The sequence below is a fragment of the Callionymus lyra genome, chromosome 3 (genome assembly GCF_982586985.1).
Source record: "Callionymus lyra chromosome 3, fCalLyr1.hap1.1, whole genome shotgun sequence".
Classification (NCBI taxonomy): Eukaryota; Metazoa; Chordata; class Actinopteri; order Syngnathiformes; family Callionymidae; genus Callionymus; species Callionymus lyra.
The window spans coordinates 21,166,752-21,309,943 of NC_141820.1; the positions used below are offsets into that span (position 1 = coordinate 21,166,752).

At 39.0% G+C, this 143,192-nt stretch overlaps 9 protein-coding genes, 1 long non-coding RNA gene and 1 pseudogene across 16 annotated transcripts; 10 read left to right on the top strand and 1 right to left on the bottom strand.

The window, feature by feature from the left end:
- Nucleotides 1-9,845: 9,845 nt before the first annotated feature.
- Nucleotides 9,846-24,546, top strand: cand1 (cullin-associated and neddylation-dissociated 1). Its single transcript, XM_087786975.1, has 26 exons — nt 9,846-10,169; nt 13,983-14,058; nt 14,155-14,222; nt 14,316-14,470; nt 14,649-14,772; nt 14,849-14,936; nt 15,180-15,348; nt 16,345-16,450; nt 16,519-16,664; nt 17,222-17,373; nt 17,493-17,633; nt 18,395-18,536; nt 19,006-19,214; nt 19,285-19,453; nt 19,529-19,618; nt 19,696-19,849; nt 19,919-20,156; nt 20,219-20,407; nt 21,602-21,745; nt 21,823-21,958; nt 22,028-22,204; nt 22,266-22,361; nt 22,637-22,806; nt 22,885-23,049; nt 23,122-23,229; nt 23,412-24,546. The coding sequence occupies exons 1-26, from the start codon at nt 10,102-10,104 to the stop codon at nt 23,634-23,636; spliced, it is 3,705 nt and encodes a 1,234-aa protein (XP_087643101.1). The 5' UTR covers nt 9,846-10,101; the 3' UTR covers nt 23,637-24,546.
- Nucleotides 24,547-28,339: 3,793 nt separating this feature from the next.
- On the top strand, nt 28,340-38,524 carry LOC148083807 (ras-related protein Rap-1b). 3 transcript variants are annotated; one of them, XM_087786978.1, is made up of 8 exons: nt 28,340-28,413; nt 31,994-32,063; nt 33,770-33,838; nt 33,920-33,976; nt 34,696-34,836; nt 34,935-35,078; nt 36,255-36,346; nt 36,418-38,524. In XM_087786978.1, exons 2-7 carry the CDS (start codon nt 32,007-32,009, stop codon nt 36,339-36,341), a joined length of 555 nt encoding a protein of 184 aa, XP_087643104.1. In that variant the 5' UTR covers nt 28,340-28,413; nt 31,994-32,006; the 3' UTR covers nt 36,342-36,346; nt 36,418-38,524. The 3 variants fall into 3 exon arrangements, with proteins under 3 accessions (XP_087643104.1, XP_087643105.1, XP_087643103.1); XM_087786979.1 differs by having other exon boundaries at nt 28,365-28,413; nt 31,991-32,063; XM_087786977.1 differs by lacking the exon at nt 28,340-28,413 and adding an exon at nt 28,626-28,866 and having other exon boundaries at nt 31,991-32,063.
- Nucleotides 38,525-38,791: 267 nt separating this feature from the next.
- saxo6 (stabilizer of axonemal microtubules 6) lies at nt 38,792-54,051 on the top strand. Of its 5 annotated transcripts, none has more exons than XM_087786980.1 (14): nt 38,792-38,930; nt 40,055-40,154; nt 40,384-40,530; nt 40,689-40,913; nt 41,200-41,261; nt 41,344-41,481; nt 41,777-41,923; nt 43,263-43,366; nt 43,461-43,503; nt 49,577-49,794; nt 49,863-50,000; nt 50,063-50,145; nt 51,947-52,195; nt 52,364-54,051. In XM_087786980.1, exons 1-14 carry the CDS (start codon nt 38,913-38,915, stop codon nt 52,471-52,473), a joined length of 1,782 nt encoding a protein of 593 aa, XP_087643106.1. In that variant the 5' UTR covers nt 38,792-38,912; the 3' UTR covers nt 52,474-54,051. The 5 variants fall into 5 exon arrangements, with proteins under 5 accessions (XP_087643106.1, XP_087643107.1, XP_087643108.1 ...); XM_087786981.1 differs by having other exon boundaries at nt 43,266-43,366; XM_087786982.1 differs by having other exon boundaries at nt 40,689-40,901.
- A 1,798-nt stretch (nt 54,052-55,849) lies between these two features.
- On the top strand, nt 55,850-57,180 carry il22 (interleukin 22). The gene is made up of 5 exons (XM_087786985.1): nt 55,850-56,080; nt 56,170-56,241; nt 56,325-56,474; nt 56,617-56,676; nt 56,814-57,180. The coding sequence occupies exons 1-5, from the start codon at nt 55,895-55,897 to the stop codon at nt 56,931-56,933; spliced, it is 588 nt and encodes a 195-aa protein (XP_087643111.1). The 5' UTR covers nt 55,850-55,894; the 3' UTR covers nt 56,934-57,180.
- Nucleotides 57,181-62,414: 5,234 nt separating this feature from the next.
- Nucleotides 62,415-63,288, top strand: LOC148083810 (uncharacterized; annotated as a pseudogene).
- A 7,845-nt stretch (nt 63,289-71,133) lies between these two features.
- il26 (interleukin 26) lies at nt 71,134-74,375 on the top strand. Its single transcript, XM_087785816.1, has 5 exons — nt 71,134-71,298; nt 71,973-72,035; nt 72,997-73,137; nt 73,216-73,281; nt 74,077-74,375. Exons 1-5 carry the CDS (start codon nt 71,140-71,142, stop codon nt 74,161-74,163), a joined length of 516 nt encoding a protein of 171 aa, XP_087641942.1. The 5' UTR covers nt 71,134-71,139; the 3' UTR covers nt 74,164-74,375.
- Nucleotides 74,376-84,527: 10,152 nt separating this feature from the next.
- LOC148083812 (uncharacterized) lies at nt 84,528-86,272 on the top strand. Its single transcript, XR_015710714.1, has 3 exons — nt 84,528-84,627; nt 85,426-85,494; nt 86,195-86,272. It is a non-coding gene; the product is annotated as an uncharacterized LOC148083812 (long non-coding RNA).
- A 3,487-nt stretch (nt 86,273-89,759) lies between these two features.
- ifng1 (interferon gamma 1) lies at nt 89,760-93,357 on the top strand. The gene is made up of 4 exons (XM_087785817.1): nt 89,760-89,927; nt 90,446-90,514; nt 92,025-92,288; nt 92,419-93,357. The coding sequence occupies exons 1-4, from the start codon at nt 89,799-89,801 to the stop codon at nt 92,578-92,580; spliced, it is 624 nt and encodes a 207-aa protein (XP_087641943.1). The 5' UTR covers nt 89,760-89,798; the 3' UTR covers nt 92,581-93,357.
- Nucleotides 93,358-103,718: 10,361 nt separating this feature from the next.
- Nucleotides 103,719-121,056, bottom strand: dyrk2 (dual-specificity tyrosine-(Y)-phosphorylation regulated kinase 2). The gene is made up of 7 exons (XM_087786986.1): nt 120,908-121,056; nt 114,263-114,366; nt 109,841-110,183; nt 109,587-109,750; nt 108,956-109,345; nt 108,784-108,874; nt 103,719-108,258 (listed from the first exon to the last, which is right to left on the bottom strand). Exons 1-7 carry the CDS (start codon nt 120,945-120,947, stop codon nt 107,627-107,629), a joined length of 1,764 nt encoding a protein of 587 aa, XP_087643112.1. The 5' UTR covers nt 120,948-121,056; the 3' UTR covers nt 103,719-107,626.
- Nucleotides 121,057-123,588: 2,532 nt separating this feature from the next.
- Nucleotides 123,589-133,563, top strand: LOC148083815 (F-box only protein 15). Its single transcript, XM_087786987.1, has 10 exons — nt 123,589-123,788; nt 123,849-123,899; nt 125,310-125,414; nt 127,858-128,079; nt 128,173-128,370; nt 128,437-128,557; nt 131,795-131,877; nt 132,691-132,836; nt 132,913-133,037; nt 133,164-133,563. Exons 1-10 carry the CDS (start codon nt 123,604-123,606, stop codon nt 133,428-133,430), a joined length of 1,503 nt encoding a protein of 500 aa, XP_087643113.1. The 5' UTR covers nt 123,589-123,603; the 3' UTR covers nt 133,431-133,563.
- A 1,364-nt stretch (nt 133,564-134,927) lies between these two features.
- On the top strand, nt 134,928-141,637 carry LOC148083816 (tetraspanin-8-like). The gene is made up of 8 exons (XM_087786988.1): nt 134,928-135,084; nt 138,649-138,711; nt 139,066-139,185; nt 139,245-139,319; nt 139,408-139,503; nt 140,088-140,198; nt 141,061-141,144; nt 141,217-141,637. The coding sequence occupies exons 1-8, from the start codon at nt 135,028-135,030 to the stop codon at nt 141,286-141,288; spliced, it is 678 nt and encodes a 225-aa protein (XP_087643114.1). The 5' UTR covers nt 134,928-135,027; the 3' UTR covers nt 141,289-141,637.
- Nucleotides 141,638-143,192: the final 1,555 nt, after the last annotated feature.

A 143,192-nucleotide genomic window follows, 5' to 3' on the forward strand; every position in this document is an offset into this window, starting at 1 on the left:
TATCCAGAGGAGAGAGAGATGGAAGAATGGAGGGAAGAATGGAGGGATGGATGGAGGGAGGAGAGCATCATCTTCCTCCTGATGGGGATGAAAGTCAGTCGCTCGGGTTTCAAGTTGAAAATGGCTCGTCTGGTTCAATTATTTCTTTTCTTAATTATAAATGCTCATCATTTTTAGAAGTCAAATCCGTTAAAATATTGTAAGATTTATCAATTAAAAAATGAATGGGTGATTCCAGAACAAGAGGGCGTATCATGATAAAGTATGGACTTGCTTAGTTACATGTCTCTGACCTAATACAAAAAAAATAAATCGTCTTCAAGACATACACTTGATGGAAAACATGGAGCAAAATGTTTAGAGTACACAAAAAATGTCGTTTTCCCACATACTGATGACCAAATTCAATCATTAATGAACCTTTCGGAGAAAATCTGAAAGTGAAATCCTCAGTGGATGATTGACAGAGTACACTGAGGCTCAAACGAAGAACATACATTCTTGAGTTATTTTAGACACTATACTATTACTATACTATACTATACTACTTCTGGAGATTATAATCCATGCGTTTGTGTCTTCTTGTTTAGGCTATTGTGAGCTGTCTCGCCTGCAGTTGATACATAACTCTGCAGCGAGAATACTGACCAGCTCTAGTAGAAGAACTCACATTTCTCCAATCCTTAACACTCTTCACTGGCTGCCAGTTTCTTTCAGGATCAACTTTAAAATTCTAGTTCTTACTTTCAGAACTATTCATGGTCAGACTCCTCCTTACATCACTGATCTGATCCAGCCTTACACCCCAGCTCGGGCTCTGAGGTCTGTGGATCAGAATCTACTGATGGTTCCTGAACACGCTTCCGGACCAGAGGAGAGAAATCCTTCCAGGCTGTTGCTCCTAAGCTTTGGAACGATCTTCCTCTCCCTCTGTGTTTGATGATCTACTGACTCCTTCAAGAAACATCTTAAGACATTTTTATTTGTGCTTTTCCCTGGTTTTCTGAGACTCCTGTGTTTGTCTTATGTGTCTTGATCTTTAAAGTAAACATTTTAACTGTGTATTGTTTTTGATTGTTAAAGCGCTTTGTGACCCTGGTCTAGAAAGATCTTTACAAATAACCTTTACTTACTTACTTTACTTACTAAAAATGAATGAGGACTAACTTACATAAATCAATTTAATTTCATAAACCTGCTAGCAGGAGGAACATTGTCACTGTCCATGTGGATTTGTCTGGATATTCATGTTTTAAAAGAGAAATTTGTACAAATTCCAACAAAATACTTACTTTCTACCACTAGCTGTTTCATTGCAATTATTTCTTAAGGAGCATGAGTCTAGTAAAGATGAGAGTATGTCAATGTTACATTTATTACCCTTAAAATAAAATAAGAAGTGCTAAATGTATTTCATTTTAATTGTGACACAATTTAAATTGTGTAGTAAATTACTAAGAGTTAACTAACAACAGTGAAAAAAGAGGCATAACTTACTTACTTACATTAAATATCACTTAAGGCCAAACCAGTAGGGTTAAAATACTGTTTCTGGCGCACTCTGGTGTCGGAATAGTGCAACTGCAATGTCAGAAATTCTTAGTGTCGTTGTTGACAGTTTTCTGCTTGTGCTTTTGTGTACAAGACAAGAGAAACGCTCTTCATGGAAAGTTAAAAAACTCTGTGTATAAAAACACCGCCTCTGACCCACTTCTGTAAAGCAGTTTGATGGTCACATGGAAACTCAAAGACTCTCGGGGTGGTTCGTCCCAACAAAGTTACATAGTGAAGAACATTGTTAACAGCTGGAGAGTTGAACTACATGAGTCGTGATTCAACCAATTCTTACAGATAACATGAACAATAAATACAAAGTTACATATTGATGTTTCATCCTTATAGTTAATTTAAATTAAAAAATAAACAGGGATTTAAAGATTATATGAGTGGATTATATGAGTGGATGCGATTACTGTAGGTCTGTTTTTGCACTTGTCAGGTTTTGTGAAAATGAAATATGTAATTTTTATGCTATTTTAAATATTAATATATGCTTATGCAAAGAATCTGTGTCATACAACATAGACAGTATAAAAAGATCAAGCTTGAGTCACAAGACATGAGAACGTCATTATCTAGCAGCGTGTCATCGGCATAAGTAGAGCGGAGATATGTTCACTTCCTTTTGTCATATTTTTAGATCTTTGTCAGTCTGCTTTATTGTCTTACTGTAGCTCAAGCAACCATGTTACATCGATTTTTAGTAACCCTTATTTAATTAATTAATTATTTAACATATTTGTAACTTGATTAATTGGTAATTGTGTTAGCTAGTCTAGAATGAACCCCATTCACTCTGTCTAAAATGTCTCAAAGTAGGAAAAAAAGTTACAATATTGTGTAGCTAGCTTCTTTATAAACACTATTGACTCTATTATTTATAATTATTAACCATTTTACTGACAACAAATTAACTCTTGATGCACTAAACATGCAGTGACATGATCATTGAAAAAAAGAGCATCGGAACATCTTCCAATACAACACACATGTCCAGGACGTGCACTAATGTGTTAAATCAATGGCATAAGAATTCATTCCCGTCAATCACAAACGTAATGGTGCATCGCTCACGTCGCCACAGGCACATAGAAGTATGTAGCAAGTATCCTTCCAGTCCAGGCTTGTCTCAAAGGACTTTCTCCATACTTCAAACAAATTTCACTAGAATTGCAGTGGAAGACATTTTCTCAACAATTATTTGTTGGTCGCTAAGTCTTACAGTAAGTCAGGTGTTCATGTTATATTGACAATAACACGTTAGTTCTGCACATTACAACCACTCTTTCCATCAAACGGTTGAAGCTGGGAGGGAAATAAAGCACTTCTTGCATCTTGTCAGGCGGATATATTCCCTAAACAACAAGTATGTTGAAAAGTGTTTGGCCTCCAGGAATTAAACGCAGCTAATTGGCAGCTGTCTGCATGACAAGCGTCCATCTTTGATCCTGCAGGAATTTGTTGTAGTGAGGATGCGGTGGGTGGGTGTTGGGGGGGGGGGTAGAAGTGCAGCGAAGTGGAAGAATGAGTCTCTGCGGCTTTCGAGACAAAAAGCAGAGTCTGACCTCAATATGGGCTGAGAGACAACAGATACAGTCTGACAGAGATGCTGTCATTATCTAGACAAGAATGAATTGAATCGCCGACGATCAACTTTTAATAAACCCCGGATGATGGATGTGGCCTTGAGACACTGTTTCTTTACCCGACGAGGTTCAAGTGTGTTAGCGGAAGAGCTAAACGGAAGAAAAAAAATCATGTCAGATCTTATGAACGCAGTGAAGGTAAGGCGTATCTTCAGTACTCCCCATCGGCAATCTCTCACGGCGGCGACTAATGGACCCGGAGGTTTATATTGTCGGATCGGTGATTTTATTTTTTTACAAACCCACACCTGTGACCGTGACCCCTGGAACCACGCGTGCCCTCAATATCCAGCGACAATGAAGACGAGGCGTTGCACTCAGAGTCAGTCCAAGCACCACTAAATGTATATTTACAACAACTTTACAAGGAATAAGAGTCTTAACAGGGGTTAATAACTGACTCCAATTATAAATTACACCTTGAAGTAGAATCAACTATTTAAATTAGTACTCAAGTACTCAATTCCATTAAGTCAATCTCGGTGCAATGAAGAGTTTTCTCCCTTTTCTTCCTTTCTAAATATTTCTTGTGGTGAACGGGTTTACTGTAATTCAGTTTGTCACTGAACAAACTAGTGTCCATCATGGATGATGACAGTCATCCTCTCAGCACTGTCATCAGTGAACAGAAAAGCAGATGGAGCACGAATGCAACTTCCCAGGTGCAAAACAAATAGACTCAGGGACTCCTTCATTTCTCGTGCTATTAAATTGTAACAATTCTGAGTTCGGGGGCAGGAGTGGAGTAAAAGTATCTGGATGTTCTGTTCTATGTTAATCTTTGTATCCTTTGTCTTTGTTATTTTTCTTTGATCTATGTTCTTTCTTTATCTTATCTTTATCTTTAGACTTAGATTGTATCATCTTGTTCTTTCTCTTTATTTCTCTTTGTTCTTGTTCTTATTTTATTTTGATTTATTTTTTATGAAAAATTGCTCTATTTGCTGTGGCTATTGGAAAAAAACAATTTTTAATCAATAAATTTCTACCTTACCTTACCTTACCTTAATAAATCAACTTTTTCTTTGTACATAAATACGTTCTTGTTGGGGCGGGGGGTATGTCAAAAGGTTGGAAGATTATTAAAATTACTGGTACAATAATCTTTTATAACGACTCGGATAAATGTGTAAATCTTTGTGCAACTTGAAAAAAAAAGACACTTAATATTAAAAACCTTAAGAATTTACTTTCAAAAATCTGCATAAAATGTTTTAACCTTTTATTATGTAGCTGCCATTCTCTTTCTTTTGTCAATATCTTTCAGAAACCTAAATGTTGCTAATAGGACAACATTCAAATATATACATATCAAGGTATAAATATGGAGTGCGGCTCGGATTCTCCTGCCTGCATACCTAGAGACAAGCTCAATGCAGGAACCTCCGCCGGCTCGGCTCGAGGAGCTTACTTTAGCCCAGAAATCCATTAGAGGAAATGCTTTTGGTTTGTTGGCTCTGTGAACTTGATCTCTCCTCTCCCCCTCACAGCTCCTGACAACAGGTTAGGGTTAAATCAACCCTCTTTCATTTCCGACAGAACATCCTCATCACCAGAACATCAGACCTTTGAACTCCTCGTGGTTGGGCTGAAAATCCCTACCTTGCTCAAGACACAAGGTTTCTACAATTTTCACTTGCAAAATATTCTACTTTAGAGGGGCGGGGGGGGGGGTCTCAAACTCAAAAATGCAAGTGGCAAAGACACTCAAAGCCGATCCTATTAATTTGTTGAAAAGTCTTGTTCAAACTAACAGCCACTTTCCCTTCTTTTACTAAAATCCCTCTTATCTGCATTAATGTTTGTATTATTATTGATTCGTGGTTGACCTTAAAAAATGTAAGAAAACATGTAGTAAAGGGTAAGCCTATGGAGTAGTTTTTGTCTTGCATGAAATTACTAATTTTACACATTTTCAGAACAACAAATCAAGGAAACTGGACTGGGAAAGATTTTGGGATGATTCCAAAACTCTACTTTTTGTGTAGACCTTCCCCAGATAACTAATTTAACACAATATTATAACAAATATATGATACAAATCCAATCAGTGAAACAAGACACAACTTCTCAGGAATTCTACATGTAAATCCCTGTAGCACATTTGATAGTATCCTAAAATGTATAAAACAAGGACTGTATTTTTAGACAACACCTCGTTTTGTCTCCACTTTAACGTGATATTTGATTTATATTTGTTATTTTAATTGTATTTGGTGAGTTTCTGCTAGTTAATTAAAAGAGATGGAGGAAGCAGTGAAAATCCCTAAATCCTCTTAAATCCAGAAGAGACTACAGAAACAAAACCACCAAAATGTAATCATTTGTTTGTTAACTTATTATCAACATTCCTCGAAAGCTTCATTAAGGACTTCCTTAATAAAAATCCGTCTATTTTCCCCCCATCTATGGCCTGGAACCTAATCTCTACATGTTTTTGTTTTGAGCAGCCTCCTCCTCCCTCAGTGCGAGAGTGTGGCGAGATGAGGTCGTGTCCTCGATCAGCATGACACATCAGGAAGTTGCAGAGGGATGCCCTTGATGTGAATCATTATTTTGACAGTCCGTTCCTGAACCATGTCCTCCTTAGAGCCTCCGGCCCACTAGAAGATTCTCCCCGTTTATGAACCGTCAAAAGTAATCAATGCAACGTGGAAAAAATGTCAAGTTAAATACTAGTAGTTGTGCTAAAACAAAGCAACTTTTTTCACATGATTATTAAATTAATTTGATTGAGCGAGAAACGTTTTGGATTTTTTTTTCCCTTTGTGTTGTTTAGTGAATGATTCTATAAAATAAATAATATTGATCCCTGAAAAGAATATATTTTTGAAAATGTACTCAATTATTTTTCTTAATTAAAGCATTTTTCATTTTGTTTTGATGTCAACATTTTAGTTGATTCCCAGAATTAAATCCAAAAATATTTGTCTCTTTTCTTACATAATTTCGTGGATGTCAACTTTTGTTTGCGCTGCCAGGAATTCTGGGAAGGAAACCGTCCACTGTGACGCTGCTTCACTAACTGTCCAATCATGCCATCCTTCAACAGAATTATTGATCCAATAAAATTTCATTTCCTTAAGAGTTTTCCTTTTATTTTCGTACGGCAACAGACGGATGTTCGCCTGTCGTACCCATCAACTTTTTTCTCTTCCCTGCTCGGAGAGGATGCAGCTGTGGACTTGTTTGATGGATTACTGTCAAACGCAATGAATGTTTCTACAGACACACTTTTAAATCACAGCATGCATTGCATATGCCAGTGACTGCATTATGTGTCAACATAAGAAGAAAAAGAAGGAGCCTTGGGGTTTGTAAACATCCCACTCCACCGATCTGAGTCATCCTACACACACATGCAGAAATTTACACACACACACACACGCTGAAATCGGATGTATTCAGTCGGCATGACTTAGCAGCAGAGTGAATACCCTGAATCTATCTTTGTGTGTCTGAAATGACTTTCTGTTTCTAAGTGTATATTGGTGAGAGTGTGTGATTCAGTTTCACAAATCTATCTCCCTCTCTCTGGTTCTGTGTGTGGAGACATGAGGATGAAAAGAGACACCTGCAGCTGCAGCGCTGCTGCCGATGATTCATATCTGATCAATGGAAGGCAGCGCTATTTAAATAGCACGTTTAACGCACCTGCCAGAGGACACGGACGCATCTGAAGGCCTGCTATTAATAGACGGGAGATGATCAGATACGAGATTTGAAGGATGAAGAAAGCAAACAGTGTGAAATCAGAAGTTTTCCACATCGTTTCCAGGCTTAATAACATTCTATTTGGAGCCACAGTCTCATCAGAAAGTGAACTGAACGCTGCCTTCTCTGTCCGTGGTTAGGATCCCCCAGTATTTTTAGGATACAAAAGGTTTTGTCATTTCCTTTTTGTATGCCTTCTAACTGCTTCTACTGACACCCACAGCACACAATCCAAACTTCTTTTTTTTACTTCAGCCAAAACAATGATTGAGTTAGGGTTAAGTTTGTTGTTTGTGTTTAGTTAAAATATATTCTTCAGATAACATTTGTTCTATTATCTTTGTTTATAATCTGACATTTTTGGTATTTTTTCTCATAATTTCCTTGAATTAGATTATATTAAATGTTTATTTTCCCTTGATCTTTAATTGAAAATTATTCAATTACCTGTAAACTATTGGTTGGTTTGGGAAAAGTACTTTTTTTTTTTCAACATTGGATTATTCTATACATTTTTAAATATATGTCTGACATACATTAATTTTAAGTAAATCCTTTATAACCATAATATCGTTTGAAATTAATTTTTTATAATTTCCACCATTTTTATGGAAAGTTGTTGTGCAGCGGCTTCTTGTGTCCCTGGTTTGAACAGCATGACCAGCAAAGCTATGGATTACTTTGATATGAATTCTTCTCACTACAGAAACAAGTGAAGATTATTATCACTAATGGTAGTATTTTTTTCAATTGCTGTTGTTTGAACTTTGTCTCATTTTGTTTCTTTATCTTACTTTGGCTTCTGTAGCTAATTTTCATGACAATGTATTATATTATATTATATTAGATACCTTAAAAATGACCTCTTTGGTAAATATATTTTAGTTTTAGTTTGTTAATAAATATGGCTTTATCAAAAAGAATAAAGTTACAGTTACAACAAATTGAAATGGTATATTATTAAATAATACGATCATTTAGTGCTTCACACTATAGTTTATAATTTACCCAAATATCTACTATAATATAATATAATTATATTAATATATATAGTAGTATATCGCTCTAGTAGAAGAACTCACATTTCTTCGATCTTTAAAACTCTTCACTGGCTGCCAGTTTCTTTCAGGATCAATTTTAAAATTCTGGTTCTTACTTTCAGATCTATTCATGGTCAGACTCCTCCTTACATCAGTGATCTGATCCAGCCTTACACCCCAGCTCGGGCTCTGAGGTCTGTGGATCAGAATCTACTGATGGTTCCTGAACACGGTTCAGGACCAGATGAGAGAAATCCTTCCAGACTGTTGCTCCTAAGCTTTGGAACGACCTTCCTCTCCCTCTGTGTTTGATGATCTACTGACTCCTTCAAGAAACATCTTAAGACATTTTTATTTGTGCTTTTCCTTGATTTTCTGAGACTCCTTTGTTTGTCTCAGTGTTGTATTGACCTTTTAAGCATATATTTAGAGTATTGTTTTGATTGTTTAAGCGCTTTGTGACCCTGGTCTGGAAAAGTGCTCTACAAATATAAATTACTCACTTACTTACTTATATATTTTAGTTTTAGTTTGTTAATAAACATAGCTTTAACAAAGAGAAACATACAAAGATGTAATCTGAAGGACTAATACTCCAATTACAACAAATTGAAATGGTCTATTATTAAATAGTATGATTATTTAGTGGGTCAGACTATAGATAATAATTTAATTTTTTCACTTTTTACATATAGATAGATAGATAGAACTTTATTGATCCTCAGGAGGTCTCCTTCAGGAAATTGTTTTTCCAATTAGACACAGCAATACAGACAATAATTAATAAAAAATAAAAATAAGAACAAGAACAAAGTTTCTATACAAAGAAAAAGTACAAGATGACACAAAAACAAAGGATACAAAGATTAACATAGAATTTGAATGTCATGATACTTTCGCTCCACTTCAATTATTACTAGTGTAACCTTCCAAACATTTTTAGTTGTTCAGCTTCAGCTTGTTCAGGATGCCCCATGATAACTTTAAATGCCACTACACTGAACTATTATACCATAGTGATTAATTTTTTTTTTTATTTCTAGTAAAATGTATTTGCCTGACTTTGGTGGAAGTAATGTTTGGTCTTGATAACTTTTGACTTTTGACTTTGAGAAATTAATAAAAACGAAAAATAAATCATAATTTATCTTCTTATATAATATCAATTAAATGTTTACAATTTAAGTCAACAGGAGCCCCTTCATGATTTCAAATATACATATATCACAAATACATTTTGTGAAACGAGAAACAACTTCTCGGGAGTTCTGTAAATCCCTATAGCACATTTGATAGTATCCTAAAATGTATAAAACAAGGATCTTATCTTACAATACCTTGTTGTGTCTCCACTTTAACGTGATATTTGATTTATTTTTGTGATTTTAATTGTATTCGGCGAGTTTCTGCTAGTAATTAAAAGAGATGGAGGAAGCAGTGAAAATCCTCCAAATCCTCTTAAATCCAGAAGAGACTACAGAAACAAAACCACCAAAATGTAATCATTTGTTTGTTAACTTATTATCAACATTCCTCGAATTTGTTTTATAATATAATATCAATTATATGTTTTCAGTTTAAGTCAACAGGAGTCCCTACATGATTTCAAATATACATATGAGCTGTCAAAGTCACACGTGGCTACAAAGAAAAAGTCACTTTATGAGTAATGTATACCTGAAAGGCTCCTTTTGTTCACATTCTGTTTACATCCTTTTGTTCACATTTTGTCAAGAGCTGAAAACATGTCCTGCCATTAAAACCTCACGCATTTTGCAAAAGAAAAAGAAAAAAGGATATGATTTGCTGTTAATGTATCTCACTTCGGAGTGACAGCGTTGAGTCTGGAGCAACATTCTTTTGACCTCCGACCCCGCAGCCAGCTAACCCCGCCCCTCTGCAGAGAGAACGGGAGCTCCATTCAAACACACCGAAACTCCTGTACCCCGGGATGCGACAGTCGCTGTAGGTACCGAGAAAGGCGGCAGCAGAACCGGAACCGCGCAGTTGCAGAACCCCGGCCCCCCCTCACCCACCCACCCCCCCTAGAACCGACAGCGGAGAGCAGCGTCTTGCAGCAACAGAACACACACTCACTCAAGCTCGGACTGCTTAGCAGGAGGCTAACGGCTAACAGCAACATGGCGAGCGCCTCGTACCACATCTCCAACCTGCTGGAGAAGATGACCTCCAGCGACAAGGATTTCAGGTAAACCCGGGACTTTATGAAGCGGAATAGACAGTTAATGGACGACGAGACGTTCTTATGTTGTCGCACTAGCTCTGGTTGTTAACGCTTTTTTATAAAGGCCTCATGCTAACTGCTAGCCTGCCACCTGTCTGATCATCGTCACGTCGCTAGTTAGCTTCCGCGCTAACGGCTCACTGGCTCCGTCTGACAGCGGTCCCCGGGTGGTTGTCGTCCCGCCGGACCGACACCTCCCGAGCCGGGGGCGCTGACACCAGAGAACCAGGCGCCGGCGCTTTAGCCTGTTAGCTTCGCCTTTTTTTTTTTAAACTGCACTTCACTGCAGACGTGATGTCAGCGGCCGTGCACAGTTGCACTTGTGAGAGTTTTTTTTTGCTCTTTCCGTTGCAGGAAGTTTAAAAAAAATCCAGATGATTTAAACTTATTATTATTATGTGTAAACAGGGAGAGCAACACTGTGGGCCCACGATAGTCTTTGTTTATTACCAGTTACGACTACTGTTTTAGTTCTGCTCGTTTAATTTAACGGAAACTATTGGATTTGTTTGTGGTTTTTGTGTTGTTGTTTGTTTGTGGAAGTGATCCAAATGTCAACAAAAACCCTTGTCAATTACATGAAACACTCCAAAAGTACACTAATAGTTCCTAAAACATTGTCAACTAGTGTTTCCCAGTTACACAGCAAGGAAATTAATGTATAAATATGAAATTCTGATGCAGTAACTGCCAATAAAAATCAAATAATCTATCGATTGGTTTGACCGAATCATATCATGCAAGAGAAATACATCTCTATGCATGAATATAAACGGTTTATCGCTTTGTGACCCTGGTCTGGAAAAGCGCTATACAAATAAAAATTACTTACTTACTTACTTACATTAACAACTGACAACTTGAAGAATAAAACATATTTAAGTTGTTCAAGTAATCCTACAAAATAAATCCTGTCAGTATCTCCTGTCTTTCTGAATCGTTCCACGACCGACTGGGTAAATATAAACTCCATGCTGCGGTGCATCACACCTACTGAGTTTTGTGTTACCATCTCAATAATGTCACCTGCTGCCTTAAGATGGAGACACTAAGCTCTGAGATTTAAATCTCCGTCCCTCAAAATCATGCAAAATAAAACGTTTTATTTTTCTCCATGTGTGACATGAAGTGAGCCTGTTGAATTGAGTGAAGGTTGGTGTTGTGGACGGTGTGTGAACGACTTGAACAGAATACTGGCAGGCGTAGCATTGTTAAAGCAGGTTTACTTCAAAATAACACCTTATGAAGGAAATTTCATCTTCAACTCTGAAGTGTTGAATCTGTGTTCGCTCTGTCCTTGAATCGCATCTGATTCTTCACTGTATTGCTAAAGGCTTTTTGATTCACGGACTGTCATATGACCTTCCAGTTATGTTGTTAAATCATACAATTTATATTGTATAGATAGATAGATAGATAGATAGATAGATAGATAAACTATGTTGATCCCTCTGGGGAGTTTGAGAAAAATGGAAAGCAGAGAAATGTATATTTTGCTGATGGCTTATGTAATGCTGACCATCATTAAAAAATAAGTAAATCTATAAACAATGTTCAATGTGTTCAATATAACTACCATCTGAACTCAATGAAGCTACTACCCAAACTGGATGCTATAAGCCTATGCCTGTTGACGAATACCTAAACTTGACCTTTTGTGAACTAATGGATTATGTCAAGTTTCTCCTGCTCAGGTTCTTATTATTTACACTGCAGTGACGTATGTTCCCCTTTAAAATTCAAGACCAGAATCTCTGGGTTTCTGTCAGGTACTATTGTCAGGCAACAATATCGAGCAGCGTTTGAACTACCAACCAATAAATTCCTTTGAAAATATTTTGTATACCTCTCACTTCTTTAGTTCAAGTTCAAGTTCTTTTATTGTCAAATATGAATGTATAAAGACATGCAGCATAAATGAAATTGTGGTCCTCTCTGACCCACGATGCAACACATGACAAACATGAATACGGTTCTGTTTTTTAAAACAGACATTAAACACATAAAACAATTACAGACTTAACATTAAAGACTTAAACAGACATTAATTAAGACATTAAATAATAAATAATAATAAATAAATAATTATACAGTCATTTAAAAGTGGACGTTGTGCCTAAAGCTCTTTTTTTCAATAGTTATTTTGCATGCTTTAAACAGATTTGAGATTGTTTTGCTGCCATAGTGACACTTGTGGTTTCTGCTCTCAATAGGACCTCTTGTTTGCGTAAATAACATGAATGTAGATTGAAGCATGTGCTGTGCTAGTGAGCTAGTAAGAGATGGTTAAAGGACAGAGTTTGACGGATTTACTCTAATAGAAGCCACCCTCTATATAAGCTTCTTTTGACAGCCACCCTCTCAGTACAAGAAATCCGTGAAATTGCATGAGTCGTTGGGATTTTCGTGTGCTTCCCAGCTGACCCCGGACATAGTAAAAAAGAAGAAATGTTTTCCATCAAATTGCTTCAAAATCAGCATGTTGTCAGAGAAAAAGGTTACTCTTCAGCTGTGAGCTCACACTCTTTATTTGCTAAGATGTGTCGGATAAAGCTCTTCTAAATTTAACCTCCCATATTGGCCCCATACCTATAACTATCACTCCATTTGTTTGCTACAGTATTTAGTACCCATTTTTAACTGAAAAATGTAATTTCAAAACATTTTTCAAATATGAAAAAGGTATAATCTAAATATGTTTTAACATTGTGTTCATAGACTAGTCTTTGAGAAACTATAACTTTACTGTTGTATTCATTTATTGTTTGGCTTCAAGAGATCCACGTATATATCTATAAACATTGGTCTTTCAATAAAAACTAGTAAAGTACTACGTAAAACAAAGGGTTTATATGTTCAGTTGGAAGAGAAAATTATGAATATTAGGGGTGAGTATTACCATAGACTTCAAAATATGAAGCGTGTCACAAGATAATAGTAACACTGTATACCACTGTCACAATATTGTGATATAGTGTGGGAAAAATCACACAATTACAATCTGAAATTGAAATAAAACAAGTTAATTAAAAACTGCTTTTCCAATTTTGTTTTTTACCAGCATCATCAACTGTAGTGGATAGGCAAAAGTTGTAGTTTACTTTCAACTTTACAAAAAAAAATACAATAAAAGATGAATATTATTTAGAGGTTAATGTATTAAAATATATTTCTGTGTTTTCACACATCTTATTTATGTGATGTAAGTTGGCTTAACCTTTGTGTTGCCTCTGGGTCAAGGTGAAGGACCTCCCTGGCTTCCATAAATACATATGCAGTGGTTAAGGTTGTTCTCCTTGACCCAGAGGAAACACAGGGGATACCACAAACCAGTTGTTTTCGGCCTTCAGGTCACCTGAGATAACGCAAGGGTTAATAAGGGCATTTGCTTCATAAGTGGATTTATTTAAGCGTCAATCACTCTCACAAAAGTATGCATGGAATAATGATTAAGAGAAGCCCCTTTTGTTATATGTGCAAGAGGATTTGTAGGTTTCCACTTGAAATATTCAAAAAATATGTGTGTTAAATCAAGACCAGGTTAAAACTTCATGCCCTTGGTTGTTGAACCTGTGCTTGGAGAATTATAAATCCATAATAATAATGTTTTAAAGCATATTATTCCATTTGTTTTTGCTGTACATGTATCCTTCCTCAATATGCAAATATTTAAGCCCTTTAATTTTATTTTTATGTAATCCGTGTCTTGGAATCTGAACCCTTTCTCCACTTGCTCATATTAATGTTGTCCTTAATAACCCATCTCATCTACCTCAGGTTTATGGCCACAAATGACCTGATGACAGAGCTACAGAAAGATTCCATTAAACTGGACGACGACAGCGAGAAAAAGGTGGGTTGATGATGAGAAGCGAGTGTTAATGTGGGCGATAAATCGTCTGCAATAAACGGACGGAGCGGTCAGTGATTAATGTTATAATCTTGACAGGTGGTGAGGATGATTCTTAAGCTCTTGGAGGACAAGAATGGAGAGGTTCAGAATTTAGCTGTCAAATGGTAAGCCATGTCAAACATTGGTCATATGGTGTAGAAATATATATTTTATAGCGTTAAAAAACGGTGGTTTTAACGATGCATTTGTCACCGCAGCCTCGGCCCTCTGGTCAGTAAGGTGAAGGAGTACCAGGTGGAGACCATAGTGGACACTCTGTGCACCAATATGCTGTCAGAGAAGGAACAACTCAGAGATATTTCATCCATCGGACTCAAGACTGTGATCGGAGAGTTGCCTCCTGCCTCCAGTGGTATTGAACTTTTAATCGATATTATTTACGTCACATTATCTATTTAAAATTATATTGTTGTCTCTTCAGAATATCGTGATACTTTTTTTAAAATTTTAATTATTTAAATATGTTTTATACATCATGTTAAAAATGAAGTATTACTTACTCGGATGACTTATCAAACCATCGTTCTCAGGTTCTGCTCTGGCTGCCAGCGTCTGTAAGAAGATAACCGGTCGTCTCACAAGCGCCATCGCCAAACAAGAAGATGTCTCGGTCCAGCTGGAGGCTCTGGATATCATGGCGGATATGCTCTGCAGGTTTGTCAGACTTGATCTCCTGCAAATAAAATGCATCTTTCTTTTATGATTAAAAACTTAAATCTTGTGCACACAGACAAGGAGGCCTGCTGGTGAACTTCCATCCCTCCATCTTGAGCTGCTTGCTGCCTCAGCTCACCTCACCCAGACTGGCTGTTAGGAAGGTACCTAAACACGTGACGACTAGAAACTTTAGTTTGATTAAGTTTATGACACATTAAAGATTTTATATCAATACCGTTTTTTTTTGGAATACAAGGCGCACTTGAAATCTTTAAGTTTATTCTAGACCCCTTAACAAATGCTTTCCCTGAAGCATATTTTCTTATATCTGAATTAACAATAAGATGTTTAATTTTTGACCATGAAAGATAATGATCAAACTTGTGTTTCCGCGTCCACTCTAGAGGACCATCATGGCTCTGGGTCACCTGGTCATGTCCTGTGGTAACCTGGTCTTCATCGACCTCATCGAGCACCTTCTCACCGAGCTGGGCAGGAACGACAACATGTCGACCACCAGAACCTACATCCAGTGCACAGCAGCCATCAGCAGACAAGCTGGTCACAGAATTGGTAAGTCAGATGAGATGGATGAATAATTCAAGTCCTGCACATTCTTGTTACGTTTGTTCTCACGTGCCAAGACGTTTCAATCCCTCACACTTTGTTGTAGTCGGTAAATATAACCCAGATTAATTCACATATGACTGAATCATTTATCAATATCTTCCCATTTGACACCCGTCTTACGTTTCTCTTACCTTGAAGCAGCTATGTTCAGTCTGACACAATAAAAAGGTCTGAAGAAACGTGCTCACCATGACAGTTCTCTTTAATTTATTTTGATTTTGTTGTGTACATTCAACACCACAAACAAATTTACATATAGATAGATAGATAGATAGATAGATAGATAGATAGATAGATAGATGAATATAACTTTATTGATCTTTATTGTTTTTCCAATTAGCAATACACAGCAATACAGATGATAATTAATAAAAAAGGAAAAAAAAGAACAACAACAAAGTTTCTAAATAGAAAGTACAAGACACTAAGTCTAAAGATAAAGAACATAGATCAAAGACAAATGACAACGACAAAGGATAAAAAGATTAAGATAGAATATAATCATCTTTTCACTCCACCCCCCCAAACTCAGAATTAAACAATCTAATAGCCCGATGAATGAATGTGTCCCTGAGTCTATTAGTGTTGCTTCATGAGAGGAGCATTCGTGCTCCATCTGCTTCTCTGCTCACTGATGACAGTGTTTAGAGGATGACTGTCATCATCCATGATGGACAGTAGTTTGTTCAGTGATCTCCTCTCAGCAACTGTCACCAGTGAGTCCAGCTTCAACCACAGAGTCCTTCTGATCAACACATTCCCACCCCAATACACCCCAACATAGAACAGGAAACTGGCCACTACAGACTGATAGAACATGCACAGGACTTTCCTGCAGATGTTAAATGATGAATGATAATATAATACTGGCAGTAAACGTGACTCTCTTCCACCATGTACCGTGTTTCATCCATTTTTTTCTATTCTTTTTGTCTCCAGGCGAGTACCTTGAGAAGATCATCCCACTGGTTGTTAAGTTTTGTAACGTTGATGATGATGAGCTGCGAGAATATTGCATCCAGGCTTTCGAGTCCTTTGTCAGGAGGTAAGCAACTCGCAAGGAAACACTCCAGTAGCTCTGCTTGTTCCCTAATGTCCCTCCTTTCATTGCAGGTGTCCTAAAGAAGTCTACGCCCACGTCCCCACCGTCATCTCCATCTGCCTGCGCTATCTGACCTACGACCCCAATTACAACTTTGACGACGAAGACGAGGACGATAACGCCATGGACTCGGAGCAGAATGACGAGGACTACCAAGGTATTCTTTCACATTATACAATAACGATCGTAGTCGAGCATCAGTAGGTTCTGATGGAGCGGACGGTAAAATTTAGAGCATGAAGTCATCACGCCTCAGGCTGAATATAAATAATTCACCTGATGCATTGAAGCGCCCTCCGGTGGCCGAATTGTATACTTTAATCCACTTTGACTCCAGCTGTAGTGCTATGATGCTGACAAATACCAACAGCTTCAGATACTTTTATGTCTTTTTAGGGAAAATCTATGTATTCACTTTTTTATTTAACTTTTATGAATGAATAAACCTTTTTGATTAAATGTTTCTTTCTGAATTTATACCACAAAGTTCATTTGACTTCACTTAATGGAGTAGATTTATTCAGTTGATGTTGATATCGTAAGGAATTTGTTTGGCGCAATAATTAAGAGGCCCTTAAAGATGTCAATGCTATTTGGTAAATTAACATTTTGTTGGCCCCGCAGGTGTAAATGGTAAAATATTTTGGCCCCTTGTGTGTTTTAGTTTGACGCCTCTGCAAGGAACTAAAAATGATTTACTTACTTTATTACCAGGCAGTGACGATGAGTACAGCGACGATGACGACATGAGTTGGAAAGTTCGCAGAGCAGCAGCAAAATGTTTGGACGCAGTCGTGTCCACGCGTCACGAGATGCTGCCGGAATTCTATCGCTCCGTCTCTCCCGCGCTTGTATCTCGTTTCAAGGTACAGCGAGTCCGTCATCTTCGCTCATCTTGTCACATTCGGATTCCTCGACCTTGTCGTGCCGCGTGGCTGACTGAACGCTTAATTGATAAAGATTTAATTACCGGCTGCTTCTTTAGGAGAGGGAAGAAAACGTGAAGGCAGATGTTTTCCACGCATACCTGTCACTCCTGAAGCAAACCAGACCCGCTCAGAGCTGGCTCGCCGATCCAGATGCTATGGAGCAGGGAGAGACGCCGCTAACCATGCTGCAGAGCCAGGTGATGTGATATCGACTGTCAGAGATTTCTTTTAATTTGACTCCCAGAGTTGTAATGGGACATCTTATCTAGGGTGACAATGTGTCTTCTTTTACCCGCATACGTCCTTTTTTTGAAGGGACATTCCACGGGAAATTTATAAAATCCTTAGAATATCGTGTACTTTCTTATTATTACTGACCATTATCTTAAACTCTGGACAATACATTGTATTTTTACTAGTTGTTATAGACATCCTATTGTGTTGTAGCTGCTGCTGGAGGGCATTCTGGGCTTCTTTCTTTATACATCTAAGACATTAAATCTAGCAACCTATGAAACTATGAATCAATAACTTTTAACACTGCATTATTTAATTTGAATTGTTATAATAGCCACTGCATTTTTTTAAATTAGCCAAAATTAGACATTATTTTGAGGAAAGACTATAAACATTTTCACATTATTGACGTCAGAGAGTTGACGTCGGAGGATGTATTTACCTCTATTTTAAAGATTTGTTAGAGTAGAAGATTAATACTGCATAGTTTATTGTGAATATTTATTCATTACTATTGTAGACTATGATTTTGTTGAGGAAATATAAATGCGTTTTGACAATTCACTTGTGGAAATGCTTTAGATACATGTATGGATTGTTAATAAACACAACAAGTTTGTTCTCGAAGGGCCTGATTACGTTTCTTGGAAGTTGAAACTGCGGCAGTTAATTAACACATCGAAGCGTCACTTCCCACTAAATAATTTCTCATCCTCTCTAGGTGCCCATGATCGTAAAAGCTCTGCACAAGCAGCTGAAGGAGAAAAGTGTCAAAACCCGCCAGTGCTGTTTCAACATGTTAACGGAACTAGTAAACGTTCTGCCAGGAGCGCTGACACAGCACATCCCTGTTCTTATACCAGGTACAGTGAGCCTGCTCTGATAAGAGTCCTTCATGTTTCGACAAGCATGGCGCCCAGTCATGAAAATCAGCCGCCATCAGCTCAATTGTCCTTATAATCAGTCGGGGCGAGTCATTGTGTTGATCGACTCTCATAGCAATAGCTAAAAATAATGGTTAGCATTATTCGATTAGTCTTTAAGTAGTTTTTTTAAAATAGTGTTCTTGTTTCTTTTTACTCTAAACTGGGTAAAAATCTATAAACGTGCCTAAAATGCTTTCTGAGTAAACAAATTAAACGTAATTTATTTAAAAAAAATAACTTAAATAAGTACAATATTGTTGGGATATAAAGTTAAGTAAATATATTTTAAATTTAAATGTTTTGAGATTTTTTAAATTGTGTTATAATTCGTTTTGTTTGATTTTTAACTGATGATCTTGACATGAGAGTTTTAACTCGGCCATGTGTCTCTCTTGTACATTTATAGGTATCATCTTCTCCCTGAATGACAAGTCCAGCAGCTCTAACTTGAAGATCGATGCCCTGGCGTGTCTCCACGTCATCATGGTCACTCACCCAGCCCACGCTTTCCACGCTCACGTCCCCGCGCTGGTGCCCCCTGTGGTCGCATGTGTGGGAGATCCCTTCTACAAGATCACCTCCGAGGCTCTGCTTGTCACCCAGCAACTCGTCAAGGTAAAAAAGAAAAATATTAAACATTAATTTTTGAATAGAAAGTTGATTCCGTTCTGCCCTCTTCCCTCAGGTGATCCGACCCCTGGACAACCTCACAGAAGGCCCCGACAGCTTCGACCCCTCCCCTTACATCAATGACTTGTTCACTTGTACCATCAAGCGTCTGAAAGCAGCCGACATCGACCAGGAAGTCAAAGAACGAGCCATCTCTTGTATGGGGCAGATCATCTGTAACCTAGGTAACAGCGTTTGTCCAGCAGATAAACTTTCGATCCCCCCCCCCCGCTGACCTCACTCCTTGTCTGCTCCCACAGGTGACCGTCTCCCTAACGAGCTCCCTGGAACGTTATTGATCTTCCTCGAGCGCCTGAAGAACGAAATCACACGACTAACAACTGTGAAAGGTAAAACTCTTTCACTTGTGGGATCATCAAAGCTTCTGTTGTGTGGAACGAACATCCATCTCTCTGCTGTCCTGCAGCACTTACGTTGATCGCTGGCTCCCCATTAAAGATCGACCTCAGGCCTGTCCTCCCTGATGCTATTCCCATCCTCGCCTCCTTCCTGCGCAAGAACCAGCGTGCACTGAAGCTCAGCACGCTGGCAGCTCTGGACATCCTGCTCAGAAACTACAGGTACACACATGTCCACATCCGACACCCGCTGTCATCCCCTAACTTCTAACACCGTCTCTCTTTTCTCAGCTCTGCAGTGACCCCTGTCATGGTGGACGCCGTCCTGGCGGAGCTCCCTCCACTGATCTCAGAAAGCGACATGCACGTGTCTCAGATGGCGCTCAGCTTCCTGTCCACGCTGGCGGTCACGCACCCGTCCTCCCTCGGTCAGCTGAGCGACGGCGACATCCTCCAGCAGCTGATCTCTCTCGTTCGATCCCCGCTGCTGCAGGGCGGCGCTCTCGCCGCCATGCTGGACTTCTACCAGGTGAGACTAAGGATTGTGAAAATCCGGATCCCCGTCCTCATCGTTCCTCTGTGTCTCCTCAGGCTTTGGTCACGACAGAAACTGCCGGTCTTGGCTACATGGACCTGTTGAGGATGCTGACCGGTCCAGTTTACTCCCAGAGTGCCGCTCTGCCCCACAAACAGGCGTATTGCTCCATCGCCAAATGTGTCGCTGCTCTGACCAGAGCGTGTCCTACCGAGGGGCCGGCGGTGGTCGGCCAGTTCATCCAGGTAGTTGTTTGTCTCGCATCCGTGTTTGACTGAGTTAGTAACGACTCCAACAAGATAAAAGCTGATTTAAAGAAAGCCGCTTCACTCTGGCTCAGTAGTAATGAAATGATCTGCCCGTTCAACAGGTTGGTTTTCTTCACTAGAAATCTCAGAGTCTACATACAAGTCCGCTCTGATCAGCAGTCAGAGGCTTGAAAAAAAGAAGTTGATTGGTTGTCAAAGAACAATTTTGTAAATTGCTTATTGATGTGTAAAGTTCTTCGTACTTCTGTACTTATGACTATATGAAACGAGTTCTTTCATCTTCAAACAGGAAATTCCATTAAACCAGTCATTAGCGGAGATCATAAAAATAATGGCTTGCACTTATACAGCACTTTTGTTTTCATCTGGGCACCCGAAGTGTCTCACAGAAACCATTGTTCATTCACACAAGTGCTGGTCGCCCGGTCTTCCCCCTGACCCCCTGCTAACCCCTTAATGTTTTCCTTTAAACAGGAAACTGCTAATTTTACACCACCGTTTGAAAAGGCTTGACCAGAGAGTTGGTTATAGAGACTTGAATTTATCAGAGTAGCTCCTAAGATCTTTGAAATATGTTATGTGTATATGTGTTATGATAGTTTCTATATTTTAATTATAATTTACTTGACCTACTTATCTCTTGCGTTAGTAAGCTCCTGTATTGGCTTTATATGTCTTAAATAGACTTGATTAACTCTAAAGTAGGAAGAAGAATCTAAAAAAAAACAATAATTTATATCTTGACAAAAGCAAACTTACCTTTGATGGAAGACATTATTTCATGCTTTACCTTATTACTTGTTCCACATTTATAGACAATGTTTTTTAAGGTTAAATCGACCAAGATGTTTTTTTTCTAATCAGCTCATCATTTTAATTTCCCTTTCCAATTTGTACTTCCTGAACATCTTGAACCACATTGTACATTTACTAACTGTATCCAATTATTACCAAAATCTTTTATCACTTTCCTGTCTCCAATCAAATTTGGAATTTCCCTGAGTGTATCGTTGTTTTTCAAAATACCCAAAGGAGTGTTCAATATGTTACATCTATTAATAATAATCTATTAATAACTCTACTAAAAAATGGTTAAGATTGTTATGCTTGTTAGTTAGATTTGTGTTGTTTCAGTCAGTGTGAGTGATGATTCACCTTGTGTGTGTTCAGGATGTGAAGAACAGCCGCTCCACAGACTCCATCAGGCTGCTCGCCCTGCTGTCCTTGGGTGAGGTGGGTCATCACGTGGACCTCAGCAGCCAGCCGGAGCTCAAGACGGTCATCCTGGACGCGTTCTCCTCCTCCAGTGAAGAGGTAAACCGGAAGAGAAGTTTGACTCCAATACTCGGCGTGTTCTGAGTCACGCGTCATCGTTTGTCTTTGCGTCTCAGGTGAAGTCCGCAGCCTCGTACGCCCTGGGCAGCATCGCCGTGGGTAACCTCCCGGAGTATTTACCCTTCGTCCTGCAGGAGATCTCCTCGTCGAAGAGGCAGTATCTGCTCCTGCACTCGCTCAAGGAGATCATCAGTAAGACCTGACGTGCGGCTCCTGCTGTGGCCACGGTTGGATTATTCATCTTTCTGTCCGTTTGTTGAGGTTCGGCATCTGTGTCCGGCCTGAAGCCTTACGTCGAGTCCGTCTGGACTCTACTGCTCAAACACTGCGAGTGCCAGGAAGAAGGGACCAGGAACGTGGTGGCCGAGTGTCTGGGGAAGCTGACCCTGATCGATCCTGAGACTCTGCTGCCACGTCTCAAAGGCTATCTGCTGTCAGGTAAGGGTTCAGTCAACAGCCGCCAAAAGAACCTTCCCAGTCTGACTCTGTCTCTGTGCAGGGTCTTCATACGCCAGGAGCTCCGTGGTGACGGCTGTCAAGTTCACCATATCTGACCAGCCCCAGCCCATCGACACTCTGCTGAAGAACTGCATAGGTAACTCACCACTGGTTTTACATGTCTTGCATACACTGCTCAGTACAGCTCTAGCTCAGTAGAGACCTGAACTAAGGTAATCTAGTTTTTATGATCGAAAATGAACGAGACTGTGATCCATTTAAGGTAAGAAAAATGTGTATCGATAATGTGTTTGCATATTTAAAACCCTCACCAGCATTTATTATTGATCATGTGTAGCAAACGGCTCAATCAATGAGGTTTGTCTTGTATGGTCAGTCAAAGTGAACATGTGTGTGTCCTTGTAACTCCAGGGGACTTCTTAAAGACTCTAGAGGACCCCGATCTAAACGTGCGCAGAGTTGCACTAGTAACCTTCAACTCCGCCGCCCACAACAAACCCAGTCTGATCCGAGAGCTGCTGGACTCCGTTCTACCGCAGCTGTACAACGAGACTAAAGTCAGGAAAGAGCTGATCCGAGAGGTGAGTCCACTTGTAGTCCGAAACCCGGCTGTAGCTGCTCGACGAAGCGGAGACGAAGACGCGTGTGTTTGTCTGCAGGTGGAGATGGGCCCGTTCAAGCACACGGTGGACGACGGTCTGGACCTGCGGAAGGCCGCGTTCGAGTGCATGTACACCCTGCTGGACAGCTGCCTGGACCGCATAGACATCTTCACCTTCCTGAACCACGTGGAGGACGGACTGAAGGATCACTACGACATCAAGGTCAGTGGAATGATTGACCACGAGTGGCTAAAAACATCGACCCGTTTTTCATGTTCGATGTCACTTTGGCAGATGCTGACCTTCCTGATGTTGGCCAGACTCTCCTCCCTCTGTCCCAGCGCTGTTCTGCAGAGACTGGACCGACTGGTGGAGCCGCTCAGAGCCACCTGCACCACTAAGGTACATGACCAGTGTCTAGTTTATGTTGGTTCTATATTGGAATTACTGTGTAATTATTGTATTGTATTACTTTTTGTGCCTGATAATAATTATATTTAATTATTATTATAATTCCGAAGAAGAGAATCAGTTGATTATAACCTGGTGTGTGTGTGTGTGTGTGTGTGTGTGTGTGTCTGCAGGTGAAGGCCAACTCGGTGAAGCAGGAGTTCGAGAAGCAGGACGAGCTGAAGCGGTCGGCGATGCGAGCAGTCGTGGCGCTGCTGACGATCCCGGAGGCCGAGAAGTCACCGCTGATGTCGGAGTTCCAATCGCAGATCTCGTCCAATCAGGAGCTGGCGGCCATCTTTGACTCGATCCAAAGGGACTCCAGCTCTGCCAACATGGAGTCCATGGACACCAGCTAGACGAACAAGAACTCCCTAGATGCAACATGGCAACCCCAACCCCCCCCCCCTCCTGCCCCCCCACCCTGCTGCCGGATTGCTAACCCTGCAGCATGCCATCATGAACACACAATCACACACATACACCAAAACACACACACACACACACACACACACACACACACACACACACACGTAGTGTCACATCCTCTCCTAGCAATCGATCGTTCCATGATGCATTGCACTGAAGTCAGCAGCTGGAACAGAAGACAGATCTCACAGCTCTCTCCGGCGGACGAACAAAGAGAAGGAAACTCCAGAAAAATCTTTTCAGTCGTTGTTCTCGGAAGTCCCGCTCGCTTCCTGTTTGTGTTTCTAAGAACATCACCTGTTGGCCGACGGTGGTCTTGGTTCTCGTTTTAAATCATTTAGATTGCGTTTCAGGTACTTCACACCTGATAGTCCGCCGCCGAGTGACTGACAGTTCTAAACTGACCAATGGGAAAACTGCCTTCTTCCTGGGGCTGGTGTGACTGATGGGAGACGGGCTTGCTTCTTTTTTTTTTTTTTTGTTGGACTTTGTTTACTCAGACGGATATCGCCGACCTGTAGGATGCTTCAGGCATGATGATGAGGATGAGGATGATGAGGATGATAAGTAGGCGGATTTTGCTCTTTGTGGACCAATTTGGCTTCTTCGTTGTGTCTGATTTGATAAAACTCTCGCCTCCATCACCTGGAGAGAGGTTATTGAACCAGGCCGTCACTGGACAACACTGCCCCAGTAGAGCGGCGCCGGGTCGGTCCGGTCAGAACCAGCTACTGACCTACTAGGTTTGAGTTGGTTCGGTGGTCATGTTGAGTCCAGACAATCCACTGTTGTTTATCACCTGAGGAAAATAAAGGGTTCATTTCTGCCTGCCTTTGCAAACGTCTCCTTTATTCTCAGAGTCCAGTATTTTTTTGGAAATCACAGAACTGCAGCTTCGCTAATACCCGTCAGAACTTTGCTGGGTCAGTTCTGGAAGAATTACTCGCTTAAAATGGAACTTGAGTGGTTTCACTTATAGAAACAGTGTCTCTGTAAAAGCTAGAAAAGGAAATTAAATTAGGAATAATTTTTCATAGACGAAATTATACTTTAACTTATAAAAGAAATAAGTCATTTGTTTCCCTTTTCTGTTAAATGCAAACAAATGCATCACAAAACAAGATTTTGTGTCAAATAAGGCTGACGTTTCCAAATGTAGGTCAGTGAACCTTTGCAGGTGAGCAAAGAACCTGTTATTTTGATCATTGGAGTATCTATTGGAATATGACATGATATAAACAAGCCACAGTGCAAACAAGATCGTTGACGCGTGTTGATCTGGTCGCCTAGCAACAGGTGAATTGATGAGCGCGTGTTCTGGCTGATCATTGACATGCTGATGATTTTGCTCTTTGAAGATCTGTAATGAATTCTACCGCCGAGGGTTGAGTCTGTAACCGGAGCTGACGATGGAACAAACGTGCCGTTTGAGAAGTCCACGGATACGTAACCATGGCGACAAACTTACGACTACTGGACATACTGTGTTTGAATCCTGGAGTCCTCGGTCACTTCGGGGGGGAAACGTTGGAAGTCAAAAAAAAAAAGTCATTGAAACACAAATATATTAAATAATAAAAAGTTAAAATATGAGATTTGAATCATTTATTTTACCTGTTTTATTTGTTTTGTCTGAAGATTGTTTTCCTCTCATACATTTTCACCTGTGATATGAACGGTCGCCATGGTGATGTCTATATAGAGCTTCTCAACAATACAGGCTTGTTAAAGTCAACTAGAGTCAAACATTTATACGTGTGCGATAGACTCGGCAGCAAATAGACGCTCCAATCGATCTTTTTACTACTTTAATTTACTATCATGATAGTTACGAGAAATACTGCCTAGGTTCCTACTTTTGAATAACACTGAGACTGCATACCTCCTTCAAGGACATTGTTTAATAGTTTAATAGCCAAAGATATATACGCTTAAATTGTATGAATACATATAATTTCATTCTATATCTACCAGCGTTTCAAATGAAATTGTTAGATCTACACAGAGAAAACAATATTTATTCACATTTTTATTTAACCCTCGTGTCAACTCTGTGACCCGAAGACCGAAAAGCAAATGTGTTTGTGGTATCCCTTGTGTTGTGTCTGGGTCAATGTGAACGACCTCCACCACTGCCTATGTATTTATGGAAGCCAGGGAGGTGGTTCACCTTCACCCAGAGACAACACAAGGGATACCACAAACACATTTGTTCTCGAGTCTTGGGGTCACCTTGACCCAGAGACAACACAAGGGATACCACAAACACATTAGTTCTCGACCCTTGGGGTTCACCTTGACCCAGAGACAACACAAGGAATACCACAAACACATTTGTTTTCGAGCCTTGGGTTCACCTTGACCCAGAGACAACACAAGGGATACCACAAACACATTAGTTCTCGAGCCTTGGGGTCAACTTGACCCAGAGACAACACAAGGGATACCACAAACACATTAGTTCTCGAGTCTTGGGGTCACCTTGATCTAGAGACAACAAAAGGGATACCACAAACACATTTGTTTTCGAGTCTTGGGGTCACCTTGACCCAGAGACAACACAATGGATACCACAAACACATTAGTTCTCGACCCTTGGGGTCACCTTGACCCAGAGACAACACACGGGATACCCCAAACACATTAGTTCTCGAGCCTTGGGGTCATCTTGACCCAGAGACAACACAATGGATACCACAAACACATTAGTTCTCGAGTCTTGGGGTCACCTTGATCTAGAGACAACACACGGGATACCACAAACACATTTGTTTTCAAGTCTTGGGGTCACCTTGATCTAGAGACAACAAAAGGGATACCACAAACACCTTTGTTTTCGAGTCTTGGGGTCACCTTGATCTAGAGACAACACACGGGATACCACAAACACATTTGTTTTCGAGTCTTGGGGTCACCTTGATCTAGAGACAACAAAAGGGATACCACAAACACATTTGTTTTCGAGTCTTGGGGTCACCTTGATCTAGAGACAACAAAAGGGATACCACAAACACCTTTGTTTTCGAGACTTCGGGTCACCTTGACCCAGAGACAACACAAGGGTTTAGAGACAAAAAATACACCCAAAAGAGAAAGAGTAACTTAAATAGAAATGTTCAGTAGTAGAGTGTTCGGAGACTTAACAAGTGATGTAACAAAACTAAAGAAAATGGGGGGAAAAAAATCCTGGTCAATTAACATATAATCCAAATAGAAAGTAAAAAATACAAGTTTGAATTAAGTGTAAGAATGTATTGAAATACAAATGTTCTCAAGAATGGTTCCATTCATAAAATATATTTAAAAACAGGATGTGACTAATAGACACATATGACCAGATTTAACAATATTTTAGTCCTATTGTTTTTTCTTTTCTTCCAGGGAAGGATCAGTTTTCTCTCAGGTCTGACAGGGATGTCGGGTCATCTGAGGTCCAGGACCAAAAGTTTTCAGCCTCAGAGGAATAACTTCACTGAAAGGAAGTGTGTGAGAGCGGAGGGGAAGCTGCTGGGGTGGAGGGAGGGAGGGGGGGACTCTATTCTTGGGGACTCTTTCCTGTCGGGGTGTGTCTTCTCGACATCATATCTGACTGTAGTAAACACCAGTGTGTGTGTGTGTGTGTGTGTGTGTGTGCGTGTCATAGCACATTCACCCCGGCATGCTGGGACACGCACGGCCTCTGCTTCGGATCCTGAGCAGAAACACACAAAAAGTGTGCGATGCGTTTGTCAAACTGTCTCCGACACAACAACTTGACCCCACAGAAGTGTGGGAGACAGGGAGACAGGAAGTGGCGGCCATGACATCATCCAGGGCTGAGCCCCGGCTGTCAGGGGGGGCCATGGAGTCACTGTCATTCAAAGCTTTTGGACTGACTTTAGGATGTGGATCCACCAGAGCAGACTCTTGTCTTTTGACAAAGCCCTGCAGCTATGGGATGGATGAGTGTGTGCGAGGGGGGGAGTGAGGGGGGTTTGGCAACACGTTTCTATTGGAATCTTCACCTCAATGAGGGATACTTTCCACTTTATACGACATGGCAACACAAGTGCTTAAAATAATGTGTATATATATTTTTTAATTATTATTTATTTCAATATTATGTTATATAAACTGAATACTTTTTAAAGAAATAAAAAAAAGTTAATTGTTCGTGACGTAGTGATTGTCTAGGATTAAAAAACAAAACTTTGCCATTCGTATGTTTTTTGTGTTGTTGTTGCAGGAAGCGGGTATTACTCGCGATTGCTGAAACCGGAAGTCGATTAACTCAACCTTTCAAAATACGAAATACCTTAGAAGTGACAAGTTACTAGTTTGTGGCTCAACCGATATGACAAATAAATACAATCTAAAAGTGGATCCACGTAAAGTTATTAAGTTAGTTAGTTACGTTATTGTATTGCTTAGGTAAGCAACGCGCGATTATTATAACACTACTAGTTTACTCTTCCGTTAAAAAATGATTTTAAATTAAAGTTCCCTGTTAAAATTCTAATGAAGATGTTTTTTTCAATAGTATTTCTCCTCGTTCCTACTAAGATTGTGAAAGGTTCCACCGGAACAAGTGAGTGATGGACGCACGCTTGACGTCAGCGCGGCGGCGTCGGCAGGAGGGAGCGGCTCTGGTCGAGCGACGTTAACAGCCAGCAGGAGAGAGAGAGAGAGAGAGAGAGCGCGCAGAGCAGCAGGACGGGCTGGATGACGGTGAGTTCTGCTTCCTTTTCTCACTCTTTCCTCCATTTCTTCTGGTTCCTCACATTTAAAAAAAAAAACAATACACGAAAAAAAACCTCAAGCGAACGAGGTCGAGAACAACATCCTGGTACCGAGGGGGAGAGAGAGCGCGGGGGGAAGAGGGAGGCCGGTGGAGCTGGGTTGGGTTTGCGGAAGCGACAGACAGACGGACGGACAGACATATACAGACGGAGAGACAGACATGATGTTCGAGGCGATGTTGATATTTGACACAAAGCCACAGTAGGTCGCGGGGGTCGTTCCGGCGCCAGGGTTCGTGTTCCTCGTCCTCGCGCTAAGCTAGCGGTTTGCTCTCCGGGGTCGCTAACGCCAGAGCGGCGGGGCCTGTTGGCGGAGGAGTCCGGGCGAGGAGGCGCCTCAGTCGGCTGGTGAGGAGCCGCCACTCCGGGGCACGGAGCGGAAGTAAGTTTTTTAACAGCCAGAGAGTTAGTTTTTAAACAGACGAAAAATCCGTTTGAAAGCCTCTCTCTTGTCGTACTGCTGGTTGTTTTTTTTTTAAAGCAAACTTTTCTCAACTCCAAACACGCTGACAGGCCGCACCTAGAAGTCAAGAGTTCCTGCTTCAGTATCTCTGGACATCTCTGGGCTTTTCTCTCGCTCAGGAGTTCGAACACTTGAGCGACACCGCCCTTCTGTTTTTTTTTCTTCTTTCTTTTCCTGACGGATCAGATGACATGTTTCTGGTGTGTCAGTGACTTTCACCCTTTTTCTGAGTCCACTGTAGGTAGCTATGACCTCTTGGTGACTTTTGATGTAAAAAAAAAAAAAGGGGAACTAAAGCCTCAACTCTAGGTAAAACACTTTGCTGGATTCTCGCAGTCAAATTATTATATGTAAGAGTTTTAGAAGGAACAATCCTTATTTCAATATCACCGTTAACATAAATCCAAATGAGAAACTTTTATAGCCAGTGTTGTGACATAAGATTTTTTAGTACAGAATAAAATAACAAAGTCCTACAATAAAATTCATGTTAACCAATGTCCGGAAAGATCCACATGGAACTAGCACCACATTTTCTGTTAATATAAATATATTTCTTATATCAATTTCATGGTTCAGTTCTGATGACATCACTCATGCATAGGCAGGAGTCAGGGTCACAAACAACCACGTTGTCACACAGACTATTATGATTTATTCAGCTATTTTTTAAAATTAGTTTGGGTCAGTTAAACTGGCCTTTGCCGACTTTTAAGGCAAGTTCTTCCCCCTAACTAATGTAACATAAAGGAGAATCTAAAGTGGCCTACCAGAGACATTCAAAGGTGTGACTTGAACTCATAAAATGTTTTAAAAGTAAGTTTAATGTTGGTTTTATGGCATAGGAAAATATTGCGCAAGATTATTGTTGTGGTTTTTAAAAAACAATTGTGTAAATAACATATTTTTAAGAATGACCCAGATATGTTTTGAATAACATGTAGGTCAGAGAATTATGAAGGTTATTATGAGCGAGGTTCTACTTTCACTGGTGGACGGCCTCACCCTGAAACATGGCCTGAGGAGCTCAGTCATCTCTGAAAGGCTCAGGTAAGAGCCGCTGTTTACTCTGCGTGGATCAGCTTATTAAAGCTGGTCCGGGCTTCTTGTAAAAGCCGCTCACCTTCCTGTCCAGCTGGGGAAAGACCACAGGGCATGGCCTCTCAAGACCAGGATTACTTGGGATCCCTCGGTGTGAGCCTGGAAGCGAAATTCAAAAATCCTTAATGAACTAGCCATGGAGTCTGTAAATACAGTTTTATATATTTACACAAAAACAAGTGGTGTAATAAAAGATGAGGCGATGGTTGGAGGGCGTCTGTGGCTACAGTGGTTTGTGGTGTGAATTCCTAAAGGGGCCATCCTTCCCACTGCAGTCTACGTTCTGCTCAGTATCAGGAACCCTTAGAGCAAGGTAACCAAGACTGAAATCAACCCCAAGTATCTTTTTTTTTTCCAGAAAGAAAGTAATGAATATGGATAATCCTATCAGCGTCACAACAATTGTGTTCTTAAATAATCCTGATAATTATTCTTTATTTCGCGTCTTTGTTTGAACAAACAAACGTTTGCCGCCGACGGCGCCTGAAGAGGCTCCTGCAGATATTTGTCCTCAACTAATGAATAATTGCATCTCATTCATGCCTAAACCTGGAGCTTCTGCGGTCGGATTGAACACCTGGCTGCATCTTTTCATCCTGAGAAAAGCTGTATTTCGTCTTTTTATCAACACAGATCTACAGTCATTCATCTGACTGTAACACACGTATGTCAGAGTACAGATTGGAATCCAGTAGGATCTGGAATCCGACTTTTACAGATTGGAATTCCAGATTCTACTAGTGAATTCCAATTTTTACTAGGAGAGATTGGAATCCTACTACTTTATTGGGATCTGAATATTGGAATTCCAATCTGTCCTAGGAGAAATGGGAATTCTACCAGGACAATCTCTAATTCTAACATCGGATTACATCAAAATGTTTTGGAAAATGGACTAAATTATAGAATTCTAATCTGTACTAGTAGGATTCCAGATCCTAATGGATTCCGATCTGTACTGTGACATAAATGTATATAAACTATATTAGGTAATTGTCGAGATAAAGTAAATTAAACACCTATTTTAGTGTGGCTTATTTGAACAACAATTTCATATCACCTAGGATCTCCTTCACGCCTAAATTCCACTCAAAGCTTGGGCAAGAAGTTTTAAAGAACACTATAGAGTGGCACATAGCTCAAGTTTCGAAAGGAAACATTTAAAATAAGATGCTAATCTATAGACTTGATGAAAAACCACTATTCAGCATTAGCTCACTAACATGTTAGTCAGGTGGTCAGTACAGTTATCTCTGAGGAGTTCTGTATAATGTTTGTAGAGTTTTAAATGGTGAGACATTTATTATCTTTCGCTAAATCTAGAGGACTTCATCTTTAAAATATTTCACATTTTTCCTTCATTTTCTTTAGTGTAATCGACGAGTACATGTTCTGTGTGATGAATTCACGGTGAGAAGGCTAAATGGGCGAGTAATGGACTCTGACATTAAACCCTGTGACTGCTGTGAAAAGTAGTAGTCAGTGTTAATGACTACACACACCAGTCCTGCATCTTAGCCCTCTAAATAGAGGTCTGTCAGGGTTACCATGGTGATGAAACGCACGCATGTGTTGTCATGTTGCATCTTGCAAACACCACATTAAGGCATGACTGGTATGTGCACACACACACACACACACACACACGCACACACACACACTCTGTTAATTTAACCAGAAGGCATTCCACACGTGTGACATCACCACCAGCTGTGTGACCATGTGACCTCCGTTTGTGTCAACTCTGCCAGATGCATGCTGGGTAGTGATTATCTCCCAGTTAGAGCAGGAAGTTAATGGCTGTGTGTAATTGATAGTTTCACATCACCAGGTGCTCGCTGGAGTGGGCGGAGCTCCTCGTGACGCTGGTGCGAGTTACGTCACTGGGAACCGAGCAACCCTCTAACCTTTGTGTGTGTGTGTGTGTGTGTGTTCCCCTCAGCAGACAGACTGCCAGGATGCGCGAATACAAACTGGTTGTTTTGGGATCAGGAGGAGTCGGCAAGTCTGCACTGGTAAGGAGATACAAACACAAGTTTTTTTTTAACATGCAACATGTGAAAAGGCAGACATGTTGCTTTGACACCTTCACACACAAGTGTACACACACACACCAATGACGACAAATCTTGTATTCAAAACAACAAATGGAATCTGTGTGTCACACCAACCCAACAAAGTGAAAATCAAGATGTGTTTCAGTCATTTGTCTACACTGCAAACATTGACACGAGAAAACAAATATTTACCCGTTGTCTTGATATTTGCTTTTGGATACTTAACTGTGTGCAGAAGAACATTAAAGCTTTTGTTATCCTGGACAACATGCGTCATACTCCTTATACTTGGAGGCCAGATCTGACCCACCTACTCACCTTAGACCATAGTCCAGCAGAACTCTTCTACTTAAGCACAACTTCAGCCTCGTGGTTCTCTCTCGTCCAGGGCTGTGTTTCTGCAGAGACGGAGCACTTGGCTGTAGATAAACACACTCAACATGATGCTTGTATGCACTTTAGTTGTGACTTTGGTGACCCGGCAGGACCCTTTTCACGCCTCTAACATCCGGCCGGTGTCAGGGTTCCGTGCAGGGCACGAGTGCCGCCGGGACGGTTGGAAACCCCCCCCGTCTGATTGCATGCAAACGTGCACATGTGGACACGCAACCGTGCTTCACATGTAGGTTTCAGTTTTCCACACAATCTAATCACAGTGCTGGGATCCATTACTTTAGTCTTGAATCGTCCAGAATGGGGAGAAGCATGTCCGCCGCTGCTGCTGCTCACAGGAAGGAAGTCAGAAGTCAGAGTCTCGATTCGGATACATTTTTTTGGTTGGAGATGATGTCATGTTCTTCTGTGGTGTGACAATATTTTTGATCTATTGGGAAATTGACTACCAAAAATAAACCAGCACAGGATGTTTTTGCTATATTTGGCCTTAAAAGTAAAACCATATTTAGAACCTTCTTATCTCGATGTCAGAGGAAGCTGCCCCGGTTCCGTTCAGTGTTGCATATACATTGTAAACAGATGTTAAGTTGTGTAAACCAAGCTTCCCTTTACAGTAGATCGTTTTTTAGTGAATTAAACGCGCACACAAAAAATACTCATCCCGGAGCAGAAGCCAGGGCAGGATCTGCAGCGTCAGTCTGAAATGGGACAGTATGTCTGTGAGAAAGCTGAGTAATGTTGAAGCGTCTGCTGGTTGGCTCTGGGCCTTCTCTGGCACCGACAAAACTGCAGTTGAGGCTTTAATTTAAGAGTTAATTCACTAACTCGACATTATTTCTTTTTTTTTTTAGCCTCCGTTCATTATTTTAAGTTGCTAATCAAACAGAACGACAGGAGCCAAAGGTGCAGACATGATTCCCAAATAACCATCAGGGTCTAAAAATAAGTGTCATGTCAGAAGTTTTTCCCTGGTTCAGAAGCATTTCAGAAACGAGCGTCACTCTTGCCCTCCATGAATCCTCCCCTTCTTCTTCTTGGGCTGTGTGACACAAACAAACATGGCTGTGAGTCGCACTACAATGAGGGCTTCACTGCGCATGATAGAATGGAGACGTGTCAGTGTGTCACATTAATTCCATCCCAACGACTTCCAATAGGGAACAGAACAGAGCGCCATTAACGCTGCTGGCCTACTTCCCGTCATCTGTCTCACCCTCTCTCTCTCTCTCTCTCCCTCTCCCCCTGTCTGTCTGTCTGTCTGTCTTCAGACTGTCCAGTTTGTTCAGGGAATCTTTGTGGAGAAATATGATCCAACGATAGAGGACTCTTACAGGAAGGTAAAGTTTGGAAACACACTGAGAAGTCGAACCTGTCGCCGAGTTGTTTTTTTTTAAATGTTTGGACGACGTCTTTCACAGCAAGTGGAGGTGGATGGACAGCAGTGCATGTTGGAGATCCTCGACACGGCAGGAACGGTAAGATTGGATTTCTCTTTCGACAGTCCTGTAGATGTCGTGTGAAGGAGAGCCAGACTAAATATTGTCAAAAACATGATCAAGTCGAGCAGATCATTCTTTTATTTACTAAAACATAAATATGATGCTCTTTAGAACATCTATAAAGATGATAATCATAATAATAACATAAGTGCTCCTCTAAGGACTACATGTTCTGAACAAGGAAATGTAATGATAAACATTTAAAATGGTGGTTTCAGACACACAGCCTGATCAGGCCGGTGAACAGGATTAATCCGCCCCGACAGATGAGTTTGTAAAAGAGTAAAGATGAGCTACATTTTTTTTTTTCCAATAAAAGAAACTACTGATCTAAGTGGTTTTTATGCCAATTCTATTAAAATGAAGTGTCTCCAATTGAATGTTGTATGAAAACAAGCGGTTTTAAGACGAATATGAAAGGAAAACTGAATCTGTAAAGTAAATGCTTAGCAAAATGAATCCTAAGTCCCTTCCACAAGGTTTTTAAAAAAAAAAAAAATAATCGAAATAATTATTTTATTTTAAGCCAGTCTCTCTATTTAACTCAAAACTAGTAAGAAAATTCACTAAGATTATTTTAGACCAAAAAAACACATCCTGTGCTTCTTTTTTTTTTCGTTATCAAAGATGACTTTGTCTGTTTGTGTAGTTTTCTTGCCTGATGATTGACAGTTTGTCCTCCTCTGCGTTCACAGGAACAGTTCACTGCCATGCGTGACCTGTACATGAAGAACGGTCAGGGCTTTGCGCTGGTTTACTCCATCACAGCTCAGTCCACCTTCAACGACCTTCAGGACCTCAGAGAGCAGATCTTGAGAGTGAAGGACACGGAGGATGTATGTTAACTTCGGAATATTGGAAAATACCATTGATTTTAATCAAATCTATCGTGAAAATGTGCTGATGCTGTCGTTTCTCTTGGGCATCTCTGAAGGTTCCGATGATCCTGGTGGGAAACAAATGTGACCTGGAGGTGGAGCGTGTGGTGGCCAAAGAGTCTGGTACCGGTCTCGCCCGCCAGTGGAACTCCTGTGCCTTCCTGGAGACTTCTGCGAAGAGCAAGATAAACGTCAATGAGGTAGTGACACGTTTGACCTTTTTTTTTTTATTTTTAATAAAACCGTTCGGTTAAAGTTCACAACGAAAAGAGGAACCACGAGAGGTGTGGTGTGAGATGATTGAGCTAAAAACGTGTCAGGATGACATGTAGAAAATACAGATCACGAGTTGACTGTGTTCAGAAAACAGTATGCGACCGATGACTGGAAATATTGGTCCAATATTTTGGGCGACCAAGTCCGGAGAAGCTCAGTTGTAATGGACTGTTGTTAAAGCTGCTACTTAACTCGCGCCTTTGAGATAAAGAATCTCATTGGTTTATTTTCTGTGTCGTGTCAACGTCTAAATAGTTACATGGAAATCATATTTTTTTCACCGTTTACAGTTATTTTTTCTTTTCTCTTTGAGACCAATGAGGCATGTGTGTTTTGGTCATGTGATGTGGGACTGTGATGTCAATAAAGTTTTGAGACTTTGACAGCGGGGACTCTTAAGAGCTTTTCTGAAGGATACGACAGGTACAACGATTATATTGACGCTCAAGTACTTATTGTACTTGTACAGGGTTTCAAATGTTCCTAAATTACAAAATGAATTAATTACGGTGTCTCGCAGTGCAGATTCGTGGTTTTCCAACAGATCTATGAGCGCTGTGTTACACATAAAATTGGTTAAAGTTAAACCTGAGTGAATGCAAAAGACTAATTTGGAAAAATTTAAAGGATTTTAAATGTGCCTTATAGTCTGAAAAATCGAGTAAATAAAGTTCTGTAACTCATCTGTAATGTTGGCTATAATTGAGTTGCAAGAATGCATATAGTTTGTCTGATATCTACTGGAAAGGCTTTGCTGTAATGGGATTAGGAGATGTTTGAATGGAGACAGAATCCTCTAGTTGTTGTATAGCTGCATGTAACTGGTTACATGACGTTAACGACCCTCAAATACACGTGTAAACGCCTGTTATAAATGTTACTGTATACAATACGATCAATCTTTTGAACGCGTCTCTTTAAGGACGGTCTCTTTGGTGTGTACTTCTGTGAGAAAGTTCCAGATCACCTGCTGCTTTTGTGTCAAGCTCATTTGAATATTTTAATTTCACCCTCAGTGTAAACTATATTTAAAATGGTAAAGATGTTATTGATCAATCCAAGGCAACAATGTTGAGAACAATCTGACTTTTTTTTCTCAGATTTTCTACGACCTGGTGCGACAGATCAACAGGAAGAGTCCGGTTCAGGGCAAAACCCGTAAAAAGTCCACCTGCCAGCTTCTGTAACGATGGTGAGTGGTCCGTCACGATCCTGACCTCCTTCCTCCCCCCGACTCACCCTTCTCCTCCTCCCCCCCGACAGTTCTCTGCTCACCTGGCCAACAACCAACTAATCACAGGACATCTTCCAACCTGCCACGCCCCTTTAACACGTGTCGTCCTCAACATTGTCCCCCCCCTCACCACGCTGGCTGACGGAGACTTGTTGTCGGAGACGAGCGTCCACGCGCCGCGGTGGCGAGGATGATGACGACGGCAATGAAGAGGTTAAAGGAATGGCAGCTGCCCAAACAACTGCGCAACTAGTCGTGGTCAACGCTCGGCCATCTCTGCTTTTATTTCAAGATGTTTCTTTCCTCTTTTTTTTTTTTCTTTTACTAATTTTTTTTAGCTGCGCCGAGCCGGTCACACGCCTCGATACTGTACGCCAGCTAACATGGTGTGTGTGTGTGTGTGTGTGTGGCTCTGGTCGAAACCTGTGGATCCATACAGTGATTATTATTATTACAGTGATAATTATTATGTGAAAAGATATAAAAGTCATTTAATACTTCTTTTTTTTTTCAAATTGTTTTGTTCAGGGGTGGGATCAGGGGTGGGATCGGGGTGGTGAAGGGGGATGTGGCAGACCACCGGGTCAACTCACTGACACAACAAGCTTCAATTCTTAACGCTAGGTGAGAGGTCGTGAAGACGCTTTTTTCATATTTCACCTGAAAAATCTGCCATTTATTAAAAAAAAAGATAATCTGCAAATAAATTCCGGCATTCAAAGAACCTTGATTTTTCAGTTTGAAGCTTTAACGCTTTCCAGAAGGTGAAATGACTTCTACTAGTGGGAGGAAGTGAAGTTGTCTCTGTGAGCCGTCCCTGAGGTCTGTCGTCAGAACGTACATGTTGCCTTTAAAAACAGCGGACTCACACTGGTCCAACATTGTTTGTTTTTGCTCACCTTTTCCCGATTGGACCTCTTTCTGTATTAACGCTCTGAGAGGTGAACTTTTTCTTTTTTTTTTCTTTTGTTTGTTCGTGTCAAGCCCAACAATACCTGTTGAACATTAAAGTATCCCTGCTAAAGTATTTGATACTCACAAGTGCCAGTGGTGGTTCTGGAAATTCCAAAAAATTACGGTATTCAAAGTTCATGGTGGAGAGTCAGCGTTAGCATGCATCAGGTGTGCGACTGACACACGTCCACGAAACGTATATTCAACACCAACACACTCGCGAGCCCGCCACTGTTGAGCCTTTCAGTTCGTTCTGGTCATCCGTGAGTTTTAAGTTGGACTGGTGACCTCTGTGAGCTGCTGTTGTCATCCTCCAGAATGTTCAGTCATGTAGCATGTTGATGTCCGTCTGGCCTGCAGGAGACGCTGCCACAGTTTGCATGTCAGAAGTGTTAAAAAAAACAAAAAAAACTTAAAAGACAGTGACACAAAAGTGTTTTAACATCTGTACACATGAAAAAAGTTTGCCTCAAATGATTTCTGCCAGAAAGAACCCTCTTAAACGTTTGTTTTTTTTCTCCTGATTCCAAAATTTTGTACATCGTTGTGTAACTTCTATGATCTATCCTTCATTTTGTTGACTCTAGAGTCGAAGCAGAAATACTTTGGAGCAATTGACTCATTTGTATTTTCCTGGCGGAACTAAAGGGACCCCTCAAGACCAACTAACCATGAACGCTTCATGAACACACGCGTGTGCTGTGACCAATAGAAAAAGCATTAACTCGGCTCCAAGGGAAATAAAAGTTGGCTGAAACTTCTGTGATCGTGGTCCAGTATGAGGCCTTACAAGCTGTCGTGGTGGAGAAGGAATTTTCATTTCTGGAACTTCTGGACAGAAAAACAAAAGATCCTCGAGAAGCAACGTCCGAGTCAAACGCAGCCACACTGGAAAGATTAATTTGGTGTTTTGGAGATTTTTTATTTTATTTTTTACCTGCTTTTGTTGTCTCTGTATGGCATGACGACCAGTGAAATGTAAAAGAAACCAGTTCAGTCATAGCTGGTCATTGCTCGTCGCTCCAGATGTCAGAGTGGAACTGAACTGGTTTCTTCTGAAACAGGAACTTGTGGAGGAAAGCGGGAGGCGGAACGGGGGAGGGAGGGTCGGCTGAAGCCAAATGTAAAATAAAACTAAAAAGCCTTAAATGAATAAAAGTGGTGCAATTTTGTAACAGCAAACTGTGGCGAGAACTTTTTTTTCTTCCCCATTTCATTTACAGTGGACGAGGAAGAAAACCAAGCCAGGAAATATAATATATAAAATAATTCTTTATTTTATTTATTGTAATCATGATCTTTTTATTTGCATTTTTCCATGTACCATGCATTATTATTAACTTTTATACGACTCTTATGGAAAGATTGTTTAGTTTTGTAAAGCGTTATCATTAACCCCTTCGTTTTGCGCATGCGCAAGACGCCGCCATGACAACGGTGACACTTGGTTCCGGAAACTGAGGCGCAACAGGTTTGCAGCCGAACCAGCTCGGTTTCGTTTCGTCTCTGCAGAAGACAAACCATTCTTCTGACCATCATGGGATTCATCTAACTGGGCTTCCGGTCCGCCATGACGCTGCGCTTCAAGGTGAGCGTCAGGTGTTAGCATTGTAGCATATTAGCTTCGCAGACGTTACTCTGCAAAACAACTTCTTTGAAAACTCTCCACACGAAATGAAAGTAAAACATGAACCGAGACTGAGGACTTTTCTCGGTTCTTTTTACACGGAGTAACAATGCGTTTTAATCTTGTTGTAGTTAATCCGACTATTGTTGAGAATTAACCATTAAATCTGAGCTAATCATTCGTCTGCACTTTACGTCATCACGACCACACCTGTCAATCATAAATGCACGCATATGAATATACCTGTAGTTTTCTTTACTTTCCTTAAGCATTTTGTCATACTTCAAACTGAGTGATCTACATAATCACTGTGTTTTCAGAGATTTTTCAGATGATTATTGTAACATCTTATTGACTTTAAACAACTTTAAGCAAGAGCACTCTACACGCAACAAAAGTTAAAAAATACAACAGTCCACTCTAGCATCAAAATAAGTTAAATGTAATAAAGTTTTCTACACTTTCTTCAGAAAAGTTTTCTTTTGTTATTATAATCATAACAGTAGCAACATGACAAGTTCAATAAAATAAAATGGAATAATAATTTAAAAAAAGAAAATTGCGCTTAAAAAGTGTCACATGTATCAGCCAACTCTAACAACAAAACGAGTTAAATAAAATAAAATAAAAGGATAATAATATAAGAAAATTGTTCTCTAAGTGTAGAAAAATAGAGAGAGAGTCCACTCGAACAGGGTCTCTGCCAGGATTTCTAAAAAAAAAACAAATAATCGTGAACCATTTATCGCCTCGCCCCTATTACCAATTAACAAACCTATCAATAAGATTGTTTCTTGATGGATCTACTGACTCCTTTAAGAAACATCTTAAGACGTTTCAATTTGTTCAGGCTTTTCCTTGATTTTCTGGAACTCCTGTTGTGTTATCAGCTTTATCTTGACCTTTAAAGTATATATTTTATCGAGTATTGTTTTGATTGTTTAAGCGCTTTGTGACCCTGGTCTGGAAAAGCGCTATATAAATAAAAATTACTTACTTACTTACAATATGTAGATAAGATACTGGAATATGTCTTGAAAGAGCATTTAATTGTAACCTTCCTTATCTTTGCATGTGTGTTTCAGAGTCAGAGTGAATACCAGAGGAGCTTCAAGGTCCATCGCTCTCGAAGTGCATCTCCTGATCGTTGCACGCCACTGGCCGGTCTGCGGTCCGACCAGATGGGTTTGTTTAATAATTGACTCAATAATGACCTTCCTCTAGATATTACACAACAAGAATTGTTTTTTCATTAAAGTCGTAATCAAAAGCTCAAGATCAGTCAATGTAATCTGGATCTTCGACATCAATAACGTTTCTAAAACAGTCGAGACCATCATTTAAGTTCTGAGGGCTCCTGCAGCTGACTGACCTGTGATCGCCGAAGTCTCTTAATCTGACTCGTGTGTCTCAGGTATGAGCCGAGAACCAAGACTGCAGAGACGAAGGAGGAGGTTGGTTCCTCGTGGTCCTCCTCGGTCTGTCAGCTTTCTGCACTGTCAAACGGCGCCACAGAATCCCCTGGCTGAGCACAATACTCTCCAAACAGCGCCTCCTGCTGGTAGACAGCCAAATTATAATTGTTATGGCATGACGTTAAGTTTTTTTCTGAAATTGTCTTAATCATGACAAACCAGTACAATCAACAGCGTTTCACGATAAAAACAGTAAACTTGTACAAGTTTAAAAAAAGTAAACGTGATTTCTGTTCTGTTTTAGTTGCCTCTAAGAGCCAAACTGGGTCTAAAGAAGGGCCTGAAGGTACATCCAAAGCAGATGTGGAAGCTTGTGCCAGAGCAAGTTCAACATCAAAAGCTGTAGCAGATGTTAAAGCAGAATGCGGATCAGAACCAGAGGCAGAACCTCAACCTGACAAGGCATCACATCTGACTGCAGACGATGGAGCAGAGAAACCAGGTCCTGAAATACCATGTAAATATAGCCGTAGGTGTGAGCATGAACTATTGTGTTCCTTTGCTATGTGTCACACTGGAGAGCCTTTTTTAGAGTTCCGCTTGCCTCTCACCCTGAGTAGCTGGGATAGACTCCAAGCCTGCCATTACCTTGATAAGGGATTTAGCGGTAGAGAATGACTAAAGATCTTGAAGGGAGGTGAGGAAGAGAGTGCATGCTGGGTGGAATGGGCGAAGAGAATATATAAAAAGTGTGCTACTGTTTAGTATTTCAGTTGAATGAGTCTGACTCTGAGGCTGTGTTGACCCCTCTACAGTGATACCCCACCACCCAAAACAAATACCCAGTCCATCCAAACATGAAACGCAACCCCCCACTGTGAGTACAAGTCGAACCAAGAAGTAGATTTTTCCTTTTTTTCAATTAAACTGACAAATGTTTTCGCACCGTGAAACTGAAGGCTCATCATGATCTGTGGCAGAGAGATAGAGACAGGCCAGCAGGTCAAAGGTCGGGACATCAGAAGACAGAGTATAACACACAGTTCAGTTGGAAGAAACCAGCAACTCCTGCCTCACCTTTACTCACCGCAGAGCAGGTACGCTGGTATATTATATTTACGAATTTTTGCCTGGTTTATTGTGTTTAACTGCATATTTTTTGCCACTTAATGCCTTTAAAATGACCTTTTCCAAGTAGCTAGAATGTTAGTGAAGTAAATGTTCTGGTAGGATGTCAGAGGAGAGATGTTATTATTGTAGGAGAAGTTATGATCATGTTCTAAGAAGGGTCCAATTTATCATGCCATTTGTATCAGAGGAATGCAGTAATAAAAGTGTCCAGCAGATGGCGGCACACCTGCTGGTCACACAGACTTGTCGACGCTGTTGCAGGTGCTGCTCTCCAGCAGCCGCGCTGCTGCACCAGACAAGCTGGACACAGAGTACCAGCGCAGCTTCCCTGCTGCAGCCCGGCACACTGTCCCTCATCCCCGCCCACACCAGGAGCACCAACGCACGCCCCTGTTCCACATTCAAGCGGTAGATCATTTTTTAATGTCATTTTTAATTGTATTTTAATAGCAGGATAAGTTGTGTTGTTAAAAATATCCACACAAATGAGGCACACACAAGGTTTATGAGTAACCTTAGGACTTGCAATTTGATTTCTGGTCACCACTGAAGTCGAAGGCTATAGAGTTCACGCTTCATAATGGGAAGGATGTCCTTATATGGTCACCTCAGCGTGCATACGTCTCATCGGTTCACATGACGCATGAATCCGCTTCATCAAAATCTTTCCTCTGTCCTTGGAGGTTTTAAAATCAGCTTGAGACAATGATGCCGTTTGATTCTTACAGAACATGAGTGAGATGAGGCATACATTCGTGTCAGAAATAACATTCAAAATCATACATCCGGTCCATTATTCTACGGTAAGGTTAGCTCAAACGTGGCCTATCTTTGACTGAGAACGTATGTAAAAAGTTCTCAGGAAGATCAAGCGAGCTTTTGCCTTTCTGCTCCACCAAATGTGGAGCTCCGTCCAAATGTATCAAATTTCTAGACCATTTTTAAAAAATCTAATGTTGTTGTTAATCCTGATCTTATATTTGCTGTATACAGGCCCACTTGGACAACAGTCCACTAAACAAGAGTAAAGTTTGCTTTTCTATCAAAAGCTTATTTTATTAAGCTGGAAAAATCCTAGTCCCCCCAATCAAACATTCTGGCTACAAGAAACTATACAACCCCTTAAATTAGAAACCGGAGGCGTTCTTATCCTGTGAAGGACACATTGGACAAATGAGATAAACTTTTCTGGACTACACAGCAGAGAGACTATGAGTGGGAAATGATATACTGTAAGTGTTGTGATGGGCCGTCAAGTCAGAGGAGCAAAGAGTATTAATATGATGGAAAAACAACAATTTAAAAATAAGAATAATGAATTAACATAACTATACCAATCAAATAATATTTATTAACCTTTCTTAAAAATAAAAAGGATGTACAATAACTTTTTTACTAAATAGAACATCAATATTCCCTAACTTATTTTAAGAAGCAACAAATATTAAACAAAAGTAAAAAAACAAACAAACCCCTTCTGTGGTTCTGTATTGAAGTATTGAAGTATTGAAATAATATTATACGTATACGGTTATTCCACATATGTAAGCATTCCATTGGAACTATTAATTTTTTATTGATTCGCATGTTTTTCCTTTTTTTTGGTACTTTTGTTGATTTATTTCCTACTGTTTGGAGGCGGAAAAAATGTAGTGATTAATGTTAGACATTATACAATATTGTGTGATGAGGAAACCCTTCACAGAGTGAAATGATGGCGTAAAGACTTGCTAAACTCTTCATTCAGCAGAGTAAGAAGAAAAGAAGAGAGGAGTTGGCGAAGAGGCTGCAGCCTGAACAAGTCCATCAGGAAAATGCTGCACCTGCTCCTCCTCCTCAGAGGAAACACAGGTGTGTTACCATGTTTGTGTTGATTGTCGAGAAATGTCCGTCCTGCAGGATTTGGACAGAATATCAGTCACGCTTTCATTCTCCTTTCCTGCAGGACGACTGGAGGAGGAGAGACCACGGACCGAGACCCTCCTCAGGTGAGGTCGCAGAAACCTCCACACAGAAAGAAAAGTTGGAAATAAGAAACAAGATATTTCAGTTTTGAATGAATTGTACAGCAAACATCTCACAAATATTTAGTATAATTAGTAAATATTTAATGTTAAACCTTCACCTCCACCTACAATGTTTGTATCTATGAAGCAGAGGAGGAAATAGTCCAAATAGTAAGTTTATGATTATTTAACCCTGGTTTATTCCTAGGTCAAGGTCACCTGGAGGCCCGAAAACAAATGTGTTTGTGGTATCCCTTGTGTTGTCTCTAGGTCAAGATGAAAGACCACAGCAAATGTATTTCTTGAAGCCAGGGAGGTTGTTCACCTTGACCCTGAGACAACATAAGGGAAAAATCGACTGTCAATTTCACCTCTTGGTGTGACTTGAATATAAATTAAATTAATAGTTGGTTGGAAATGACCTTGAGTGAACTCATCATCATTCAGAACTTCAAGTCTGCGTGATCCATCTCATTTCACGTCAAATATTCATTTCTAGGGGGGTATATTGGCAAGAATCTGGCGATACAATAAGTATCAAGATACAGGGACAACTATACAATATATAGTGATACTATAGGAACAAAGATATATTTGTATAAATACTTTGTAGAATTGTCCGAGTACTTGACTCTTGACAAAGTTATAACTGCTTTCATTTGTTTTGAAACCAAAATATGTCCAAACATCAGCTTTAAAAAGATGCTGGAGTCGACTGTATCCTCTCGTCCTCAGTCCTCTACAGGATTTTGCATGATTTCGTTGATTCTTTGGCTGTAGAGGTACTAATGACTGCTGCCATGTAGAAGCCTGAGGTTAAATTGCAACACAAAATTGAACAAATGCAATGGATATTCACAATGTTAATTGTTAATATAAATAAATAAATAATGAAATTATTTATTTTTTCACACTCTAAATTGAACTGTAAACCAGAAAAGAACAATTATAAAAAAAAGATTTAGTTTTATTTTATTTTCCCGGATATCAAAAACAGCATCCCTATAAATGACAATACAAGTAATGTGCATTTTTTTTATAATTGTATTCTTGACTGTAGCCTTTAGCTCGATCAAGGCAGGGATGCATTAGTGAGCATGTATCCGACCACTGGACACACAAGAAGTTGACTCGTCGTCTTACGCCTCTTCATCCACCTCTTACCGTCTTACGACCCACACCTCAGATGTGCGTGTCTGTGTGTAACCCATGGAAACGAGAGCACCGGTTGCTGGCAGAGAAACCACAAAGGTTGACTTCAGGGAAACTAGTCACGTGGGGAGGTTCCCAATAGTGATGGGGAACCTGTCAGCAAGGGAGGAGGAGACCGGCTGTGCTACATTTAAAGAATCGAGGAGTCAGCTTATCAGAGTTCACCTGAAAACTTCAAACGGCTGCTGACAAACTTACAGGAGGCTGACAGCGTGTGCTACATCTTTGAACATATTTGGATCAGATTATTAACCGTCACGTTCAGCACTTAAATGAATTAGATGACCTGAAGGTCACTGCTTTTCAAATGGACTTGTTAATACTCCACTTTCTTTAGAAAGATCATCGCGTTAGTGACTACATTAAAAAATCTTCATGTTGTTCATTTGTTTAAATCTCACTTAATGGTGAAAGTCAACATGTGCAAATGCAAAAGTACACACACTGTGCTCTACTCCAAGTCTCAGATAAATGACATTATTAGTATTTATTTCTTGAGTTGGATGACAAATGCAAGATTTTGTCTGTCAGCGCAGAGTCGCTGCATCCCTCATCCCCCTCACTTGTGAACAAAATTGAGGATCTGGAGCAAAAGATTTCTCTAGTTCATGTCTGACTAGATACTTTGTTGCTTTATTGACCTAAAAACATGAAAGATTGAAATTGGACACAGTGTTGCACGTGCACACGTTTGTGTTACTGCTCTAGTTGTATCACGTAAGTTGGAGCAGCGTCAGTAACACTCGGCTCACATCAACGAGCTCCTAACCTACTAAACTACCAATATAATTTTGCTTGGTGACATAAATATTCATCTAGACAACAACAATCTGGCATCTACTAAGGACTTCATCTCATGCCTGGACAGTTTTGGTCTCACACAATATATTGATTTCCCCACCCACTGTAAAGGTCATACCTTGGACTTAGTCTGCTGCTCAGGCTTCACTCCTAAAAATTGCTCTGCTGCCGACCTCCCCATTTCTGACCACAAACTTGTCTCATTTAACCTATGTCTAACACTGTCCAAAACCAAGCAACCCCGTGTCATATCCTTCCGTAACATAAAAAATATCAACCTAGCCGACCTCACAACTGGCATTGAAAATCTCTCCACTAACACCCCCCCATACACCCCGGATCAGTTGGTTGAGTTGTACAATCTTGGTCTCAAATCTCTGCTCAACTCACTTGCCCCTATTAAAACCCGGTCTGTCTCATTCCCCCACTCTGCCCCCTGGTTCTCCTCCCATCTGCGCCAGCTAAAGGCCAAAGGTCGTCAGCTGGAGCGTCTTTTCAATAGCACTGGACTCACTATACATAAACAAATGCACCATGCTCACATCCTCCATTATAAAGATGCCATTTCATCTACCAAATCCCAATACTTTGCAGACATCATCAGTTCTAGTGCTGGCAATACCAGGGCCCTGTTCTCAGTGGTCAACAACTCTCTCCGCCCCCCTGATTCCCTTCCACTACACTTCTACTCCACTGACCACTGTAACTCCATAATGGCATTTTTTGACTCCAAAATATCCACCATTCACCAGCAACTGACCACTCACACGTCTAGTCATCCGCCCCCCTTTGTTCCCAATCCCCCCCTCTCCGTACCTCTCTCCTGCTTTTACCTCCCCTCAGCGACTGACTTAACAAAACTCATCCGGACTTCCAAACCATCTACCTGCCAACTTGACCCCCTGCCATCCCCCCTGGTGATAGCCTCCCTTACCTCCCTACTCCTCCTGATAACAGCCATTATTCATTCCTCTCTCACCTCTGATTCCGTCCCATCCCAGTTCAAATCTGCTGCTGTTACACCTCTACTGAAGAAACCTGGTTCAACCTTTAACCTCCGCCCCATCTCAAACCTGCCATTCATCTCAAAAATTCTGGAAAAAGTCGTCTCATCACAGATTCAGGCCCACCTCTCCAAAAATAACCTCTATGAACAGTTTCAATCCGGTTTCCGCCCCCGTCACAGCACAGAAACAGCACTCATAAAAATTACTAACGACCTCCTGATGGCAGCTGACTCTGGACATTTATCCATCCTCATCCTCCTGGACCTGACAGCAGCCTTTGACACCATTTCCCACTCCATCCTCCTCGACCGACTAGCCTCCATTGGCATATCCGACACTCCCCTAGACTGGTTCCATTCCTATCTCTTCGGCCGGACTCAATTCATTCAGTTAAAATCATTCTCATCCCATACCTCCCCGCTCTCCTCCGGTGTTCCCCAGGGCTCTGTCCTTGGCCCCATCCTATTCATTATCTATCTCCTCCCACTCGGTCAAATATTCCGTAAACACAACATTAACTTTCACTGCTACGCAGACGACACCCAGCTCTATGTCTCCTCCAAACCTTCATCCGCCCTCCCACCCCCCTCCCTCTGTGCCTGCCTACAGGAAATCAAATCCTGGTTCTCCTCCCACTTTCTCAAACTTAACAGCAACAAAACAGAGATAGCCCTCATTGGCTCAAAATCCACACTCACCAAGCAACCCAGTCTCACCCTCTCCATTGACAACTCCTCAGTTTCCCCCTCCCCTCAGGTCAAGAGTCTGGGTGTCGTCCTCGATAGCACCCTATCATTCCATACCCATATCAACAACTCCATCCGGTCCGCCTACTTTCACCTTCGGAACATCAACCGCCTCCGCCCGTCACTCACCCCCAACAGCACCGCTATCCTGGTCCATTCTCTGGTCACCTCACGCCTGGATTACTGCAACTCCCTTCTGTTTGGTCTCCCCCACAAACTCCTCCATAAACTCCAGCTGGTCCAAAACGCTGCTGCACGTATCGTCACCAAAACCCCTGCCATCTGTCACATCACCCCCATCCTGCACCAACTTCATTGGCTCCCTATCAAACACCGTATTGAATACAAGATCCTCCTCAATACATTCAATGCCATACACAACCTTGCCCCCCCATATCTGTCTGACCTCATCAACATTCCCACCCGGTCACTTAGATCCGCCTCCTCCATCAACCTTCACGTCCCCCCTGCTCGTCTGTCCACCATGGGGGCTCGAGCTTTCAGCCGCTCCGCCCCACGCCTCTGGAACAGCCTTCCCCCGGACATCAGAAATATGGACTCACTTCTCACCTTCAAATCCCACCTTAAAACTCATTTATTTAGACAGGCATACTCACCAATGGACTGAAAATCTGCTGCAAGCTCTGTGCTTTTTAAACTTGTTTTTCATTGTGTTTTTGCATTGTTTTCTGATTGTTAGGCGACCTTGAGTGCCCTGAAAGGCGCCATATAAAATAAATGTATTATTATTATTATTATTATTACTAAAGATTCGCATGAAAGCCTGAGGATCGACGACGATTTCTTCACAGATATAAACTGAGATGCAGTAAAACTAATTTGAAAATGTATTCATGAGTTTTAAAAAAGTAAATGAGATCAAGAATAAGTTCTCGGTGTTTGACGTTTCAAAAGGACACACGTTTGCTGTTGAGTTGTCGTGTTGATTGACAGATTTCCAGGAGCTAAAGATTCAGTGAATCACTGGGTTTCCTGTGTCGTGGTCTGCAGCTCTCAGAACGCTCTACCTTTGGTCAAAGCTGAGCTACAGGAGCTTCTTCTGCCTTCTTCGATTGTTGAGGTTTAACCTTCGACCCTCTCTGTGGTGTAGGTGAGAACTGGATCGAGGTCATCCAGGGTCTGGGCAGGGTTTTGCATCCGTTACCAGAAGTACCACAGAGTGACGTGTCGCCATGGTTACAAGCGTTTACTGAAGATGAGAAGACGTGCCTCGACTTGTCCACGTCTGAAGTGCTTTGAAGTTTTAATGTTGTTCCAAAACCTATGAAGTCACATCCACATATTAACCTTCTTATTTATTAATCTTTTAAAAGCCTTTTTTTTATACCTTTCTCAAACAAGTTTATCCGTTGCTACCATAGTTAGCACCTTCAGGGGTCCAGAAACATGTGAGGGATCTAAACACCTTTTCCATACTAGTCTAACTTTCAGAAACAAATCATCTACAATGTTTGTTGATGTCAAACAACCTGCTTTCCATAGAGCGGTAGATTTTAAATGTCAACAAATTACACTTTCAGCCTCTTCCTTATTCTTGTTATTCATAAGATTGTGGGTTAGAACCTGTAATTGCCGTGTTCAACGCCTGTCAGTTCCCATTATTGTGCAACATTGTAATCTGTAACACAGTCTTTGTTCAAGATTTATTTTAATTCAACTGTTTATTATTTTAATGTATTTTTCTTTCTACCATGCACAATTTGCCTTTGTCCCTCCCTTACAAAAAAGTATTCATAATTCAGAAAGCAAAAAGTAACTTAAAGTAACAGGGTTACTTTTGAAAGAAGTATTTGTTAGTAATTGGTAATTAAAAGTTAGTTGACTTACACTGGTTATAAGATAACTGCATAAGCTAACTAGAGACTAGAGCCAGAATCTGTAGAACCGATACGTATCACAATACAGGGACAACGAGACTATATATATTGTGATACTGTAGGAACAAGGATATATTTGTAGTATTGTCCGAGTACTTGATTCTGTTGTTGCTTCTACAGACCACATGACTCTTGACGAAGTCGTAACTGCTTTCATTTGTTTTGAAACTAAAATATGTCCAAACATCAGCTTAAGAAGCTGCTGGAGTCGACTGTATCCTCTCATCCTCAGTCATAACCAGTATCTCACAGTACTTCATTGTTCCTTTAGCTGCCAAAAACCACTTAATGATGTATTGTTTTTAAATATAGTTAAAATAATCTTGCGATATATCGTTGTATGGATATTTTCTTACATCCCTCGTGGGACGTTCGTGTGTCTCTGCTGCAGGTGACTGAGCTGAGGCAAAAGGCCATGTTGTATCGGCGACGGGCGTGGGGGATCAACTTCTCCCGGGACCACTTGAACCAGCTGAAGTCGGAGTACAACGCTCTGTGGGAGCCTGCTGACACGGCCACCTCTGTCACACAACCTTCCACCCCAAGTCTGACCTCTGACCCCTCCCTCAGCCACAGCTCCTGCTGCGTAGAAGCGTTGGACCTGGCCAGGTGTGTGTGTGTGTGTGTGAGAGGTGTTCCCAAGAGAGAAACTCACGTCTGCTCCATGTCACCCGCAGCCTTTCCAGCTCCTCCAGTCCTCGGCCCTCCAGGGAAGGTCCCACACACCGGAGCAGTCCAACACTTGTCCAGCGGAGTCCTCCGGCGGAGACGCTCCATGCTTGGGGAGAAGACCAAGAAGAAAAGGACTCGGATGAGTATGTTTTCATGTCTTCTTCACGCGGGTGAAACATCAGTGTGACGTCGAGTGTGTTTGCAGGGAAGAAGGAAGGATGACGACTCCAAAGCTGAAGCTTCGACCGGTCCAGAGAACTCACCATGACATCACCACACCTGCCACTGGTACTGACCCAAAGTCTGTCTGTTCTACTTCTACTGATCACTCTGATCATCCTTTTTCTACCTACTCTGCTAAATCAAATGACTTCAGGAAGATCAATGATGAATGATTCAAAAAATACATGACAGACGTTTATTTAAGTCATTACAAAGTCACCTCACTTGCTAACTTTAATGTTAACTAATGTGTTGATTCATGTGTGTCTTAAATAGATGTTGGACTCTATTGTACTCATCAGTATGTGTCTGTTTGTACAAACTCTCTTTTCATTTAAATATTTACATTAGAAAATGTGCTTAAGCTCCGCCCACTGAAAACTATAGCTTTTCTAAAGATAAAATCATGTTCACCATAACCACACCCAGTCTGCTGTGATTGGTCAAACATCAATCTTTGTCACAACACGTCAATCCTTTGAAGTCTCCACCTCCAAGGGACTTGTTGTATAAACAAAGCAGGGCGTGATCACAGCTGGCTGGAAGAGTGAAGCCATTATTACGTCTTAATGGACTCCGCTCTCATTACCTCTCTTTGGCCCAGATTTCAGAGCAACTTTATAAAATAATAACTTCAAAACATGGTCATGATGAGAGATCGTGTTGTTCATATATCAGGTGATGATCCAAGTCTGAGGATCAGAAAACTCTGATTGACATTTAATAAATCAGGCACGACTTAGTGTCTGTCACGACTTTATATGTATTTACTGAACGTTTTATGAATTAAAAATGTGTTTAAAACTACAATCATGAATGAAAGTCGTCCAAACTTCCTTCATTAACTGAAGTCAGCAGCAGGTCCCTCACGCACAGACGCACTCTTTGTTCTTATATATAATTATATTTTGAGTGTGTTTTTAATTTACCCTCATTTATTTTGAAGCAGGAAAGACTGCTTTTATTTGACTTGTTAACCTAATAAACAAGCTGAAATGAACATTATTTTTAAATGCTTTTGAACACCTAGAGCATGTTATAATAATAATAACTGTCACATGACAATGTCATAATCTTTATCCTACAAAAGTATACGTTTTATTTAGTTCAGTAATTTTGTTTCTGTTCACCTAATGATCTTAATGTTTTATATAGAATGTATAAACACCTTCTTTATTTTTCGCAGGTTAAAGCGTGAACGAGGTTTACAATTGAATTTTCTTCATGTTCTCAAAATGCTGGTAAAACGCTTCAAATCAATATCAAAATCAGCAAGACGGTTAATATTCAAACACTGGTATCTGAGCCATAAAAGACCGATCATTGCATCCTTAATCATCATCATCCTCAGCTGGAACTTTCACCTGCTTCTTCAAGGTTTTTGCTTCCTTGATTTGTATCTCTCTGTTGATCATGTCACAACAGAGCAAACAAATCACTTCCCTATTCGTCATCTCCACCACTACACACTTTTAGATCTGCTCCACTACGACAGTGTTCTTACACTCTCCCAGAGAACTTAATAATACTTAAAATATCTGCTACATATTACATGTCAATGTTGGTTGTGGACTGTGTAATAATACTTCTAAATGAGGGGAAAACAAACTTTCCAATAGTTGACAAGTTTTATGTTCAAGTCTCTTTTTTTAGCTACTTTGATCGGAGAGAGCAGCCGTGTGGTCTTCCTGCCGTTTTCTAAGTGACTCTCAAACATGTGACAAGATACTGACAGACCAGCCCTCCAACAAAATCACTTTCCAAATGGAAAATTCTCTGTCGCCTCACTCCCTCTCAGCGAACTCATCACTGCAGTTTCCCCGACTTCTCCTGAACATTTTCCAATTTTCCTCCTTCTGCCCAACAGGCGGCGCTGTTCTCGTAGGAGCACCGAGAGACCCGGACGAGGGGTCTCCGGACGAGGCCCTGCCCGAGAGAACCTCCTGCAGTCCGTCCCGGACTCTCCTCAAACGGCATCCCTCCCATTCTCCCGTAGCCCCGCCCCCTCTGACCTCGCCGCCACAGCACGGCATCCGAGGAGGCCTGAGACACGCCGACTTCCAGCACAACGGCGACCTGGGCCTGAGGTGGAGAGAGCGGCGCCGCTCTGAAGAAGGTAGCGCTCCGAATACTGTGTTTTGACATGTTTACATTTGTACTATCGATGGATGTTTTCATTGACCTTATAACGGTCGCAGTACATGAAGTGGCCTCTAGGGTCACATTGTGGTCCAGCACTGCTCCTGAACCGGGTCAACAAAGTTTTGTGTTCTTCTGCCTCCAGACGACCGGCTGTCAGTGATGTCGTGTCGCTCCGCCGCCTCCTGCTCGATGGCGTCGGCCGTCCTGGAGCGAGCTCAGAGGCGGAGGCTCGACTTCTGGGGGAAGAGCTGAGATCCCCGGAGCCACGTCGCCATGACGACCAGCGTATTGTTTTCTTTTTTAATAAACAAATACTTATGTTTATAGGTAGATGTAGTGTATTTAGATGAAGTGAAGAGCAGTTGATCCGCACAGAAGGATGTGAGTCACATGACCTTAGAGGATGTGATGGAGGCCGACGGTGCTGATCTGAGTCATGACAGGAGTTGATCGAGTCCATTGTCACGATACGTCTTTTCAAACATTATTTTAGTTCCAAGATTCATTGAGATGATCATGAGGATGTGAAACTTTAAATAAGAAAGTTCTTGTGGAAAAAGTAAAATCTTGTCTGATGTAGATAATTTAAAGTGTATACTTTATATAGATGAAGATAAGATTTTTGTTAAATGCTGTTGAAATGTTTCTTCTTGAGATGTTCATTGAAGATAAGATAATTGTACCTTACACGTTATAAAGTCTGTACTCGACTTGGAGTTATTCAAAGTAATCAAGTAGTGAGAGTTTTAGGTTTTAAACAGGATGAAAGTTTTAAAGGCACTGAACTGTATTTGTACTTTAAATCTTGTCTTTATTTTTCTGGAAACGTCGTCTGGTCAATAATGAAAGTTTTAAATTGATAATTAAACAAAGCTACGACAGAGAAGCACAAGAGTAACCATCAGTTTTCAAAATACAATACAAGATTGATGAACATTTAGAGTTTACACCAAAAGAAAAGGATTGATTGTGAAGTTTCCTGGTGGTGAAAAATGTAATTATATTTTCAAAATACTTGGAAAAAAAGAATATACTCAAGAAAGTTACTCATAAATCTTTCTACTGAACAATAGAAAGTGACAGATGGACTCGATCAACCACTCATGATGCCACTTCCTGTCTTCACTGCACGAGCTACTTCTATCACTTTATCACTTTTCATCCCTTCATCAATTAACCTGTGACCTTCTACCAAACATGTCTTCCTACTGAATCCATCCGTGAAAAGAGGATTCACTCACTTTTATCATTCCTCCTTTTATCCGTCCATCAATCATGTGTTCACGCCTTCATCGTCTCAACAGCTGCCTCTGCAACATGAGCGTCCTTCTGTGGAGCTTTTGTTGGTTTTCAGGCCATTTCAAGAGAACGTCGACGTGTATTTAAAATAATTTAACCATGTTTATGTACATTTACACTTTTTAATATCCATGTTTAACAGAATTTTAATTTATTATGAAAAGAATGTTCTTCTCCCTCTTGTAATAAAAGTGTCATTTCTAGAATAAAAATGATTTATGTCCATCCACCCTGTGTGTAAAGACACTGTTTCTTTTAGTGACAGCGAAGACATCAGTCAAACCCTCGCAGGAGCCAGGGTTCTATTTTCTATCAGGTCCATTTTGTCGAGCATTTCTAACCCGTAACACATTAAAAAAAAAGATCAACTTAAATGTTAAGTGTGTGCATGTTAGCTTAGCGAGTCGACAACAGTGCTAGCTGCAGCTACACCACGTAACACCCAGTATATTTTGAAGATAAGAAATGTTGTAATGTTTGTAAATAAATGATAAGATCTCAGAGTAAAGATAAATTCATCTGCTCGCCACAGATGTGTGTTTGTGTGGATGTTTATGTGGCACTGGTTTTGTTAAATAAAAACATATACTGTAAATGATCATAAAAAAGGGAAACAATTAATAAAAGTAATTAACTGGAACTGTGACGTCGTCATCAGCTGGAACTATTTTGTAAAGAGCAGCGTGGACGTTCTATTTTTAACCTGCTCCTGCACGTTGGAACTTTTTCCTCATTGGATATTACCTCACTGTTGATCGTGTGATGTCAGAGCAAACATGGAAATCACTTCCCCTTCGTCACCGCTACTGTTCATACACACACACACAGGTGTGTGTAGATAATTGTCAACAACAATTCGGCTCTTCATTGTTCCTCCTCACATTCCGTTTGAGGAAATTTGACGAAAATTCGTACGACATAATTAACTAAAGGTTCATTTCCTGCAGTGACATCACCAGACGTCGACGACACTTCAAACCAATAGTTTCAATTTGTTATTTACACGTTGTGTGATGTTGTTAAATCATCTTTCTAATCAAAAATATGGAGTTTACTCGTTCATTTTAAAGTCAAAGTGTTAAATATAATGACTTGGTCAACTCTGGACTCTCCACCTCCTTAAGTTATTTTGTCGCAAATTTAAATTTTAAAGAGTCAAGTTGAGAGAACGATCATATTTTCTATGCGTTTTTCCTTATTTGACAAATAAACTCAATTTTCCAGGGGAAAGGCCGGTTCTTCCCCTTCACGCCTTCCTGACTAATTTGTCTTTGTGCGGTTCTGGCTTGACGTCACTTCAAAGGTGATACGTTTGAGGAACTGGCAGAAAAGTAGATCAGTTTTTTATTGTTCCGTGACTCACAATGTCTTGCGTGTAGTTGATGTGTGCGAACGCTGCACTTCTGGGTTCGTCTGAAAAGGGGAGCGAGGGATGAAAGAGTCTAAAGATTCAACGTGGAGAACCTCAAGGCTCTGTCCTCGATCCTACCAAATGTTCAAGGACTTTTATTTGCAGATGACGAAAAGATATAACGAATATTCGACTATGATGAAAATATCAATATTAATATAATAATAATAATCAAATGGTAAATATTTGGCTGATGCAACACTCAATTGTTTTATATATATATATATATTTATATTTTTAAAGCATTCTCTTCTTAAATATATTTTTATTTTCCAGAAAATAATGACTTTAATTTACATTAAAATGCGTGTTGAAGATTAACCTTTTGTTCGGGTTAGGTTTGAACTGAGGTACAATTATGTTAATATATGATGTATTTATAATAATAATAATAATAATATAGCAATCTATGGCAACATGTTGTAACAAAGCTGAAGAATACTTCGTTCCTACCTCTTTTTCAAACTATGTGCAGTGTTTTATTGTACCTTTATGAGCTTTATTTAAAAAATATATATATATTTTCTTTGTATGTATAAAAGGTGACATACATGTGGAAGTAGAAAGCATGTTTTCACTGTAACACCGAGATCTGAGGTGAGTCTGTGACGGTCGGAACCTGCTGGACCGGTTCTGTTCCGCCGTACATTTGGAGGGAAGTTTATCCAGCGGAAGACGAGGAAGCGACGATGACGACAGAGTTGATTGGTAAGCAAATACCTCATAATTCTTATGATGCTTAATTTCCTTTTTCTCTGGTGACAGTAAACACACACTATACGTACTCAGCACTGACATGTGTGTGTGTGTGTGTGGGGTTTTTTGGCTGGCCTATATTTCTGCAGAGGGGGCGGAGGGAGGCTGTATAAAGATGAGGAGCAGACTCAGACTCCTCATCACCAACCTGACAGGTTCTGACTCCAGCAATCGACACTCGCAACTCGAACGGATCTACCTGCAACCATGATGGTCTCCGCCACCGCCCTCGGCTCCTTCCTCCGGCCCGCCACCGCCGCCGCCGCCGCTCTTCTGCTGCTGCTTCTGATTGGCTGGCAGACTCCGGCCGACGCCAAGCCGGTGAACAAGTCTATGAGCGGTCCGCTGAGTAACACGGACACGTACTTGTCCATCAAGAACATTTCGATGGAGGTGAGTCCAGGACATTGATGTTCTCTTGAAAATACTTAAAATAGAAGCAAAATATTGATGATCATAATATTTAACACTTTTATTTTCAGGCTCAAAAGGCTCAGAAACACGACGACACCGACTTGCGACTGAACACGATTCCCATAGTCCAGATGGAGAAGGTGAGCGACTTCCCTTAGAATGCATCAGTAGGTAGCCAGGAGGGTGAGAAAACTGACCTGTGACCCCTTGACCTCCGTGCCAGGACGACTTCCAGATCTGCTGCCTCCACGCCAACATCCTGGACTTCTACCTGCACAACGTCCTGCGTCACCGCGACGACAAGCAGCGTCACATGCAGAGGCTGAAGACCAACCTGGAAGTCGTCAGCGAGAACCTGAAGGCGCACGGATGTGTACGAGATTTAAATCCATGCTAGACACGAGTGTGTGTGTGTGTGTGTGCGGTTTGTCAGATCCTGCCTGATAAGAGAGTCTGTGGTCTGAGTGACAGAAGGTTAAAACGATAAGCGACTCACCGAACTTTCTCTCCTGCAGAACGTGACCCGCTATCACAACCATCATCACGCCGTGGAGTTTCGCAAGAAGCTCGACAAGGTACTGGACGTCTTGAATGAAAACAGAAATATAAACATCAATATTTAGCCTTTATTCATTATAATATAATCCTCCATTAATATTTGATGATTACATTCATAATAACTCATTATTGAAACTCATGTTTAACTTCCCAGCTCCCCGGGGAAAAGGGCGTCCTCAAGGCTCTGGGCGAGATCGACATCCTGTTCTCGTACCTGCAGGACTCCTGCGTTCTGACTGTCAAGCCCACCGCCGCCGCCGCCGCCGCCCAGTGAACACGCCCGACCACTTTTCTAAACTGCATTTTATACGTATTTATTTGACTATTTAATTGGAGAAAGTATTTATATACATGAAGTATAACTATTTATGACTATGGATCTGTTTACTGATCACAGTGTTCAACGCCGCAGGTGTTATTGCAGTAGCCAGGGTTCTTTGGCAAATTATTTGTGAACTTGTTTCATTTGAACGTCGACAAATTGTCGCTACGGCCGCTGGTGTTTACAGCACGAACTTGAAAAAGACAATAATAAAATGTAAGAAACACAAATGCCTTTTTTTCCCCTTCATTCTTGTGTGTTCATGAATCTCAAATTCAGACAAACCTGGCGCCCTCTGGTGGTGATCAGGTCATGTAGCACATACAGACCTTATAAATCATGTTATAGTTCAACAAATCACAGACTATTATAAAAGAAACAACAGTGTTCGAAATGCTTCCCTTTTTCATAGTTGACGACAACATCACAGCGCCACATACAGGCTTGGCATGTGTACTACATGGTTTTTCTTTGCTTGTAAAAGCAACTTCAGTTTTTATCATTTCAATTCATTATTCTGGCAGATAAAATATTGATAAAACAGTATAAAAGTGTTATCATAAAGTCATGTATTGTTTTAAGAGTTAAACAGATTCAGTTTTAGTCGTTCTGCTGCATTAAAGGCGTCAAGTGTTGCTGCAACTTTAAGTTTCACCAGCAGGGCTGACTGTGTTCTTTTGTCTGATTCCATTCAATGTAAGGAATTTATTGTCGTTCCATTCAATGACTGAACTACAACATCAATCACAAAACATGAGCAGGTCGAATCGGTTTTTGACGCAGGTTTCTTGTTGAGAGCTCAGATGTTTGTCTGAGAGAATTTCAATGACATGTATCTAATATTTAAAAAATAATAAATAATAATCACTCCCATCATTGTAGCTACTTTCGGTTATTTTAAGGCCCAAAATTCGCTGAAATGTTTTTTTTTTTCTCTCCGCTATTCAAAGCTAGTTATCAAATAGTAAGTAAGTAATCATTATTTGTAAAGAGCGTTTCTTAGACCAGGGTCACAAAGCGCTTGAACAATCAAAAACAATACACAGTTAAATATATGTCTAAAGATCAAGACACATAAGACAAACACAGGAGTCCCAGAAAATCAGGGAAAAGCACAAATAAGAAAGTCTTAAGATGTTTCTTGAAGGAGTCAGTAGATCATCAAACACAGAGGGAGAGGAAGATCGTTTCAAAGCTTAGGAGCAACAGCCTGGAAGGATTTCTCTTCTTTGGTCCTGAAGCGTGTTCAGGAACCATCAGTAGATTCTGATCCACAGACCTCAGAGCCCGAGCTGGGGTGTAAGGCTGGATCAGATCAGTGATGTAAGGAGGAGTCTGACCATGAATAGATCTGAAAGTAAGAACCAGAATTTTAAAGTTGATCCTGAAAGAAACTGGAAGCCAGTGAAGAGATTTAAGGATCGGAGAAATGTGAGTTCTTCTACTAGAGCGGGTCAGAATTCTCTGACTCTATATAAAGTCCTAAAAGTCAACATGCAAAAAAAAAACAAGAACTAGATGATTAAATAGACCAATCACCTGACAACTCCAGTACAAGAAGATCGAAAACGACACACAATTTGCAACAGAAACAGTAAAGTTGGAAGTCTATAAAAAGGTTTTAAAAAGGCGCATAAATAAGAAGTTAATATATCAAATTCAAAATTATTTGACATCAAGTGTTTAGGAAGTTTGTATTAAACTTTTCAGGTCTCAGGTCCAATGAAGCAGCTCTCAGTTGCAAAAAGGTTGGCGACCTTTGAAAGGCTAACTCGCAAATGAACTCTTCAAACTGGGTCTGACCCAGGGCCTCTTCTCTAGTGCAGGTCTAGCAGGCATACTAAAAAGGTGCCTCTTTTACTGGCATTTATTAATGTTTAGGAGCAGCATTCTAGTCTCCCTGGATTACTGAGCTCTTCAATCTCTGTCTACATGAGAGTCTCGACTGTTTGGATCTACAATCTTGCACTTTCAGACACTGACGGGGATTAAACCGTTGCCTTTTGCTCAGCTCTTTTTTTTTCACCATGACAAACAGATGCCTTAAGACTGAAGATGCTGCACAGTGTGTCAAGCTTAACCCTCCACTTTCTCTCACTCGTGAACAAGACCAGAAAGAATCAGGTTTTTGGATTCAGATAGACGAAAAAAAAAAGAAACAATCTCAGAATAAGTTCAACAAACACACAGAGCGACTCTTTAAGAAATGAAATAAAAATTGTCAACTGATGTTAAATAGTGCAGATAGTTTAAATGAATTAACAACCCAGCAGGGCGTGGAGATAAATCTATATTGTTGACAAATAGGTAACAATTGACGATAACAACTTTTGATTTTTGACTCTTTTTTTATAAACTGTCCTTCGTTCCCGGTAGTTGTGAGTGTGTCTTGAATAACGTTTAATTAATGATCGATAAAAGCACATTAATCGACTATAAGAGACTTAAACGACCATAACTTTCAGAAGATCCAAAATAAAACAACCGAGAACAAGAGGAAGCAGACGTTGTGTTTTTTGCTCAGACGTGTCTCCGCCAACAAAAACACTTGATGACTCAACATGGTGCGGAAAAAAATAGACCTGCTGCTCTACTTTCAATATACGTGAAAACAAGTAGTTCATGTACTCTTGACTTGAGTCACAACAGGTTAGCAGCCACAGCAACACATGTTAGTAGCGGCTTAAGCTAGTCAGCCAAGAAACAAGATGTCAAACTGACATCATTATGGTGTTTGAGGCTCATAAACTCCTGATGGAAACACAGGAGAAACTATTGAGCTGCTCACATCACCAACACTCAAGTTAGACGTTGAACAGGGAAACATGTCCAGACAAAAAAAAATCCACAATGATCCTCAAATGATTTAGAAAAATCCCCAAAACATTTCAATAAAATAAATGATTTATTTAAATCCAGTTGTTTATAAATGATTGACAGGCGAGAATCCACTTTAGCCTGATCGTCTGCTGGAGCAGAAAATACATCATTGTACTTGATCATTTTCAACTCTCTTCACATCTAATTGAGAAAGTACACACTGATGTAGGTTTCTGCTGCAAAGATTTGGTTTGAGTCGTGGTCCACTGGAGGGAGTTCAAAATTGTTTTTCTTGCCCGTTCCAGCAAGAATAAGAAAGAGGGAAAAATTGACCTCAACAATAATCTGTTACTTATTAATCAATATCATTATTGATGGATCATTTACTGGTGGTGAGCGTTTCCTCTATTCGAGGCGCAGAATCTCTGCGGTGCCACGGCCTGAACACGGACAGGGTTCACCCGAGCATGAGTCAAGAGTTACGCTGAGTTCACTGAGAGGGAGCTGTTGGAGCGGCGGCATTACTTTGAGAGTCATTTAATAACACAAAGTGAGTCACAACATGATGGATTCATTTACTGTGGGAGCTCATTCAAAACATGCACAAAGCTATTTTAAGTTTCACTTTCAATTCCTACATGTCCAACGTTCAAGATGAAGCAAAAGATAAGATTTTGTAAATGATAAAAATCCATTTCAATCAACCAAACCTTCAAGTGTTCAACCTTATCTGCCTGGTCAACAATTGTAACCCCCTGAGATCTACAAAGTCATTTGATTGACAGCCACAGCAGGTGTTTATTGTTGTAGCAGCAATTCTTAGCTCAAGTCTTTCTACATTACACACACACACACACACACACACACACACACACACACACACACACACACACACACACATACACTCAGCCGCACCTGCACTCAGCATGTTTGACAAAATAAGTTCACCTGTGTGATGTCATCAAAGGGGTTTTTCCATGACCAGGAAGTGCAGAAACAACGACAAACTTCCCAGCCGGAGGGTTTTATGTTCAACCACATTCTTTGTGTCGTGCACTGGATGCAGACCAGCCCTTGAGGACTCCAGTAAGGAAATCCCACCAAACTTCCAGTTTAGAAGTTAGAGTTTAGAGAAAAGGGTCACCGGCTGATAACCTCTGGATAACAATAGAGGCGAGCCATGGACCCGCTCCGTCGCGATGATGACGTTTAGTATTGTTTGTGCGTCTGTAAAATATGGGTCATAAGTTGATTTTAGATTTCCCTGCGTGGTCACGTGCGCTCTGGTTCCTTGTTAGTAAATGAGTGCTGAGGCTTCTACGCACCCACCTCTCTTTATCTCTCTTCAATGTTATCTGATCGCCTCCCGAGACCTGTCTGGGTTTTCCTTATTATATCATCACTGGTCACCTGTGTGAAAACTCCAGCGACAGCCTGAACAGTACTTTTTTCTTTTTCTTTTAGAAAGTGCTTTAGAAAAGTCCCTAAAAATAGCTCATTGTTAAGAGTGACACTGTTGTGAAAGCAAATCCACTCGTGCAGATGTGGAATGTCCCTCTATGGAGATGTCTTCAAATTTCAAAAGAAACATGGCGTCTACTGGGAAAGAAAAAGTTAGAAAGTCTGTATGATCCTGTTATGAAGTTCCGTGACAGTCGATGTGTTATTTCCATCCAAATGCATCCAAAACTACTGCTTCACGAAGTGGATGGCGACTGAAAAATAAAAAAAAAAAGAAGTTTTTTTTACCTATAGTGTCTGGACTAGTAATGATGAGGAGCTCAGTGGTTTTAAGAGAGACTCATATGCTGCATCTCTATATCCATAGAACTTGTTGAGATGCCTCCTGGACGCCTGACTAGAGAAAACATTGAGCCTGACCTGACCTTGGATCTTCATTGGGATGGACCAATAAGCGTTTGAAACCAGTAACTGACATAACAAGATCCTTTTTTGTAAACAAATGTACATAAATGCATGGATGGGTGAACGTGTAGCTGGGTGAATGCATGGATGGGTGGATGCATGGATGGGTGGATGCATGAATGGGAAAATGCATGGTTAGGTGAACGCATGGATGGTTGAAAGCGTGAATGCATGGATGGGTAAATGCATGGATGGGTGAATGCATGGATGGGTGAATGCATGGATGGGTAAATGCATGGTTAGGTAAATGCATGGATGGGTGAATGCATAGATGGGGGAATGCATGGATGGGTGGATGCATGAATGGGAAAATGCATGGTTAGGTGAACGCATGGATGGTTGAAAGCGTGAATGCATGGATGGGTAAATGCATGGATGGGTGAATGCATAGATGGGTGAATGCATGGATGGGTAAATGCATGGATGGGTGAATGCATGGATGGGTGGATGCATGAATGGGAAAATGCATGGTTAGGTGAACGCATGGATGGTTGAAAGCGTGAATGCATGGATGGGTAAATGCATGGATGGGTGAATGCATGGATGGGTGAATGCATGGCTGGGTAAATGCATGGTTAGGTAAATGCATGGATGGGTGAATGCATGGATGGGTGAATGCATGGATGGGTAAATGCATGGTTAGGTAAATGCATGGATGTGTGAATGCATGGATGGGTGAATGCATAGATGGGTGAATGCATGGATAGGTGGATGCATGGATGGGTGGATGCATGGATGGATGGGTTAATGCATGGTTAGGTGAATGCATGGATGGTTGAATGTGTGGATGTGTGAATGCATGGATGGGTGAATGCATGGATAGGTGGATGCATGGATGGAACTAGAGAGCCGGTTGTGCGCTGTCGAAGCTAAACCGCTAGCTAGCCAGTGTCAGGTAGACAGTGCACAGCCACATAGCCTAGCAGTTAGTCCTCCAGCAATTCCCGAGCAGCCGGGAAACCAGGGTCGGTGGGTGACTGTTCGTGGGAGGAATAGTTCCCAGCCAAAGTCAACGGAGCACCACCAACCCCTTAGCGTTTCGAACTGATTTTCTCCACTCGACAAGTCACCGGTCGAGGAACCTGCTCTGTTCATAGGCGATTCCATTCTTCGGAATGTTAAACTAGCGAAGCCAGCGAGAGTAGTCTGCATTCCTGGGGCCAGAGCCGGCGACACTGAATCAAATTTAAAGCTGCTGGCTAAAGCTAAACGTAAATACAGTAAGATAATTATTCATGTCGGCAGCAACGACATCCGATTACGTCGCTCGGAGGTCACCAAGGTAAACGTTCAGTCGGTGTGTGCATTTGCACAAACAATGTCGGACTCCGTAGTGTTCTCTGGACCCCTTCCCAATATGGCCAATGATGATATGTTTACTCGCTATTCATCATTTAATCGCTGGTTGTTGGAGTGGTACCCCGCAAACGGGGTTGGCTTTGTTAACAACTGGAAAACCTTCTGGGGAAAACCTGGTCTGCTTAGGAGAGACTGCATCCATCCCACGTTGGAAGGAGCATCTCTCTTGTCTAGCAGTGTTGACAGTTTTAGTGTAACGTGACCCAGAGCACAGATCAGAAGGCAGAACTGCAGTCTTCCACACTCTTCTGCCCTTCTCCCACAACAGCCACCCACCTCTAACCACATAGAGAGGGTCAATCTGACCCGCTTAATAAAACCAAGTAAAAATGTCAGTAGAAGAGCTATTAAAGAAAATCTAATTCAAATAAATCTAAATCAAATAAATACTACCATTGTAGAGGACAGGAGAATTAAGTGTGGATTGTTGAATATCCGATCCCTGTCCTCAAAAGCTGCACTAATTAATGAACTTATATCAGATAAAACCATTGACTTATTATTCTTAACCGAAACTTGGCTGTCTATAGATGATTACGTATCTTTAAATGAATCAACACCACCCAGCCACACTAACTTTAACGCCCCTCGACGCTCTGGTCGAGGAGGTGGAGTCGCAGCCATCATCAACTCATGTCTGTCAACCTTTACTAGACCACAATGTGATTTCAACTCTTTTGAAAGTATTATACTTAGCGTATCTAATACAACCTTGAGATCAGGTCAGTCACTTCTCTTTGTTGGAGTCTATCGTCCCCCTGGACCTTATTCTGAATTCTTGGCTGAGTTCCCCGAGTTCCTGACCAGCCTGGTGCTTAAATCAGATAAAGTGATTATTGTTGGTGACTTTAACATCCATGTTGATATGGTCCATGATAGCTTAGCTAACAGGTTTAACTCTATCCTGGAGTCATTTGGTTTCTCTCAGTATGTACATGAACCGACTCACTGCTTTAAGCACACATTAGACCTTGTCCTAGCATACGGACTTGAAATTAAAAATGTTATTGTCTCTCCTCAGAATTCAGTTCTTTCCGACCATCAATTAATAACCTTTGACTTCATTTTAAATGAGCCAAGTCTACAGAGTAGGAGCACTCTCAAAAGATGTCTGTCTTGAAGACATATTCTAAATTACTTTCCTATAGGTGTATCCATTGATGAGTTGAATGTATGTCCTTTGTGTAATCAACTGTTAAACATTGATAATGTCATCTCTCATTCAGATCTTAAACATCCTGTGTTGTGTTTTACGACAGCTCCCTTCCCACAGCAGGGGTTGAAGGCTCAGGGGCTCTGGCCAACTGTGTCTTAACTTTTATGGACCTTGGTGCCATTTTGTTAGAAGTGCTGACTGTGAAGATAAGATACTGTATGTATTGGGGGAGGAAGGATAAAGCCACGGTAACACATGTTGTGATTGTTTAGACAAGGATGTTCCCGACTTTTGAAGTATCAAGACACAGAATTTATGGTCCACGAACCTGGTTGGAGATAACAGGTGTGAAGGAGGTCAGGAGATTCTTTGTTTAGATTAGTGATCAGATCAAACAACATCTGTTGTTCATTATGGAGTCAGATTTGGTTCTGGGAGTGTCTTGAGTGTCTTGAGGGCTTTAAAAGACGAGACGATCTAAAGATTAAGGGCCACTCTCTGGGAGGACCTGGGTGAGCCAGGATGACTGACAGAGACTGGACCAAGCGCTGGAACTGTGGTATTTCTGAACAATTTGAATAATTTGCATTTCTTTGTTTAACTGTTGTATTTAAGGTCTTGTAAGGCCTACTTTGGTAATCATACTTTGTTATTAATAAATTGACTGTCTTAATTCTAAAATGTCACTCTTCCTTGGATCAAACGATTGCGCAGAACTCATTAAACAGGAAAGAGATTTGAGTTCCTTTAGTCTGAAAGTGTCATTACCAAGTTTATGGAAATAATTCCCTCTGTGCTCAGTAAAACGCCTAGCCTCAGTGTGTCAAGAAACTCTACCCATAGTCACCCAGACATTGATAACTTTGTGGGCAGTTTTACAGACTCGTTGCACAATACGCTTGACTTAATCGCACCACTAACTAAAAAGACTGTTAACAGAAGTAGTCTTGCTCCCTGGTATACTCAGGAAACATGTAAATTAAAACAGGTTTCTAGACGACTAGAGAAGAAATGGCGTTCATCAAAACATAATGAATTCTACCAGGACTGGCAGGATAAGTTAAAAATATACAAGGCATCTCTTCGGAAAGCCAGAGCCAGCTACTACTCATCACTTATAGAAGCAAATAAGAATAACCCCAAGTTCTTATTCAGTACTGTTGCCAGGCTGACACGGAGCCATCAGTCCATTGAGCAGTCCATCCCTTCTCATCTTAGTAGCAATGACTTTGTGAACTTTTTTAATGAAAAAATTGTAACTATTAGAGGAAAGATTCAAGACCTCCTGGATTCTTCTAATACAACCAGTGCAGCCTCTCAGGTCACAGACACTATGACTGATATATACTTTGACTCCTTTCTACCAGTGAGTCCTCGACAGCTGTCCCAGGTTGTTTCCTCCTCAAAGTCCACAACATGTCTTCTCGATCCTATTCCCACATGGCTACTTAAAGAACTGTTCCCCTTACTTAGCACTTTCTTGACATTATTAACTTGTCAATAACATCCGGCTATGTGCCTCAGATTTTTAAAGTTGCAGTAATTAAACCTCTGCTTAAAAAACCCACTCTCTATCCAGAGGTTCTCACTAACGATAGGCCTATCTCTAATCTAGTATTCATTTCAAAACTTCTGGAGAAAGTGGTAACGAGTCAGCTCTGTGATTATCTCCAGGACAATGATCAATTTGAGGTGTTTCAGTCTGGTTTTAGGGAACACCACAGCACAGAGACCGCCCTGGTAAAAGTAAGTAACGACCTACTGATGGCCTCTGATCAGGGCCATGTTTCAGTTCTTGTTCTTCTAGATCTCAGTGCTGCATTTGACACTGTCGACCACCAAATCCTTCTACAGAGGCTAGAAAACCATTTAGGCATTCGTGGAACTGCTCTTAACTGGTTTAAATCTTACCTGTCGGATAGAACGCACTATGTACATGTCAACCACCTCTCATCGACACACACTATGGTCAGCTATGGTGTCCCACAAGGTTCTGTTCTTGGTCCAATACTATTCACAATCTATATGCTCCCACTAGGGGACTTGATTAGAAGACACTCTATACATTTTCACTGTTATGCTGATAACACCCAACTTTACTTGTCCATGAAGCCAGATGAAAGAAATCAGCTAACACAATTACAGTCCTGTATCACAGATATCAAGTCATGGATGACCAAAAACTTCCTCCTACTGAACTCGGAAAAGACAGGTTTTACTAGTTGGTCCGCAACATCTCAGACAATCATTAACTAATGATCTAGCTTTACAAAATGGACTTGCTCCTGCTACTAGCACCACTGTAAAGAATCTGGGTGTATGCTTTGACGAGGACTTATCATTTAACTCACACATAAAACAAATCTCACGGACTGCTTACTTCCACCTTCGTAACATTTCAAAAATTAGGCACTTCCTTCCTTTAGATGCTGCTGAGACGCTCATCCATGCTTTTGTTACCTCCAGGCTGGACTATTGTAACTCTCTTCTGTCAGGCTGTTCTAAAAAGTCTCTCAGAACTCTTCAGCTCATTCAGAACTCTGCAGCTCGTGTCCTGACTAAGACTAAGAGGCGCAAACACATTTCCCCTGTACTGTCTTCCCTACATTGGCTTCCTATAGAATTTAGAATACAATTTAAAATCCTTCTCCTAACCTATAAAGCCTTACATGGTCTAGCACCAACATACAGTACATTAAAGATTTAATCCAAACTTACCAACCCTCAAGGACCTTACGATCCCTAAACTCTGATCTACTAGTTATACCACAAATCTCTAAATGTAGATTCGGAGCCAGGGCCTTCAGTTTTCAAGCCCCTCTGCTTTGGAACAAACTACCGGCTTCAGTCCGGAGGGCAGACACCCTCTCTATGTTTAAAAATAATCTTAAAACCTTACTTTCCGATAAAGCCTATAATTAACTTGACTGTTTATCTCTAGCTGTCATAACTAACAAAACTGTTTATCTTAGCTGCTATAGGCTGAGAATGCTGGAGGAGTTTTAGCTTTAGACACCGAGCTCTGTATATCCTTCTTTTCTCGCCGGGGCCGTTCTGGCTTGGCCGATTCGGGTGTGAGGGGCCCGGCGGATGGGGCCTGTGGGTGCCTTGGGCCTGGTGGTGGTGACCGCTGGTGCCGCGATGGCCCCGTGTGCCGGCGGGGGGGGTGGCCCGCTTCCGGGGGGTCTTTGGTGGTGTGTGGGGGCTGGTACTGGCGGGGGTGGTTGGGGTGGTGGATGGGTGGTTGCGCTGGGGGCGGTGCTGGGGCTGGGGGGTTGCTGGTCCCGCCGACGGGGTTGGCGGGTGAACCGTTAGGGGTGGGGCTGGGGCTGGCCGGGTGTTCTGGATGGCCTTCCGGCCCCGATGGCTTCGCCTGGTCTGTGGTGGGGGGCCTGTCTTGGGGCGGGTGTCTGCTGCAGCGGTGGCTGTGGTCCTCTACCCGCCCTGTGTGGCATGTGCTGTGGTCGGGGAGTTTGTCGCCCTTGGTCCTGGGGGTTCGTGGCCGGGTTGGTCGGTCTTTCGGGGGCTTCCCGGGTGGGGGGGTGCCACACTGGGCGGGGCCACATTGGGGGGACGACGGAGGCATTGGGCGGACCCATGTTACAGTAGAGACCATGTACCGCCCATGCAAGTGCTGCTGTCCCCCTGGGTGCTGCATGGTGGGTGGGGGCGGGGGCTGGGGGTCAGTACGTGTGATGGGCGGGGCCTCTGCACCTTAGAGACCGTGGACCGCCCATGAAATACTGCTGGCCCCCCAAACTTCCCTCATGACATGGGGGAGGTGGGCTGCGGCTGTTGGGGACGGTCTACAGTTCAAAGATTGGGGGCCGTTCCCGGATGGCTGCAGCCCCATTGCCCCCGCCCTGCCCGCACAACCGTGGCCCCCCTGTGACCCAGGGGACCTGGGCCGGTGCCTGGCCATTGCTCCCCCGGGCTCATGCGGTGGCACTCGACCCAGTTACTGGCCGTGTCCGCAGGGTATTGGGGGGGGCTCCGCCGCTGCTGTGGTGGATCCCTATCTCCTTGACTCGGTCCCCTGCTATGGACTTGGTGGCAGCCTGACAGTCTAGGTGAACGCATGGATGGTTGAAAGCGTGAATGCATGGATGGGTAAATGCATGGATGGGTGAATGCATAGATGGGTGAATGCATGGATGGGTGAATGCATGGATGGGTAAATGCACGGATGGATGGATGGGTAATTGCATGGATGGGTGAATGCATGGATGGGTGAATGCATGGATAGGTGGATGCACGGATGTGTGAAAGCATGGATGGGTAAATGCATGGTTAGGTGAATGCATGGATGGTTGAATGCATGGATAGGTGGATGCATGGTTGGATGGATGGGTAAATGCATGGTTAGGTGAATGAATGGATGGTTGAATGCGTGGATGTGTGAATGCATGGATGTGTGAATGCATGGATGTGTGTGAATGCATGGATGTGTGAATGCATGGATGGGTGAATGCATGGATGGGTGAATGCATGGATGGGTAAATGCATGGATGGGTTGATTGTTGAATGTATGGATGGTTGAATGCAAGGATTGGTGAATGCATGGATGGGTGGATGAGTGAGTGAATAGATGTCTGCATTGTGTGCTCATAGATAAGAACAGAAAGTAACCCTTCAATCAAGAGGTCTGCCTTTTGGTTCAGGTCTTCATGAGGTCGTGCTCCATCTTTCGTTCACTCGTGAAAACAAGAGCAGAAACGAGAAGATGCTTTTACATCAACACTCATCTCTCATGTTTTACACCACAGTTGAAGGCGAACCTGGGATTCACGACAACACTGGAACCAACACTGTCTCTAAGTGAGCTAATAGCAACAATTTGGCGGCGCCTGTGAGATCGCTAACACATCACGCCTTGAACAGAGATCCAGATAGTTGGCGACCATTCTTCCCAGCATGCACTGCGCATTGCGTTACTCAGAAGCAGGATCTTTCGACAAAAGTCCCTCCTGCTGTGCGACACTCGTAGGTGTGTGGATGGAGCGGCGGAGGAGTCGGTGCGGTGACTTGACCTGCTTCTGCTTCCTGTGACGGCTGACAGCCGGTTCAGGTCTCAGTGACTTACCAGAACCTTGTCGGAAACATACCTGCCGAGTCAGCGTTTACCTCGGACGAGCTCAAAGAATGAGAAACCTACTTTTATGTGGCGGGAAGTGATGTCATGAGGATGACTTGAGGATTAAACACTTTTCAAGATTAAAGTTTGAAATCTAGTGACAGACAACTATGAAAGCGAAATTGAGACATTACCAAGCCAGAGTGGACCGGCCCGGGACTTGATGTGCATTCGACACGCTGAACCAGCTGAGCTCAGTGAGTCTCTCACAAATATTATTTTACCTCACACAGAAAAAGTTCAAATGAAAGGAGGGAATATGAACGAATTGGTCGTCTCAGGTGCTCACTATCATGACGTTAAAGGTAGGGTAGGTGACACTTTTTGCTATATTGCTGAGGCGCAATAATCAATCGCAGCCCAGACGTGAAAGCGACAAAAGCAGAGAAGAAGAAGAATCAAATACACCAATCTGATCTCGTCTGAAGAACATGATGGACGTCCAAATACTCTTCGGCCACATACATAAAGATGTTGGATGTCTGATCCTCCGTCTTGACTTTCCACTGACTTTAGACCTCCCAAGCAGATTGACCCTCCAATTTTTTTTAAACGTGACTTGAAAGATGCGTTTTTGTCGCCGGTAACTAATGACTGAATCATGTTTAAGGACCTGGGATAACTTTGATATTATCAAATGAAAGTACATCATGTTAATGATCCTAAGACATGATAAAAACAAGTCTAAAAATCTGGAAGATCACCGACTAGAAGCAACATTTTGCTAAAGTAACGGTAAGATAACCCAAGCCTTTAACAGTTTAACCAGTATTATTTAAGCGGTTCACCAGGTGAGTTTTAGTTTAGTTTTAGTGAGGTTACATCGACCAGATCACAAAAAGAGTCTGCTGCAGAAGTGGGTGATAGAAAGGACGAATGGTCATTCGGGGAATAGAGGATTTGGAGACATCCCTTTGAATAAAGAACAGTTTGGTTTATTATTGAATTAAAGCAACAATACGTAACATTTTTCTTTTTTTTTTTTCTCATATTTTAATTTGAACAATCGTGACTCGTGTGGTAAAAACGACCCGCCCGAGACTCTGTGAGTGTCATGTGACCAATAAACTTCTTTACAGCAGAAGCGGTGTTTTTATATAAAGAACTGAGACTTTTTAAATGTTTCCACGAAGATAAAGCCAGAAACATGACATGATAGGATGCTTTATCTTTTAAAAATGTGTGCTACGGCCGGAAACACTGTTTTAAAAACAACACACAGCCATGTTAAGGTGAGTCATTTTGACGGCACTTGTTTCTTGAGTGAAGGAAATGACAGTATAGCAATAAAAAGATAAAGCCAGTTGAGCAGATCACGAAGATTGACCAATATCAAGGAAAAAAAAAGCCTCAGTCTCAGTAAATATTACCAAATAGGATCTTCCTTCACCTCATGGTCGTGCAGGAGGAAATAAATCTCTAAATAAAAATCATTTTACCTATATTTAATTTTCAATATAATTAATTTAAAAAAAAAAGATTTAATATATAAATATGTAACTAGAGTTTTATGTTATATATTAAATTATTTATCGTGTTGTTCTCATCTGTTCAATGAAGCTGACCTCAACGACCTGGATTGAAAGTTGATAAATCATTGGCTTCAGTAAAGGTAAAGGAAAGTAGCTAAAATTTCCTGAATAGCAGAATAATAGAGAAGGGGGGAAAGGAGGAGTGTCTGTAGGAGGAGGAGATGGAGGCAGTATAAATAAATCAAACCAGACAACTTACAGCTTCAGAAGGTTTGTCTTCTCTTGGCCAGGATGTCAACTCTCGCGACGCTCCTCCTCCTCGCCCTACTCCACGCTGGAGACGTTGCCGTGGCGACGAATCAGCAAGGGCTTTCCTGCAGGCAGGAGATCCCGGTCGGGCTGATCCGATACCTGTGGAGTAAGAGCCGACAGCTGATCAATAAACTCCCGGTGAGACGTGAACTTTTGCTCTGTCAGAGGAATTTACAACTTTACACATGAATAATTCATATTTAATCCATGAATGTCAGATTGAATGAGTTAAAGGATTTAACATCAGTAAATTAAATATAAAAGTAACGCAGAAGTCGATAATACTGTTTTAATTCGGCTTTACATACATTATTGAACAATTTATTTTAATCCAACTGATCGTTTCAAAATATAACGTTTGTTTCATTAGTTCTAGCAGATAAAACAAAATGTATTTAAATAAAACATTTTATTTTGGCTTTAAATAATCTCTACCAGGAAGTTGATTATAAATATATTGTACCAGAATATACTTTTAAAAATATAAAGATCAGTTCCTGCTTTAAATATCTCAATTTTAATACAGTTTTGCATACATTTCTTTATTCAGGTTATAAAAGAAATTCCTAATAACACTCTCCCGTTGAAGGTCTTACAAAGAACTCAAGAAGGAAACAAAAATGTACTTTTTCGAGGGTGAATGGACATCATTGGATGAGTTTGTACAGGAAGAAAACAAATAGAAAAGAACTGTGGGAATGTTTTGACCTTTGAACTATAGCAGTCACCTGTTGTTTATTAAATTTGTTTGTGATGAACGGTTTTTAGTGTTTTTATCATTATCAATGTTGTGATGTATTTGGTGTCCACAGAGAGAAAAGAACTCAGACATGAAGTCTCAGCTGCTTCCCAGATTTTGCACAACCTGCGGCAGCGTGAGTAAACCACTGAAGGATTTATTATCTATTGAGATTTTTTGTTGTTCTTACTTATATTAAAGCAGATGTCTGTGATTATTCATTGCAATAAGACGATTAATACGATTGTATTTTTTCGACCCCGGTTGTGACGTTGATCCGCGTCAGTAAAAATCTGCGGGGAACTGCATAACTGACCCGCCCTTGTAATCGTTATTTTCATTTAACAATAACAATAATTAGTTTATAATTTGGCTTACCAGTAATGTGACGTTCATCCACGTCCCTGCTATTTAATGAGCCAAATAGATATTACCGCATCAGCAAAGAAAGTTGCATCAAAAGCAAGAAAATACGCTCATTATTACAAAATATTATTAAATAGAAAATGGGTAAAATTTGAAATGAAAAGTCCCTCGAGTGACTATTGTGTCAAAATAAATAAATATAAACAGTAAAAAAGCGAATTATTTATATAATAAAGTGTAGCTATGCAGTAATTAATAATATATGCAAATGTATTTAAATATATATTTTTGTTAGACATTTCTCTTATTATATAAGTAAGTAAGTAAGTAAGTAATTTTTATTTGTATAGCGCTTTTCCAGACCAGGGTCACAAAGCGCTTAAACAATCAAAACAATATTCAATATATACTTTAAAGACCAAGATAATAATAGAAGATTTTGAGGAAACAAGTAAAAATGGCCCTAAAATGTATTTCTTTTCAAAATATATTTTTTTCTATTTTCTTGTTTAAGAAACACCTCAACAAAATAAAACAAGTTTTAAAAAAAAAAGAGAAAATGAATCAATAAAACAAGGTTACATATAACAAGTTGTATTATAATAAGAACTATTAATACATAATATAAGTAAAAATGTAAGAAAACTCATTAAAATGGAGGCAGTGATCAGGTTTAGAAATCATGGTTGCCTGGAAAACATTGTGTTTAAACCTCATTGTCTCGACCCCAGCTTTCCATCGGCTGGCCAGAAGTGCGACAGCTGCTCGACGTGTACCAGAGCAGTGTGTTCAGCGACGCATCTCTTCAGGAGCTCTTCCCTCTGCACTTCGGGGAGATGATCCACCAGCTGCATCTCACGCTGAACGAATGCGTGAGTATGGATTCTGTCAAACCACCAGTTGTTTTTTGGGGAGATTTACATCAAAAAACACTCTCTCCTCGTGTTCAGGTTCCTTTAAACTGCCCGACAAAGTGGTCCAGAAAGATGAAGAGGCTGGAGAAGAAGATCAAGAAGGTAGATATTCCCACAACCTTGAACAACAACATAACCTTTTCATTTTTGAACCTAAAAGTACCTACAATAAACACACAGAGAAACGACTCCTTTCACTGTCAGACAGCACCACCTAGTGGCAACTGGACAAACAAACAAAAATAATGAATAAAAGGATATTCTTAAGTTTATAAGCTTTAGTGTTTATCTGACTGTATATTTTTCAATTTCAATATGTATATTATTTAAGGATTCTAAAAAGTAAATTCAATATATAAAAAAAATAAAAATAAAATATGCGAAACAGACTATGACATAAAATAAGTTTTGGACTTGACTGACTGTATATTTTTCAATTTCAATATGTATATTATTTAAGGATTCTAAAAAGTAAATTCAATATATAAAAAAATAAAAATAAAATATACGAAACACACTATGGCATAAAATAAGTTTAGGACTTGACTGACTGTATATTTTTCAATATGTATAGTATTTAAGGATTCTAAAAAGTAAATTCAATATATAAAAAAAATTAAAATAAAATATGTGAAACACACTATGACATAAAATAAGTTTTGGAATATTTGATTTAATATAAATTCCATTTTAGAATGTGACAGAAAAGCTCTTTATTTTCTGAAATTAAAAACAATACCAAAAATAAAATAAAATAAAAAATAAATATGAGTAAAATCACAATCAAAAGAAAACATTCAATTATATATGTACATGGACTGACAGTTGATTATTTTTAAAACATTTTCTCGAGTACATAGAAGAGTGCAATAATGACGTTTTTCTGTTTAATTTCAGAAGAAGAACAAAGCGTTGAAGGCTGCGTCAGAGTTCACGCTGGTCCTCCGGTGGATCAATGAACTGATGCAACGTCCCTTCCCTTGAAACATGGTCTTCACCCTCAACAAGGCACTTCCTGTTACCATAGTTCGTCTCTATTTTTAAAGACGAGCTATAGAGGCTTGAATAAATCGTCTTACAATAAGATACGTGTAACCTTTTAAAGGTCTATAGTAAAATCCTCTTGAATGTATTTGTTTATTATTGGTGTTTTTTTATTGGATTTGCAATAAGTTAATATTTTTTACCAAAAGAGAAATGGAAGGATATTTATTTTATATCAAAATGTTTAATTTAAATGAACTGCTAATATCAGAAATATATATATGCAATGTAATTTAATTTGTATTGTTTCTGTGTATTTCATTATTTAAGTACAATAAAGTAATGCTTTAAATGCCTTTTTTTGTGATAATTGTAAAATGACTGATGCTTGTTTCGAATGTCCGATGTTTGTAAGTAAGTAAGTAAGTAATATTTATTTACAGTGCCTTGCGAAAGTATTCGGCCCCCTTGAAACTTTCAACATTTCGCCACATTTCAGGCTTCAAACATAAAGATATACAATTTTAATTTTTTGTCATGAATCAACAACAAGTGGGACACAATCGTGAAGTGGAACGAAATTTATTGGATAATTTAAACTTTTTTAACAAATAAAAAACTGAAAAGTGGGGCGTGCAATATTATTCGGCCCCTTTACTTTCAGTGCAGCAAACTCACTCCAGAAGTTCAGTGAGGATCTTTGAATGATCCAATGTTGTCCTAAATGACTGATGATGATAAAATGAATGCACCTGAGTGTAATCAAGTCTCCGTATAAATGCACCTGCTCTTTGATAGTCTCAGGGTTCTGTTTAAAGCGCAGAGAGAACCATGAAGACAAAGGAACACACCAGGCAGGTCCGAGATACTGTTGTGGAGAAGTTTAAAGCTGGATTTGGATACAAAAAGATTTCCCAAGCTTTAAACATCTCAAGGAGCACTGTGCAAGCAATTATATTGAAATGGAAGTAGTATCAGACCACTGCAAATCTACCAAGACCCGGCCGTCCCTCCAAACTTTCATTTTCATAAACAAGGAGAAGACTGATCAGAGATGCAGCCAAGAGGCCCATGATCACTCTGGATGAACTGCAGATAACTACAGCTGAGGTGGGAGAGTCTGTCCATAGGACAACAATCAGTCGTGCACTGCACAAATCTGGCCTTTATGGAAGAGTGGCAAGAAGAAAGCCATTTCTCAAAGATATCCATAAAAAGTCTTGTTTAAAGTTTGCCACAAGCCACCTGGGAGACACACCAAACATGTGGAAGAAGGCGCTCTGGTCAGATGAAACCAAAATCGAACTTTTTGGCCACAATGCAAAACGATATGTTTGGCGTAAAAGCAACACAGCTCATCACCCTGAACACACCATCCCCACTGTCAAACATGGGGGTGGCAGCATCATGGTTTGGGCCTGCTTTTCTTCAGCAGGGACAGGGAAGATGGCTAAAATTGATGGGAAGATGGATGGAGCCAAATACAGGACCATTCTGGAAGAAAACCTGTTGGAGTCTGCAAAAGACCTGAGACTGGGATGGAGATTTATCTTCCAACAGGGCAATGATCCAAAACTTAAAGCCAAATCTACAATGGAATGGTTCACAAATAGACGTATCCAGGTGTTAGAATGGCCAAGTCAAAGTCCAGACCTGAATCCAATCGAGAATCTGTGGAAAGAGCTGAAGACTGCTGTTCACAAACGCTCTCCATCCAACCTCACTGAGCTCGAGCTGTTTTGCAAGGAAGAATGGGCAAGAATTCCAGTCTCTCGATGTGCAAAACTGATAGAGACATACCCCAAGCGACTTGCAGCTGTAATTGCAGCAAAAGGTGGCACTACAAAGTATTAGCGCAAGGGGGCCGAATAATATTGCACGCCCCACAGTTTTTTATTTGTTAAAAAAGTTTAAATTATCCAATAAATTTCGTTCCACTTCACGATTGTGTCCCACTTGTTGTTGATTCATGACAAAAAATTAAAATTGTATATCTTTATGTTTGAAGCCTGAAATGTGGCGAAATGTTGAAAGGTTCAAGGGGGCCGAATACTTTCGCAAGGCACTTGTATATAGCGCTTTTCGAGACCAGGGTCAAAAACGCTTAGACAATCAAAACAATACTCAAAAAAGTACATACTTTAAAGATCAAGATAATACTGAGAACAACACATGAGTTCGAGAAATTCAAGGAAAAGCCTGAACAAATAGAAACGTCTTAAGGTGTTTCTTGAAGGAGTCAGTAGATCCATCAAGCGCAAAGAGAGAGAGGAAGATCGTTCCAAAGCTTAGGAGCAACAGCCTGAAAAGATTTCTCTCCTCTGGTCCTGAGCCGTGTGCGTGGAACCATAAGTAGATTCTGATCCACAGACCTCAGAGCCCGAGCTGGGGTGTAAGGCTGGATCAGATCAGTCCCCCTGCCGCTCATTTTATATTACTGCACCTCGAATTACTTAAATTTTCAAATTATCTTAAATTTGTTTGTTCATTTGCTGTCACATATTTTAGTTAAATTAAACAACCATCAATGACTTCCTGATGCAAGACACAACTTCAAATCATCAATATCCAAACAAATAATAATAGTATATTATGTAAAAGCAGTATCATTAAAAGACTTAAAGACAATTGTTTACTATTGAAAATGTTAAAGAAAAAGAAGGGAATTTCCAAGTGTATTATTACTAACTATTATTTATACAGTGGACAGATACTTCCCCTTCTATGACTTAGGTGTGACTAGAAGACATGTGTTATTTTAACAACACCAGCGGTAAACACGCTAAAAGCTATTTAAACATACAACGGAAAAGAGTAAAGGTTTAAAAATAGAAAAAGCTAATAAATATAGCTAACTATAATAAAGCATGAAATAACGACTAAATAGCATCAGAATGCAATATAACTTTAAAACATTTACAGTATTTGTTCTATTTATATATATATTGCACTATTTTTTACTTATTTATATTTACATTTATATTTATACTCTTATATACATTTATTATATGCAATATTTAAAACATTTATTTATTCTGTTTATATTATATTGCTCTAATTTTAACTTATTAATATTAATATTTAAACAATCACCCTATGCTGTGTTTTTGCCAAGCAACGAAATTTCGTTGCCAGTTTTCACTGCTGTGTTCTTCTGTGTAACGACAATAAAGAAAGTCTAAAGTCTAAATAACAATTGCAATGTATTTTAAAAAGCAAAAATGCATTATTTTGTTAACTTTAAATCAATTTAAAATAAACCTGAATCCATTTCTTTAAAATCAAAAGCTTTTATTTAAGATTAAATTAAAAACTATACAAAAAATAAATATTTGATTGATTGAAAACTTTAGTAAAGACGACGAATATACTTAACATAATGAAAGGAAACAAAGCCGGAAGCATTGTTTTGAATTCAAAGCATTTAAAGTTCACAGGAAAACTGAGTCATAAAAGAAACATCAACTTTCTGCTCACTGTGACTCAGAAATGAACTCCCATCAGCCTCTGTTGAGTCGAAAACAATGAACATCCAATTGCACTCGCACTCGAGTCGCAGCAACAACATACTTCTGACGTGTTTTTTTATGGTCAATTTCGTCGTATTCACTATTTATATCTTGTTTATCTGACGCGTTGTTCTGTGCTAATCTTTACCCTCTTGTGTCGCGTGTCATCAGTTCTGTTAAACGTTTGATTTTAATTGGGTTTTTATTTAATTAAAGTATTATTATATTTATAACTTTCATTACTGTTACCATTATTGGTCAATGAATTATGACCAGCTGTTACAGTAACGTAGAACAGGTGTGTGTGTGTGAAAACATTTTTTATTTCACAAAAAAAAAAAGTTTTTGATTTAAGGAGCAGAAATAATAAGAAAAGTTATTTTCCATCTTAAACTATTCTTTATTAGCTAAAACTTGTTTGATTACATTAACCATAATGTGGTTGACTAAAGGTGAAACGTTTGATTGATTTGACGTGTATGATTGTACATGTATGAGGTATTATTGTGCATGTATGATAGTCAGTGTATAATGTGTTTTATGTATAATTGTATGTGTACGATGTATGATTGTTCATGTATAATTGTACGTGTATCAGTTGCGTGCATTTCACACACAGGCCTTCAGTGGCGCATGTTTGAATGAATCCACGTCTCAATAACTACTTTAAGGTTCTTTATACACCACAGGGATCTGAGCGTGAACTGTTATAGGTCAATAAGATGTTTATCATCAAATGAACATCAGTGTATTATATTCAAATATCACTCCCACTAGTCCCACTGTGTGGTTTCCATGGCCACGACACACACGCTCAGCGACAAACACACACACACGCTAAAGCGACACACACAAGCACCACTATTGATCTCATAAAGCGCAACATTATAAAGAAAAAAATACATTTACTAACGTAGTTTATGGAGGAAATAAATAAATCCTTTGAGGCTCGTGAAAGGCTCGTCTCGGAGTTAGCATAACTTTCTTAACAACGCCCAGCTTTTCTTGAAAAGTCCTTCTTAAAAATAGCTTTGCAAGTATATCCGCGACCAGATCAAGCTCTTCAGCCATAGTGTTGAAAAACAAACAGTGAAATTAACTCAAATCAACGTTTTAGCGCCATTTGACTTGTCTCAGTGCTATCCAATCAGAGGACATGAACATGTCACGTGTTCAACGCACTCAACGCGTCTGTGACGCGGGTTTCTTCTAAAGCGCTGACGTTGTGTCGCCAACTCGGATCTGATTGGTTAACACGATCCTTTGGCTGCCGTTGATTTCAATGGGCAGGAGCCACTTCTGAAACGACTGAAGGCCTCGGGTAACACATGACCGGCTGCTCAAATATGATTGGATGAAAGCTCTGATAGAAAGTACAATCCTGGAAGCAGTGCGCAACTAGTGCAAGCAAGAGGGAAGTAATGAAATGAAGGAAAAAGACTATGTGGAATTAATTTAATACATATTTTTGAAAAATAAACAATACAACTTTAATTGTAATTTTTAAAATTTATTTTGTAATTTTGTTATTGTTTAGTTTTTTTTATAATTGTACGTGTATGATGTATGATTGTACATGTATAATTGTATGTGTATAATGTAGGATTGTACAAGTATAATTGTATGTGTATGATGTATGATTTGACATATATAATTGTACGTGTATGATGTATGATTGTACATGTATAATTGTACATGTATAATGTATGATTGTACATGTATAATTGTACATGTATGATGTAGGATTGTACATGTATAATTGTACATGTATGATGTAGGATTGTATATGTATGATGTAGGATTGTACATGTATAATTGTACGTGTATGATATAGGATTGTACATGTATAATTGTACGTGTATGATGTAGGATTGTACATGTATAATTGTACGTGTATGATATAGGATTGTACATGTATAATTGTACGTGTATGATGTATGATTTGACATATATAATTGTACGTGTATGATGTATGATTGTACATGTATAATTGTACGTGTATAATGTATGATTGTCCATGTATAATTGTACATGTATGATGTAGGATTGTACATGTATAATTGTACATGTATGATGTAGGATTGTATATGTATGATGTAGGATTCTACATGTATAATTGTACGTGTATGATGTAGGATTGTACATGTATAATTGTACGTGTATGATGTAGGATTGTACATGTATAATTGTACGTGTCTAATGTAGGATTGTACATGTATGATGTAGGATTCTACATGTATAATTGTACGTGTATGATGTAGGATTGTACATGTATAATTGTACGTGTATGATGTAGGATTGTACATGTATAATTGTACGTGTATGATATAGGATTGTACATGTATAATTGTACGTGTATGATGTAGGATTGTACATGTATAATTGTACATGTATGATATAGGATTGTACATGTATAATTGTACGTGTATGATGTAGGATTGTACATGTATAATTGTACGTGTATGATATAGGATTGTACATGTATAATTGTACGTGTATGATGTATGATTTGACATATATAATTGTACGTGTATGATGTATGATTGTACATGTATAATTGTACGTGTATAATGTTTGATTGTACATGTATAATTGTACATGTATGATGTAGGATTGTACATGTATAATTGTACATGTATGATGTAGGATTGTATATGTATGATGTAGGATTCTACATGTATAATTGTACGTGTATGATGTAGGATTGTACATGTATAATTGTACGTGTATGATGTAGGATTGTACATGTATAATTGTACGTGTCTAATGTAGGATTGTACATGTATGATGTAGGATTCTACATGTATAATTGTACGTGTATGATGTAGGATTGTACATGTATAATTGTACGTGTATGATGTAGGATTGTACATGTATGATGTAGGATTCTACATGTATAATTGTACGTGTATGATGTAGGATTGTACATGTATAATTGTACGTGTATGATATAGGATTGTACATGTATAATTGTACGTGTATGATGTAGGATTGTACATGTATAATTGTACGTGTATGATATAGGATTGTACATGTATAATTGTACGTGTATGATGTAGGATTGTACATGTATAATTGTACGTGTATAATGTATGATTGTACATGTATAATGAATGATTGTATGTGTATGATGTTGATGATAAAGCCACAAATAGAAATACTCTCAGTGCACAATTGTTTTATATAGGACAGTTTTACTGAAACTGATGTAAAGGACAAGAATAGACTAATAAAAAAAGGTAATTATATTTCATAACTTGTTTGTGTGTTTGCCAACAACATCAGGTGAACGACACTGCTGAGGTGAAGACAGTCACCTCACTTTAGGGAGAGAAAACATTTTCACAGAAACGAATCATCAACCAATTGAACTGTTTGACCCTCAATAAAATCATTAATAATTTGAAATTGAAATATATCTGTGAAAATCTGAGACAAAGACCATGATTTTTAGGAGGTAAAACCACAAGACAAATGAGCAAAAGTTTTAGTGTGCTACCATTTTTTGGATTAAAAAAAGAATGACAAGTCTGACGATCACATGGGCAGGTGCTAGTTTCAAACTGGTGCTTCCTACAAAAGGATGTGGTGTTTGGTGCAGTGACGACTCGGCAACACTTCAAGTAAAAGGTTTATTTCCAATGAATCAACATATACCTAGAAAGCACCAACGTATGGTCGCGTGTATGCGCATGTGTGCGCGCGTGTTTTAGCAAATCTTTCCAGGTTGGTGGACCTGCATGTTACCTGTATTTTAATATATTATCTTTATGATAATGTACTAATTTGATTTCAACATAGCCCTTGAAAATGGATAAATGTTCTGTAAAATGTCGATCGAAATATATTGCCGTTGTATATCAAATCAAATTTAATAGAAATGATTTAAAACTTTTTTTAATGTGGGCTCTTAACGTAATCCTTTGTTCCTTGTCATTGGGAATGTCCATTAAAAAAACTCTACTACTATTCAAATACTTTCATTTAACACTTTTAAAATTCTTAATTTTGCTCTATATTTTGGAAGTAACCTCAGTCATGAAGTATTGCAAATAAATCTAAACTGCACTAAAATCACCGAGGCGTTAAATGATTGACAGATGAGTGGGGGGGTGAAATTTGAACTCCATGTTCAAATCTGACCTATCTTTGTCTGACCTCATGTTCTTCACTATTTAGATCCACACATCTGCAGAACATCGTCATGACGATCAGGAACATGTTCTTGAACATCTGAAATCGCTGTAGCTGTTATACATAAACATGACTTCTGTACCATCCTAACAGTTATTCAATCGTCTTCAGTTCTGTCACTTGTGTATGAGCATTTTTTAAAGACCAACATCAGTCAGGACGAGGCAGTCATTCAGTTTTCTTAGGTGTTCAAATGTAAAAAAAAAAGAGGGGATCGATAAAAATAAAACTTCTCTGCGTCAACAGGGGATTTCCTGCTAGGACAGATTTCTCCTCAAACGATGATCTTTTCGAGTCACAGTGCTGCTCAGGTTTGGTTTCGGTTTAGCATGAGGGTCTTTACGCCTACAATGCTGACACATCAACCTGAAGGATGGTGCAGTTTCCTGTCAGAAAATTCTGCCTTAAGCAGAACCACATTTCTACCTGCAGTCAGGGTCTTTCCTTTTGAGTGATAGTGACGCAAATACTTGCATGTGGTCCACTCCGGTGACTCAACACTAGAAATCTACTCCACTGACCATGAGATGTGACAACTTGTAAAAAAAAAAAGTTAAATAAGAGCAGCAAGAAACTTTTATATGGTCAAATGAATAAAGATAATTCTTGGGAATATACATTTATAAATGGAACACATTTTCTACAGATTGTGAGCATTACTTTGGTTCCATGCACACGGTTCAGGACCAGAGGAGAGAAATCTTTTCAGGCTGTTGCTCCTAAGCTTTGGAACGATCTTCCTCTCTCTTTGCGCTTGATGATCTACTGACTCCTTTAAGAAACATCTTAAGACGTTTCTATTTGTTCAGGCTTTTCCTTGAATTTCTCGAACTCCTGTGTTGTTCTCAGTATTATCTTGATCTTTAAAGTATGTACTTTTTTGAGTATTGTTTTGATTGTTTAAGCGCTTTGTGACCCTGGTCTGGAAAAGCGCTATATAAATAAATATTACTTACTTACTTACTTACTTTAATTGTTAGATTCTATTAAAAAAAAGGGGGGTGGGTGAAGGTATTCCTTTCTCGTACCAACTCTCTCTTATAAAGTGTTATCCAAAATTGTGTCTTGAGATAAAGCTGTTATTATTTAACTAAAATTTAATTGAACTTGAACATGAGTCGCAATGTTTCACCCACAGACTGCTGTATTTCTCTCACGTTCCCTGGGCTATATTTGGGCCTGAACGTTTAGGGCTTAATGTAGGGGTCAAAAGAGACAACATTGATAATCCAGAGACCGTAACACTTTTCTCATCTATGCTGGAACATGTAGGCTGACACAGCATTCAATTCCATGTGACGACGTTGCTATTTGGGTTAACTCGGACACCACCAAAGAGGTCCAGCAGTGATGGAGTGAAAAATGATTTTCTGCGGGATTTTCTCGACATTTACTTCCAGAACGTTGGAGCCTCAAGTATTTATATGAAGCATTGACCAAATTCTGTACGGCCCACATGATGGAACCCTATGATGTTTAATCTTGGGTTCTCAAATCGTTGCCATGACTTGTCAAACAACCTTTAAGTAAAGATGAAACGGGATTTTCTTCTGGATTTTGGGGTCACTTGTTGGCTCAAGTAAAAGACTGAAGATGAATCGAGATGTTTTTGAAGTATATGGAATACTTTCGTTCTGTCACACTTGATGAACACCTTCTCAGTTGTGAAGTGAGATGTGTCATGACATCATGAATGAAAGACTCCAGCACCAACTGATCAGAGTAAAAACAAGTCACAAACAGACACTCCAGATAGTGGGAAACGGTATTTTGGTCAAATACGTAAAAAGATGAACGTAATGGTGATCAGGGCTGAAGTGAGAAGCCATTTAGGTCCCATCAGAACCTTCATAAATCTAGAACATCACCAATGTTGTAATGTCCATTCTAACAGTATCAAAACTGACTGAAAGTGTAATTTATTTTCACTAAAATTTCTTTAAGATATGTCGTTTACTGTAATACGTTTAATATTTGTAAAGATAAATACATTTTGACTGTCTGACAAAGCACTAAAATAAAAATCATCAATTCTATAACTTTGCACTTCTGATATCTTTAAAAAACAAATGTTTTTATAATGAAGAGGATTTAATCTCTCTTTAGTTGACACATGCAGCAACACCGCCATCTAGAAGTAATAAAGCCAAATGGCGTCATAACTGCGGACAGAAGAACTGACCTTAAGTGTAAAGGAAACATTTTGGGGTCTCTAACACACTTTTATTTTATCACTAAATAAACCAAAAAGAAGTACATAGTAAGAAAAATCACAATGTCATGACTCCCCAACAGAGTTTTGTACCTTGACCTAAAGAGCCACATTTCTTTGAAAATCAATCCTGTAACGAAACTATTGTGGATGGAAATGAATGGAAACCTGACCAGGGATTCTCCTGCGTGAGTGAGGTACGTAGCGACTAAGGGTTTTCAAAGAAAACTAGTCAACTTGGTTGTGTCTCGGGCTCTGCTGAAAGCCCACAGACCACATTCATGCACGACCACAACGAACGTACACTGAAACGAGACGGGATTCAGACAGCTATATATACAGACCTACAGTAAGGTCATGAAAGCATCAAGCAACATCTTCGCAAGACCCAGCTGAAGTTGTGGCTTTGAGGACTTAGACGAGAACATGTCATCGGCTCATTTGCTCTGTCTGCTGGTGGTGTTGGGAGTCGGGGCGGATCAGCATGAAAGCAGCGATATGATTCCAGCGAAGATGAGGAGAACTCTCTTTAAAATTTCCAAAGCACTGGTAAGTTCACGCATGCGGTTTAATTTTTTACCCTGAACCGGCTTTTTGTCACAGATACAAATGTTTTCTGCTACTTTGAGTATATGGTTTTATTTAAATGAATGTAAGATTTGAGATCAAATCCCAAATATAACTGTTAAGCTTTCGCTTTCACCATGTTGTCGTTGGAAAACTCAAGAGTTTAATCGACCGGAGAGAATTTGCATTGAATCAGAAAATACTCAATTGAAACCACTGTGGTTATCCTCGCAGCTCTCATGTATAACGGTGGGTTTTATATTTTCAAACAGAACACAGGAGCAAATTGAATGGCAAAACAGGGATTTGTAGTCCATCATGTCTGTTTTAATAATTAAAAGTTTGATTTTTTTTTGGCAAGATTAATATGTTAAGCAAAATCTTTTGCTTTTAACTGGAAATAAAGTAATTTGAAGAAAATATGAAAATATATATATAATATATCAATTTAAATGTTTAATTTATGACATCATAAACAAACTTGAGTTTATTTTGTCTAATCAATATTGGTGTAAAGATACATATACATTATATTGTATACCAAACATTTGCCCTCCAAAACTATTTCTAAAGACAATGCATTGTGATTCACTATCATTGGCTACTCCATCTAAAGCAGTTCTTGTCATTGTGTTTAAATGTATTTAAATGATCTTTATTTATTCTATATACTAATGCCGTCATGTTTACTTCTAAATGCAGAATCATTCAAACCCATTTTTTTCTCATGATTACAAACGCAAGAAGTACATCTTAAACTGACCATTGTCTCTTTTTCAGAATTTATCACGGGGGGAGATCAGCGGCCGACCTTTGTTCAAATGCGACGAGGACAATTCAACCTGCCAGGTAAACAAAAACCCTGTTATTCCTCCAAAAAGGGAACAATAAAGATACAGACAGAGGAAGACAGGATAATGTCAAACAATAAATAACTTAGTTTAAATAAATTCAAACAAATTATTTACACAAATAACTATCCTGTAATGAAATATTTTAAACCGACCAAATTGCTCTGATAACACTTTAAAGTTAAAGAAACATTGAGGAACATTAAATTAGAGAAGTTACGATAACATTCATTCTTTAGAGTGGGCAAACTTGTGTAGTCACAGCAGCAAAGTTCACAAGAGATAAACAATGAAATAAATAAATGTGTCAATGTAGAGTAGTAAATAGGTAATAACTTTAATAAACGGAATGACCAAATTTTACCAGGTACTTTCCTAGTTGTTTCTCGATGTTATCTTGACCTTTAAAGTATATATTTTATTAAGTATTGTTTTGATTGTTTAAGCGCTTTGTGACCCTGGTCTGGAAAAGCGCTCTATAAATACAAATGATTTACTAACTTACATTATAGTAGAAACGTGGCAGATGACATCACGGTTGCGAAGTCAAAGCTCTGATTTAGACCTGTTTGTTGATGACTTTGAATCTTTGTAAAACTTTAAAATGCTTTTGAGATCGAAGACCTTGAATTGGTTGTTTCCAACAAACTTTAAAATATAAACTCTCATTGTAATCAAACGACTTTTTCCAACTCCAGAGAAACGTGCAGACGATAAACGACACTCTGGGTGCCTACATCAGCATCTTGAGCAACCTCCAGAAGGACCAACCCAACCTGCACAATGAAACACGTTATCTCCATATGATGACAGAGATTCTGCAGAGTCACCTGAGCCACGCAAGCTCAGAAAAAGAGGTCAAGTACAGCTGTCGCTGTCTCAATGAGATAAAGGTGTGAGAACTCTCCTAAACTCTCTACATAACTCTCTCATTTCTCTCTATTCAAATATGAATATCTAATATCTTTAATTCTGTCACATCTAACCTTGCATGGCATGATTATAGCAGGGGTTTTCAAGAGGGTTGGGACCCCAAATGTGGGTCGACAGGATGTTTTCAGTGGGTCAAAGGCCTTTGTGCGGTTAAAAATGTTTTGTTTTTTTTGGAAGGGATAGACTTTTACACAGTGTAAAACAATGATTTTGAGGTGGTTCATTGGTAACCAGAAGAAATAACCTTTTCTACTGTCTCTCCTCTTCAGGTGAAAGACGTCAACCATCAGCATAGAGCTCTGGCTCATTTTCTGGGAATGTACCAGCAAGTGGCAATGTTTGAGAAGCACTGCCATCAAAAGGCTCACTGACCTCTGACCTTAACGAAATCCAGAGATTTGACCTAAAGAATGAGAGTTACAAATTTAAGTGTGTTATTTATTAATTTACATGCACAATATTTATCCTTATTTAAACAGCAGTTTATTGTATCTCTCACATAACTGTAACTTTATTTATTTGTTTTAATTTAAGATATTAACTTAATAATCACACCATTTATTAATTTATTATTGGTCTTGATCGTTTGAATAAACTTTTGTGACAAATGTTCTGACTGTCTTTGTTTTTCTCATGCGGTCAATCTGAATATAAAGTCGATATATTCACCTATATATAGAAACATAATTTACTAAAATCATTAGGTGACTAATAAGGAACACAAAAAGACTTTTATGAAAGTGAGAAATTGAAAAATAAAATGAGATCTTCTTGGATGACTCAAAGGGGAACCAAACGTTTCACTTAAACCGATGACATAAAGAAAGAAGAAATGCCAAATCACGAGCCCGTATTTCCCCTCTGGTTCACACATCTTAAGATGCCAACCCCTGTTCCACGTCATATTGTTTCTCATTCCTAGTCCTAAATGTCAGAGTATCATCATCATTCAACATCATTTCTTGCTGAAAGTTAGATGTAACCTTCCTATTCTTGACATTATCGGTCATATTGTTGGTAAAGACATAAGACTTTTTGGTATTCTGCATGCCTGAGCTGAAAGTGAAAGTGACACTTCCTCATCATGATTTCTGTTCTATGACATCACTGCATCAGACCTGCAAAACTACACAGACTTTCCTGATGACGTGACAATACAAACGATTAAATAAACTAAGAGCTTCTTTTTTTTCTTTATTTAGCAATTTAATAATAATAATAACTAAACCAGATGTATGAATAGTCTCTTCATGTAACACTTCCATTCTTCAGGCCCTCAACATGTAAAGAGGTGAAGCAAAACATAAACAAGGAAATAACTGAAAAAGCACATACCTCCTCTAAGGATCATGAGATCAAATCGATTAGAGTTTTGCATGTAAGTAGTGCATTTTAAATACTTCCCCACCATGTTGTTGTAATAGCAATGACCTCTGCATCCACCAAGAACAACAACATTTTACATGATCTGGCCACATGGGCAGAAGCGGTGAGAAGCTATACAATGAATGATGAAATCTTTAACCGTAAGTAAAGATTTCATCTACAACTCCAGACATGCTTTTAACAAATGAACAAACGTCTGGAAAACAACAGCTCTTTGGTGGTGAAATAAACACACTGCAGATAACTCTAGGTAACTCTAGTTCTATGAATATGTGTGAGCTTTCTATTTTGCTTTGTCATAGTCATATGTGCAGCTTTATTTTTGTATAAAGGAAATTGGTTTGGCTTATCTATAGCAAGATAAAAATAGAAAACATGACTAGCTTCCTCTTCTGACAAGAGTTTGTAGAGATACTGTAAAAATGGGCTTCCCTAACGAGTGAGTCTCATGAGAAAAATCCTCACTTCCCTCTTTCAAGTACAAAATAAACAAGTTTCGCCCGAATAGAAAAAAAAAGTCATGTTAGGTTTCTGCAATGAATAAAAAGATACTGATTAATCTAGTCTAGACATACTTTAATTTATTGTTGCACCAATGCGTTGAGTTGAATCATTTTATAAATGAATATAAAATGTAAAATATCCTGTGAATTTTTCTTTTTTTTTCTTTTTTTAATAATTATTGGTCGTTCTAAATTTCATCAAAATTGAAGGTGTTAAGCAAAATCTAACTTCATAACCAGCAGTAATATGTTTAATCCTTGTGTTATCTCAGGGACAAGGTTTCCATCCACAAGGGATACCTCAAACACATTTGTCTTCGTGCCTCCGGGTCACCTTGACCCAGAGATAACACAAGGGTTAAAACGCTAGAATCGTAAAACAACCCTATGAAATAATACCATTTAATAGGAAATACAATGGGTTGGAAAGAGTTAATAAACGTTTGAAAAAAGCCAACATCATACCTTTAAAATCCCATGGCTGAGGGGCCAAATCTGGCCCACCAATTTGTTTAACTTGGCTCAAAGTAGATAATTGTTGATGTTGATCTGGTGATCTAAATACAGGTGATTCATCTGGCTTCAGATGGCAGTAAAACTGAGGTTGATGGGAATTTGAAACTCCATGTAAAAACAGTTCAAAAACAGTTGACCAACAGGTTCTTTAGTTGTTTATTTCTTTTCACTCTCTGTTTTGACTATTAACATTTGAGATTCAAGAGTCTTTATCAGCATATTACAGCATGTCAAACTGCAGGATAATCAATAATTATCCAACTTCAAAACAACGAGGAAAGAAGGTAGACTATCAAAGTTTATCAAAGCAAAGTATAAAGTGTGGTTATTGAATAGTGTCAGTCAGTGAAGAGAAAGTACATCCCAGTGTATATGGATGACGAGGAGAAACGGTCCTAAAACCACTGGGTAATATAACTGGTCAAAGCTGCTCGTCTGACCATAGAGATGTTTCTCACCTGCAAACCTGTTGTGAGTCCATTGAGTTTAAAAATCTTCACTTGGAATATTAGTTATTGTCACTGTTTTTGAAAAGCTCTATCAAATGAAGTGACTTTAAAGTGTTGAAAAAGTTGTGAAGGAATGAAAGTTGGATACATATGGGAATGTGAGATAACAACTGGACAGTTACACTCGTCTCCATTGAAATCTTCTCTCATAATTCTGCGATAAACACTTAAAAAAAGGGATTTCCACAGAAATCATAATCTTCCGTACTTATCATGGACCCCACAACCCACTTCTATGAAGTAAGCTGATTTAAAGGAAATAACACAACCACAAGTTTGACACCTAGATTATGACACTCTCTCTCCTTTGAGCTATAAATATCAGCTTCAAGTCAAACAGTTCTCCACAACTTCACAGGCTGAGACAAAGTTAGTGAGAAAACTTTTTGGGCTGAGACTCCGGCCATTTGGGAAACTACACATTTTGAAGAAAGGAGTTTCTGTTTGATAAGAGAATGGATGCCATAAGGAGGATGGTGTTGTGCCTGTGTCTCTCTCTGACGGTCTGTCAGGTCAGAGGCGTATACGTTCCTGTGAAGATGAACAGAACCATTCAGAACCTCCTGCGGTACTATGAGCACGACGTGAGTATGGAAGGGGAAGTTGTGGGGACGACCGACTGAACTGCTCTTGCTAACTACAGCTGTTTGACTAACTTTCTTTAATTCCTTGCTCTCGTGAACGTTTCTTGATGATGAAGTTGATCGAAGTAAAGAAAAGATGATTTGACGGATAGAAATGTTGCTTCCTGACAAAATGATTCTATAGGAATGTCCAATCAGAGACGAGCACCAGCTCCTGCTTTGAGCATCACTTGATCTCTAACGTAGCATAACAACAATATGAACCTATCATTTTGTTTGAATTAATGAATATGTTATATGTAATATGTTCATATATTTGCTTTGCTGCATTAAATGATTGTGATCTACTACTGGTTACTAATTCCGTGACCAATTAAGGCTCCAGAAACATAGAATTACTCAGTGAGGATCCGAAACTTTTATCCCCAGTGTTGTGAATACAATTAAAGATTGTTTTGTGGTGGCAGTAGAGAATAAAAGACTATTCTAAAGCTTTTCTCCCTTCATTTCTCTTGTAGAAGATTCCAGTGGCAGAGCGGTTCAGCGGGTTGGTGTTTCCAAAGAAATTCGACGGCATGGGAATTGAGGTAAAAAATATTATTTCAAACAGTTTAACCAAATTCAAACAAATGGTTGTTTGTTTTACTACCTCTAAAAAAACACTAAAAAATGTTGTGGAATGAACAGGAGGTCAAGTTTTAAATCTTGAAAGTTCCTTGTCCTGGGAAAATTCAAATATGTACAGAACTCTTCGAATTACTTGGTTAACAAACAGATAAACTATAATAGAAACATAATTTTTTACCCGTTTACCGACCAAAGTGAACCAAAGATTGTTGCTTGTATAGGTTGAACACTTCCTATTGTCATATACTTTTTATTCATGAGTCTTCACACCTCGCTTGACGGGCAGACATGACAGCATTTCGATACAAGTTGTCAGCCCTGCTACAGACACGCATCAAACACAGCGACAGCTCTGAGACATCCTACTGCAGTCATTCAGATGGAAAATATACATTTCATCCATTACAAGTACAAAAACTTGGAATCTATGATATGACACCAGATGTTAACACGTATCTTCCAGCTTTAGCAAAGCACACTTATGCTCAGTTAACTGATTAGAATCAGCAAAGCCATGTTTATTCACATATTGACAGAGATTTAGATCCAGAAGTGAGATAAGCAGCAGCAGCAGAACAAACAGGAACATAGAAACAATCTGATGATAAGCATCAGCAATGCACTACCAACAGATGAGTTGTTAGCAACAATATATTATAAAGTAACACTTATTACATTGTTTTAAATAAACTGCTTCAAATGCTTTCTGAAGCTTTTGCACTTATTGAACTTTTTTAGGTTTCATTTCTCTGCCGCCAACAGTTCCCCAACATGCTTGAATGAAACCAGGGAGGAAAAACAAGGGGGAAAATAATCATGTTACCACATTGAAACAAAAAAAGCTTGACTTATAAAAGATCACTCTGGTTACTCAATATGACCAAATATTTGACATCTTGCAGTTTTTGAAAAATATATATTATTTTAAACAAAGGACTTGATACTCAAGTAAAACGGTTTCAAAGTCATCCATATGACCTTAAAGTCAAACCACATGTTTCCTTCCTAATCATTTCAAAACCAAAGCTGTGAAGTTGTTGGGACTTGCTTGCTTGTAGGAAATTCCATTTGTGTAAAAGCTCATTTACATCTTGTACATTATTTAGATTTACAACAAACAATCCTGACTAACCATTAACTAACTTTTAATTACCCGGATGATTTTAAGCAACTTTCCTCTACAGCAGTTTGAACCCGTCTGACGAGTGTGGTTGTTTGTCAGCGTTTGTTGCTGCATGTAGGAAAACCACATAGTTGTTTCCACAGTACCGTGGGCTTTACACTCTTCTAGAGAAAGACGAGCATATAGCTCGAGGCGGAAAAGAGAAACAGATAGGTGTTAGTTATATTTCATAGAAAGGAACGCTGAATTAGTGCACACATTTTAACGGTACCCAACTGTCGATTTTTGAACGCTCAGAAGGTTGATGTGTTGATGTCTGTAGAACTTAAACTCTGTGTGTTTCTCAGATGAAAAGCCTGTTGTTGGGAGGGATAATGGAGACCTATGAGAACCTGATTACTAAAATGATGGACCAGCTGCCGACCCAAAGTCCCGTCACAACAGATGCCACGAGCCTTCCTGCCCCTGCCAAAGTGTCAAAGTATTGCTTGGATTATGACATAAGATGCCAACTGAACTACTTACTATTGATGATCCAAGACGTGAGGAAAAATATATTTGCAGAACAAGACAAGATACTGCGCAAATATTACACCATCAAGGCGTTTCAGGTAATTCACAGTGATTCAAAGAAGCTTTGAAGCAATATAACTGGATTTGTAGCTACGATAGCTGAGAATGATGTGGCAACAAAGTGGATTAGTCAAAATAAAATGTATCTGTTTTCTCACACCTGCTTAGATGGACAACAAGGTGATCCAGTGCAAAGCATTGTGGGAGCTGCAGTACCTTTATGAAGAGGCGAATGGTCTGGGTAACATCAAGATGGAGAGGAAGAGCAAGCAACGTCGACGCAGACAGCTGCTGAAGACCAGGACCTTTGCAGCAGCATTACGGGGCTGAGGACACAAGACTTTTTAATTTAAATACATTAGATCATTCAAAGAGATATAAAAGTGAGACAAAAAAAAGACACATTTTGATGGGATTACACCTACACACTCTAATGAAAATATTTATTTATCAAAGTTGAATGCAACAGATACTCATTTACTTGGAAAGTTTAATTGACAAAATTGAATTGATGGAATATTCAGATATAGAGAATTATTAATTAACATTCAAAAAATATCCCTTTAACGTCGATCCATGACCGGCTGAAGGTTCTAGACGCGTAGTTTTTTGATTCGAACATCAAGAGGTTCCACTCTCTATGCAATACCTCATGATTAATCTGTTTTGTTGTTGTTTTTCTAAATATGCTCAGGGAGAGAAACAAGTTTTTCAGTACATTTTAAGGTAAACAATAAGCACCGCTAGATTTTGAAAATGTCAATCACTACTAAAAAACAGCCATAAAATATTACATATATAAGTAACAGTAACTTCCATCCATTTCCCCATAAACATTACAGATATTTTTACCAACAATTTTATAAACTGACTTTTTCTATTTACTACTTGATACAGAATCCAAGAGTAACATTTGAAAGAGGTTTTTTCTTAACTTAATCTTTTTCTAAACTAACCACAAGTGGAACAATCATATGGTTCAATGAAAACCTAATTTATTTTTGTTGAATTCTTTCAGGGAATGTATTGTTTATCTTGTTTTTTTTAATGTATTTATTTTTCTATTTAAGATATTAATTGTATTTGAATATTTATTTCATAATTTATTGATTGGCGCTTGTGACTTTTTGACAAATAAAACATTTTTTTCTATGTTTTGGAGTTCCATCGACTGACTTAAGACCACAGTTATTCTGCTTCTGAAGAGGTTCAGGGAAACTATTTAACACGGTACACCTTGAATAAATGCATTTTTGGAAAGATTACTGCTCCACAGTTTAAGCAGAATGACTTGAAATCTCTATATATGATTCTCCAGATAGTGATACAAAAAAATGATACCAACATAATAATAGGTTTAGTGTCACAAACACATGTTTTAGTTTGTATCTTTAATATTATAGGTGGACACAATAGACATATGCAACCTAGTGGTGAAGCTGCTGTTGCATATATTTGGGATCTAATAACCACCTGCAGTTTAAAAAAAATGATTTTGGAAAAAAAACAGGGCACTGGACCCCGTTGACACCATACTGCTACACACTCTAAGGCCTTTACTGCCATCTGGTGGTGAGGATAAAATGAAATAGCACCATCAGAATTACCGAAACCACTCAACTTAAATTAAGTTTTTCATTAAATACATTTTAAATTCAACTCCAGGCTCCTAAAGCCCATAAGAAAAAATAACACCGTCGATCATTGTACACTGTTAAAGTTTAATTTTGCTAGTGCAGACGTGAGTTTTCTGCAGCTACATTTGCTGCGGGGGAAAAACAGAAGGGTTTCTACACCTGCAACGCACTACTTTCAGTTGCATGCGGCTACATTTACTGTAAAGAAAGACCACTAAGAAGAAGGGAGGGCACGGTAATTAACATAACATATGACTAATCATTAAGTTAACATGTTTGTTGCTAAATGAATCCTCACACTAATAACACCTTGTAATACAGACAAATATAAATGCATAAAAACACACACACACTATATTGCTTACTTGCATAATATATTTAGCACTTTGTGATTTTCATATAAAACATTTTTAATCCTTTCTTTATTATGTTAAATCATACAGGTAGATTGCTGTTATCTTGATGTTGTTCAGTTCACAATGAATTGATCAGCAAACTACCTAAACTGCACTTTTTTGAGGCACAGAAACGTGTGAGCGTTAAATTATAAATCTTTGTTAGAACGGTGATCTCACAATCATTTCAACATTCACGGTCTGTGTTTCACCTTTAAATAAAAATAACATTTCCAGATAACCTTTTAATTTAGAAGTGACTAAGAGTTTGAAGGTGTGTACATGTTTTTTTTAATTCAGTTAGCTAAAACGCACACACACGTACACGCACACACACACTATATTGCTTACTTGCATAATATATTTAGCTTTTTGTGATTTTCATAGATTGACATTTTTAATCCTTTTTTTTAATTATGTTAAATTATACAGGTAGATTGCTGTTATCTTGATGTTGTCCCGTTCACACACACACTAAGAGTTCGACTCTTGCGGTGTTAGTGATAGTCAGCATGTTGCATATTTCAATGTAATGAAAGGGAAATGAGCGTCTGCAAGACACGACAATTTAACAAGCTATTCTATTTTCACACGTAAATGTGTTATAGGTTCATGTCACAATGGAGGCATTTAGAACATCTGTTACTTCCTGTTTCAAATGAAGTTCCACAAGGCAACACTTTATGTCCATAACATACATAGAAATGTATATCGCTCGGTAAATGTGAGACAAAAAGCATTAGTTAAGAAAACCCTTTATAACGATAGTAATAAATAAACAAAATAACATAATTTAAATGTGAAATCGACAATATTTTCAGAGAAATAGATGAATATAACAACTGCAGTTAAAGTTGAAGTTGTTTGATCACGTTAACCTTTTTTCTATTGCAGTTAAAAAATATTTTTGTTACAGTACAAAACAGTTTAACTACAGTATAACATTGTTTGAGTAGAGACATGAAAATTGATTTTAGCTGACAGTACAGGGGAAATGTGTCTGATATCGGATATGTTTTTTTTTTATGAAGTTCATAATTGATTAACTACAACTAAATAAACTGTTAGAAAATACATCAGAAAATTGATAGAGTAGATCTAAAAATGTATAGATTAGTTCTGAAAATGTTAAGATTAGACCCGAAAATATTAGGTTTATAACAGTTTATAATTGCTTGATTAACGGCGTTTGTTTTTTTTAGTTGAGAATCGTTTAATTACAGCTAAACATTGTTGAATACAGTTACAAATTGTTTAATTACAGTGAAAATTGTATGTGATGTGTAATGTTGTTACAGTTTAACATTGTTAAAATACGGTTGAGGAAACAAAGTTTAAATAGTTTGATAACAGCTGAAAATAGTTTGTTTACAGTTTATAAATGGTTGACCATAGTTGAAAATGTTTGATAATTATGATTTTACGTGTATGGTGATTAAAAAACAAACATTGTTTTGATTTTATGATGGTACAAAACTTACAAATATAATACTTGTAAATGAACTAAATTAACGCCTAGATGAGATTGAATAATAATTTAACAGGGTTGCTTACGGATAATGAGTTTTCACTGGTGACACATATGTTTATTCATAATGACACTACAGTTTATGAATACTGCAGTTTAATTTTAAGTATAGTAGATTACAGGGACGTGTGGTCAGGGGAGGCAGGTGAGGTAGTGCCTATCTCTGAATGTCACAAATATAATGCTCACATCTACAGATACAATTAAGGCCATCAAATTTAATTTCAATTATATAAAAAAGAGACAAGACTAAGAAAAATACAATAGAATACTTAAAAACTACATTTTGTTCTTAAATAAAAGAGTCTTTTTTTTATCTCATGCTTATATTGACCCATTTAATACTCAATATTTATCTTTTCATGATAATAAACGTTTGCCCTTTAGTCTGTAAATCTAGCCAATCACAGAAGGCACCACGACATATTAACCAATCAGAAGCAACATAAGTCGGGTCTATCTTTCATTACAGCTTCACTACTTACACAGACAGTAACATGTGATCGTGTCCTCGTAACTTAACAACATTTTACAAATCGGATTCTCCACTCATGAGCCTTAAATCTGTAGAGTTCTAGCTAAACTTTCAGTAGAAGGAAAGAAATGCTCTTTCAAATTAAGAGCATTGAATCAGCTGCGTCTTCCTTGTTATCCTTTATTATCACAGTCGTACTCTATACTGTTTGAATCCTTAAAGTTTGCTAATACTTTTTTTTAAATTATTTTTCAGTTCATAATTTTTTCTATAGCTACTGGTTGTTTAAAACGAAGATTTTCAGCCTATTGGAAGATCTCAGATCATTAAATATGGCAGGTTAAAGATTTTGAATATAGAATTCTAAATAAATTGATAATTAAATCATAACATTTCAGCTATGACTCTTATGTCATTGTTAACGATGACAGGTTTATGATGCTATAAATCAATGTTTATCCACAATCGATGACTGCCATAGATCTAGAGGATGTAGACTAATGTCCCACAATATATCACAAAAATTCAATATCGACTTTTTGAGAAATTATTAATTAAATCATATATTTTTTAAACCATCTTCATAGGACATTGTGAAAGATGGACAGGTTTATGTTTTAACTGTGTGTGTGTGTGTGTGTGTGTGTCTGTGTGAATAATGCTGTTAAGATATGAATTAACCAGTAGCCAATTGAATAAGCAGCTCTTTTGGGTTTATTTATTTGTAAATCTGACACTAAAGGAGTCAGTGCCTCACCAACCATGATCAATAAAGTAGTTTTAAATGGCGTTGATGCACCATTTCGCCACTAGATGGTGCTTAAATACCGCTAAATATAAAGAAAGGGTTCATTACTCAGACACAGGCAAATGTAAGTCATTTATATTTATAAAGCGCTTATATAGGCCAGGGTCACAAAGCGCTTAAACAATGACAAAAAAAAAAAATACTCATAAAATATATACTAAAAAGATCAAGATAACACCGAGAAAAACAGAGGTGCCCCAGAAAATCAGGGAAAAGCCTGCACGAATAAGAAAGTCTTAAGATGTTTCTTGACATGTTCAATGTACATGTTAAACCTTTCAACTTTTAACTTGACTCTCAACTATCGAAATGAATATTAAAAATATATCTGGAACTTCTATTTTTTTAACAGGGTTCGATCTGGAAAGTCAGCGTGATCCAACTAAACCTGTCTTGATGCCCATCTCTAGTCAAACACATCCTTCATGTCGTCCCAAATCCACGATCACTACCTTTCATCGACGCTCAAACATTCTTGGTCCACGTAGACGTGTCACGTGGATAATGTGTGTGTGTGTGCATGTAGTGTGTACACAAAGAAAAGAGAAGTTCTCCTGATTAAACAAACAGAGACCTTCATGTATCTGAATCCGTGTGTTGATTTGTGACAATAATAGCAGATTTATAACAACAGTGAGCAGAGAACAACAAGACAAGGATGTGGTTGAAACACACATGAAGGATGTGTTTGACTAGAGATGAATTAAGCAGAAGGGCAATCCAGGTCAATATTTGATTTCATCGGTTGCGGAGGCTGTTGACGTTTTTAAGGGCCATTCTCTGCCTTTTCTCTGAGGAAAAGATGCTGTAGTGCACAACCAAGACAACAATGAGTCTCATAAGTGAATGATATATTATCATTAAGAGTTTTTTAAAATGTGATATATCAGGTTAGGTTTTTTCTTGTGGGTTATCACTGAGCAGCTCACAGTCCTGGGAAGTTCCCATACATGTACATTCTTGAAGACATGACGACTTGTATTGTTGTTTTTTCAAGTTGTTTTACCTGTCAGGTAGCAACATTTAACACAATAAATAACTAACACATTGGCTACTTTCGCCCATTGTAAAACAAGTTTAACCTTTAAATAAGGCGAAAGGGTTAGTTTTTAATCATTGTAAAATATTTATGGTAATTATTCCCGGTGTATACTGATGTGAAACAATTTTAAAAAGATGACGTTTTCAACCATTATACATCGACACGTATATTTTTATTTGATCTATATTTTGAGAGTACTTAATTCAAAAATGTAGTTTCTCAAGACCAGCCATATAAAGTATTGAGTTTTCCTTCTCGTACGGAATATTTCAAACCATATTTTCTAAATGGATTAACAGTTAATATGTTGAAGGTTCATATCTGTTCTGGAATAGTGAGGTATGCTGATGTCTCAAATTATGTCACTGGCATTAAAGCCTGTGTCGGTCCAGCATCGGTGCCAAGCCTCATAGAGTTTCAAAACTAAAACAGGGATGACGAAGTTCCAATGTGAATTTGAAGCGAAGGATTTAAAAATAAAAAAATAAAAAGGTAGTAAGACTGATGAAAGGCAATTGTTTAGAACTGATGACAAGTCTGTGACTCACACGCTTAATCCCCCAAATTAAAGTCGAATTATCAAGCAGTTCTTAACTGGGACAATTACACTCACCGATGGCCTCGAAGGATATCCTTGTGGTGTATTTTTGAACTGAAGGACCAATGACGTTCTCCTGTTCCCGAGGGGGTCAACGGCTATGATATAACGCCACCTAGACGTGAGCAGGTAAATGAAGAGATTTTGACAAAGACATGTTAAGATATGTTATGAGTCGTTGTTGAAATGTGTAACAAAAACATTATTTTTTTTTAATGTTTCTTTTAGCGGCTTATACAATGTTTATATTGTTGTTGAACAGCAGATGAAAAGTGATAAGAACATGTGTCATTTTGTTGTAAAACAAAAGAATAATGTTGTTAAAAGTAAGTGGTGGATCAGCCAGAGTGTGTCTGAGCAGGAGAGATGAATGATGAAGAGAGTCGCTGGAAATAAACTGACCTCTGGCCTCACAAATCTGACACCATCTGAACACACACTTTTCCATTCGTCCTGAACCCAAAGACCCTGCGAGCAAACCCCCCTTGCTGGCGACGACTTGTAATTACAAGCAGGTAGAGGGACAAGTTTCCATGGCTGGATTTATATTTAGGGTTTCAAAGTGTGTCTGCACTGCTGAAATGTTTGACTGAGCCCCAAATTACAATGAGACGACACCCATGTAACCAGCTGGCTTCTCTAGAACAGGAATAGAAGCGGCTTGAATTAAAGAAAACATCATTCTATTTAAAGCGGCAGACGTCTGTACCCGTCCTGCCATTCAGGTTCAAAGCTAGATACTAAATTATGACAATAAGACCCTTAATTATATTATATTACATGGAATTGTTGAAAAAACAACTCAAAAAACATGTTGTATACAGAAAAAACTTTCAGAATATGCCTTTTTTTTAAGACCAAATATTACATAATAATCTAAAATTTTCCAATTTAGTGAGCAGTTTGAGCAATGATTTGAATCAATAAGATTTAGTGACACATCTTAAAAATAATGTGACGATGTATAATTTTTTTGGGGGAGTTTGCATGAGATCTGCTCATAATGGCAGAGAAATGAAAGAGGCCCAAACTTAGCTCTCCTCAGAAAACTTCCATCCCCCCTTCGGAGAAATGACAAATGCAACTCAAGGTCGACCACGATTAAAATTTGTTCATGAGGGCTGTTGACGGAGCGAGATAACAGCGTAACAAAAATAATAAAATAATAAGTCTGATAGCTGTGTGAGAGAAGCTGGTGTATGGTCTGCTGGTTCCTCTCTGAATGTACACACTCCACTACACAAAGGTTGTGTAATTTGTTGCTTTTTCTAGTCACCGCTGCCAATATTGTTGTCATTTAGATATTTATTCAGGAAAATTGAAACTAGTTCACACTTTTGTCGCTTATTTTCAGCAATTTGATGGATGGAAATGGGGAAGCAAGAACGGTCATGAAAAACAAATACAGATTTGTTTGTTTTATACTTGTTCAAAACATTTCAACATAAAATCTTGGTAAAATGACGATGAATTTGTCCAGGTTTAAGTTTTTTTTTGTATTCCATTTGTATTGTGTGTGTTTATATTAACCTAATTTATGACAGTGCTATTAAAAGTAAGTAAAAAAAACAAACAAAGAAGAAGCTATTAATGTATAAAATAAAGTTTACTTGGTGTGTACTATGGCGTTTTCTTGGTAAAAAATTAAATAAATAAAAAATGTATTCTTGTACACCAACTTTGTGTTTCCAATATAAAAATACTTAATCATAAAACACATAAACACGAAAAAAAAAGGCTAACAAACCTGAGGAGGTCCCTGTTAGCTTAATATACATTAGCTTTGCCTGTAAACAAACAAAAATAATCCAGTTAAATATTATACATATAATAATATACAAACTCGAGCATGATAGAAGTTATAGAAATATCTTTAAATATATTCCCACCTTTAAAAACAGACTTGCAATTGAATGACTTTATGGATTCTAACTCGCTAGATCACGTGTCTGTTCAACAGGACATTTTCGAGAAGGCTACCGGAACCCATCAAAATAAAAGCACCGTTGACAGGAAATATATACGGATATGTGGACTTGATAGCAAGATGGTTAAAACTAAAGGTGTGCGTGAGTATGTAAAAAGTGCCTTCTCGTTGATATGATTTAAAACATTTAAGTATTTTAGGCGACTTTTTTTTTATTTTTCTAAGTTTATACGGAAATTGATTTACACTTCCATGTCTCTTCATTGATGACGTGTGTTTTTATTGTCATCCGAACATCGAAATAAGAAAAGAGTTCAGTCTGAAATTAAATATGTGTATTTAGAGGACACAGATGCCGAGATAAAAACGATCCAATAATGATAAGATAATCAATGAATTAATCATTTAACCAGACGCGTGAACCAACTGTTGTCATAGCAACGTCGTTATAATAGATAAAGCCCAGCCAACATGGCTGAGCAGACATACTGTTAACCCGTGTCTCTTTCTCCTTCTTAACTAGGTCTGTAGGTCAACCTGCTCAGGTGACAGCAACAGGCATGATGGGAGATTAAACGTGGGGGTCTTCAGTCAGCATGTTACCTGCAAATTACCCGTTTATCTGACCCCAGTCAGGACTTTCAGACAGAACCGGTGCATGTGTAAGTGACATTTTAATTCAATATGTATTTAAATACTGTCAATATTAATCAGCTGTGTGGTTGCAATGGTTACACTAAACACAAACTGTGAATTCTCATTTTATAATCTCACACAGAAACCTCACTCTTGCGGTTTGTGTCGTCACCGAGGGCGATTTAACATTTGTACATTTAGTGGATATTCATTTGGACCCATAATCCCTTGCAGCAGGTCACACTCTATCAGGTTACTGAAGTGTGTGTGTGCGTGTCCTTCATGATCTCCTGCTGAGCCATGAGCTACAACCACTCTTAAATAGACACGGCCGTGTTTGCGTCACTTCAGAGGAAATCAATTTTAATTATCTTATCCCAGCTTTTAAACGTCGTCCTTTCGTCGCCGAGAAAGACAACGTGATCAGATCCCTCGCACAGCACTGATATAAACATGGGCCTCATAAGAGAGCATAGTCCAGAGTCAGGTCAACTTCAACCAAATTTCATTCGATCACAGCATTAGTTTGTCAAATGTCCAAACCAATTATTTCCCCTCCAAGATTCTTTAATAGAAATACTAGTTATTGTGATAACGCAGAATCTACAATGCTGAAACATTTTATTGTGTATTTAAAAGTTTTTAAAGTAACCTAAAAAACTACTTTTTCTTCAGACCACGAATATCATACATTTGGCATGCACTGTTTGAGGTTTGTTACATTTGTAAATATAACATTTGTGATACTTGTAATTCAATTTAAATGGATCATTTTATTCTACTTAATATGTTCAAGATATACAACCAGTGATATTACATTTATTTAGAAACCCCATTTCAAATAATTCAGATTAAGATTTGTTCCCCAAACACTTGCGACCTTGAAAAGAACAAAAAAACATTCAAGATTGACAAATAAGTAACAGATTTTTTCTCCATTCAAGGCAGTTGAACGATGCTTGGTTGGTAGCAGGTCTGTTTTTGTTGCTGAAGTCAGGAGCGGCAAGATGTCTGAGGTCATGCCAATCATCAATCCCATTTGCTTGACGTCAGAAAGTCAGGACAACCTGCAGTGCAAACAACCCAAACAAAACAATCCAGCTTAACCTACATAGTCACATCAGCGCTCAGGCGGCTTTGTCCGCGAGCAGATGGAAGCGCTAATAAGAGACGTTTAGTACACGTGAGTAGAACAATCAATTCTCACAACAAGAATTATATTTGGGTATTTAATTCAAGGAGATTAGGAGATATAGAGTTCAGGATTCAGAGCAGCAGTCCCGTCTTTGAGCTCGGCAGCAGAGTTCCATTGACTGCTAGCGTCTAAATTTAGCAGCCACGTTTTTTTTTCCCTCGCTTCGTCTCCCCACGGCCCAAATAAGGAACAAACCGCTCCAATCAGGTGGATGCTGATCGTTGCCATGGCGAGCTAATTATCGCATCAAAATGAGGGTGAGAAAGGGAATGAGGCGGGCTGTGGATTCCAATGGCAGTCACTTCTATCTTGAGGAGCAGGGGTGGACTTGATCAAGTCATATCACTGGGGCTCCTTTATGGAAAGATCAACAGTACTTGATCAAAGCTGGTTTAGATTACAAAGGGTCACCTAATTTGTTGATTTAACTGCGTCTTAAATAGATGTTGGACTTGATTGTACTCATCAGTATGTGTCCGTTTGTACAAAACTCTTTAATTACTTTACATTTAAATACTTATATTAGAAAATGTGATTAAGCCCCGCCCACTAGAAACTAATATTCTGGAGATTAAAATCATTTTACCATAACCACACTGCTCCAAGACAATTAATACGTCAGTTGATTTCACACTCTTCCGATGTCATGAAATCAAGTTGTAGTATTTACAAGTTTCTTTGCAAGGAATGGTTTTGCAGCTGGTAACCATGGCCTCAGATTTAAAGGTGACGATTGCGACGCTGGAGCCTGCTCAGAACTGAGTAAGATAGAAATACTAAATTATTTTTGGAATCAAGCAATCATAACAGTAGCAAACCCTAACCCCGGCGAACCCCATGACTTATTTAATTATTGAATTTGTCCTGGGAAATCCTGTTGCAAAGAAACAGGATTTTAAAACCTTCAACTCGACGCCAAGTTGTGAACTAGAGAAGGAAGCTAAAAGATTGTATATGAAGATGGAAGTGAGACACAGAGAGTGATTCAGGCATAACCCGCTAACACTCAGCATGACTAATCGTCGGCCTGTCGACTCCCACTCCATCATTATTTAAAATATGCCTCACTTGTCGACAACGTTCACATCCTGTAGGAAATCACAGCTTTCTGGCGTAGGCAGGTCTGAGTCTGTCCTCATAACACTTGTCAATATATGAACGGATGAGACAGAAATGTATACGCGTCATCGACATTTGCCCTCTCACAAAATAAAATTACAAAAAAAGTGATCAATAAAACATTTTATTAATAATAGTAATAATTTTCCACCACAATAAAATTTAACAAAGGCTCACTAAAAAAGTGTCGACTTCTGTGTTCTGTACAGTAGATACAGTACATTGTAAAACTCGCCGCACAGTGGCACAGCAGCGCTTTCACCCCCTCCAAAAAAACAAAAAAAACATTTTCACGTGACATACAGGTAAAATCCACAATAAAAACCCAGATGGCAAACTTTATAGAAATACAGCGCAGATTCATGCCAGCTATCTGTAATCTGCACAAACCTTCAAGGATAAATAAGCGAGAAGTCCATCTCGCTAGGTGGGCGATGAGCTAGCACGCTAGCTACTTTTTTCATTGCCCTTTTTAGCAGAAAATGTCCTATTAATGCTACCAGGAGGTCGTTTTACATTATTTTATTTTTTTTTGTTTTAAACAGTGGCTTTGTTACACTGGATTTTCTTTTTTTTTGACAAATTAAAAAAAGGACACTGTCTTTGTTTGACTTGCTTTGTACTTTCGGTTTGTCGTTTTGAGCTAGCCATGTTCAAGCGTTGTAAAGGAATGCACTTTGGTAAGATAAACCAAATGCCCTGTGTTAGTCACAAAAAAAAATAAAAATAGTAACAGCAATAATGATGAGAACTGAGCCGTCTGAGGTACCAACTTGGGAAAAAAAAAAAGATGCTAAGAGTCACTTGCTATAAAGCCCTGCACGGGCTCCTGTGGAGCTAAGAGTAGCGTTAGCATCACCGTAGAAAAACGTGCGTCAGTGCAGCAGCTAGTGTCAGGTGCTAGCAGTTGATAGGCTAGTGTTAGCTTAGCCCTGTCATCGACGACAGCCGGCTGATATGCGTCTGTATATTGTGCGGCCATGTTATTCCACCAAAACACAGATGTATGCGTCGGTTTGATTTGGTTAATAACCATCCGTTGTTGGCGATGTGTCCTTTACTGTAAACATTATCAATGAAGGATGAACACAAAATGTCTGCATATTGTTTCCTTAAACCATCAAGTCTTAAAAATAAGAAAACGATTGGTTCTGAATAAGATATTGAGAATAAGTGGGAAATGTTCTTGGTGTGGAAAAATACTTGAATTTGACTTGGAAATAAAAACGGTTGACGCATTTCGAAGTGATGTTAATTGGCAACTTCTGTTGGCCACTAAACAACTAACTGACACCATGAGTGACGGGTGACCTGTTCAGAGTCACGACAGTTACTCTTAATAACTGCCTCACGCAAAGAACTAGTAGTTTAACAGAAAACAAAGAGCGTCGAGGAGGTGCAACATGTGGGAGGTATATCCTGATGTGGTGCGTTCATTAAAAGCAAGAGAAATTCATCTTTTTTTCGGTTCATGTACGATTTTTGATTCCACATAAACAACCAACCCATCACTCAAGCGGTTCTAAAAAACATGGCAAACAATTTATAAACCCATTGACTGTGGAATAAAGACAATGAAGCTGCATTAAAAAAAAAATTAGGGGGGAAAAAAGCTAATGGACAGAAAATTCAGGGCAAAAAGAAAGCTTTCTGCATTACCGCTCATTTTTTTTTTTCAAGTGAAGTTCAGAGATCATGTGAGGGTGTCTTTGGATACTGCTAAACAAAAACAAACAGTTGATCAGCTCACTGATTTTGGCGGCTTAACTGTCTTCAAATAGCCATGTGGGTTTAGGTTTAAGTGTTCTTCGCAATCTTTTCGAAAAGTGTGTGTGTGTGACTTGGCGATGAGATACTGAAGGCACAAAGTTACGACTCTCAGCACTCCCGTCTAACAAAAACGATATTAAAAAAAACAAACAAATCTTTAGAAAAAAAAAACAAAAAAAAACAAACATTTTTTTCAGAGGCGGCCCGTGAGCCCCGCCTCCTCCGCGTCATGTCTCTGGGTCCAGGAGGGGGCGGGACTTCCCCTGAGATGAGAGGAGTAGGTAGTGTCTTCCATATCAGTTCCTTCGGTGCACTTTGTCGCTGCCGTTAGTTATCCAACAGTGTGCTACTTTTCATCACGGTAACAACCAGCTCCATTGTCATCCTCCTCCTCTTCATCGTCGTCGTCGTCGTCGTCTGATAGTGACTTAAAAATCGGCGTGTGTTCAGACAACTTTTGTGTGTTGATGTGTGTGCGCATGTGAGGGAACAAGCTTTAAAAAAAAAAAAAGGGAAAAATAATTGCACATCCACACTGCTACATACAAACTGACACACACTCACACATTCAAGTATAAACTGCACATCGTAGTAAATACGTAGATTAATAAATATTAAAGATAGGAAATAAATAAGAGACATTTTTTGTAACACCTTAGCGTCACATTGTTATAAGAACCAATACTGACCCTTTGACTACAGGCCTGACCGACATTTCTTGTTAAAATAACAGTCCACTTCATTGTATCTCTTATCTCGACACGCATGTACATGTACACGTCACACCAGTGAAATTAAGTTTTAAAAAACTGTAATTGAACGCATTCTTATCTTTTCCCAGGAAATATTTGCATAGCTAAATCTGTCCCAACCAACCACATGCAACATTTTTTATGAGCCTTCCAATCAAGTGTTTTTAAACAAAAACATTAATGATTGAAAAAACTCTGTGTGCCAGGGTCCCGTCATGATTCCGTGTGGAAATATTTGTTTACATCTCCACCACATTATCACGACCCTTGACAATCTTCACTTAAGAAAGCTCATATATTACAAAAACTTCCAGTGTTGTTGATGTCTCCCTCCGAGCTCAAACTTCTACTTTATCAATGGCTTGATGTAGTAAACTTTTCCAGGAACACACTTTTATTTTAACGACAAAACCATCATCAACCCATCGACTTTCCTCTCCTCATATTTTAACCTTTTCTTAATCCAACTTCCTCTGAACTTTCACACCCTTATTTTACCAGTGAATCTTATAAACAATGATTGGTTGGCAAATTACATTTTTTTCAATTTTCTTTTTTTACTGGGATGCGTTTTTACAGTTCTTTCACAACCATCAATTCACATCTTACTCTTTTTGAGGCTCATTTAACACAACATAATCATACTCTTCGTTTCCTCTCCAGGCTGCATTTTCAAGTTCAAACCCTGCTTTTCTGTCTGTGCTTTTAAGGCCCGGCAGTGGAGAGCTTACATGATATGGTCAAAAAACTAAGGCTCGTCAGCAGACGCCCCCGACAAAAAGGCAAATACTGAGCCAACTATTGCTAGCTCAAGTTTGCTTACTGCTGGTCTTGTAAGAAGATAAAAAAGGTGAGATTCGTTAGTAGCAAGTCAGTTCACAGTTAACAGGCTAAAGGCTAACATGGTCATCAAAGCTAGATCAGAAGGAAAAAAAAAAACGTGCCGATCATGGCGACGTATTCTTAAAACTGTAAACTGACGATTGCGAGGATTCACCTGACTTGTTAGCAACAAAGAGCCCCAGACACCATTAATATTAAGATAGTAAAAGTATGTTTGGTGTCTAATCATTTTGCTCCAAGATACAAATTATGTCTAAAAAACATTTTAAAAAGCCTTGTTCCCTCCGTCAGCACCATGGCGTATTTGAGTGTGGTGTTTGTGTAGCTACAAAGTGTTGTGTGATTGTCTGTGCAGCCAAACTTTTTTTCCTCGGGTTTCGAACCACAATTGTCGCCTCCTGACAAGGGCTGCTAGAGTGAGGAGTCTGAACCCACTGTAACGTTTCCTTCCTGCTTCCTTGTGTGTGTGACCCCACCACAGCTGGTCAGTTGTGTTACCATGACTTAGTCCTTGACGCACCCCGATGCTGTGACAGCCACCTCTCCGAGATTAAAACAAAAAAAACAACTTGAAACCGGACTGACCAGTTTTATCAGCTCCCGTTGGAAGCTTGACACATGTCCCGCCACAGCAGCAGGATGCGCTCACGCTCAACTGACCAGCTTGGGCAGAACTGTCCGAGGCTGGATATTCCCATTGGCATCCGTGATGGCTGCCAAGTTAGTCCTGGTTTTGGTGGAGGATGACGTCGTGGAGGAGCTGGTAGCCAGTTTGGAGATTGAGGTGATGGTACCTTCTCGTTTGGATGAGGCACTCTTGTCGCCAGTGGTGGTTCCCGTCGGTGGTTTGGGGAGACGCCGCCTGAGCCAGGGGTGCCGCAGCGCCTGGCCCGGCGTCATCCTCAGTGCCGGGTCCCACTCCAGACACTGTTTCAGGAAGTCCAGAAACAACGGATCATCGCAGCCCTTCAGAGCTGCGCTCCAGTCTTTGCTGCATGGGGGACCGCGTACCTTCCCCCGACGAGAGCGCCCCCCGTTCAGCACGGTGGAGCCGTCGGGCAGCGTGGTGACAGTGCAGTACCTGGGGTAGCCTTTGGATGACACAAAGTTCTTTGCCCGCTTTGAGGCATCGAGCAACTTCTGGCTGGGCATACCCAGGAGCTCAATGATGCAGGCCAGCTGATCGGCTTCATCTTCACCCGGCAACAGGGGGCAGCCCGTTAGCAGCTCAGCAAGTATGCAACCCAGAGACCACATGTCTATAGGCATCCCGTACCTGGAACCTGAGAAGAGGAAAGAAAATTACCTTTATATGACATCTTCACCATTGTGTACCATCACACCTTCTTTAATCAGTTAACCTGTGATTGGCACTTGAGGTCAACCAAGTGCAAGACTTGCGGTAAAAATAACAGTAAAAATGATTTTCACAAGTGTTTGATCAAGATCATGATTTAAGAGACCTAGAGTATCAAGGTTCACATCAAGGACAAGTAAGTCAGGAGAAAATAATGGTTGCCTGTGTTGGCTTCTGTACCGCAAGTGAATCATTCCTGAAATCTCAAAGACCATCGAAAAACAGAAAAGAAAATACTGTTAAAGAATGTCTAACTAGACGATTAATTGGTCCTAGGCTTCGAGCTGAAGGACTAATATGTTGTTGGTTTGTGTTGTAGATCAGCAAAATGATGACTACAGGAGCCAACATTATCTATTTTACCATCTATAAGAATGAAATATCCACACAAAAGAATTCAGCCACTACCATCATCAGACTATTCTATGCATAGAAACATGGTTTCACTTACCGAGTATGACCTCTGGCGCCCGGTAGAACCTAGACTGGATGTATGTGTAAACTCTCTGATGCTCATAACAACTGGAGCCAAAATCAATGACCTGCAGAAAGAAAGAGTTGGACATTATTATCTTTCAACTTTAGGGTCTCAATACTAATGAGGTGCGGTGGGTGATGTCTACCTTAATGCCGCTGCGCCCCTGCTGCTTGAGCAGAATGTTCTCCGGCTTCAGGTCGCAGTGGATGATGCGGCTCTTGTGAAGCGAGTCCAGACACTGCAGGATGGAGTGGGCAAACTTCCTGACCAGCGGGAGGCTAAAGCCCTGGAACTTATTCTTCTTGATGAGCTCGTAGAGGTTCATGCTGAGGAGTTCGAAGGTCATGCAGATGTGGTTGCGGAAGGTGAAGTTCTCCAGCATGTGGATTACGTTCATGCTGGAGTCCTTGTCCTGCTTCCTCAGGTGTTCTAGTATTCGGATCTCCTCTGCCGCCTGCCGATGGAATCTCTTCTCGTTCCGGACCATTTTGAGGGCGACGTGGGTCTGCGTCTTGTGGTCAAACGCTTTCACAACCTTTAAGTAGGACACAAGAATCGATCAATTCAGTCATATAGGGAATCTTGCCACCGAGGAAGTTACTTATGTATAAATACATGAGTTTTAGACACTAGACCAGTTAGCACGTTTTCAAACTATGGAGAAACCAAAACAATTATTGAATGAACATTGAAACATTTTGTTTTGAACACCATAAGAAGTGGATTCAATAAAGACAATGGCACTCAAACACAAATGTAAAAACAGGGATCATTACCTGGCCAAAGCTGCCTTTGCCGATGACTTTAAGGACTTCAAAACGATACGATATGTGGTCATGTGGTATATGGATGTAAGAACCCTGATCGTCGTCATAACCGCCGTTGTTGGCTCCGCCCATGACTCCTGGCTTCTTCTTGGCATTTGGACCAACAAAATAAACTAGCACGAGAAAAGAATAAAAAGGTCAGAGTTAGTGTCAATAACTGACCTCTAAGACAACAGTGGTTATTAGAGGACCACACTGCTCACCCTCAGGATAGCTAAAAATCTCATGGTGCTCAAACGATGACATCTTGGGCATGAACTGCTTCATGGCCTGCTCTGGCGTCAGAGACGTGGGCTTTGGTTTTCCATCCGCCGACTTATTGGAGGTAGCGCTGCCCTGTCGGCCATGATGCTGTGGGTCCGAGGAGGCCGTGTGGCGGTCCGGCAGGGGCAGGCCGGGGCGTGTGGAGGTTAGCGGCGCCAGGCCGTTTGGCTGGGAGGTCAGGACTGGACGCCGGTTGGTGTTCTCCTCATACAGCTGTGTCACGTGGACCTGCGACTGTGATGACAGCTGGACGGCTTCCGACATGGCGACTTTAGAACCTCCCTGAGGGTTGGAAAAAAAAAAGAGATCAAGTTAACACTTGCCCATAAGCTCAGCCAATGCTGACATGACGTCAAGGAAATAGTCAGATCTTAAACATAGGTGCACATTTAACTCATTTTAGAGGGCAAATGAAACAGTCGTGTGTGGCATAAAACAAAGAGAAAATGTAATTCTTCACACATTAACAATTCCTAAAAAGTAAGCATGCATTAAAGTGGGTTTTATGGTTCTATACCAATGATTAAATATTAACTTTCTTGCGGTGCTGAAAGACTACACTTGTCATGCTTGGAAAAAAAAGATAAAAAATGTATACGTGTATACATCTATAAATGTATACCACAATTTTGAAAATGTGTAGAAAATACAGTTATTTGGAAAATTTGTTTACCCTATAACCCGAAAAAATTAAGTCTTTCCACCACAAGTTGTTGTATACAACAATATACTATAAACAAAGTGATAATGTTGTGAGGAACACAAATTATGTCAGATGAATTGATTAAATTATTAATAAGAATTTGATGTATAAGGGTTGAAAGCCTCCACAAGACACTTTGACCAAGTCTGGTTCGTAATAAACCAACATTTTAACAGGAACAAACACGATGGTTTTGAAAAACTGATTAACTTTCAGGAGAATACAATATTATTTTTGACAATTTTAACCAACTCATTTCCTACGTCTGTCTCCAACTCGGAGGCTATACTCTCTGAACAAAAGTTATAAACTGGGTTAAATTTGTGGTGAATACAGTAAATTGTCATTTTTAAAAGTGAGAACTTTCCTTCAGAGACCTTGCCTTATTACAAAGCATTAACGGTCGACTTTCACCAAGAAGCTGGGATTAACGTTCAAGTTAAAACACAAATTGAGAGTCAACAATTCAGAAAAATAAATAAATAATAACGATAAAAATAATAATAAAAAAGAGACACTATTCAAATGTTAACTGTTTAACTATTGGGGACCAACCCTGTTCTAGCAAACTGACAAACAGTCAGACGAGGACTCTGAAGCCAAAAAATGAATGATTGCAGCAAGCGATTAGATCAGTGCAACGCTATTTAAAACCTAAAACACTGCGTTGGCTCATTGTATCTTCAGGGTAATACATAAAATCAATTAGAGTAGACAGGCAAACAGATGAATCAATAGTAGGACTTGAGACTGAGGTCAGAGGCTAAACCAACAAGACGTCATTATGTTGTGTTCACACAACAAGCTCAAGATATCCTGGAGTCCCTGAGTGCATCTGGGTGACTACGATGAAGCGACCACATCTAGATAATTTATGCTCGTGAGTCAGCGCGTCTGGTGCACATGAGGTTATTCAATGATGTTGCTGTGGAGACAAACACACCTGCGTCCTTTCACATGACACACATGCATTCTGTTTCATTTCAGCGGCTCCTTTTACCCCGATGAACTTTCTTCAGGACAGCGAGTTAAAAAAAAAACCTTCCTCACCATCAACAACAGGAACAAACACTAGTTGTTTTTGTGTTAAACGCTACTAAAACAAGGGGCGACCACATGACTAAATAAGCCCTCTTATGCAGTTGATATTTTAAGTCAATTCAAACACAGCCACTGCTTGTATATTTAAACATTCATCTGGGTGATAAACTGTTATCATGCACAAATCAACAAAGGTGTGTGTGCTGAAGTCAAGTTTCTGGGACAACATTAGAAGTCACCTGACTGAAAGTTACAGACTACGAAAGTGTTAAGTTCTTTTGTCAACTTAAAATCTCACTCACCAGAAACTGTTAAAAATAATTGCGTGTTTGCAATGGGTATAAAATCCCTCACGAATAAATTAAATGATGCAACGTAAATGATCTGATAAAAAGTTTATCTAGTGGTTAAATTGTTCAGACATTATCTCAAAAAAAGTAAATGCAATGTGTCTTTTTCGGTTAAATATACAACAAACTTGCTGATTTGAAATTCTAGTTTTGTCCCAAATCAAAATACAGTATGTATTAAGTAGAAAAACATCCAGATCCCTAGCAGGAAATATTATTTCTTCTCATGTGACAATATCTGTGCAGTGTTTGTTTACATAGAGATTTTCTTATATTGACAAGTATGTTGACACCGGAGACCTGAGGGTTGTTTAAAACTTAAATAAAAGACCCATTTAGAGACACAGTAGATGTCTTTATATTGCCTTGATTAGAGACTCCTTGTCTTCAGATCTTTGAGATAAAATCCAATCTGTGAGTAATTGAAAGGAATTGTATTGAAGTATCCAAGGTTGTATAATAAAAGGCCCTTTCTCATTCTTTTTTTAACATAGTTTAAGCATTTAATGAAACATGCTTAGCATGTTTTGACTTACTACATATTTACATTTCATTTGAAAATGTGAATCATCATGTCTTCTTGATATAAAGTTTAAAAACTCTGGAAAAAGATCTTAATTTACAAGAAAGGTCTCTGGAAGTAAAAAAAAAAACAAACATGCAATAGGATGATGGAAAGGCCAAAACACCCAACGTCATATACTTGCACAAAATAGTACTACTCAAGTATGAAAACTGAACTGTTAACAGCTATTTTCCGCATTGCAAAATAAACTTAATACTGTAGTTCAAACAAGTTCACATTTTTGAGTAGAGCCGTTGACTTTTGTCAACTTTCTTGAGGTGAAACGTATCTTGTTAAATTCTTGAAATGGTAGAAAAGACACTGAGCAGAGTCATGAGCAACTTTACTAAGAAATCAAGAATCCCAATAAAGACACCCATTGTGGACTTTAAATGCTCATTAAATAATGTGACCTTTCTGCTATGTAGCGTTTTAAAAAGCAGAAAATGGAAGTTCACCATGTTAATTATGAACAATAATCCACTGTGCAAAAATGATGGATTACCGACGCCAGTGACGTAATAGGAACAATGACATCACTCATAAAGAGATATGAAGTTAGTGCTGCATCGGTAACTTTGTGATATCTTAGTCTTGAGTGTGTTTTACACCCCACTATAAACCAAACAGCTGTTTGGAGCAGCTGCTATTAATAGCCATGAGAGGTGCTGCTCAGGCAGATGGTCTTCTGTTAGCCTTCAAGAGCTAACGCTATCTGGCTAAAAATAATGAGCCACTTGTACTTTAGTGTATGTCATTACGTTTGGTCCTATTCTCCGACAACAGTTCCAAGTCAATCCATGACAACTTGCTCATACAGAAAGTGTGCCCTGTCATTTTAGTTGAACTTAAGAGTGAAGTCTGAACGCGTTTTAAATTATTTTAGTTACAGCTTGTTCAAGGGCAAAATCCAAATCACTGGGTTGTTTTTTTGCATGTGTTCCAGAATGGCTTCAGATTAAGGGGTGGACCGATTGTCTTACCAATTGACGATAACACTGATTTATAGAAAGGCCATGCGTTTTCAGTTTTTATCTCTGATGTATAGAGTTTTGTGTTTAGATTTTAAATATCCTATGCTCTTGAACGCAACAGGCGCCGAGAAAGTTGACAGACATTTGGTTTCTTCGAGTCTACATATCTATTGTTGATTTATGTTTAAGGAGTAATAACACCAAGTTCAGTTCATTATCATTCAATTTTTAATTTAATCAGAAAGACGTCTATGCCACAAAATCCGAGTCAAGAAAGTAAAGTTTGCTTTGAACGATAGGAACCTCTAAAATGTTGCCTTTTTTAAGTTATTTCTAATGTACAAAAATTCTAAAAAGTTTGTAACAGCTGTCAATTTGAGCATCTTTCCAGCTGTGATAATTTTTTCATAGTTAGTAAATAAAGGCTAGTGGAATACATTTGACTAATTAGCCATTACTTGACATGTAAGCATTATTAAAGAAAGCCCTGCAGTTATGTAATAAAAATACTACTTTTCTATCAATAGAACACATTTATCACGCAACTTTGCCAGCATCTAAAATATATTTTTAAACTGGAAAAAGAAGAAAGCATTTCCACAACAACAATTCTTCAATTGAAGCTCAACATTAATCTGAATGGAATTTCCCCAAACAACTGTTAGCCTATGAATCACCACTTTGAGCCTGAAACAAAGTGACACTGTAGTAGTACGAGTGTTATTTACCGCCAGGGGGTTGAGGTTGTTGTTGCGAAGCGGCGGCAGGGCTACAGGCGATGTCGTCTGGGAGCCGTTGTGACCAGGAGAGTAGACCGGCTCGCCCACTTTGCCTAAGAGACAAAACCAGTGTCAATAAATACTGAATATCAATATCAGCATGCCATGTCTAAAGATAGGCTCACAAACAAAGCAGCCGTTTGAGACATTCAAGGATAAAAATATCCACTTTGAAATTCATAATGAAGCGAGAAATTTCAAAAATAAAAATAATAAACTTGTCTCAATGTCCAAAGCATTTACTTTATCAATTATTTTAGTGTTTTCCATCTTTCAGCATGTGACCTAAAGTGATTTCTTTTTAAAAACGTGTTAGCTACACATCTAAAAAAGGATCCAGTCAGTCATAGTTGTAAATGGTAACTATGAGCGCCTAGAACTATGTCCATCAACCATTACATGATACAACGAAAGAAAAAACAAAACGTTTCCTTATTTACGTGAATAGGTCTTCCTAAAAATAGAAAACAATTGACGTACTGGGTAAGCCAAACCAGGAAGAAAAACAAACATTGCAAAGTGTTTTAACATGAGCTTCCGGACTGGAATGACTTCTACAATGATTCATATCTCGCTAGATCAGAAGTACCAATTTCTCCTTGTTTGAAATGATAAATAATTGGAATGTTATTATTAATTTGCTGAACATTTCCTTGCCTAATGAATCTTAAATCCTCCAGCCCCACAAAAAACACAAACAAATGGCACTTAAAATTTGTATCGGCAGCACCAAGTTAATTCTTTGAATCCAACAATGATCATTGCAGCTTATCCAAAGTTGGTTTGTAGCTTTACAACAGCAGACTCATTAAAGGGGCATCTTTGGACGTCATAAAATCCGTAGTGCAATTTCAACCAAACGTAATCATTTACAATTCCTAGAGGGAGTAAGTTAGGAGGCTAGATTTGGTCCCGGGAACTTCACTTTGAGACATGAGCCCTATACACATGCTCTTTAGTGGAATCCAAGTCATGCACAATAGTACACTTTTTTTTTTACTGGGGCATTTGTGTTAAACCCTCATTTGACCTACATTGTATATGATACTATACATTCCGTTTTCTGGGTTACTGTGTTAAAGGGTTCACTTTATCAACAGCCACGCCGTACCAAAAGGCGGTGTAGCTTGGGCAGGTTGACTCAGTTAAAGGAGGATAAAAGGTTTAAATTTAGACACATAATCCCTGACACACTGCCTGCATCCCTCCGTCACTGCCACTGCTCTGTGCAGCCACCCGTCCTTTAAACCATCACCTACAGATGTCAAAGGTTGGAGGTCACTGGTGAAACTCTTAATACAAACAGACACTTACAGGGTGATAAACACCACAGACTTGTCAATTCTACCCCATGACATCATTAGTCAAACATTATAGAAGAAGAACATATTCCACAAACACGCGAGTCCTTCTAAATTCTTGCAAAAGTCTTGATTAGATAAGCCGAGCAGACAGCTGACACGGACAGCCACGTGACCAAACAGTGCGAGAAAACAAAGAGCGGAGTGAGTCAGGAAACACAACTTGTTTGTCAGCGTCAGGTTAGACATTAAGAAACAGATGGGTATGAGTGGATTGCCCAGTCTTCGGAAGGCATGGGGACAGGTTTACCCTCTTCTACTTCAGTACAATTTCTATCACAAAAGGTACTTTTAAATTTGCAACACTGTTTCAGGAATTGTGAAAAACAATGTCAACACTTAATTTACAGTGCAAAAAATACACATTATAAACCAGACCGTAACACTTCTACATCTAGAATGAATATTATACATGACAGTTATAATCATATTCTCACAATAAAGTATAAAAACAAACAACCAGGTCGCTGTATATTTCCACAACATCATACTTAACAATATTAGCTACGAATAAGTCTGTTAAGACACTCAAGCAAACAGGGGCCATTCTTCAAGTCAATAGTTGAACGCATTTATTTAAACTTTTTAAAAGTTGACAACATCAATCTTTAGTGTCAAAGGTATCTTGGCTAACTGTGTGATAGTAGTTACTCTGTTGCGAAAAACAAGTTGTACGGGTACAGCCATACTTAAAGCAGTGCAGCCAAACGTTCAAGTTTACTTTGTCAAATTAATGGACGATAAAGAGCAATAATAATAATTTACTTAATTACTTTGCAACACATTGAGAGATTTCCAGATGTTTCCTATTAAGGTGTCAAAACATAATCAACCAAAAATACTCCATTTAACTCTCATTAGATCCGAGTAAAATGACCGTACAAGCCATTGGTGTATTATTACCACAGTGTTAAAATGTGGTAACCTACGTGTAAATGAGTCTCTTGGCAGACGTCTTCACTTCAAATGGGAAACATTAATTGACAGGTCATGGACTTACAGTCAAATCTGCTCATTTTACTAGGCCATTAAAAATAAATCTATATTCCTGACCGAGACTTCAGAGCATTTACATTTCTGATCGGGCAGCGGCTAAAAATATCGACACGTGACGGGGCAGCATCTGGTGTCGTTCACAGAAACCAACAGCTACAAGACGGCCGTGCCAGCGACGACTCCTGTCGAGTCCTCACCAGCTTCCTGTGTTCGTGCAGCAGTGAGCAGGTTCACGGGAGCAGACAGATGGCTACTGCTGCCGCTTTCCGCCTCTAATCTGAACCTTTGCCATAATCCTGCTAATAAGGACATCTCCAAGAGACGCGCTTAACAAGCCATCTAGTAAACAGTGGGATCTGAGGAAGTTTTCCTTTTTTAATTAGAAATATTACTAACACAGATTCTCTTCACTCTTGATCATTTGATGTTTTCCTTGGCCACCCCTTGAGGCTAGTTTTAGGTTAATTTTGCACGTAACTTTCTTGAAGCAATTTTAAAAAAAACATGGTGAGACTGAAACAAAATTATCAAATGGATAAGAAACTTATTCCAAAAAGGTATGGATAAATATTAGACAGAAAAAGGGACAGATTTCCTCTTCGTCTAACAACTGTGTAAGGATTACCCTAAAAGTAAGTCACTTCATGGCTGAAATGTCCCTTTAGTTAGAAGTTATTGATAAACAGGTGAGACGGTCTCTTCCTTTATTTTAATATCATACCGGGAGCTTATACATTTTTTAAGGACTTAGACGTTGGACTCTACACACAGTCCTTTGATACAAGAATCCTTCTTACTATTACTCAAAATACAGCAGCATATTACAAAATCAAACAGCTGGTATGCAATTTTCCACAAGGGTATAAATGTCAATGTCCCAAATTACTATTTGAATCTTCATTTGCCAGCATTTAATATATGAACTGTTTAACAAGATTTGATATGGTTTATAAACGAATTTGTCCTCATAATTAAATGTGACTGAAAAGATAGTTTCATCTAAAGCCCACAAATCTTTCAGACGGCTCCTCTAAATACTCGGTGTCGAGAGCTAACATTCGTCAGCCCACATGTGAAACATGAATGCAGATGAGTGTACTGTGGTACCACACAGGAAGTAATGACCCTTCAGTCCAGTTCAACAGTACGTGCCGGTAAAGTAGCTGAGCCCAAGAGCGGCCACAGTATTCCATGCTGCTGGATTCACAAATAACATGCTAACAGAGTGGAATAGCAGCTAGCTGAATGTGAACTCGACACCGCGCTGGAAATGCCAGAGAACAGGCGAGCACGCTCGGCATGCCGTTGGACAGGACGGGTGGGAAAAAGGCCCGGCAGCATAACTGCACACCCGCAACGATCCGACACACAGCATAGCTGGAAACACCAAACATCTCCACAGTAGCTTCAAAAAAACCATGAAAATTAATATATATACATTTATTAAACTATTTAACATTTTTAGTTGAAATAGGGGTGACATTTGTATCCTGGCTGAATTAAATACACCCTGTCAATTCACTATTTTAAAAACTGTACAGCGGGTCCTGGACACCCATTTAAAGCGACGACTCTGAATAGGAACCTTTATACTTGGGATATTTTGGTTGAGTGGGCATTCAAAGAGAAAACTGATCCAGTATCAGTCACCTCACACACATAAATCATTAATAAAGAGTGTCATTAATTCTAGATAGTGGTCTGGCATATACAGCTCTTTAACACGTTATAAGAAATTGTTGCCATTCAGATTTTTACTCAAATTGAATGGAGGAATGACGTGTTCCTTGAACACGCCATCTTGTAATTACATAAAGCAACCAATGCTGTTATATAATAAATTCCCAAATCTGAAATACAGTATATACAAACACTTCCGTTTACTTAGTGCCCAACGTGGATGCAGTAGTCACTGAATACATTTTTTTTTTTTTAGAACTTAGTCATGAGTTATGCACTGGAGATGTTTTGATAAAGATATCTCAAATATATTCACACCAAGTACAAGGTTAAACATTTTTGACATTCCTTAAATTGACATTGGTTTAAGTTCTACACTTAAACCAAAAAGCATCTTTTAATGGAGTCAGGATATACTAAATTATTAGCACGGACGTTAATAGTAGTATACATTTTTTGCAGTGTTAACGCAATACTGCATTAGCAATTCCCATGTGGCTGGGGTTAAATGGGAAAGAAAGTCGTAAAGGACTTGTATCTAAGGCTTCTATTGGTTAAGAGACCTTTGGAGTAAACCTTAATTGGTCCTCTTAACTGGTAGGAGGCAAGAACTTAAGAGGTTTTGACAACCATCCTGGAAACCAAACCAACCTTTAACAAGCAAAACCATGCCATCAACTCAGACTTTATGACTAAATTAAGAAAATTGCATTTTAAAGTGCTACAATTTAGTGATCAACATGACAACCATGTAGTCAAACACTGTGCTTTTTTTTTTCCATACAGTGGCATCCTGAAGTATGAGTGTTTCCGATCCACAAATATTTCAAGCCGCCCGTCTCAGTTTGTTTTGCCTTGAATTGAGAGATACAATTCAAGTTACCATCTAGTTTTAGTCACCAGTCAGTAACCGCTGCCGTGATAAACCTCTGGCTGCAGGTCACAATGTGCACATTTTTTCAAAACAAAGACAACCAGCTAAATAAGCAGCACGTGCAGAGGGTCCGCGGGGATAATGGTAGGAAGGAGAGAAACATTTTTGGCAATTTCAACAAGAAGCAATCTGCTGACACAAGGGTGTAATTGAAGTGACGAGCAACTTAAACTAAAATTGAGGAACGTCATTGAAAACTATTTTGTAGGACACATCGATGACACTTTTACATTGCGTAAGATTTTAAGATCTGGCAAAGCCTACCTATGATGTTATAACTAGAGCAAAGTGAGTCAAGCCAGATATATTTTTCCAAACAACTTGCTTCACAATCATTTGTCAGACATCCAAGACGACAATCATTTTGTTAACATTTTTGATTTGATTTTTTTTCTCTCCGATAAACCATAACTGAAAGTGACGCAAAGGTGTTTCGCCTGAAAAGTACATGTAAACAAGTCTTCTTTGTCGTCTCACCAAGACTTAATAGATCTAGAAAGACTAAATAGATAAGAGATGGATTGAGTTCATCGACCCAAGCTTGGATATTAAAACATATTCCCCTTTGTGTAAATTAAGGTGCTGTGACCATGTCCTCTCCCCACTGTGGGGTTAATAAAGTTATCTTATCAATGAATATTAAAACACTCACTGGTATCCATCTGTTTATTTTTTAAATCACAGTTTCCCAATTTTCAACACATATCACATTATTTAACTTGTATTTAAATTTATGAAAGCAACATGCCAGGATATAAATTATTTTTAATTACATATAATATAATAACCAATATCCCACAAATCACACTGCTTTCCGTCAAGTGTAAGTAGGTCAAACACATATTTGAAGCTACTCTTCTTTACACAGATTCACTGTTATGTTGCAGTCAAATATCACTCATGATGACTACAGTCCTCCATTGTCTGTACAAAAAAAAAGTAGGTTAAGGCTTGACTCCTTACGATGTAAACAAGAATAAAATGCTTGTTTCACATCCATTACCAGATAATTCAATTTTCCATGGACGCAAATCCCTTTATTTTTACACAGAAATGTCGTTCTATTTGGGAATCGTCGAGGTAGTACTTGTGCTCAGAGTGTATAGTTACGAAGGACGTCTTTAAAACCTCTGAATACGGACTTTTTCTAAACCAAAAATAGAAACCAATTGACCTCTGACTGAACTGAAGCTTGGTTTCTGTCTGCCGAGGACTCGAGGCCTAGAACTCACCCAGCAACCCAAGGAAAACAAACCGAACGACACCAAAAAAAACACCGCGTTGCTAACATCACCAGTGGTGTTGGAACAAGCGAATAAAAGACTCGGACAAAAAAATATAAACGGCGTTTTTTTGTTTGTTGTTGTGAAAAGAGCCACAAGAGGAGGAGGGGGAGCTAACAGCCACAACACGAATGCTAACGCTAGCTCCTGCTGTTTATGGGATTTAAGCACTTAAAGATAAGTACATCTCGAGCTTCAACTCGTCCAACTTCTACCTTCTACCTCGACGATATCTCACACAAATACTCGGTACATTTTCAGGTGAGAGTCAACCGGTGTGAGCTCGCTGCTGTGGCCGGGCTGAGGGGCACTCTTGGTGGGCTACACCGTCGGTACTCACCCGTCTGGAGGACCGAGGCTCCGGGCTTCTTGGTTAACATGGCGGCCGCTCCTCTCCTTTGGACGCAGACGATGAGAGCGCCTCCTCTTCCTCCACCTGTCGCTCCTCCTCTTCCTGCTGACGCTCCTCCTGCTCCTCCTCCTCCTCGTTCTAATCTGATGGACTGCTCTCCAAGGCTCTGACAGGGCGAGATTAGGAGTTTGGATAATTGATATTGCCATTAATCCAGCCATCTGTTTGCTTAACAATGACACATTGGACTGTCTTTCAATAATCCTGCAGGACTGGCATCTCTGGAGGAGTTGACGTGACTCATTCTAGGAAAATGTCCTGGTGGGTCCGGTCCTGATCTAGAACTATCAAACGTCCATCAATGTACTTTTATCTATTGTTGTTTTATGTATCAAAGACACCAAGTAAATGTTGGTAATATTATAAAAGGAGATTCAAGATCATTGATGATGATGAAAATGCATTTTTTTTGGATGCATTGTCTTGGATCTTGAATTTTTATATATCTTCATTCCCACGTTGAGTAAAAAAAACAAAAAAAGGTAAGTCATTTTTATTTGTATAGCGCTTTTCCAGACCAGGGTCACAAAGCGCTTAAACAATCAATACAATATTCAATAAAGTATATACTTTAAAGGGCAAGATAAAACTGATAACACAATAGGAGTTCCAGAAAATCAAGGAAAAGCTTGAACAGATAAAAATGTCTTAAGATGTTTCTTGAAGGAGTCAGTAGATCATCAAACACAGAGGCAGAGGAAGATCGTTCCAAAGCTTACAATTTATATTAGAACATACAGTACACAAAATAACAAATAAAACGTAATAATACATCTAAAATAATAACTTAAAATAAACACAATAATGAATAAATTACTGATAAACATATCAACAACAATAAACATTAGTAGAAGACAATAAACATAAATATTTAACGCACACACTACATATGTACAGAGAAAATACATTGCCTGACCACAGTGGAAAGCTAGGAACTGCGGAATCTCTCCATCTTGTAACATGAATGTGTGTCTATTTTGCCAGAAATACTAGGAATACTAATTTTTTTTTGACCTACTCTGCATTGTAATCAAGATGAATGGCTACAAAGCATGTTTATTCTCATTGTAACTATATTAAAGAAAACTAAAGGAAGTAAACCTTGTTCAATCACCAAACAGGAAATGGGCAGCTTTCAATATTTTTTATTACATATTTCAAGGAACATCACAAAAATATATTAAATGGATGCTTTTCTGTTCTTGTTTGTTTATTTTCAGGCTCCTCTTGTAAACATACAATTGTTAACATACTAACATACATTATTTTCTGCAAAGACAACAGCAGTTTATTATTTTTTCATAGAGAGCATTGGAGTATATTTCCTTCACAACATCCTTCTTAATGTTTATTTATCGTCACGTTTCCAAGAGACTGTTTGTTTGTTTACATCTGAGACACAGAGCTCTCTCTGCTCTTGCTCAGCCTTCGACAATTACGTTGGTCAATCGATGTTCGTGTACATGTGTGGTTTCAGCTTGCAGTGCTTTTAGTTAAATTACACAACCTGTTACACAACACTGTGCATCCTTAACCAAAAGCCAACAGCTCAACATTACCCCATTAGGCTCCACAGACATTCATCACAAAGCTCTTTGCATCTGCTTTGTTTTTGGACGTCTGAGCTCGCCTCAATTCTGAACTCAACAAACAACAAACAACAAAACATGGATCATGCTTTTTTCATCTCTTTTCTGTCTCATATTCAGGGAGTTGTTTATCGCTAATAATTCTAAAATGTTGAATTTATCGGTATTTATTGTAAACCTAGTGTTATTTTAATCAAGAACATGAATTGATTGATACATGAAAACGCATATTTTAACAAAAAACAAAACAAAAAAACATCAAATGTCAATTTCATGTAAAAAAAAAAAAACCCAACAACCCCATATTAGTTGCTTTAACTTGAAATTCAGACATATCAAGCAACGGTATCTTTATAATAGGGAGGATGCAGTGATGTATGATAGGGTGCTATGTAAGGTAGTAAGGTATCATATATATATATTATTATATTCTTGATAATGAAATAAATATAAATGAAAAAATTGTTCAAAACTGAATTTTGAATAAAAATTGTTGGCACCAATTCTATCTGTGTGTGAAAAACTGTCTTCGAGAACAATAAGGAAATTACTTTCTAAATTATATGTATCTATTCATGAGCAAACAGACATTTCACTAACCACCTATATACATTTTTGTTTTTGTTTTATTATATGTTGCCGAAATCTTTATTACACATATACTAGAGATATTAGAGTTAATTCATATTTACGAATTATTGACGTCCTTTTCAGCTATATAATTAGAGATTATTATTATTATTATTATTATTTTGTTCTTCTGAAACAACCTAGAAAAATAGTTTCCTCCGAACACATCTGCTGCCACCTGCTGGTTAGATAGTGTATGTACAAGCGCGATGCATAGAAGCGAATATCTATATATTAAGTAAAAAATCTGTGAAATGTACTTGTTTATAATTAGTCTCCAGTCGTCCATATAACTTGTAAATGATTTAACTTCAAATGCATTCAGTTTTACGTAAATGTGAAAGCTCAGAGCAGACAGGTGTGTGACCTCATCGAGGGGGTCATAGGGGGTGATAGAAACCCAATATGGCGGCGGGACGAGGAGAGTTCTTTCGAAGTTTAAAGAAGGGTTTGGAGCGAATACCTGCCCGGCGCTTTCTAGAGAGGGACCACCAGTTTGGAAGTGTTGACAAAGTGACGCTGGGCCTGTGTGACGAGGCGGTGAAAGAGAGGATGCAGCGGAGGAAGAACACACCTGCACGTCTTAGCGAGTGAGTCAAACCAATGTTTGTTGCTGCTCTTCTCTTGAAAGATGTTCACGTGTCTGACAGAGTTCCAGCAACACAAGCAGAGGGCGAAGAAGAAGAAAACTTCATCGAAAGGTAAGAGTAGGTAGATCTTGAAACAAACTTCTATTGTTTACTAAGTTGAGACGTTAAAAAAAACAGTTAAGGAAAAGTCAATCAAGACATTCTCATCATATAAAACACATATGACCTACAATATATCTCTATTTATATTCTTTTTTGTTGTGATTTTCAAAGAGTATGACATGTCCTCAACTGTATTGTTTATTCATACTTATTTATTCATATAATGCACTTTGTGATATGTCAAATAAAGGGGAAGTGTTAGATATTTACTGAATTTATATTTTAATTTGGAAGTGTTAAGCAGGGCTGCCAAGTCTCTGAAAATGATTGGTTGAAGTGTGAGGCTTGAGTGTCTTAACCTTTTTTAATGTCGAATTTGTACGATATCGCTTCCATTCCAGCAATACCATCATCACTGACAATGTCATATAACTGAAAAAAAAAACTATGTTTAATTTTTATGATATTTTTTGGGATAGTGTCTATATTCTCCAGAAGAGTTCTAAAGCAGTCATCGTAACTCTGGATAATTATTATTATAGCATCAAACATCTGTTGTTTTAGACCATGCCAAATGGGAAATATAGCTAAAGTACAGCTCAAGAGTAAAGAAACCTGAAGGACTGATTGACTGCAGATTGTCAGCACTCTTGTATTTAAATATGAATTTAAGACAACCGTCAACTGTTGTATAGAACTTAAACCAATGTTGTGGAGTACTAACTTTATTATCATTAAAATAAACATTAAATGGGTCAATTTATACGTGAGAAATGTCAAGTGTGGTGTCAAAAGGTCAAATTGCTTGACTGAAAAACTCAAAGCGTGTCACTTTGCAGCCCTTGTTAAGGTTTGGTAAATGAACCTCCAAAATGACTGTATCTCTTGCACTGTAATGGGCTGGACAGGTAAACCACTTATTGTACAAACAAAAAATTATTTAAAAAATGATCTGTATTAGGCATTTACAAGAGCTAACTTTAAACACTACTAAACCACAAAAACCCTACTAAATAAAAGTTTTAAAAATGTGTTTCAATTTGCGTGCTTTGCTGCTTTTAGAGTTTGACAGAGGTTTGCTGTAATGTCACTTAAATAAAAAACAGGTTCTTTGTAATAGCCAGAACATATACTCATTAGTCTGTTGTATGCCAGATGAACTGGAAGACAAGCTATTGAGTTCATAATCTCACAATGACATTTTAAGAGATTTGTCTTAAAAAACACTATCATATTGGCACATGTGTTATGAATTTCTCTTTTTGTCTTTGTCTCTGTTAATATTTGGGGTGAAGACTCTTGAACTCCTTCAGCTGTCACAGACATGACAACTTTTCTGACTGACTTGAATCTCCATCTGGTGTTTTTCAGTTTCATTTTCAGCAGCATTTTGTTATTTTAAGTTTGTTTCTCTTTCAGGTTGCCTTTGGAGGTCCTGTTCGAGATTGTGGCATATCTAGATGCTTGTTCCTTGTTCGGCATCAGCCAGGTTAACAAGCTCTTTTACCAACTTGGAACAGACAAGTAAGTCACAAATTATTAATAAATCGGGCCACGTTGTATTCTATAAATATATTAATATTTATGAATTGCTATTGATGTAATGGAATAAAAAAAACAAATAAATTATTTGAGGTAAATAATAAAATCTGGAGGATATTTATTGATTTAATAATTTTAATTTTTGTTAGGTCCTGACAAATGTCAGCAGAATTTGAGTGTAATATGTGAGCAGTGGGGAAATGTATGGGATTTTGGCTTTCACCAATATTTAACTCGCACCGATCTTTTCGTAGCTACTCACAACATCCTGCTCCGGACCATGTCTAATTCAAGAATGCACTTAAATGATCTGACAAATGATGTGACATTTCAATTTGTTTTATCGCTTTGTCATGTGAACAATGCATACAGGTCTTTGAAACGCATGATCTGAACATTACACAAAATAAAAATATAACTCATTTAGTTCAATTTGCAGGTTTAAGATCCAGATTATGTTCATGATGAATTGGGGAATTATCAATGTAAATCAACTCTACCCATTACATGTTCTTTCTACATGATGAATGATAGAAATAATAGGAAAACCCCCCAAAATATCTAAACAATAACCATCTCATGGTCACTTAGGTGTTGTAATTTTTATTATACTCAGCCCAATATAAAAGGCCTTCAAAGATCGATGATGTTCTTAATGTCTTTTGTATCCATATTTTTTAATATCAGATTGTTGTTATTTTTTATTGGTAACAAAGTTATCATACCGTAAGTATAAGAACCCCTGGAATAAAGTCAAAACTGTTAAGCTAAGATGCGGTTAGATAACATCCTTACCTATATAATCTAGTGTCTGAGTAAAAACTTAATATGAAAAGGCTGACATATAACAGAATGCATGCCTGAAGACCTTAATCCAGAGCAATGACTGTCTCCACAACTAATTCCTAGGGGTCGAAGTGCATAGGCTATACGGGCACGCCATAGAGCTTCTAGAGTGATTTTCTTTAAATTTCATTTTCTATTTTATGTATTTATTTATTTTTTAATGGTAAAAATGTTTTTTAAGGTAAATATTGCTAAATAAGCACATTTTATGTTGACATGCTTTGCAAAAATGTATTTTGTTTTGTATAAAACACCCTGTTTCAGTAAACTCAGTCCATTGTAATATCATGCTCTTTTAAATATATACAACTAGGCTATATTTAATTATCAGTACAATGGAGTGATTTCATTATGCTGTTTTAAACCCAAGATAAACATACATCACACAATACTGACAAAACAATAATTGATTTGTTACATGCCTTTCAAGAATTCTGTAGCTTATTTTCTTGGAGATATGTGTTGATTTGTTTAACTGCTGTGATGAGATTGTCCTGATTCTTCAGAACGTTGTCCCTAAGGACAGCCCTATCGCTTCAGCTTTGGACCCCGACATGAGCAGGTGTTGGAAGTTAACCAGATAAACAGAGGAGCAGCAGTTTTTTTTAAATCTGAATGATGCTTCAAAATATCTTTTGGATAGATTTCTAATTTACGTTTGCTGCAGACTTATCTGGAGATTTACTGTAAAACGGAGCTCGATGCTACGAAGATGAAAATGATTTGAAAATGATCCATATAAAACTGCATTCGGCTATATGTCATATCTGTATCTTGAAGTGATTGTAAAAAAGCTCTACTTTCCGATACTGATCTATTACAAAACTTAACACTGGATATCGCATAACAGCTTTCCTGTTTTGGCTTCAGTCAATCCAGGACACACTTTTAAACTATATTCACCTCTGATCCTTTCTTGGAATGAATTTAAAATAAACACATGATCTCTGAAAGAGTGGTGTCTCTCAGTGATGTGCTCCTCAACAGGTAGTATGTGGGACAGTGAGCCAATTTAATGCCGGACCATTATACCTTTAAACCTGAGATATGGTCCTATTTCCTACAGAGACAAGATTCATTTAAGATGTAACCGCCATCCACGTCGGCGCTTTGCTAGTTTCTCTCACAACAGCACTACCAACAGACAAAAAAAATGTGCAGCATGGCTGGTCTATCAACAGAAACCATCCTCCCCTCCTTATTTGTCTTTTCATGGGCGAAGATCTTTGCAAATTACCTATTACCACGATCTACTCACTTTACGAGTGATGACATCAATGTTAGAATCTCCGCGTGGTTCATGAATCCGGAGTAGGTTTTTGGTATCTAGTATCTATTTTCCGGAAGGTGATTTCAAGAGGGATAAATAAAGTCTATCTAATCTAATCTAGTATCCCAGACCAGATCTGCGCATAGATTTTCTCCCTTTTCATGAATTTGAATCCTTGTGTGGTAATATTTAATACAATGCACTTATCAGTTGGCAGATATCATGAATCCAGCTGCTTTATTGATCCTTGTATATTGTATCAATTTTATTTTAAGTACAGATTAAATAATATATCTTTTTTCTTGGCAGCCACATTTGGCAAAGGATATACATGATTGAATTTGGGCTTCAAACCTGGAAACCAAAGTTGGATAACGACGTTGAGGATGCACCAGAAGTGACCTCCAATGGACATTGGAAAAAGATGTACTTCAAAGAGATCACTAGTCAAGGACTGAGACGATGGAAAAAAGAGCTCAAGGACATCTGTCCACACATGGGGATTCCCGTATACACCAAAGAAGTTCTCAGGTAAGTAGTCTAGGACATTTGTAGTGGATCTAAATGTTCTAGTAAGAACATAGAGTGTGTTAGAAATAAAAGTTTTGATTTTTTTCCTGGCAGAAACTATGTTGGCTGGGAGTTGATAATGAGTGACTGCTTTGGGCAGACCATGACACTGGAGCCAAGCCAACACTTCTTCTTTAAGTCCTCGATGACCATCTGCTGGAGCCATGGTCCCTTTCCTAAATATCGCGACATCAGAAACATCCAGCTGTATGGAATGAAGAAACCTCCACTAATGGGTTTTCGGGTCAAGAAGTGAAGTGCTGCCCCTTCTTTCTTTTCACTTAAAAAATGCTTGATTGTGTGTTTCTCCTCTTCCAGGTCAAACTGGCGTTCTCTGATCGTGACCCGGGATGTTTCTACTCATCCACGACATTTATTAGGGAAAGACAGGCTTGTCAAACTGATGTATTTGTCTCCAGCTTTTATCATCGGCCTCTGGGTAAGAGGAACCTTAACACATTCATCAGTACATTTCAATTCAATTTTATCTAAAGTGTCTTATCATAACAAAGTTATCTCAAGACACTTTACAGTTGAAGTAAGACTATAGCTGATTAAGGAAAGTCAGATCCCAGCAATTCAACAAAGAGCAATAAGCGAAACACTGTGCAGTGAGCTATGGCGAGGAAAAACTTCCTTTTAGATGGCAGAAACCTCGAGCGGAACCTGACTCATTGTTGACGCCCTCTTACTTTGACCGGCTGGGAGGAAGGATGGGGGGGTAGACAGATGGATAAGGTCCTGGAGAGAACTCGGGATCTGATGACGTGGTGAAGATCCTGGATCAGCAGCAGCTCTCTGGGAGAGAAATAAAAAGGTGTGGGTTTAAACTGCACAGGTGATGAATGTAATGCAGAAAAGAAGGATATACAGAGCTCGGTGTCTAAAACTCCTCCAGCATTCTCACCCTATAGCAGCTAAGATAAAGAGTTAAGTTAGTTATAGGCTTTATCGAAAAGTAAGGTTTTAAGATTGTTTTCAAACATAGAGAGGGTGTCTGCCCTCCGGACTGAAGCCGGTAGTTGGTTCCACAGCAAATGGGCTTGAAAACTGAAGGCCCTGGCTCCAAATCTACATTTAGAGATTTGTGGTATAAGTAATAGATCAGAGTTTAAGGATCGTAAGGTCCTAGAGCAGGAGTCGGGAACCTATGGCTCGCGAGCCAGGTGTGGCTCTTTTGATGATTGCATCTGGCTCGCAGATTTCGGCTTTTCAGATAAAACATAAAATATTATCACTTGTTTCAGGGGTGGACAATACGTCGATCGCGAAGCTGTTGCGAGTAGATCGCGTGATTTAATAAAATATGATATAAGAAAATAGTAAAGAGAGCTCTGATTGGCTGCTGTGCATATTAATCAAATGGTTATTGTGCCGATTGGTTGAAAATTTGATTGACATGCACAGCAGCCAATCAAAGCTCCCGCCTCTTCCACTGAACGCACGGAAAAGATATGAATCGAGAATAAAAAGAGCAAAACGTGCGACAGTCATTTTACGCAATTCAGAAAAACGATATAGAATTATAAGCTTGTTTTTTTAAAATAATATATCGAACAAAATAATGCGCGTTTGATCGCTTCAGGTTCTTCTCTACGAGAGTCACAGAAACATGACGTCAGGTCCATCAAAGTTAATCTTCAGGTTTCAATGAAAGCGCAACAAATGCTGGTTTTCCTTTTGTGATCGCGTCCTTAAAACACACTTGCATTAATACACCATCACATGATGACTATTTGTAAATTACCTTTATCTCACGAATGTAATAAGAATACGCAGAAACACAAACACGTTAAACAGGTGCAGGTGAGACACACATTCTAATGACGTCAGAGACGATCAGACAAAGCGATGATGATGTGAAGTTATTGATTTATTTATTTATTTAACAGTTTTATTCTCGTTAAACTTCATCTGAAATGTAATTAATCCACTTATGTGATTCATATCAGACATGTTTAAAATTAACAAATATAAACTGTTAGTTTGAATTCATGTTTTCATTAGTTTTTGTTTTTTCATGATCACAGAAATGGAGAAATTTTAGTCTTGTGCTTCATTTAAATATGATGGACATATTGAAATGGAGGCATGGAAAGGGATGAACCCGTCTGAATTCTTTGTTGATTTTGATGAACAAAGGAAAAGGGCTTGAATTCGTGTCAAGCACAGATTCTTACATCTGAATATTATTTATATGGCTCTCACTGAAATAAATTTCCAAATATTTTGCTTTCATGGCTCTCTGAGTCAAAAAGGTTCCCGACCCCTGTCCTAGAGGGTTGGTAAGTTTGGATTAAATCTTTAATGTATGTTGATGCTAGACCATGTAAGGCTTTATAGGTCAAGAGAAGGATTTTAAATTGTATTCTAAATTCTACAGGAAGCCAATGTAGGGAAGACAGCACAGGGGAAATGTGTTCACGCCTCTTAGTCAGGACACGAGCTGCAGAGTTCTGAATGAGCTGAAGAGTTCTGAGAGACTTTTTAGAACATCCTGACAGCTTATTTATGTCCAGGTTTTAATCTTATTGATATAGATTTGTCAAAGCAAAGTGTTTGTACAATGAGTGCTTTTGTCCTTTTTCCTTGAAGACAAATGAAACTATCTGGCAGTTATTTAACAATACAATAGTTTTTGGGTCGAGTATGTGAACTTTCTCCCAGTCAGTGTTCCAGTCCCTGCATGCAGGTGGTACGCAGCCTTGGGAGCTGGTCCAGAGAGGAATTCAGAGTACGTAGGGGGAAGAAGAAGGTCCGTCAACGTGACTTTCCAGAATACATTTTAGTTTCAAGGCCAGACTGAGGGAGTTAAGATTAAGATTAGAGAACTTTGTTTTGGCGACAGGCTTGAATGATTTTCAGCCTTTGAGTCTCACAGCAGCCTCATCCCAAATGATCTTTCATGCCGAGCTGTCAACTTCTCCAAGTTGCTGTCCGTTGGGAGGACGAGCTCATGAGCTGCAACCAGCCTTCCATTCTGAGCTCAAAGGACGTCCAGTTAATGGGCGAGCTTGGTCAAGTCTTGACGATTTGCTGCACAATGCATTTCATCCCAGATTACGATCAGTTGTTGAACTTCTGGATACATCAGGAATCAATCAACTGCAGGAATCCAAATAACATAAAAACTGACACACGATCTTCCACTTGCCCAAGAAATCCAACATGCATCCAGCTGCCAAGCTTTTCATTTAACTGGGTTAGACAAAGGTGAAAACAACTTAAACTGAAGCTAATAATGCCCTAATGCATAGTTTTGAGTGAGACACATGCTCAACATTATAAAAGAACATAATTTTCTAACTCGATGTCTGCTTCCCCCCCCTGATGTCCAAGTTAACTGGTTACCTTGCTCCCTCTCGGTGAACTCAGTGGTACAGCTACATGCTTTTTGCTGATTATGCATGCACATGCAATACATCATCAGAAGAATTTTGTTCTTTTAGAAATCATTTGAACTTTTTAAAGTTCTCCGATCATTAAGGAGTCGTCGTACTGAAGAGACTGACAAGGAACACCTACTTATATCAAGATTTCTAGATAAAACAAACCATTGTTGGAGAAATGAATAATACAAAATGTCTTATTGTTTAAATCCTATATTGTTAAGGTAAGTGTTCTCTTCATTAATGTCATGACATCCATAAGATAGCTTCTTTCTGTGTGTCTTTAGGATCCTGACCTGGTTGCCTTCATCATGGTCAGTCTTCACTTTCACAGGCTGGTAGAGAGGAGTTTGCTTGGATCTCCAGTCTGGTAGGATCATTGTGGAAAACTGGTGCTACTTCCACTTCACTTTGAAACTAATCTACCTGGACAAACCACTTTCTTCACAACTATGAAACCCCTGTGACAACACAAATGAACATTTCAATATTAACCTTTTTATCGTGACCCTGGTTTCAGCAGATAATTTAATCATTGACACTCCGTAATGAGGTACACACAATGCATACATAATGCATATATAATACATAAACGTGTTACATTTTAGCTAAATACCATCCAGAATTACTTCAGCTAGCAATGGTTTACCATTCAATTCAAAATGTCACTCCCTTACATTTTAGTTTAAATAGGTAGTGGTTATTATGTTTAACTGGGTCATAAGGTTAAACGCAACAGATCATTTCTAAATACCAAAAATAAAAAAAATGTAAATATTGTTTGAGTATCCGGACAAGTGGGCACTTTCTATGTTATTGGCAAATGACAAAGGAATTGGTAAATGAATTTTAGATTTATATTTAGAATGTTTTAAAAACAATTATGGTATAAACAAAGCTAAACACTGTAGACACTTAATTAAAAAAAAACATTTTACAAGTGAGTGTAAAAAAAGTCCTGAAGCAAAAAGCACTGGTTTCGTAGTGAACCACAGGCCGAGTAATATTTTCATTTAGACATTTTCTTCCTTTTGCACATAAACTGGAGTTCAAGTATAAGAATGCTGGTTTATAACAACATTTTTATGAATTTAGTATGTATAAGAGGCTAAGCAAATACACTTCAAGTGCATTGAGATCAAGTGTGTTTTTCTAATCATCCCACTATTGCTGTCTGTTGCAGCCCTTATATGGAGCAGACTAACAATCCTCTTTTGGACAAGTCAGACCCAGAATATGGTCTCCATGGCTACAATCTTCACTTTGTTCTCCACAACACAGTCACAGAAGTCATGGTGGCCCAGTTCGACGAGCTTTCCTGTCGCAAACGTAACTAAATATCTATCTTATCACACCTGCATACATGGTTTTCTAACTGGCAGGACTGGTTTTGGTTTGTTATTAGCTCACAGTCAGAGAGGGCTGGTAAAGTTGACGGCCATTAGTGAGTCCACACCGACTGAGCAGAGACCACTGTCTGGAGACTTCATCCTGCGCTGGAGAAGCAAGATGTTGGAGGGCTCAGTGGAGGTATTTCAAAGAATATTCGGTATAAAACGCGCCTGCAGTGATCATTAATTACATGCCACCAAGTCACAATTCTAATGATCATGATGATTGGTCAGTCAAACTTTGACTTCTGTTTTTCACCTGAAGAAATGCTGCTGGATGTCACTCACTCTGCTGGACGAGTTCCAGAAACCCTTCTGGTGCGTTAGCGCCCCTACAGGCATCCGAAGGCTTCAGCAGAAGTCGTCCGTCAACGACACCGAAGAAACCTTCCTGATGCACTACAAAGACGAAGAGGGTTTAGTGAAGATGAAGCTAACATGGCTGAAGCAGCATCAGCAGTTTTTCGTCGTCCGTCTGGTCATTTACATTCCAGTCTACAAAGTCAACCAGCACTTTGGTACCAAGTACTGAAGATTGTTTGAAGGTCAACACCTCTGTCCTTTATTTGTTTACATGGTAGTTTGTGCAAAAACTATCATTTTTGAGTTCCGGAGTTGAAGGATGTGCAGACCTGTCAAAATAAAAGTTTGGATGTGGTTCTTAAGATATTTAATTATGTTCCTATTACCTTGATCTTCATGTTTAGGTTAGCAAAAGGTTAGTTTTATTTATATTAAATATATATATATACGTATATATATACACACACACACACACTATTTTTGGAAAAAATACCCAAATTTGTGTTAATGCATATGTTGATTGAAACATGACACATTTAGTCACATGACTAAATTGTGAAATAAATATTTTTTCATGCCCAACCAGGACATTATTCAGGGTTTGATTCTTGATTGTATGTAAAGAAAAGCAATAATGTAAGGCGTCGCCAACGCATGGGCATTATCTTTACAGGCCGACCTTCATATTGAAACTTTTTTACCACCAGTTTAGAGGTTTATTTTTTTCAGTGGATTTTCAGATCAAACCCCTCACTGCCCCCGTCCTGCATCCACTGCAGTTCGGTCTGTAAGCGACGCAGTAAACCTGGCCCTCCACTTCATTCTGCAGCATCTGGACTCCCCGGTAACCTATGCCAGGATCCTGTTTGTGGACCACAGCTCTGCCTTCAACACCATCCTTCTCTGTCTCTGCTCCAAGACAAGCTAAACGTGCCTGACTTCCCCTCCACAATCAGACTGTCAACACAAATGTAAACTGATAAGTTGTAAAGTTGTATTTATGTTTAACATGCTGTCTGTAATGCTTGATGTTTCACAGTTTACCACAACAAATTAGTCCAGATTAGTGGACTTCCTCCACTTATAATGGAATTAATAAAGAATTCTGATTCTAAAAAAAGGGCTTTGACGTGTCAAGAATCAGGCAAATGTTACTCCAGATAAAAAACCTCTTTTTCAAAACAACTTTAGGACAGCAATAATTAATAAAAAAAGGTATTAATATTTAAAAGAATAGTGAAAAAGGCAGAGGGGGGTTGAGGGGAAGTTAAACTGAGTCACACATTTATTCAGAACCTTGTAAATGAAAAGATCGAATTGTTAGTGTCAAATGTTGAACAAGTCGACAGTAAAATAAATAAGATCAAATGTTCATTAATGTTCAGGGATGATTTTGTAATAAACTCAAATAACTTAAATCATTAAAAAAAACGTTCTGGAAAAGAGTCAAATGTGCGCGTGGACACTTTAAAATGTGTTCCAATGACTAATCCAAATGACCTCGTGACCTCCATGAGAGCAGATCATGTGAAATCGGGAGTCTCGTTGTAATCTGGCCATAGTTGTTTTCACCTGCGCACAGAGACCCGAGGCTCTGTGGCTCGTCCCGTTTGTGTTTGTCCGGATCCTTGCAAGGAGACCAGGAAGGAGGAAAGGCTCTGAAGCCACAGAAGGAGGAGCCATGCAAAGGAAGGAGGCTATAGAGAGGGAACACTCCCCCCGCCCAGACAGGTAGAGCAGGTCTCTCAGCTTTGAAGGAGTGTCACTTCAGTCTGCACGGAGCTGAGCGCAGGGTTCGAGACGCAGAGCCGACAAATCCAAAAGAAATGGCTGTTAATAAATGCCTCAAGTATCTTCTCTTCTTCTTCAACCTGCTCTTCTGGGTGAGTTTCACATCTGGGTTTGAGTTTATGTTCAGTTGACTGTGTAAACCTTTGTTGTTTGTTCTCTTAATACATTCTTGGGTCACATCATTTTTAATCTCGATCAGGTGACCTCGAATTCTTCTTTGTACTCTGATATCTTTTTTTAATTCTTCCTCTAAAAGAAGTTTAGTTTGGGGTTCTTTAAATCTCTACAGATGAGCAGAAATCTATATATTTAGCAGCTTGACTTCTGTGTCTAAAGTTACTCCCATTGTTGTGCCTTCATGTCCGAGAGAACAGGTTTCGCGGGCTGTAGAGTTTCTCCTGGCCTCTCCCTTCTCAAACACCATGTGGTTTCTGGGAGTGTTCCCTTGTTGTACCCCCGGGTATTGCTTAACCTTCCCACCACTCGGTGGATTCCCTTTTTACGTTGGTCCTAATCCCATTTTTTTTTTACAAATGAAAGATGCTAAAGATATTGAGATTTTTGTCTGAGATAAACGCACCAAAAAGACATGATGTCATAGCTCTGAGGTTAACTCTACACAGAAAACAATTATTAGCAATTATGTTATTATGAAGGACTTTTTAGCGCCAGAAAACCCCACGGGATTTAAGTCAACCATAAATCAAAGGATTAGTTGGATTTAGACAAAATATAATTTGTGCATCTTAGTCAATTGTTTTGTGAGAATTCAAGGCTAAAGGTTAAATTAATTTAAACCTGTACATAGATGGATAAAACTTTATTGATCCCTCTGGAGGTCTTCTTCACCGCAACACGCATGATAGATTCATAAAAAAAATAAAAAAGTCAAGAACAAAGTTTCTCTAAAAAGAGTGCAAGATTACATCAATCTAAGTATAAAGAACATGGATCAAAGACCAAGGATACAAAGTCTAATAGAATAGAACATCATGATACTTTCACTCAAATCCTACCCCCGAACTCAGAATTAAACGATCTAATAGCACGAGGAATGAATAAGTCCCTGAGTCTATAAGTGTTGCATCATGGGTGGATCATTCGTGCTCCATCTGCTTCTGTTCAATGATGACAGTATTCAGAGGATGACTGTGATCATCCATGATGGACAGTAGTTTGACCAGTGATCTCCTCTCAGCAACTGTCACCAGTATACTGTACACTGGACTATACTCATCCTCGCTGTTGTCGCTGATGCATCCAACAATGGCAGTGTCGTCAGCATCTGTTAGCTATAGCAGAAGTCTTAAGTATAGATGGTGAAGAGGGGACAGTACTGTCCCCTGAGGTGCTCCTGTACTGCACACCAGTGTCAGACGTGATATCCTTCAGCCTGAAATACTGTGGTGCATCGTTGGAAGATTCAAACATGACTTAAATCCACCAGTTTTTCTTTTCTGTAGTTGGATAAGGTTGATTCTGATTAACCTTTTTAACCAACTATGCACAATAAATGGTGTTAAAATGGCATTTATCAATTAAGGGTGTACTTTCCAGCTTATGCAGTTGTGTGTCTTCCACAAAGTGAATATATTAGAAAATGGCTTTTGACAGGTTGAATTGTCATTATTCTATAGATCATCTTTACGTTCCTGTCACCTTGTTTCATAAACGCATCAATGTCAACTCCTCCCTTTCCCAAACGTCTCCCAAATATCCCCCACTGTCCTCTAAAGGTCAGCGCTCGCGTTTCCAAAATTGAAACGGGATCAATGTCAACACAATTGGAGCCCTTTAGTGGTTGATGTGCTAACACAATAACACTGGACATGTTTACTGCAAAGACAATTTTCTGAACTATTTGATCCGAAAGGCTTTTTGTCACAGCTTTTTCAAGGGTGCTGGAAAACGACCTTCCCAATGTCACGAGTGTCTCGGCAACGGACACGGATAATGACGACAAATGAATAACGTGTGAGCAAAACAAACACTGTCAAAATCCTTTTTAGGGTGTGTCCACCAGGTAGCACTGTGCGTTTCTAAAAGACGTGATCAAGGCTGAACCTTAAAAGATAACATTTTTTGAATATTTCTCTGTTGGATAAAACCTGATTGTATCAAGTGTGTACCTGAGCTCTACTGGCAAGTAGCATTAGAACGATCTTAACTATTATGACGATGAGCTGGTGAAGTTGAATGGAACTTACTGAAACAAAGTAAAAACACGGTTGTTTAATTTTCTGTCTTAATATATATTGATATTCACAAATTTCACATCCACTTTTATCTAATAATGACTTAATTGGTGAGCGGAGAGTAGTTTTTTAATAGTAGAAAGTTGTTCCATTTCCACAAGTACATGTTTATTTATTCCTACTTGCGTTAACATGTATCTGCACGTTTACGGTAAAGTTGCCTTGTGAAAGTTATGGTAGGATTTTCCAACTTTTACTCTTATAACTTTTCCTTAAAATCAGTGTTCTAGCAAGAAAACGCAGTGTTGATTATGTACTTAAAAATTGCCCTAAGGGTAAAAAAAACAAATGTATCCTGGTGCTTTAAAGCAAAAAAGCAACTTCTCAGCAGGTTAAACCAGTTTACTGTTAAAACTCTGCAAACATTACAGAGCAGGGATTGAATGAGTCTCTTTAAAAGTTGAAAATCAATATTTATCCTGGCTTTTAAGATGAATAGAACTTGTTTGGGTTAACTACTGACATGCTTCCAGCTCCTCATGCGTCGCTCACAGATGGCGCTGGCTGACTTATCTTTTTCCTCATCTTTAGCCAGACAAGGTTTCTCAGTGACTCACTGAGACAAAGACTATACAGTTATTTGCTCCATGGCAATGTAACGCTTCGTCGGAACGGCTCAAAGTGAAATAAAGCTGAGTCATGCTACTGTGTGAACCTGATTTGTGTCCTAGTTTATCCACTGGCTGGCAAAACGGAATGCTCTACAATCACATGAACAATGGCGCCAGTATGGATGTTTTCTGCTAATGCTAACATTAGCTGTCGACTGCCATCTTGAAGTTTATACAATATGATATCATGATTCATAGAATATTAAAAATGAAAATGGCACAATATAAAACGAGGCGCATTCCATTAACATGATAAAATATTAAGGTAAAACTCAATAAACCTGTTAATGAACCTAGTTAAGAATTAAAAAGGCGACAACGCATAAAAGCCAATCTATAAGTGTTTTTAAAAGATATTAAAATGACGGCACAGACTCGACTTACAGACTTACAAAGTTGGTACGTAAAATACTAAAATCAATTCTAAAATGGGCAGGAAGTGCAATAATAACTGTGTTGATGTGATGCACATTTATCCAGTCGAAGGTTTTCAATTTAACCGGTGTCACAAATCTGTCAATGAGAACGCATGTAACTGGAAAATAAAGTCGGCCCTAAAACTAACACCGGCTATAGAAATTGAGTTGCCTCCCATGGTCTGTTTAAAGATGAACATGTGTGCAAGACTTGTCGCGGTGTAGCAGGGTTTTGGCTAACGGCAAGCTAAAAGGCTTGTGGCTCACTTTGACATTGATTTACCTTTTTACGGGTCAAGAACTTTTGGCTTTAAAAAGGCACTTGTTTCCTCATTGTTGTCGAGACTGAACGTGTACTTTTCTCTGACTCACAGTTGAGTGGCTGCATCATCCTTGGCGTGTCCATTTACCTGAAAGTCAACAAAGACAGCAATGCGGTAAGAAACGTAATTATTCAGTAGAGCACAAACGATGGTGGTTTCCTTTGTAATGTACGACCAACACATTTAACAGCTTTAAAGATAATTTCATGATTGTTTAAAATTAGGTATGTAAACTTTTAAAAAGGTTATGTGACCAAGATGACTTTAAGATAAAGTGTTATTCTTAACAGGAGGATTTTGTTTTAAGTCCATTTCTGAATTTTCTTAAGTTGCAATACATTTCATGGGGCGCGTAACCATATAACCCTCATAACATCTTTTAGAAATGCTTTGTAGTGTGTGTGTGTAATTTGATAAACTGTTGATTCCACATGAACATTATTTAAACGCATCAATGATTTGTTCCAGATCACGGATGAATCCATACCAGGAATCGACCTTCTAATCGCCATCGGAGTCATCATCATGGTCATTGGCTTCCTGGGCTGTTGTGGCGCCATCAAAGAAAACCGATGCATGCTGCTAATGGTGCGCTGTCCCTCCGTTTCTCCCAAAAAACACCTTTTTAATGTTGGGTTTCTTTGCAGTTCTTCATCTTCCTCCTCCTCATCTTCATCCTGCTGGTGGCGGCAGGCATCCTGGGAGCGGTTGGAGAGAAGAAGGTGGCGCAGGAATTTAAGTTCTTCGTTTAAATCCGATTTTAAGTTTGTGGAGTTCACTCAATGTTTCAATGTTGTGTCTGTCTGGCAGGTGAAAGACTGGATGACGGAGCGTTTGGCGAAGTTTCTTCCTTTGTCCAAACAGCCGGAAAATGTGAGGGAAGACCTGGAGAAGCTGCAGGAGGAGGTAAAGACAAACATTTAAAGGAGCTTAATGCTCCATCTGATCCTTGGATTTGAAGATGAAATGATATCAATATTTTAGGCTTTTTTTTTTTTCTGGATTAAATTCGATTAAAGTCGAACACTTTATGGAATAAATGAGAACCAAAAAAGTTTTTTAGGCCTTAATATTTTTTAACACTTTTTGAGGTCTTGTTTTTTTCTTTAGCTACTTTAAGAGCTTACAACTAGTTACAGCTTAAGCTTGTGTGGTCCTTTTGTTTTTGTCACGCACTGTATGTGGGGAAATCAAAATGCATCTCTGGTCATGTTCAGGGTGTCGGGCCAATCTGGACTCTCCATTTGCAACACAGTTGAAATGTATAATCGTTTATTTTTTTCATGCTGAATCAATATAATTCAGCAAGAACCACTTCTCCCCCGTCTAACCCTGGCGAATGCATTTATATAATGATGAGTGAATCATATTAGACGTCTCGAAGGTAAAAATATGTTTTTAACAGGCTTCTTACTTTGCTGATCAGAGCTCAACAATCCTCAGATGATTGACTAGTTTGTTTGGGTGACACTTGTGTATTTCCTCACCAGCTCAAGTGTTGTGGACTCATTAACGGACCATCAGACTGGACAAAGATTCCTGATTCCTGTCGCTGCGTCGCCACTGATCCGGACTGCCCCTCTTCAGCGATCTATCAAACTGTGAGTGACCTTTGATGTGGCAACATATCCCTTTTTTATAAATGATTCACTGATAAAATGTATGGGCGCTCGGATATGAATCGACATGAAAGGTGTTTTATTAATGTTTTGTTTTTGATTCATTTAAATTAAACACCTTTTAGCCATTAAAATGACCTGGCCATCACAAGGTGTTGTTGAATACTCTTAAAAACTCTTTAAAGTCTTAAATTGATAGTTTGCCTAACCCAAAATTCAAATTTACCCTTTTTTTTTTTTAACTAGCCCTTGTCTTGACTAAGGGTTGGGGTTATTTTCACTGTAATCTGTTTTTTTTTTTTTTTAAAACACCTCGACACTGCTCCTCCATAATGTATTTAAAGAAATGAAATCTAGATTTATTCTTCAGTGCCCAAGATTTTACTGATGGCTTCTGCTCAAAACAATCTTAAAATATAGACTTTTCTCGTAACAATTCCTCTCGTCGAGGCTTCAATAAAAGAACGGTACAGACGAGAAGTATGGAGGTATTTGGATGTTTTTAAGTGTCTTTTTGGATAAAGACGACTGCGCTGTAGTCGCTTCACGAAATAATCCCAACCCTTAGTTGACATGAGGGTGTGTAGAAAACAATTGAAAGTTGTTGAACCATCACTATAGATGGATAAAGATGTATTGATCCCTCCTGGAGGTCTCCTTCGGGAAATTGTTCTTGTTTTTTTATGAATCTATCGTCTGTGTTGCTGTGTGCTGGCTGGATGATCAACCTGTTGACACTCCTCGTGAAAACATTCCCACCCCAACACACCACAGCATAGAACATGAAGCAATTTAAAGTTCAGCGATGGTGTTTATTGAACTGGACAAATGTATTGTTTCACAGCCATGCAGCAACAAAATCATTGAAATGATGGAGAAACACATGGAAATTGTCATAGGAATCGCCTTCGCAATCGCTGTTCTACTGGTAAGCACATCTTTAGCGAGTAGCTTAAGATGTTGAATACAATTTTTTTAAATTTCTGTTTTCTCTCACCAGATTGCTGGCATGGCCTTTGCTATGGTCCTCTACTGCCAGATTGGCAGGAAGGACACTGCAAACACGGCTTGAATAACCATGTGACCACGCCTTATCGCTGCCTGGCAACGGCCATAAGCAGTGACTGCTACGGGTACCACTGTGGATTTTTGCTTTTTTTTTATATATATATATACGGGATGATTGTTCTGCCTTATTTGTCCATGACTTGCCAGATGTGACTTTATTACTTTAAGCGCTGAGAACGGTTTTAAAGCTAGTTTGATTTGGATCAGGACAGGAAGTTTTTTTTGTTTTTTGTCTGTTTAAAAACAACCTTGATTAAATTGAAATGATTACTTGTCAAATAAATAATCTAATAATTGACTAGAAACAAATTGTAACATTTATGTTTTAATTGAATAAAGTGAGATGTAAATCATATCTGTTAATTATTCCACATACTGTTTAATTGTCTTCTAGTTCTCTTGCTTACAGGTGTAACGCATCAGTCTTATTTAGCACTTGGCTGACTGCGATTAACTTGATTCATGCTGTTCGTAAGGTGTTTTATGTATCTGATCATGTGGTGTATTTCTGTATAGATGTTTTCCTCATGAAAAGTGATTAAAAAGAAATGTTTTAACAAAGTACAGCAGCAGCTTTCCTAGTAAAGAATACAAAACGATTCAAAAGAATACGGTTAAAAGTAATCGAACAAAGTTAGTTATGTTATTTACAAAGTCGTCATACCTCATATCATATTTCATTATCCACAATCTAAATCATTACCTCATCGATATCCATCCTTCGTTCAGTCAATGGAAGTCCGGAAACAGAAAATCCGTCCACCTGCTACAAACCGGGACATGGCAACTTTTGCGACGTTTAGCGAGTGCTCATGGGCAGGTGGGCAGTGAGCGGACCACTCACTGCCGGCCCACCAACCGGAGAGTGTTGTGGTTGAGGGCCGAAACACAGAGTGAAGGTCGAGCACCACCTGAGGACACCTGGCCTAAAGCTACAGCTACCTACTAAGGTAGTTGAAGAAGGCACCCACAAGTGTATGTAAATGGCTTGTTGCATATAAATATTCCCGTCCACTCCGGAAGCTCCCATAAAGACAATGTAAAACCAGTCCAAAAACAACATTTCTCTTTTTTTTTCGAGGATATTCCCTTTTCATGACATTGCAGTTTCACTGTTTCAACACTAGGTGGATCCAATAAAACACTCAATCTCTCTTACTGCCTTTTTTTTTTTTTCAATTTTATTTAAAGTGTCTTATAACAAAGTTATCTCAAGACACTATACCTACTACACATACCTACACTATACTTTTTATCTGTAGAATACTTCATCGACAAGGAAAACAAACCCTTTATGGCAATATTTAAGTTTTATATGTTCCTACAGTTTTATTTCAAAGCTCTTAATGCTTAATTATGATTAGTCTCCAAATTTGCAAAGTATTGTGGGATTATCAGCCATTTTGGTAGCCCCTTTGACCAATTTGCGAACTTGCAGACTGTTGCCATGCCAACATACAAAAGATACAAAATATATATAGAATAAGTCATTTATAGACTCTACTCGACTATGGGCAGCGATGTGTAAAGGTCCAGCAGGCGGCGCTAAAAAAAAAACCTTGCCTAAGGGCACACACTGCCTAACTCATTAAAGTGGAACCTTGTTTCAACTCGCACGGGAACAAACAACAGCGCTGTGTCCGAGTAAAGCAAATCCTGCAGACGTAAAGGTTGTTTTGGGTCATGGTTAGAGGATTGTCAAACAATGCTATCAGTAAGAATCATTGTTTGACAGATGAAGGAGCAGCTGGTTGTCACTGCACATCATCAACACGCTGGATATTTTAGAGCCTCGCCAGAGCAGGAATTGTGTTTACATGTGAGACAGACACTCGGACGGGTTATTGTGTCAACATGGTGGTGTGTTTAGTGACGTCTGGATTCTTTCTACCTGATATCACGGCCCAG

Excerpts from the sequence above, each read along its gene's own strand:
- il26 (XM_087785816.1), top strand. The coding sequence starts at position 71,140 with ATGTCAACTCTCGCGACGCTCCTCCTCCTCGCCCTACTCCACGCTGGA. Across the intron at positions 71,299-71,972 it reads AGCTGATCAATAAACTCCCG|AGAGAAAAGAACTCAGACAT; the intron begins GTGAGACGTGAA and ends TGGTGTCCACAG. Across the intron at positions 72,036-72,996 it reads TTTGCACAACCTGCGGCAGC|CTTTCCATCGGCTGGCCAGA; the intron begins GTGAGTAAACCA and ends TCTCGACCCCAG.
- ifng1 (XM_087785817.1), top strand. The coding sequence starts at position 89,799 with ATGGATGCCATAAGGAGGATGGTGTTGTGCCTGTGTCTCTCTCTGACG. Across the intron at positions 89,928-90,445 it reads TGCGGTACTATGAGCACGAC|AAGATTCCAGTGGCAGAGCG; the intron begins GTGAGTATGGAA and ends TTTCTCTTGTAG. Across the intron at positions 92,289-92,418 it reads ACACCATCAAGGCGTTTCAG|ATGGACAACAAGGTGATCCA; the intron begins GTAATTCACAGT and ends ACACCTGCTTAG.
- il22 (XM_087786985.1), top strand. The coding sequence starts at position 55,895 with ATGATGGTCTCCGCCACCGCCCTCGGCTCCTTCCTCCGGCCCGCCACC. Across the intron at positions 56,081-56,169 it reads TCAAGAACATTTCGATGGAG|GCTCAAAAGGCTCAGAAACA; the intron begins GTGAGTCCAGGA and ends TTTTATTTTCAG. Across the intron at positions 56,242-56,324 it reads CCATAGTCCAGATGGAGAAG|GACGACTTCCAGATCTGCTG; the intron begins GTGAGCGACTTC and ends CCTCCGTGCCAG.
- saxo6 (XM_087786980.1), top strand. Across the intron at positions 40,155-40,383 it reads TCTGCGGTCCGACCAGATGG|GTATGAGCCGAGAACCAAGA; the intron begins GTTTGTTTAATA and ends CGTGTGTCTCAG. Across the intron at positions 49,795-49,862 it reads GAAGCGTTGGACCTGGCCAG|CCTTTCCAGCTCCTCCAGTC; the intron begins GTGTGTGTGTGT and ends TGTCACCCGCAG.
- cand1 (XM_087786975.1), top strand. The coding sequence starts at position 10,102 with ATGGCGAGCGCCTCGTACCACATCTCCAACCTGCTGGAGAAGATGACC. Across the intron at positions 15,349-16,344 it reads ACAAGCTGGTCACAGAATTG|GCGAGTACCTTGAGAAGATC; the intron begins GTAAGTCAGATG and ends TTTTGTCTCCAG. Across the intron at positions 17,634-18,394 it reads TAACCATGCTGCAGAGCCAG|GTGCCCATGATCGTAAAAGC; the intron begins GTGATGTGATAT and ends CATCCTCTCTAG.
- LOC148083816 (XM_087786988.1), top strand. The coding sequence starts at position 135,028 with ATGGCTGTTAATAAATGCCTCAAGTATCTTCTCTTCTTCTTCAACCTG. Across the intron at positions 138,712-139,065 it reads TCAACAAAGACAGCAATGCG|ATCACGGATGAATCCATACC; the intron begins GTAAGAAACGTA and ends GATTTGTTCCAG. Across the intron at positions 139,320-139,407 it reads GAGCGGTTGGAGAGAAGAAG|GTGAAAGACTGGATGACGGA; the intron begins GTGGCGCAGGAA and ends TCTGTCTGGCAG.
- LOC148083807 (XM_087786978.1), top strand. The coding sequence starts at position 32,007 with ATGCGCGAATACAAACTGGTTGTTTTGGGATCAGGAGGAGTCGGCAAG. Across the intron at positions 33,977-34,695 it reads TCCTCGACACGGCAGGAACG|GAACAGTTCACTGCCATGCG; the intron begins GTAAGATTGGAT and ends CTGCGTTCACAG. Across the intron at positions 35,079-36,254 it reads GCAAGATAAACGTCAATGAG|ATTTTCTACGACCTGGTGCG; the intron begins GTAGTGACACGT and ends TTTTTTTCTCAG.
- dyrk2 (XM_087786986.1), bottom strand. The coding sequence starts at position 120,947 with ATGTTAACCAAGAAGCCCGGAGCCTCGGTCCTCCAGACGG. Across the intron at positions 108,875-108,955 it reads AGGGGCGCAGCGGCATTAAG|GTCATTGATTTTGGCTCCAG; the intron begins GTAGACATCACC and ends TTCTTTCTGCAG. Across the intron at positions 108,259-108,783 it reads GGCGCCAGAGGTCATACTCG|GTTCCAGGTACGGGATGCCT; the intron begins GTAAGTGAAACC and ends TCCTCTTCTCAG.
- LOC148083815 (XM_087786987.1), top strand. The coding sequence starts at position 123,604 with ATGGCGGCGGGACGAGGAGAGTTCTTTCGAAGTTTAAAGAAGGGTTTG. Across the intron at positions 123,789-123,848 it reads ACACCTGCACGTCTTAGCGA|AGTTCCAGCAACACAAGCAG; the intron begins GTGAGTCAAACC and ends CGTGTCTGACAG. Across the intron at positions 133,038-133,163 it reads TGTTGGAGGGCTCAGTGGAG|AAATGCTGCTGGATGTCACT; the intron begins GTATTTCAAAGA and ends TTTCACCTGAAG.